This window comes from Ceratotherium simum, chromosome 31, assembly GCF_057802395.1.
Source record: "Ceratotherium simum simum isolate JZ-2026a chromosome 31, ASM5780239v1, whole genome shotgun sequence".
NCBI lineage: Eukaryota > Metazoa > Chordata > Mammalia > Perissodactyla > Rhinocerotidae > Ceratotherium > Ceratotherium simum.
The window spans coordinates 6,157,024-6,301,202 of record NC_141930.1 but is presented as its reverse complement, the minus strand read 5'-3'; the positions used below and the strand labels follow the sequence as shown (position 1 = coordinate 6,301,202).

The window sequence follows — 144,179 nt, the reverse complement described above, 5'->3', positions numbered from 1 at the left end:
CTTAAATATTTAAAAAATAATTATTAATGAGAAATTCTTAGTAGAGACAAATTTAGTTGTATATTGTGTGTCAAAAGAGAAATGTCTCATCAAGATGCTAAAAAAATTATCTTTCAGCAGGTATGTGTGAAGTTGGGATTTTTGGTGATCAAACAACCTATAGGTTAAAACTATATTGTTTATTAATAACCCACTATCCTCTCAAATAGGACGTATTGCAGAATATTTAGAAGCAATACTTATTATATGAATAACAGCTGATGTAGATTTCATGCTCCAAGTTGATAACAGCATCAGTTTTGCAAGCTACAAAATTTTAAGCCAGAGACATATGACAAGATGATTTTATGACGATTTCTTATATTGTTTAAATTTAATCCACTCACAACTGGACGAGACATATCCACAGTGTTAGGAAAATGCACTATTTATTAATATAAAATAAACCAGAAAAACTGTACAGGAATCAGAAGCTGTTGGAACAGCACATATAACTGAAAAATATAGTGGAGTTAATTAAAAATATCAGAAGCTACCAGTATCACTGTTGTTTGTCATATCAAGAGGCTAAATATGATATTTAGATAAGAGAGTTGGCATATTTAAGTAATATTTTTGGCATTCTTAGTAACCTAAATTTGAAACTAAATGATATATTTCAACAAATCAGATATATCTGAAATAACAAGAGAAATCATTGTTAGAGTAAGCGAGACTTGCACATAATTGCTAGAGCTACTTTGTTCTCAACATTGTTGTAACTTTTAATGACAATCTGAAAAAGTGAAATTAAAGAAATTATTGCATTTCATTTCTCTGTCTCAAACTTTTAGTTATTACTTCTAAAAGAGATATTTGAAAGATTAAGAGAAACATTTAGATAAATGATATACTTAATTTTCAAAGTCCTGAACAAATAATTGAGTTAAAATTGGTGCCTGAAAATATAAATGAAATATTACAGCATGGTTATCCATTTACACTGAAGAATGGTCACAAGACTGTAATTTCACCATAAATTTGGACTAACTCGAAAGAATTTTCTTGTTATATAGAATGTATCGCTATTAATACTATTCACAATGACCTGTTTGTGTAAACTAGGATTTTCAACCACACCTTCACTAAAAATAAAAGAAATAGGCTCAATAGTGAATCAGATCAGCATGTATCCCTGTCTATGTGTTTTCCATCTTGGATTGAATTACTAAATACGAAAGCACATCCATGATATTCAGTAAAATCACTCCAAATTTTTGTGTGTATTGGAAATTATTTCCTGTTTTATATTTAAATATTAAGACAACTATTTAGATGTTAATTTTGTTATATTCTTTATCGCACACAGTTGGATATGTATTATTATTATTTTTTTTTTGGTGAACTTGTGTGCGTGTGTCCATGTATGTATTTTTTAAAGTAAATTGTGTTTCTTTTACCAGAGGGCAACAAATAAATCAGGAAAAAGCAACATAACACTATTGTGAAAAAGAATGGGGGAGGAGAATAGAAGCATAAAAATACATGGTGAGTTTGGTGTGGCTCAGTTAAGATGTGTGCAAGGATAGATGCAGTCGTGGAGCAGGGAAGAAAGGGAAATGGCCATAACTGAGGTTGGAAGTTATATCAGGATAAGGTCCCACAACAAGTGTCTTCCAGGAAGACAATGCAGCTCGACTCCTTGCTGGAACATAGCCAGGTCTGCTGTGGAGATGGCCAAGGTCCCTCTGTTAAGCAGAATTGGCAGTGAGTCTATGGCTTTTACTGTGGACAGTGGGAGAGACATACCATTCTGCCTACTATATATATACAGTATATTATTATGTGTATATATACAAAATCTGGTGACATGGATGGAAAAGGAAGCACATATTATTACTTTCAGTGTGCTGTGTCCCATAGGGTGTGAGAAGGTCAAGAAGACCTAGAAAATCACTGTAACACATTTCTTTGCAGCAATGCTTGCTATTACACCAAGAGTTTAATAATGGGACGGGTATTGGCTGTGGAGTCAGGGTTAAGGATCAAGCCCTTGCTCCATCTCTAGCCGTGTGATCCCTAACTCATTCCGTAACGGATTCGTAAGGGCAAAAGCTAAGCTAATGTACAGAGAGAGAGATGGAGATAGGGATAGAGATGAGAGAGAGAGAGATCCACAGTACAGAGCTCAGATAACATAGGATAGGCATACATGTTTCTCTCATGTGACAGTCCAGACACATAAGTGCGGGGTCTGGGTAGGGAAGCAGCTCTGCTCCAGGAGATCCTCCAAGGCCGAGCTCCTTCTATCTCACTGCTCCATCATGCTCTAGGGTGCTGCCCTCCTGCAAGATTGAATCTGGCACCACAACATCTGTCTTAGAGCCTGCAGAAAGAGAGAGGCAGTAAGTGGAAGGAAATGGACTTTAATGATGTGACCCAGAAGTTGTACAGTTCAGTTCTGCTCACAACCTGGTGGCCAGAACTTACTCAAATGGAAACATAGTCTCTAGCCTGGGTGCTGTGTGCTGTGCTAAACCTTGAGAGGTTCTATCAAAGCTGAGGGGAACAAAGGAATGTTTGGGATTGCTCAGTCTCTGCCATTAGCAAGAAAATGAATTGTACATACCTGATCAGTATCAGTATCAGCATCAGTCTCTTTACCTATGAAGTGGGAATAAAACTCTATTTCAGAGTGTTAGTCTGAGACTTATGAGAACACATATATTAGAAAAGTGCTTTATAAACTGTAAAACACTATTATTATTTCTTCTAATTATTGATACTAGTATTCATAAGATACTTATTATGTACACAGAATAACATATGTGCTTGCTTGTTCTTTTATGTGGTAGTCCATCTTGCTACGTTTTTTTTTTTGCTGAGGAAGATTTGCCTTGAGCTAGTATCCACTGCCAATCTTCCTCTTTTTGTATGTGAGCTGCTGCCACAGCATGACCACTGGCAGATGTGTGGTGTAGGCCTGAGCCCAGGAACTGAACCCAGGCTGCCAAAGTGGAGTGAGCCGAACTTAACCATCAGGCCACCAGGGCTGGCCCCATCTTGCTTTTTAACTATAGATTTCTTGATAGGGGAGTCTCAACTTAAGCTGCCATGTATGAGACCTAACTCGTGTTGTAGATAAAATAAAACTTTATGGAGGGGCCAGCCTGATGGTGTAGTGGTTAAGTTCGTGCACTCCCCTTTGGCAGCCTGGGGTTCACAGGTTTGGATCCTGGGCACAGACTTATGCACCGCTTATCAAGCCATGCTGTGGTGGCGTCCCACATATAAAATAGAGGAAGATGGGCATGGATGTTAACTCAGGGCCAATTTTCCTCAGCAAAAAGAGGAGGATTGGCAATGGATGTTAGCTCAGGGCTAATCTTCCTGAACAAAAAAAAAAAAACAAAAAAAAACTTTACAGGTAAATATTATTTATTGAACTATTTCAAGTTTAAAGTTCTTTGAGTATTTAAGTTCCTATGTAATGTGAGAAATAAATGAGTAAATTAGCCTCTGCCTACATGTCGAAAATCAGCTATTAAATCTCCATTTCCTACCCATATTTGCCTTTGCCTGATAGATTAATTGAACATTTAGAAGTCTTCATAAAGTGTGTGAAGTAATCTCCTTTTTGTTTATATTTTGTTTAGTGAGGTAGGAAAATAAAATATTTGGCTATATACTTTCTAAATATTTTTGGGAGGCATACTTCATGATATTTATTTCTATAAGAATATGCATTGAATTCATCCTAATAAAGTCTTTTATTATTTTATTTTGTTTTTTTATTTATTTTTAATTTTTTGTTTATTGCACTAACATTGGTTTATAACATTGTATAAATTTCAGGTGTACATCATGAAACTTCTATTTCTGCATAGATTACATCATGTTCACCACCCAGATACTAATTACAACCCATCACCACACACATGTGCCAAATTATCCTTTTCACCCTCCTCTCTCCCCCCTTCCCCTCTGGTAACCACCAATCCAATCTCTGTCTCTATGTGTTTGTTTGTTATTATCTACTACTTAATGAGGGAAATCATACAGTATTTGACCTTCTCCTTCTGACTTATTTCATTTTGCATAATACCCTCAATGTCCATCCATGTTGTCATAACTGGCTGGATTTCATCATTTCTTATGGCTGAGTAGAATTCCATTGTGTATATATACCACATCTTCTTTATCCATTCGTCCCTTGATGGGCACTTAGGTTGCTTCCAAGTCTTGGCTATTGTGAATAACACTGCAATGCACACAGGGGTGCATGTATCTTTAGGCATTGGTGTTTTCAAGTTCTTTGGATAAATACCCAGCAGTGGAATAGCTGGATCATATGGTAGTTCTATCCTTGATTTTTTGAGGAAGCTCCATACTGTTTTCCGTAGTGGCTGCACCAGTTTGTACTCCCACCAGCAGTATATGAGAATTCCCTTCTCTCCACATCCTCTCCAACACATGTTGTTTCCTGTCTTGTTAATTATAGCCATTCTGACAGGCGTGAGGTGATATCTCATTGTAGTTTTGATTTGCATTTCCCTGATAGTGATTTTGAACATCTTTTCATGCGTCTGTTGGCCATCTGTTTATCTTCTTTGGAGAAATGTCTGTTCAGGTCTTTTGCCCATTTTTTAATTGGGTAGTTAGTTTTTTTGTTGTTGAGATGCATGAGTTCTTTATATATTTTAGAGATTAAGCCCTTATCAGATGAATGGTTTGCAAATATCTTCTTCCAATTGTTAGGTTGTCTTTTCGTTTTGTTGATGGTTTCCTTTGCTGTACAAAAGCTTTTTAGTTTGATGCAGTCCCATTTGTTTATTTTTTCTATTGTTTCTCTTGCCTGGTCAGACATGGTGCTTGAAAATATGTTGCTAAGAGTGATGTCGAAGAGCGTACTGCTTATGTTTTCTTCTAGAAGTTTCATAGTTTTAGGTCTTGCATACAAGTCTTTAATCCATTTTGAGTTAATTTTTGTGTATGATGTAAGGTAAGGGTCTACTTTCATTTTTTTTGCATATGGCTATCCAGTTTTCCCAACACCATTTGTTGAAGAGACTTTCTTTTCTCCACTGTATGTTCTTGGCTCCTTTGTCAAAGATTAGCTGTCCATAGATGTGTGGGTTTATTTCTGGGCTTTCAATAATATTCCATTGATCTGTGTGTCTGTTTTTGTGCCAGTACCATGCTGTTCTGGTTACTCTAGCTTTGTAGTATGTTTTGAAATCAGGGAGTGTGATACCTCCAGCTTTGTTATTTTTTCTCAGGATTCTTTTAGCTATTCGGGGTCTTTTGCTGTTCCATATAAATTTTAGGATTCTTTGTTCTATTTCTGTGAAAAACGTTGTTGGAACTTTGGTAGGGATTGCATTGACTCTACAGATTGCTTTAGGTAGTATGGACATCTTAATGTTAATTCTTCCAATCCAAGAGCACAGAATATCTTTCCATTTCTTTGTGTCTTTTTCAATTTCTTTCAGCAATGTTTTATAGTTTTCGGTGTACAGATCTTTCACCTCTTTGGTTAAGTTTTTTCCTAGGTATTTTATTCTTTTTGTTGCAATTGTAAATGGGATGGTATTCTTAATTTCTCTTTCTGCTACTTCATTGTTAGCGTACAGAAATGCAACTGATTTTTGTATGTTGATTTTGTATCCTGCAACTTTACCGTGTTCGTTTATTACTTCTAAAAGTTTTTTGGTGGATTCTTTACGGTTTTCTATATATAAAATCATGCCATCTGCAAATCATGAGAGTTTCACTTCTTCCTTTGCAATTTGGATCCCTTTTATTTCTTTTTCTTGCCTGATATCTCTGGCTAGGACTTCCAGTACTATGTTAAATAGGAGTGGTGCGAGTGGGCATCCTTGTCTGGTTCCTGTTCTTAGAGGGATAGCTTTCAGTCTTTCACCATTGAGGATGATATTCGCCGTGGGTTTGTCATATATGGTCTTTATTATGTTGAGGTACTTCCCTTCTATACCCATTGTGTTCAGATTTTTTATCATAAATGGATGCTGTATCTTGTCAAATGCTTTCTCTTTATCTATTGAGATGATCATGTGATTTTTATTCTTCATTTTATTAATGTGGTGTATTATGTTGATTGATTTACGAATGTTGAACCATCACTGCATACCTGGAATCAATCCCACTTGATCACGGTGTATAATCTTTTTAACGTATAGTATGCGATTTGCTAGTATTTTGTTGAGGATTTTTGCATCGATGTTCATCAGCGATATTGGCCTGTAATTTTCTTTTTTTGTGTTGTCCTTGTCTGGTTTTGGTATCAGGGTAATGTCGGCTTTGTAGAATGAGTTAGGGAGCTTCCCCCCCTCCTCCATTTTTTGGAAGAGTTTGAGAAGGATAGGTATTAAGTCTTCTTTGAATGTTTGGTAGAATTCACCAGGGAAGCTGTCTGATCCTGGACTTTTACTTTTGGGGAGGTTTTTGATTATTGTTTCGATCTCCTTACTGGTGATTGGTCTGTTCAAATTCTCTACTTCTTCTTGATCCAGTTTTGGAAGGTTGTATGATTCTAAGAATTTATCCATTTCTTCCAGATTGTCGAAATGGTTGGCATATATCTTTTCATAGCATTCTCTTATAATCTTTTGTATTTCTGAGGTGTCTGTTGTAATTTCTCCTCTTTCATTTCTGATTTTACTTATTTGTGCCTTCTCTCTTTTTTTCTTGGTGAGTCTAGCTGAAGGTTTGTCAATTTTGTTTATCTTTTCAAAGAACCAGCTCTTGGTTTTATTAATTTTTTTCTATTTTTTTTAGTCTCTATTTCATTTATTTCTGCTCTGATTTTTATTATTTCCCTTCTTCTACTGATTTTGGGCTTTGTTTGTTCTTCTTTTTCCAGTTCCTTTAGGTGCATTGTTATATTGTTTATTTGAGATTTTTCTTGTTTGTTGAGATTAGCCTGTTTTGCTGTAAACTTCCCTCTTAGAACCAGTTTTGCTGTATCCCATAAATTCTGGCATGTCGTATTTTCATTTTCATTTGTCTCCAGGTATTTTTTGATTTCTCCTTTGATTTCTTTGTTGATCCAGTCGTTGTTCAGTAGCATTTTGTTTAAAATCTTTTTTTTAATTGGCCATTGGGTATACTATTATTTTGGAAGTGCCTAGTAGGATCTTTTGCCTTTTTCCTCTCATTATTTTGGCCTTTTTATTGTTTGAAAGAGTTATTTGTATATTCTTTTCCCCCTAAGCTTATTGAGATATAATTGATAAATAAAAATTGTATATATTCAAGGTTCCAACGTGATCTTTTAATATGTGTATACATTGTGAAATGATTACCACAATTAAGGTAATTAATATAGCCATTGCCTCACATAGTTACCATTTTTTTTGTGTGTGGTGAGAACACTTAAGATCAGCTCTTTTAGCAAATTTCAAGTATACAATACAATATTATTAATTATAGTCACCATGCTGCACATTAGATTTCCAGAATTTATTCATCCTGTAGAACTGAAACTTTGTATTCTTTGACCAACGTTTTCCCATTTCCCCCAGCATCTAGTCCCTGCTAACCACTATTCTGCTCTTTGTTTTTATGAGTTTGACATTTTTAGATTCCATATATAAGTGAGATCATGCTGTATTTGTCTTTCTGTGTCTGGTTTATTTAACTTAGCATAATGTGCTCCAGGTTCATCCATGTTAATGCACATGACAGGATTTCCTTCTTTTTTAAAGCTGAATAATATTTCATTATAAATATTACATTTTTTGAGTTTTATAGTTGAGTTTATTCTTCATTTAACTTTCAAAACACTACTATAGTTGAATATTACAACAAAAACAATAGCAAGCAGTGAGCATATTGTGATTATAGTCTTTCACTCATTCACTACTGCATATAAAATGCCAGAGGTGAGTGTTATTCACTGGTACCATTAAAAGGTCTGACACTGAACGCCACCCCTAGGATGATGTTCATCATCCTCATATGGTTCTCCATTATAACGGTTCCATCTTTCCTGATTTGGAGCAAAGTTTTACCTGGTACATTTCAGCAGTCTCTTCTACTTCCTTCCTCAAGAGGATATAACAATTGACTTCTTTTTTATTATATAATGACCTTTGTCTCTTGTCAAAGTTTTTGACTGAAAGTCTATTTTATCTGATATAAACATAGACACCTCTGCTCTCTTTTTGTTATTTGCATGGAATATCTTTTTCCATACCTTCATTTTCATCCTATATGTGTGCTTAAAGCTAATGAGTCTTCTATAGGGAGCATATTTTTGGATTTTTTTAAATATATTCAGTCCCTCTATGTGTTTTGATTAGAAAATTTAATCCACTTACGTTAGAAGTAAGGATTGGTAGGTAAGGACTTACTATTGCTGTTTTATTGTTTTCTGACTATTTTGTAGTTCCTTTATTCCTTTCTTCTTCTCTTGCTGTCTTCCTTTGTGATTTGATGATTTTTTGTAGTGGTATGGTTTGACTCCTTTCTCTTTCTCTTTTGTATACCTACTAGAAGTTTTTGCTTTGTGAATATCGTGAGGCTTATATAAAACGTTATAGCTATAACAATCTAGTTTAAGCTGACAACAACTTAACTTCAACCTTATACAAAGACTTTATACTTTTATTTCTCCCCTCCCACATTTTATGTTATTGATGTCACAATTTTTTTTTAACTGAATTTCTTTTTTTTTTTTAAGATTTTATTTATTTATTTTTTCCCCCCCAAAGCCCCAGTAGATAGTTGTATGTCATAGTTGCACATCCTTCTAGTTGCTGTATGTGGGATGCGGCCTCAGCACGGCCAGAGAAGCGGTGCGTTGGTGCGCGCCCGTTATCCGAACCCGGGCCGCCAGCAGCGGAGCGCGCACTCTCAACCACTAAGCCACGGGGCCGGCCCTGATGTCACAATTTACATCTTTTTATATTGTGTATTTATTAATAAATTACTGTAGTTATAGTTATTTTTAATACTTTTATCTTTTGAGTTTTATGCTAGAGTTAAGTGATTTACACACTAACATTATAGTATTAGAATATTCTGAATTTGACTATATACTTACCATCTTTCCCAGGGAGTTTTCAACGTTTTCATGTTACTAAATAACATTCTTTTGTTTCAACTTGAATAACTCCCTTTAGCATTTCTTGTAAAGCCAGTTTATGGTAAATAACTCTCTTAGATTTTGTTTGTCTGGGAAAGTTTTTATCTTTCTTTCATTTCTGAAAGACAGCTTTGCTGGGTACAGTATTCTTGGTTAGCAGTTTTTTTCTCGCGGCACTTCGAATATATTATCCCATTTCCCCCCGTCCTGTAAGATTTTTCTGAGAAATCGCTGATAGCCTAATGGGGATACTCTGGTATGTGATGAGTTACTTTTCTCTTGCTGCTTTAAAGAAACAAAACAAAACAAGTGAACAAACAAAGCAAAACAAAAACAAACTCATGAAAGCAGACAACAGATTGGTAGTTACTAGAGGGGAGGGGGATGGGAGAAGGGCAAAATGAGCAAAGAAGTCGATTATATGGTGATGGATGGAAACTAGATTTTTGGTGATAAGCATGCTGTAGTATATGCAGATGTTGAATATAATGTACACCCGAAACCTATATAACATTATAAACCAATGTTACCTCAATTTAAAAGAAAGACTGTAAAAAATAAAATAAAATCTTTGTCAGATAATTTTAAATAACATAAAATTCTGTCTTTGGGCCGGCCCCGTGGCTTAGCGGTTAAGTGCACGCACTCCGCTGCCGGTGGCCCGGGTTCGGATCCCGGACGCGCACTGACGCACCACTCCTCCAGCCATGCTGAGGCCGCGTCCCACATACAGCAACTAGAAGGATGTGCAGCTATGACAGACAACTATGTACTGGGGCTTTGGGGGAAAAATAAATAAATAAAATCTTTAAAATTCTGTCTTTATCCTTGACTTCTGATACATTGATTATTTGTCCCAATGTTATCTTTTTTTGGGACCATGGAGGTTCATGAACCTGGATATCCACTTCTTTCCCAAGATTTGGGAAGTTTTTAGCCATTATTTCTTTAAATAAACTTTCTGCCCTTTTCTCTCTCTTCTCCTTCTGGTACTTCAATGATGGATATATTGGTTTGCTTGATGGTGTCCCTTTAATCCTTTAGGCTTTTTTCACTCTTTTCCATTCTTGCTGCTTGTTTCTCCCCTGACTGGATAATTTCAAATTATCTATTATAGAGTTCACAGATTCTTTCTTCTGCTTGATGGAATCTGATGTTCAAACTCTCTGTTACATTTTTCATTGCATTCAATGTATTCTTCAGCTCTGGAATTTCTGTTTGGTTCTTTTTTATGATTTTTATCTCTTTGTATGACTTCTTAAAAATGTATTGTTTTCTGATTTCACTGAGTTTCTATCTGTATTCTCTTGTAGCTTGCAGAGCTTACTTAAAACAACTATTCTGAATTCTTTGTCAGGCAATTGTTAGATCTCCATTTTTTTGGGATTTGTTACTGGAAAATCATTGTGTTTTTTTGGTAGTGTCTTATTTCCTTGATTTTTTGTGTTCCTTGAAGTCATATGCTGCTGTGTTTGCATTTGAAGAAGGAGTCACCTTTTCCAGTCTTTACTGACTGGCTTCAGGAGAGAAAGACCTACTCCAGTCAGTCCAGCTGTGGATTCTGGGGGTCTTTCAGACCCTTTCTATGGATCCACCTGCTCCATTCCTCTTGTTCCCTCTTAGGGGAAGTCTTAGGATTGTATACCTTTTCTAGATCCTGCAGAGCTAGACTGAGTGCTGAGAGCCTCCCGTTTATTTACCTTAGAACAGTGCCCTGAAGTATTCAAGGTTATGTGCCTTCTCCCAATCCAGCAGACTTGAGCTGGCAATCTGTGTGTGCTCATGCACGATATACAGAGGCTTGTGTGCATCATCTGTGGATGCACCTATTGGGTGCCAGTTATTGGTGGAGGGGAATGCAGAGTACTGGGGGCATGCATGGGCTAACAATTGACACATCTACAAGGTTTCTGGGCAGGCCTCTTGGTGGACTACACAAGGTGGTTAGTAGAAACTGCAGCCCTTTGTTGAATTCTGCATCCTGGTTGCTGTGAGCCCCCATCCATTTTTCCTGCTCTAGCTGCCCCCTGTCTAATGAGCCATGCCAATTCTTAGTGTTCTGGTTGGGGCATGAAAGAAGTGGACCTCTTGGGCAGTGTCGCTTACAGCTGGGGAAGCTGAGCACTTACTATACTCTCACTTTCCCCGCGGGAGAAATTGCAGGCTGAGGGGTCTCTCTCGGCACTGAGCTGTGCCACCTTTGGGGAGGGGTGATATGGATAAAGTGAAACTGTTCTTCTTATCCTCTTCAATGCATCTATTCTCAGATTTTTTGCTCCAATGGGATGCTAGGACCTCTCCAGTGGACTCCTGAGCTCCCACAAAGGTCCTCTCATCCTTGGGTAGTTGTCAAAATCATTTTTTCTCTTGAGGGGAAGATGAGGGCTGAGAAATCCTGTTCCATTATCTTGTTGATTTCACCCCTATTTCCCTAAGAAAATCTTATGGCCACTTACTAACTGAAATTGAAGATCAGGTTTGTGGTGATGGGAAAAATTTTCATTGTAATAGTTAATACCCATTGAAGACTTCCTATATGCCAGACACTGTGCTAAGCATGATTTGTGCATTATCTCATTACATCATCACAATAATCCTTTGAGATAGGGGGTATTGTTATCCTCGTTTAACCAATGGGAAAACTTAAGACTAGAGAGGAAAAGTAAATGAGGCTTAGAGGCTTTAGGCATTTCTTTGCCAGTAAGCTCAGTATTTGAACCCATATTCCGAAGAACAGAGATATATAATGATAAATAAGGTGTGCAGAAATGATTTTTCCCCTAACTAGGTCATTGAATCCCATTCAGGATCAACAGCCAAATAATAGCTCATTTCTTGCTCAAGGTGGACCTGCTGGGATAAATCCACATTGTAACAAGCACCGTGAAAGATGAAATAGAACTGTTCAGTTGCATTCACGAGATTATTGGATATTTTTTCTGGAAGTTTTGAATAAGCTTAACTCCTGAGTTTCAGGTGAAAATAGAACAATGGAATGATTTTCTGGGTCTTTTCTGTGCTTCAAAGAGGAGACGAGAGACAAGAAGCAAGTTTATGCCCTCTTATGGCACGTAAATTATGGCGTAGATTTCATATAAATTAGGTGTAATAAAATTTCTGTTAAGAGAAACTTTCTGCTAAATAGCTTTAATAATTGCTTTTTCAACATATTAAATAATTTTAAGCTTTTTAGTTTATTGTAAAGAGTGATCATCTTTTAATGGCTGATTGTGGTTTTCAAACTTGAAAAACATTAGTGTAATCAATGGGCAACGTTATGATATATACACAAGTGAAAAGCTTTTGTCTTATTTGCAATTTGCAGCAGAAATTGATGGAGAAAATGTTGCTGCTCTTTTATGAAATGGACATAAATAGTGTTATAAATGATGTATATAAAAGGCTGAATCATTGCAGTAATGAGGCTCTGACTCTAGAAATCTGTTATTCTAAGTACACATTTTGACTTCAGGAAAAAAATTAGTGAGTGGTTATAAATCAGGTTTTCCAACGTTAGGTTGGTTATTGGACTAGATTAGGCATGGGAAGGGAAGTCTGATATGGTTTTTTTCACTGACATCGTTGCCCCATTCAGGAGCGTGGTAGATTTACTGATGGTGTTAGGGGCAAGGATGCTCTTGTAGCACCAGTAACCATAATCTCTGCTTATCATGGTGATAAACCATGGGGAACTGTGCTTTCTGTTGCAACCAATACCTCTACTCTCAGGAATCAGAGATGCCATAGTATATGAGAGCGCATAAGATTGCCAAGATACCTAGTAGAGAAATGAACACAACAAAAATAAATAGTAGTTAGAATAAGGTAGGTACTGTGAAATCTTAATGTTTAAATTTTTGCTTTCTCTTCCTTTTCCTGGCTGTTTTTTTTTTTTTTTTGCTTTTACTTTATTTAGTGTGCGTATGCTCTTGACACTTTCAAAAAAGGATGACAGCATCAAGAAGGGATGGTAGGTGGTGAAGTCTCATCTTCAAATAACATAGATGTGTGTGTATTTTTTAATGAGATACTAGAGTAAGAGTTGGAAGTGGCAAAGGGAATTAAGGAGGATACCGAACCTGCTTCTAGCTCCTGAGGCATGTGGAATTATGAGAGAACAAACTTGCTTTATTTTCGAGATTTAAAAAGAAACAGTGTCCTTAGGGTATAGTCAAGTTTCCCTTAGGCCAAAAGGTAAAAAAAATACTGAGAAAAAGGTTGAAGATATAGGATATACATGTTGAAAATTCATATTGTCAGATATCCTTTGATAAAAATTATACTAATTTATTTGCTCATTAGAACCATGGAGAGTCTGATTCCCCACACTCTTACTCACCATGGGTATTCTTATCTTTTTAATCTCTTCTAATTTGATAGATGAAACATACGGCCTTGTTCTTTTAAATTTCATTAATTTTATTAGCGAAATTAAATCCTCTTTTAAATGGCTATGGACATATTACATTTTTAATATGTGAGTTAAATAATTATTTTTTAATATTAAACAAAGTAAAAATTATTGAATTTACTCACCATTCTTCCCCATTGTGATTTTAAAGTTAAGGTGTCTATTGCGTTATTTTCATACTTTTATTAAATTATAAGTTCTTTAAACAGATTATGTCTTATTAAGTTGTATGAATTACTTTATTGAAGTCTGTAATAGTGTGTTATTCAGCCCAAATGCCCAACATTTATGTTAAATGAAAAACTAAGTGAAGATCTGAGATTACACCCGGACAAAAGTCGTTGGAGATAAACAGATACTTAGTAACATGTGCTGGGTACTTTGCTCCATTAAACTGGATTTCTTTTGAAGTTTTATCACATTAATCTCTGCTTTACTATTTCCAGAAATATATCTCATGGAAACACTAAAGACACCCTGATTATGTCATTACAGTTACTATACAAAATGCTTATTTGATTTTATAACCTTTTCACTGAGATGAAATCAATTTTTTGTTTACTGAGGGTACGTTTATTTTTTAGGGCAATAATATTCATTTTTGACAAAGCACTTTATTTAAACTTGAAACTTGGTACAATAAAGAACCTAGATCCACCTCCCCCCTTGCCATATCCGCCCACTGTATTTCTCAGGTTGGTGGTTTGTGAATAGGCTCAGAGAGTGAATCAAAGTTTTCATCAGGTTAGAATTCATGAGGCAGATTGAGAAAAATAAAGATCAGAGACTGCTGTACTTGGCAGCCAGTGGGAAGGTTCATAATTCCCATCAGTGGTCTTCACTCTGAAATGGTTTATGTAGCTAATGAAATGGAACCTTGTTTTCTACCTGTTCTAATTACCTCTTACCTAAAGTTTCATTGCAACATCCTAGACTTCTCTTGTTAGTTTTTCTTTTATTTTTTTCTTTAGAAGTCTCTTTTATGGTGTCATCTCTTGGTTCTGCCTTGGTGTAACATTTAAGTCTCACTTAATATGTATTCTTGAGGCTAAGTAAAATAAGGAAATATAGTATGAGAAAGAAAAAAATACACATATTCCAAAGACCGTAGCAAATTCTTTATTGATGCTTCAACTAGATGCTATAGCATCACTTAGATGGCCTGTGGTCTCAGAAACATGTCTATACTTCTTGACATGGCATTGCCCTTTCCTCTGGTACTCCTCAGGAAATGTTTTCAAGTAGTAAAAGGATTTAAAAGTCATTTAATTTCTCCAAAATAATTTCTCTTCACACCATATATTAGGAATAAAAATTGTGTGTGTTTACAAATAAAATATATCTTTGTCATCAACTTTGTCATTAATACAGTCATTTAACAAACAATGACTGACATACACTATGTGTCAAATAACGTGGGGATGCAATTATGGAAATATTGACCTGCACAGAGAGTGTAGTGTCTGGAATCTAGTTGGGAAGGAGACAGGGCAAAATAGTACTATAAGTGTTGTGAAGGAGGTGAGCTTGGAATGCTATGGAACACTTGGGAAAATCATCCGGTGTCTATAGGGTGAGCGGCTCAGGAAGGGCATCTTGGAAGACAGCATGTGATTTGAGTCTTGAGTTACTAGGAGGAGTTAATCAGGTGAATGGGATGGAGCTGGGATGGTGGATGTTGGAAGGGAAAGAAAGGACTAGAGTAAAGAATAAGATGTGAGATGTGGGCGAGAAAGCAGGTTTCTTTTACGAAAGGAATTTGGCAAGGTTGGATCACAGGGCTGGTGGGTGAAAGTGGGGAAAGATGGTTTGTAAGTGATGAGTGAGAACTAAATCATGAGGTCTTGTTTTTTATGTTGAGGAGTGTGGCACTTGTGGTCGAAGAAATAGGGGACTGACATGGACAATTTACGTTTTATGAAGATGGCTTTATAATGGAAGAATTTATAAAGACTAAGATCAATGCATTCAGTCATTTGAACATAAAAAGACTGCAGGTGTGCAGGCTGGCCCAGTGGCACAGTGGTTAAGCTCACATGCTCTGCTGCTGCAGCTCGGGGTTCGCAGGTTCAGATCCTGGGCGTGGATCTATGCATCACTTACCAAGCCATGCTGTGGTGGCATCCCATATAAAGTAGAGGAAAATGGGCACAGATGGTAGCCCAGGGCCAATCTTCCTCAGCAAAAAGAGGAGGATTGGCATCAAATGTTAGCTCAGGGCTGATCTTCCTCACCTAAAAAGAAAAAAAAAAAAAGACTGCAGGTCCAAAATAAAAAAGACTAAAATTAAGAAGCAAGCTAAACTGGGACAACTATTTATAAGAAATGTGACAGAGGTTAATTGTTTTAGTATTTAAAGAGTTCATTCAAATTGAGAACAACAGCACTAAGAAGATCCACATAGATAACTGAGTATGACACTAATAGATAATTAAGAAATAAAATAGGCTAACAAACTTATCAGTATGCAAATTAAAATAACAGGGAGGTCTCATTTTTTGGTCATCAAATTAGGAAATTTTTTGAAAAAAGAATTACAGACTACCCAATGCTGACAACAGTACGGAGTAAAAGGAATTTTCATGCGTTGTTGGTGGGAGCATAAATTAATATAATCTTTTGTGGATACAATTGTATATTGAGTTTGCAAATTGACCACATTCAGTGACCCAGGAATCTCTCATCTTGGAATTTCAGCTAAGGAAATAATATGAAGTATAGAATGGGCTCTTTTGATGTGTAATGAGATAAATCATTTGAAGCACATAGTATATTTCCTGGCACATATAAGCACAAGATGCATGCTATTGTTATTACCGGCACAAATATGGGCCATAAAACATATTCAAAAGTCACTTCCAGTAGCCCTTAGAATAGTGTGGTACAGAGAATAACAGAGGTTTAATTTGATTCACTATATTATATTATCTTAAAACAGGCCTCAGGAAATAATTTGACAGTCTTGACAAAAATATACACATCTTGAGACGTTTTTGTATCTAAGGATCCTCTTACATGATCATAAGTAATGTTGCACTTGATCACTAATGAAGAGTGATACAAGTTTGAAGAGAAACTTGAAATAAAAAGAAATTCAGTCTAGCATTTTACAAGAGAAAGGAGAATGGTACAGGAGACTCTCGAACAAATGCGTGCTGTTATCCGAAATTATCTTAAAATGGAAGAATTAAGGTAAGACTTGAGGCAATTTTTCTTATGGTCAGGAGGTTGTAACCTAGCTGGAAGCAGGGATGTAGAAAGCAAAATTATAACTGAATGATGGAAAATGGCTTAAATTGTACTTTTGGAAACTGCGTGTAGTCCCAGATTTGGGACAATCTTTTTTTCTTTTTTTTTTTTCTATTTGAAATAAATTTCTCAGGCTTAGAATCGCATAATGAATCAGACTAACTCAAATCACCCAGCAAATAGTGATTGACGTTTGGTAAAATATGCACAGTTGCAAGTTTCAATGTTCAAGACTAATCTTTCTTTTCAAACGCTTTTGTCCTAAAAAACTGTGATGTGCACAGCGTGTTACATTCGATCAAGTGGAAGAGAGAAATTGAACTATTAGACTGGCTCCCACCTATGTACTTACAAGAAAAGCACACACCTGCCTCATTTGCCAGAACTTGATTGCTGCCACCATGGAGTTGTTTTGAACTCGAACTGCACCCAGGGTAGAGTGGGGGAACGGGGTGGGGGGTGGGTGGGAATTGCTTGTCTTCCAAGTCCTGTCTTTCTTTCTCTCCCTCCCTCCCTCCTTCCATCCTTCCCTCCTGCCTTCCTCTTTTCTTTCCTTCAACATTTCCATTTAGATTCCTGGTTTAGCAGACCTGACTCTGAGTTGGTCTTTGCTTAGGAAGAGTTTGAGAGCCTAGGACAGTTATGGGTACCCCTATGGATGTTTGAAAGATATCTAGATGCCAAGACATCATTATTCTTGTGAAGTGAGCATAAGCTTTAGAGTGAGATAATCCTGTTGCTTCTCAGTTGTACCAATTATTAGCTGTGTGATATTGTCCTAGTCACTGAATTTTACTGAGCCTCAATTTTCTTAATTACAAACAGGATTCTGTAAGACCCAGTTGGCAAGGCTGTGGTAAAGCGTTTGGCATGTAGTAAATGTTTAATTTTTGGTGCCAAATACTTTTACACTCCCCCCAAAAAACAAAAAAAGTCTTGGATTTTATGAGAGAAGATATGATGTATAGATTAATGAATGATTATCAACCTGAAATTCCTACCTCTTTCCCTTTCTTTTATCTCTCATTCAAGAAAGCATATCAAAATGCAAGAAAATTATAGTTGCAATGAAATAATTATGAATGTGATCTAGATCTAGAAATAATTTTGGATTATGGATGTGATTATGGATGTGATTCTATAATCTAGAAATAGTTTTGGATGTGATCTAATTTATTTTTGAAAGGGTAAGTAAATTTTTGTACATCGTTATTCAGATTATTTGAGACATACCACACAACTAACCATTGGTGCATCACTAATCTGTTCAGAGAAACATAATGGTCGAGAAGTGCTTGACTTGGGGATGTCTTCAGATCCCTGCTGGTAGCATTATTCCGTAAAAAATTACACTAAATGCCAGTGATTTAAGAGGATAACAGCAAAAGTTTTGAGATGTAGAATTTTTGAGGACTAACTGAAGACGGGGAAGGAGCTTTTATAGTTTAAAGAAGGCAAGTAGGAAGGTGATGGAATAGTAAAATTAGAGTAAAGTAGAATTTAGAGATTAGAGTAATCTAGAGTAAAGATTAGAGATTAAAGTAACCTGGAAGTTACTTTCAGATGCCAATTTCTTCAGCTCTGTATCCCCAGGTTATTTGCAAGAGCGGGAAAGGGATAGTGGAAAAGACAGAACAGAAAACTTACCTATACTAAGGACATTCACAATTTAAAAGTCTGCAAGAATAGAGATTCTGGGGGCTGACCCTGTGGCATAGTGGTTAACTTCGGTGCACTCCACTTCGGTGGCCTGGGTTTGTGGGTTTGGATCCTGGGCTTGGACCTACACCACTCATCAGCCATGCTGTGGTGGCGACCCACATATAAAGTGGAGGAAGATTGGCACAGATGTTAGCTCAGGGCTAATCTTCCTCAACAAAAGAAAGAATAGAGATTCTGAAAACTTCTCTATAATTTTATTCACCTTTGCCACCACATGTTTTTTTTAGTGTGAAAAGAACAAAGAACCAATGTTACTTTTGTTACAAGTTAGTCTCATCGTTATCCTTTACAGATAGATAACAGATAACAGTTGTTTATAGCCTACTTATTGCTGTCATAATGAATTAAAAGATGTGTCTAGGGCAAATTCCTATATCTCCTTTGTGTTATTAGCTCATCTGCTACTTGAAGGGATGAATCAGTTGATACAAGGTATCTTGCTGTAACATTCTATGTTTCTATAAATATAAATGCTCAGAAAGGCTAGTCCTGCAAGTGCACAGCCATCTAATTTACAAATAATAGTCCACAATTTCCTAGGGAGGCTGAAGGTCAATGTGTAGAGTGAAGGAGCAGTGGACTGGCTCCATCAGTAACTCAACTGGGGCAAGTCACTTAAGCTCTCAGTAATTAGACGTTCCTTGTCTAGTTCACAGGGTGTTCATGAGAGTTGAAAGAAATGAAGCATGTGAAAACACTTTTCAAATCGTAAACCTGTATAATTGTAATCCAATATCATTAGGTGAAAGAGAGCAATGCAAGAATTATGAATCCCAAGAATTAGTCAAATAAACAAGGATGGCAACAACAGTATTTTTAACTGTCGTCTAATTTTAACTTGAAATGAGCAATAGATGCTTCTTCATTACTAAGCAGCGTATCATTACTTTCCGGCTTATTGTTCCGTTATATAACTAGGACGTTGCTACAAGCATTTAATGTGGAAAGTAGAAAATAATTCTGCCAGTGAGAATTTTTCCAAATAGAATATTCAGTTACGATGCAAATAAAGTCTTCAAAGTTATTCATTTGTTAGTTACACGCGGGCATATTGCTGTTTCATACAAAACACATTACTGACTCATTATCTGCAAAGGTTGTGCTGAGACAGCCTTCCTTCCTTCCTCCCTCCTTCCCTCTCTCTTTCCTTCCCTCTTTCTATTCCTTTCCTTCTCATCCTTCCATTCTCCCTCTCTCTCTGTCTCCCTCCCCACCCCCTCCATTTCTTACACTTAGACATCACAGAAAGATAAACGCTGGAATCTTAGAATCATAGATCTCAGAATTAGAAACAGATGTTAAAGTTCGGTCAACTGGGTGCTCTTTAGTTTTCTCTAAATCCCAAGCCAAATCTATGCTTAAATAACTCTACAGTCTTTAAAAATAAACTAGCTATTTTAAAGCACTTTTTCTCTTCTCCTCCTCCTCCACTTCCTCCTCCACTTTCTTCATTTGAGCTGAAATCCTTCTCCCCCTTTTGTCTTAAGTCTGTCCCCTGCAGCCATACAGAAAGACTAATCCCTCTAGCACAAGGTCAGGATTTTGAGATTTGTAGGTAGCTATTCTGTGTCAAAGTATGAAAGCTCTCAGGGCTAGGGTTTAGAAGCTATCAGGAGCACTGTTATTTTATTTATTTACTTATTTATTTTGCTGAGGAAGATTAGCTCTGAGCTAACATCTGTGCCAGTCCTCCTCTCTTTTATATGTGGATCGCCAGCACAGCGTGGCTGATGAGTGGTATAGGTCCGCGCCCAGGGTCTTAACCCGTGAACTCAAGCTGATGAAGTGAAGTGTGCCAAACTTAACCACTGCCACAGGGCTGGCCTGGAGCACTGCTATTTTTAATCATGCTTGTTGCAAATTTCTGCAGAAAGAAGATAGCAAAATTTGACAGCCATCTCTGAATCGAAAGCTGTTCTGGCTTTTTAAATTCTTTTTTTTTTTTCCCCGAGAAAAAAAGGCAGAACTTAAAGGCCAGGAACTTCAAAAACACGCATTATGAGCCCATATATGTCTAAAGTAACTAAAAAGTATAATTTGAGAAATATCGTTTATCTCCCACACTAGTCATGCTTTATTATATTTCATAATTATGTTCCATAATTCTTAAAAAATAAAGATTTGATTTTAGATACCTATTAAAATACCTTAATCACAAGAGAGTCTTTATATCTTTACACTAAATGGTAACAAATACAGCATAAAAATTTGTCATTTAATACAGAGAACAAATCATATCCAAATTTAATTTCATTTTAGACTTTAGTGTAACCTGATTAGTTAGGAAATATGTCCTTCATATAGCTCCCTAGGTCATAAATATTCTGGATCTTATATTTCTTTTTCTGAGCAAAAGGGAAAAGACTTACAATACAGAAACTGAATAAACAAAAGAACTTTTACATCCAAGTGATTTGCTTTTTAGTTTCCCTCCAATCAAAGTTAACTGTGTTCTTAAGTGGAGAATTAAATTTCTGATTTTATATTTCTTTTTTTCTAGGTGGAACATTCTCCATTCCTTCAACCGTTATTCATGTTATAGTTTCAAGATCGTTTACTGCCCTGATTATTTTCCTGGGAGAAAGACTCATTTTGTTCATAATCCTTTTGGCAGTTGCTGCTGGTACCCCACCCCCCACTTTTCCCTCAGGCACCTGTAGTTCCCATTCATAACAAGTGTCCTGAGGGAGGCACTTGTGATACCCAGCTGAGGGCTTTCTCTGTCTGGTACTTCCTGAGTCTCTTCCAGTATCATTTACTTGCACTCAAATGTTAGTCTCATAGTTTGCTTGTAGGGAAACCTAACATAAATCACTCCTCTTAAAATCTCTTACTGTGTACTTTGCACTCAATCATAGAATTTTTCCTTTATTTGAATCTTAAGAGGCAGGCGATATTAAGATATTGAAGGGTTTTGTTAAGCTATATTAAGTTTTTTTTCAACTTGACTCTACAGACAAGGGGAAATAGTTGAAGGGGTTTCCGGAAATGCAATGGCAAGATCACATGTGCTTTGTGGAGGATGGACTTAAAAAAGGCAAGACTTGGGGTGGATATCCACTTAGGAGTGTGTTCCTGTGGTCCAGGCAAGAAATGGCGGCTGACTGTGATGATAGAAGCATGTAATAGCTACAAAGAAAAGAGTGTGGTTTGGGGAGATGTTTGTGGAGTAGAAATGACAGAACTTGGCTACTGGTATTAACTAGATGTGGAAGGTGAGGGAGTAACTGGGAAGATGTTGGTGCCACTTTTCTTCCTAAGGAAGGAGGAAGTTTGGGGAGAGTAGCTTTTTGTTTTTGAGATATTATGTTTGAGATATTTGTGTGAGCCTGAAGAGGCATATGCGGTTTTAGAGAGAACGTAAATAAAACATGTTTATGAGGCTGATATATAACTTTCATTTTATTTATTCAAAAGCGTCTTCCACTTTCTCTCTGTAACATCTGTCATCTGTATCATTTTTACATTAGCTGTGTTTGACATTTTCCTGTTACTAAAAATTATATCATGATGTAAACATTTGGACTAATTTCCATTTGCCTATCAGTTTATGCCTCTGAGGTCGTAGGAGACTCAGTAGAGCATCAACAATTGTGAAGCTTGTATCTGCAAGACATTTGAAATGGATAAAGTAATTACAGTGTGTGTGGGTGCAAAAGGATGGCGTGTATACAGAATGCTTTAAAAAATAGCTCTAGAATTGAAGAAGAAAACTGGCTTCGTAAGATTTAAAAACTCTGTTCCTCTGCAAAGCTTGAATGTGGCAAGTACTATTTGATATAAATAAACATTAACTACTTCATGAAATAATTGTGTTTTTCCTCCTTTTCGTATGTGTTCATTTATATGCCTAGCACTTTTTAATGAGCAAAACAGAAAGCTCCCTGCCCTCATGGAACTTACATTCTAATGGGTGGGGGGAGATAGACAAAAGACAATAAAACTATAACTGGATAAATTATTTACTATGATAGGTACTGATAATTGTTTGAAAAAAAGGAAGGAATAGATCAGAGTCAGGGGAATGGGGAGGTGGGGGTAAAGATGGGGGAGGAGAGCAGTTAGTAGTGTTAAGATGGGTCTGCTGAGAAAATGAGATCTGAGCAAATGTTTGCAGGGAGGGAGGGAGTTAGCTGAGAGTGTATTTAGAGGAAAAGCGTTGCAGGCAGAGGGATCAGCCAGAGCAAAGGCCCTAAATGGGACCAGACCTGGGACAGTCAAGAAATAGCAAGGTGATCAGAGTGAGCCGAAGGGGGACCGGGGTGTCAGGTGATGTAGGGTCTTATAGATATTGTATTCTAAGAACTGTAGCCTTTACCATGAGTGAGATGGGAAGCGGTACAAGGCTAACAACAGAGCAAAGGCATTTTCTGATTTATATTTTTAGAGGATCACTCGGGCTTCTCTACTGAGAATCAATGATAGATGGTCACATGAGGAAGCAGAGACCTCTTAGGAGGATTTTACAGCTGTCCAGGTGAGAGGCGATGGGCCAGCATAGCAGCGATGGAAGAGAGGAGAAGTGGCTGGACTCGCAATATGTTTTGAATGTTAAGCCAAAAGGATCTGCTGATGGTTTGCCTGTGAAATGTGAGAAACAGAAGAGTCAAAGGGGACTTTCAAGTTCCTGGCCTGAGCAAGTAGTAGGATGGAGTTGCTTTTTGCCAAACAGGGAATATTGTAGAATAGCAGGTTTTGGGGGTGGGCTGAAGAATCAAATTCAAATTTTGGTGTGCTAAGTTTGAGCTACTTATTGGATAACCAAATGGTTAAAAAAATAAAATAATGCTGAGTCTCTGAATATGGATAACTTATTCTGACTCAAGTTTTTCCTCATCATTTATTCATTTTGTTTTGCACCAAAAAAAGGAAAGTATATTTATAGCAGGGAGCTCAAGGCAATGTCATTAAACACTTGAATTTGTGTGGGTAAGTCTTATAGATCAGTGAGACTAGGTGTGCTGAAACAATTTACAAACGAGGGACTGGAGGACCTCATGGAAAATAATTCATTTTAAGAGAAGAAGCAAAGACAACAAGCTTGACCCAATAGCAAAGCCTCAGTTGTCAAATCCGAGGGCAATTCTGGCCTCAGAGTAATGTCAATCTCTGATTTGTCCCAAGTCCAGCTTCTGCCCTCCCTAATTCCTTCCATGAGAGACTCACTTTTGGATACTGTGAGAGAGATGGCTGTGAATAAAAAGTGGAAGAATGACTTTCACTAAAATCTCCGTAAGATATTAAGACAGAAGAGATTATTGCATTGGTTCCTCACAGATTGTTATGGATGAAAGAAGGGATCCCTCTCCCCACATTAGTATAGCACACTGAATAGCCTTGATACCTTGGTATTTACTGTATCAGCAGCAGCAGCAAAGGCCATGATGTAGGAAGTGCCAGTAGAGTCAAGTGTGGGGAACCTGAGAATTGTGGTATGGTACCCACTAGAAGTGGTAGCAGGGCCTAAAAAAGATGGTGGTACTTAGTCACAAGGTAGATGTTTGTGTCTTCCCCAAATTCATGTTGCAATCTTAATCCCCTCAATGTGAAGGTATTATGAGGTAGGGCCTTTGGGCAGTAATTAGGTAACGACGGTGGAGCCCTTCTGAATATGATTAATGCCCTTATAAGAAGAGACATAAGACAGATGATCTCTCTCTCTCTCTCTCTCTCTGCCATCAGAGGATACGTCGAGAAGACAGCCATCTGTAAACCTGGAGGAGGGCTTTCACCAGGAACCCAAGCAGGCTGGCACCCTGATCTCAGACTTCCAGCTTCTAGAACTGCGAGACATGTGTTGTTTAAGCCACCCGTTTTATGGTATTCTGTTACAGCAGCCCAAATAGACTAAAAGACAATAGATCCCCAGACATGAATGAGAGTCCCACTGGGAATTCACAGCAGTATTTAGGGTGTGTGTGTGTGTGTGTGTGGACTATGCAGATTATTGGGCCAAAAAAATCAGATGGATTTGAGAATCAGAGAAATATAAATTTTTACTGTCAAAGTGATTCAATTTTGGCTTCAATCTGGAGTTGACTAAAAGAGTGGGTTTAAATGCATCATTTTTTTGCAAAAAAAAATACTATATTTTTGGTCACCTTGGTTATTTAGCATAGGATGCTACTGAAACAATAGTAGCAACTGAATGTGCCTTTGGGAAAGAGTGATTAAGAAACAAATATTTATTGGATCTCCTCTGTGTGAGACACCATTGTAGATGCTTTACACAAGCTATTTCAGATACATGCTCCCATTGACTCAATGAGGCCTGGATACAGAAGGAAGGACTTGGTTATAGAGATGGTGATGATGATGATGATGACAGCAGCTATTTCCAGCATAACTTGTATCTTAGGCATATGCAGTTTGTTTTACGTACATTGCACTATTTAATCTTCATTAATGCTATTAGATTGGCGTCATTTCACTCATTTTACAAATGAGGAAACAGAATCAGGTCAGTTAAGAAGTTTGCCCAAGGTTACACAGCTGAGCTGCAGAGTGGCTGTTCTAATCTAGACCTCTCTGACTTTGAAATCCACATTCTAAACACTTGTTGAGACAACCATTGCTTCAACGATGCTACATAACAAACCGTTCCAGAATTCAAAGGTTTTCAATTACAAATATTTATTTTCTCATTCCTGTATCTGCGGGTCTGCTGGGGTAGCTCTGCTGTAGATCTGCAGGGGTTGACTCCAACTTTGAGTTGGGTTCGGGTCTGCTCACATATCTCATTTTGGGTGTACTTTTATCACGGCCATCAGAGGTGCCCAGGCAGACCACATACACTTTTTTTTATGCCTCAGCTCGTGTTATATCCATAAACATTTCAAAGCAAATCATGTGGCCAAGACTTGTGTCAGTGGAGGTGAAGAAGCATCCCCACAGCGGGAAGAACTGTGAAATTACATGGCTAAGGGAATAGATTCATAATTTTATAATACGAAGAAGTGAAGGATTGAGAACAATAATCCAATTTACCACAATACTGCATCCCACAACTTTCCTGTTGAAAGGAAATTTATCACTGCTTTCAAAGAGTCATTCTAACTATATTATCCATTGATGATGGTTTGGAAGTGCTGTCTTTTTAAATGAAGAGCTGCATCACACAAAATATTAGATCTTAATACATGCTCAAAAAGGCTACTAATGACACAGAGTTTTCTACTTAACTGGGAGGTGCAAAGGCACATTTTCTACCTCTATTACTCATATGCATTTCTCTTTAAATAAGATAGAATTAAATTTAAACATTATCATCTGTATCCAAGTTGGATTTCTTTATAGTTCCTAGACTTATTCCTCACCCACTCCCCAAAATTGCAAATTTCTTGTACATATGTATATTTCTATAATACTGAACTTGGCCTTTTAAGCTTTTTCTCTATGATAAGGAAGCGATTGATTCATTAAAATCAGAAAAACAAATGGATGTAACAAATTAGTTTGCCTCGTACGTACCAAACAATACTTCTATTGATTAAATTTTTTTTTTCATTACAGATGGTTATAATGGCTTCATGCAGAAAATGCTTTAGTTTATGGAGAGTCTACACATTGGCTACTGCTTGCACATTATTTAACTTCTAAATTCTATGATTTTGAAATCTTCTAGGAAGTAAATGCTAATAAGTCTGATTTATTGTTTATTTGGACACTGCCAGGTGGCAATGCATTCATCAAGAACCTGGAATCTGAGGTGCCCTTCCTGAATAATCTCCAGCTGAGTCCCTAAACATTTGTAGAACCTTCAAAATTAATCTAAAAGCATTTTAAAGAAGAGCTGCAACATAGATTTTTTCTTTATTTGTATCTTTGGCTTCGTAAGGGGTCCTTTTCAAGAGGGCTCCACGGGTGGAGCTAGAAGTAGTTACAATAGGAGATGGCTTCTAGATATTTCACTTCCTTAGCATTTCTTTCCAACCTTCCGTCAAAAGCATCCATTGGGGGGCTGTTAAAGCACATGGGACTATGCTGTGAAAAACTGTTCACCGTTGATAGCCAACAGCCAAAGTCAAAGGTGACCTTTTTTCCTATTATGTAGCTCAGCTGAGGAGCTTGCTTTTTGAACTTTAACAACTTAGCTTCAGCCCCGGAGTCCTCTCAATAGCCAGTGTATGTCAGCCCAGCATGTGAATTAATTATTTCTCTTGTAAAAACCCACAAAGTTCACTTTGCAAAACGCTCCACGGTTAGTGGTGTGGAACCCGCCTCCAGAAATTAGAAAGCAGGTCTAGGGACCAGGAATCCGCCCTTCTGTTCATTCTCGTTGAACCTGCCGACAGCCTGTTTTAACTGTTCTCTTGCTGAGTGCCGGCCTCTGAGCTGAGGGCTCTACGTAACAGCCTTACGAAACAAGTAGCATTCTTAGATCCACTTTATGGGCAAGGAATCTGAGGCTTAGAGAAATTACAATTTGCTCGAGGTCACACAGAGATTAAACGAAGGAATCAAGCCTTTGGCTCTAAAATATGTTTGTAACCACCACAGCTATCCAGCCCCTCTCATCGCGTCTTCACATTGGGAATGCATCATAAGTGGACAAAGGTCCACCACAAGTGATTAGAAGTCTTAATTTTAAAACCTTTTATATATAATTGTGTGAAAGTGTGTTTGGGTGTATGTTTCTGTACCAGAATTAATTTGAGGGAAAATATGAGGCTCTTCTAATTCCCTGAAATGTCTCAAGGACAAAGATCTGGAAAAAGAGGAGTTATAGGGTAGAAAGAAATGGCTTATAGACGCAAAGCACTTGAATTCATATCCTGATTCCACCATCCTAGGTGTGTGAGCTTTGGCAAATTACCTTATGCATCTGAGACTCCCTTTCCCCATCTGTAAAATGGAGATACTTTTATGAAGAGTCAATGAGATAATGCATACTATAATATATGCCTAATAATAGTAGGATTCCACCACTGTTAGATGACTTCCATTTTCCGTGATAAAATGTGTGTCTTTGAGTTTGCGTATGCATGTATGTGTATGTGTGTATGTAGGGGAAATGGGGACTATTTATCACATTATTTTGACCCGTACATCAATCTGACTTTTATAAGTATTTTATAACAAGTGATCTTGGTGAAGTTGACCAGTCACCCATATTAAGAGTGGGTTAACAGAGGAGAAAAATATTTACACCAGTGTTTGATAGAATGTTTCTTTGACCGTAATTATATCAGATATACATTGATGCTTATGAGATTGTTCTTATAGTAGACCTCTTATTTGCCAAATTTAACTTAATTGAGTTTTTTTTTAAAGGTATCATTGTTATAAATTGTTTATTTTTTCCCCTAGGTAAAAGAACAACTCTTTTATATAAAATTTTATATTTAGAAAGAACAATAATGATACTAAAAATAACTTACATAGCCTTTTTTTATGTATTTGACACTATTAAACAGCATGGCTTTTTTGATATTTCCAAAAGAAAGAAATAATCAACTCTAACTTAAATTAGAAAACTACATATTAGCCAAATGCATATAGTTATCTAGAGCTAGCCTAAAATTCTGAAAACTACATGATAGTATTGTTGATTTGTTTGGGCACACATTATATGAAAGAATACTCCCTTTCTTATTCAAAATCAATAACTATGTGAGTGCAAGACTCAAATCCTTTCTTTCTAGAGTATTGCTCATTTGACTCTTAGAAAGTAGAGTAACGTGTTGGGCCATAGAAAATAGTATAGATGGTTTAGGACTGCGATACATTTAGCATTTAGCACTTTTGACATTCAGATTATTCACTAAGCAGTTATGAACAACTGAAAGAATTGAGAGAGAGACTCTAAGGTGTCTGCTATTCTAGGCGCTGGGAATTGAGCAGGAATGAAACACGGTCCCTCTTTTATGGAGCTTATAGTATAGAAAAACTTTCATAGTTTTTCTCCTACGTTTAATTATGGAATTGGCATTATGTCTTCTCCCAGAAGCACAGCAGACTGTGAGGCAAGTTATCTATATTATATTTTGACTTCACCTTGATAATACTGAGGTCTGACCTCATGCTAAAATAATAGGATTTAGCATCTAGGCATGATTTGGGTTAATCTGAAAAGATTCTTCATATGCCAAAAAAAACCTCTTTTCTTAAAATGCCCAAGGCTGATTCATGTGCTGGACAGGTCATTTAATTTGGCATATTTCACTGGCCTTGACAAAATAGACCTTCAAATACCACTAAAAATCTTTAGCACTGGGCAGCTCTTCAGTAATTCAGGATTTAGCTACTTATTCGATTTTTGGCAAGAGTTTCTAATATGTCAGCTGCACAGATTTTCCATTCTGTGTATTTGATCTCATAAAATCAGATCTCCCATACCTGTGATTTTGATCCCGGATTTTTTTCTTTCACATTTATAGCTGTTCCCCGGCCAGATTTGGGTATCTGTCTACTGCAGCTGATTCATGAGCACTCCGGCTGGCCTCAGAAAAGACAGAGTGAAATTTCATAGAGCACTTTGGCATGTCTCTCTCCACTATTTCGCATAGACTCTGGGCATAAATAATTTGTTAGGTACAGAATGTGCAGAAATATAAAGAGGAGTGGCCGATGAGATAGCAAGTCAGGAGACATTATTAGGTGTGAGCATCTGATGGAAGATTCAGGATGTCGAGGAGTTTGGAGTTGATCCGATAGCAAAGAGGAAATCCATTACAGGAATAGTGTAATGAAAACTATGTTTTATAAGAAGACCTTGATATAGTATCTTGGATAAGCTAACGTGGGAAAAAATAGGAATCAATAGCAAGTCATAGTAATATGAACAGGTGATAATGAAGTTTTAATGATTATTTTAAGATTTCTCTGCTTAATTAGAATATGACTGAAGGTAAAAATAATATTTTTTCTCAATTTTTGAATAATTGGAAAACATACAGATTTAGACAGTCTTGAGAAAATTTAAGTAATGAGTTTAAGGTTCTACTCATTTTCATGTTCCTTTGTCCATTCTAGACTTCTTTATGCCATGTCTCTGTTGGTCTCGATTATGCAGTCCCTACCCTTAAATGAATGATTTAGAAGTAATTTTAGATTTCTATAATTAAATATTTTTACTTGAAAGAGGAGTTTTAGATAACTCATAGTGTTATGTATGTATGTATGTATGTGTGTACCGACCTATCATCTTTCTATAGCTATAAAATTGTTCAATATAACACATAATTAATCTTTACCAATAAAAATACAAATTATAAAATTATAAAACATGAATTTTGTCCAATTGTACATTTTTCATCATCTTCCTTTTGCTCGTTCCTTCAGCAAAAATGTGCCTTCTTAGCAACTTATAATTAATATTTATAAAGCATTTCAGGATGACTTTGAAAGGCAGATCAGTGTGAGTTTTTTTGACCTTGTGTTTCTGAGTTCCCCTTGGAGTCCACTGCTTCAAAACTCGCACTGCTAATCTCAGATGAAACAGTTGCAGCCATAGACACCACCTAGGTTATACCTAGGAATTGAAATAGGTTAAAAATTGACTCAGAAAAATAAGTTACGTTTATTATCTCAAGTACTGGGATATTTCCATATTTTTTTGTTAGACTCAGACATATGTTCATTAAAGAGGAGCAGTAAAACCCAGTCTACTATTATTATTTCATATCAACTCTCTAGATCTGAGCTAGTATACCAGCCACTAACCAAATGCAGTTGGTCTGAATTGAGATGTACTGTATGGATAAGATACACACCGGATTTTGAAGATTAGTACAAAAGGAAAGAATGTAAACTACTTCATGAATAATTTTTTAATGATTACATCTTGAAATAATGTTTTTGAAATATAGAGTTAAATATATTATTAAAATTATTTCATTTGTTTATTTTTTATGTAGGTACTAGAAAATCTAAAATTAAACATGTAGCTCACATATTTTTACATGACAGCACTAGTCTAAACATTCTTGCAAATACTTGCGTGAATGAGTAAGCTTATGAAAATTCTATTTGCCAGATTTCCTTTGACTTTGTCAACAGGAAAATGCCACATTTGTTAGGGGTCCATATCTGCCCTCCCACAATCCTACCCCAGCGACCCCCCATATTATTTAGTAAGAGAGCAGAAGCATCTGCTTGAAGTAAGTACAAATGTGTACTTCTATGAACACTAAAGAAAAAACATAGGAAAGAGAGGCAGTTGTTCCCACTTTTTAAAAAGACTCACTGAATCATCTCTAATTGGCTTATGCTTGCTCTGTCTTGCCAGATCTGTCTCAGTTCAATGCATTTGGGGTCTGTGGCTATCCTTGAGGACGATCCAGTCTGCCAAGAGCCATTACCTTTCACTAAATTCAGTGAATCTTGGGCAAAGTACCTTGATCTACATAATCTTGGTAATAAAAAATCTGAGGCCATAGGGAGGAGAATTTTCCTCTTCCGTTCTTTTTTGGGGGGGGGCGGGTGTGGGACTCAAAATTTATTTCCATTGCCTTCACCTGATGAGACACATGCTGGGACAGTCAGTGCTTTCCCAGAGGAGACCAGTTTTTGATTCAGCCTCCACCTCCGCCCCTGACTATGGCCCCACAGACTGGTGTTGGAGGAAGGTTGGGCTGACCTCAATGACCTCAGCTTTGGGAAGGGAAGAATGGACAACTTTTACTGAACACCTACTGTGTGCCAGACACTGAGGGCTGTTTACACACATTCTCTCAATTAATCCTTGTTCCAAGTTCATGAGAATGTTTTTTAATATTCCGATTTTACAGCAAAAAACCCTGAATATCAGAGAGATCCCCTAACTAGCCGTGATGGAGCCTAGATTTGAAATCAGCCATTTTTAAGTCCACTCATGGTTTTTCATGTTACCATTTTACTAGGAATGCATCTCCTGTTTCGTTAGTTGTTTATCGTCAATAAATTTATTAATAGACCCTTTTTTTGGGTTTATTTATTATTTGCATTTTTCTCCAACTCTAGTTAGGATTAAAAAAATCAGATTTTCTTACCTTATACTGTCTCACAATTACTTTTTAAATAACATTACTTATAATTTACCCACATTTCGTTAAATAAACTCCAGGATTGACTTTTAATTATCTGGAACAACTTCTGGTCATTTGTAAGCTGTTACTTCTTTAAAAATAGTGGCTAATAGGTATATATGGTTTTAACTCCATGCCGGGAACAGTTTTGTACACTTTGTCTATATCCTCTTGTTTAATTATCTGCCAAACCCTATGATGTAGGGACTGTTTTGTTAGTGCCATCGTGTCAATTCCAACTCCTAGTGACCCTGTGTACAGCAGAGTGGAACTCTGCCCCATCTTTATGCATCATCCTCTCACCTTCCAGCGCTGTATCAGACAATGCTCTGCTGCTCTTCACAGGGTTTTCATGGCCAATTTTTTCAGAAGTGGGTGGCCAGGTCCTTCTTCCTAGTCTGTTTTAATCTGGAAGCTCCACTGAAACCTGTCCACCATGGGTGACTCTGCTGGTATCTGAAATATTGGTATAGCTTTCAGCATCTCAGCAGCTGCCACGGTATAACAACCAACAGACGGGTGGTGTGGTTCCCTGACGGGGAAACGCACCCGGGAGGTGAGATCGCTGAATATTAACCACTAGAACACCAGGGCTGGCTAAAAGAGATACTGTTATTATCCCCATTTTACAAATAAGGAAACGGAGGCGATGCAGATTAGTGACTACGAAGTAGAAGAGCCAGAATCAAGCCCAGGAAACCTACTTCCAGAGTCTACATGCTAAACTTCTGTGCCATTCTGCTTCTTCCTAATTAACAGGTTACCTACTCTTGTTAGTTCTCTCTTCAGAAATATATCAATTTATTGCCAGTTTCCATTTCTCAGGAAGAATAATAGGACCAATGAAAGAAACAGTGTGGAAGATGAACTGAATTTAAGGAGTTAAGTTTTGAAGCGGAAACAAATACTTAAATTATCTTTAGTGTTTTGCTTCTTGTGCATCTATATTTTAGGAGTTATGTGTATCCTTTATTATAGGTATTCAATATGAATTCAAATTCAATTCAAATTTACCTAGTCTTGACTTAAACTAATGGTAAAACTATTGAGGTCTTCTTGGGCATTGACAGTGGTTGGTATTTGCATTTTCTCTAGGTCTCTGATCTTTCAGATCAAAAAGCAGAACAGAATGTTCTACCTCTGCCAAGCCTGAACACACCAGTGACAGTGTGACAAGAGTCCCATCTAAACCTCTGAGATGTATGGGTCTTAAAGTTGAAAAGACCAAAAGGGAAGGAAAATGGCAGGATACTCTGAGTGTAAACAGGGTATGGAGGCTTCTCAAAAAGAATCAAATAAGTTGAATTTTCAGCTTTTTAGAAAGACGTCCTCTGTACCATATTTGCAGAGATATCTCACACAATGTTCATTCAGTTGACCAGTTTTGCTTACTTTGAGCCAGTGCTTCTATCTACTCTAATTCCCTTGACATAGTCACCATTCAAAATGCGCATCGGGTCAGCTATATCTCTTGGTAGAGATTTGCCTTTACTTTCATAAATGTAGCTCAACATTTATTAGAGGCTTTCAGTGGCTTTGAGAACTTTGTCTTCAAAATGTACAGTAAATTGCACAGAAAATGGTCTTTAATTTTTCTGATTTAATCCTGCAAGTAATTTTCTATGTATTTTCCCCCATTGTTCTGAGAATATGTGGAAAATGGTGCAGAATTTAACAGATGAAAGGATTTAATGTATAGTCTATTTCCTTAATGTTTTTGTGCTTTACAGTTATTTCTGATTTTGAAGTGTGAGGTATAAAATTTTAATTCAAATGTAACAGTCCTCACATTTGACTTTCTTTCTATTGTGAGTGTGTGTTTGAAGAGTGTAAAGGCAAGACAGCTTAAAGTATATATTGATCTGAAATTTGGTTGTTATATTGTTAATGAAAATCAGCCTATGGGCTTCTGTATTTGACAGAGAATGGAAGGTCTAATTACCAAGTTAATTTCCCTGATGATTCTAATTATCCTTTAAGTTTTATAACATTTATACTGATTTTTTCCTTGTTCTTGAGGTTCAGATTCTTTTTTCAGGTTCTCTCTTCTACTAAGTTTGCGTCTCCACTAAACACATTTGGGAGCGTAGGTATTTCCAGGCTGCCTTAATCTCCCCACCTTTACGCACCTTCAAAACAAGATCATTGAACGAGTTTCATTAACTGAAAACAGTAAGAAAGCATTACATCCATAGAATGGGTGTGCTGTACCTTCATCCACTAAATTCCAAAACTACAAAATGTTTGCACAAACAAGCAAACATATAAACAAAACATAGTAGTGAAATTACTGCATTCTTTCTTTTTTCTTTCCATCCTAAAGACTTCCATTGTCACTTTTTGGTTTAAATTCTTCCAATATCTGCCCATCACACCTTGAAATAATCTCATCCTTTACAGTGACCTGCAAGGCACTGTAGGCTCTGGTCCCCGCTTCTCTCTTAGAACTTGTCTCTGTGATTCCCCCATTGTCACTCTGCTCAACACACTGCCCCCTATTCTATTCCTTCAACATGCTGAGCTCTTTCCTGACTGGGGGTCTTGGACCTGGTTATTCCTTTTCAAAATGTTTTCCCTTGGATGTTTTCATGCCTGAGTTCTTCTTACCATTCAGATTTCAGCTCAAATATACTTTCTCAGAGAAGTTTTATCTCTCTACTCCCTTTAAAGTAACTGCCATCTCTGCCTGAGGTCACTTTACTCACTTAAGATTATCTTGTTTATTTATTCCCATCCCCTCATTCTTCTCTCCCCACTATATTAAGTTCCATGAAATCAAGAATCTTATAATTTATGTTAATCCTGTTATTTCCAGCTTCTAGAGTACTTCCTGGCATGTAGTAAATACTCAATAAACACTTGAGTGGATGAATGGATGGAATAGTCATAATACAACTTAGACTTTACAGAGTGGCTACTTGGATCAGCTTTGTTTTGGGGCAGGATTTGTGCAAAGGTTATGAAATGGCTTTCATCAAGAGAGACAACAGAAGAAAAATGGCTTTCGAAAGGACTGCATTCACATGTGAATGAGAAGCTGACGAGAGCCCTCTTGAAGAAATAAAAATTCACAAAACAGTTCAAAGAGAAAAAGGAAACTTAACATTAGTTATATGGTAGCACCTCTGAAAATTAAAGATGAAATGAAATTAGACTAATTGCATGAAGACGTTTCTTTGTTTGACTGTAATCATTATTTGGAATCACCTATGCCCCGAATCTATCTTACTGAGTTTCAGGAAGAGAACGACAATTACTTGGGCACAAATGCATTTTCTTCCTTTCTTACTGCGGAGCTTCAGGGTTTTGGTTTGATAAATTGCCTAAACTACCCGGCTGGCTTGAGGGAATGTTATGTTTTTACATTTATATTAAACAAAAAACTTGTGCTTGAAAAATAAATCATCACATCTGATAGTATTGCCTCTCTTTCATTTGTTTGCTATCAATTGTGAGTTAAAGGTTATGTGCAGAACAATCCCAGGGGTGCAATTTACACTTCCAGGTAGCAGTCAAGCCCTGTAACCAATAACCACCACAAACAGAGGCCCTGTCAGAGACCAAATGCATTGCTCCCATTCCTGGTGTCCTTTTGTTTTTAGAAGACACTGAAATATGTTCTCTTTTCTTAGCTCACGAGAATTTCAAAGATGTCCTTTGACCTGTCTTTTGGCACCATATGACAAATATAGAAAAAACCTCAATACCTCCTTAAGATCACATTCTGGAGGAAAGGGAGAGGGCACACAGAAATTATACTGAATGACAATACCTGTATTGTCTTAGAACTTTTAAAATTCAGTGCAGAGCATGGAATAAGGTCATGGAAGACTCAGCATAATTTTTGGTGGACAATGTTTTCTCATTACAAGCCTTCCCTGGGAAAATAATATAAACCGTGATATGTACGTGTTAGGTTTGCCATTGGCCTGCCTAACTCGCCCTGCCACTCCTGGCTTGGTGCTGGTGTCTCCCAGGGCCTGTTATTACCATGTACATTCAAGTTCATGATGAACTTTTCCCAGCGTTTTCTTCAAAGTTTTACCTTTTCTAGTCTTTCCAAGTGACTACCATAATAAGTATTCAAGCTTCTAGCTGTGCAACTTTTAAAATCCCTTTAATTTTTCTAAACCTAAATATTCTCATTTGTAGAACATTGCCATTGAAGGCACTATCCAAGATCTTTCCCAGCTCTAAAATATAAAGAAAATGTAATCAATGTACTTCTCCACATGAGGCAGCTCTTTCTGACAAGATATTATTTGTAATGTATATTTGTCATTTTTCATTCAGAAAGAAGTAGATTAACTGTTTTTTCATAACTTTGATGAATAGTCTTCACTAAACTAAAGAAAGCATTTAAGATAAGAGAATTATAAATAGCAAGGATTCTATCTTGAAGACAAGGGGACATTTCCTTATAGCAAAAAGCAGTGGGGGGTGGGGGCGGGGGGAGGCCAATGTGGGAGACAACAGATTATATTAATTGAGGAGGTGAGGTGATCCCTTAGAAAGATCTGGCCCTGAAGAAATGCATCAGGATAATAAATTTTCCCAGGAACAAAACTTTTGGCATCAGAGGAGAGAGCTTGTTCTGAAGACAATTTGCAAATTTCCGTTTGAACCCATTCCTGATCCATGGACAGATGTCTTTGTGTTAAGAATAAAAAGTACTGTCATGAAATATGGACTTGATTCACTAAGGGCTTACACCTCCAACTTGTCCTCACCAACAAAGTATAACAAAGAGGGTGGCATTACCCTTTCTTCTCTATTACCACAGCAATAGACTTTGAGGGCTTCATATATCGATGGTGTTCTCTAGCAAAAGATGGCAGAGCAGGGTTAACACCAAGTGGGAATGAATTTCCTCATGAGAATACGGGAAATATCTCCTGGGAGTTCCTCAAATACTTGAGGGTGTCTGAGGGAAAGTTTTCAAGGGGTTGAAGTCCAGCCTTGGCAAGTTGTCTCAGAGCCAGTGAAATTTCAGTTATTACAGTTAATCAGACTTCATTAGAACGTTGTAGAAGCTCAGGCTACTAATCTATACATGCAGCTCACTTTCCGAGAACCTGGAGCTATGAATTTAATGCAATCAGGCATGTTTGGTCAAAGCTTAGCGATAGATATTCAGATGTTTGAAGAAAATTTTTAGATTTACATCTTGTAACTATTAAGTTTTCAGCCAACAGAAATGATGCTCAGTCCTTTTAGCAATAATTGCATAGACGATTGCCCAGAGTAGTGTGGCACCTGAAATATATGAAGATCACTTATGAAATATACATTAGAGCAGATGGCCATGAGGAGAGCCAATTGGACAGAATAATAAACAATACAAATTAAGAAATTCATAGTCAAAGAAGATTAAGGGTACTTAAAAAAAGGGGACATAAAGACCTAGGGACCTTCTCAAACAAAGGATTAGTATGTTGGTGCTATGCCGTGCTCTCCTCTCTAATACTTTGCTAATGAAGGGACAGTGATGTGTAGGACAGATGAAAAGCCTTCATTAGAAGCTGATCTTCAATAACCCAAATCCCTTGATTCAACATATGGGGACAGAGTGTCTTAAATTCTTGTGCAATTTAGTCTGAGTATTCCTCTCTTTTATTCTGCTCTATGCATTTGGATCTCATTAACTTTTAAAAGGACTTTCATGCACAGACGATAATAGGCCCATTTAGTGGGCACAGTGACTTCGTGTACTTTCTAGTCTTCGCCTCTGGGAAGCACTTCCCTGCAGAATGCTAATTCTCAGGGGCTTTGTCCTCAGCAGGTACTCTTCAACCAAAATTTGTAGAATGAGTGAATGAGGTTGTTCAGGGAGAAAAAGAAACTGTTTCCCCTTAGATTTAAAGTACTTTACACTTATATTTCAAGTGTCATTTGCTAAATCCTATTAATTTTTTCAAGATTCACCTCAAATTAACATTTATATTCATCATCAATTCATTCACTCATTTATTTATTCATTCAACTAGTCAACATTTATTGAATACCTATAAGGTGTAAGCTGTTTTGTTTGAGACTGATTAGTAAAACATGGTGTTTATCCTTGATGGATTCACTGTGTAGAGAGGCAACCGAACATGTAAATAATTTACATAGTACAATGAGAGAATTCCTGTAATAAAAATATGTACAAATTCTAGGTGAGCATAAAAGAAGAAATTCTCTCTCTGCTTGATTGAGGTGAAAGGGCAGAAAGTTTCATGAAAAGAGTCAGAGAAACTAACTTCTGAGCTGAATCTAAAATAGAGCTCTGCAAACCATGGCCTGCAGACCAAGTCTGGCCTGTGTCTGTTTCTGTTTAACACAATGTCTGTGCTGACTTTCATGCTACAAAACAGCAGAATTGAGTGGCTGTGACAGTGACAGTACGGTAGCAAGGCTAAAAATACTTGCTCTCTGGTCCTTTATAGAAAGTTTGCTGACATCTGGTCTAAAATATGGTGGTTTTCCAGGGGCCAGGGTTAGAGTAAGTGCATGTCCAGAGGCTTGGAAACATGATGAGAGAACTTGGTAATTAGAATAAAGATTAAATATCCAGGAGAAAGCACGTAGGTCACTTTGGTTAGAGTGAAGGCTTCACAAAAGAAGAAGAGGGCTAAAGATAGAAATGTAATTTGAATCAAAATTGTAGAAGATTTTAAATGTTGGTGACACGCTTTAAACTCTCTAGAGGGAACACAGTACTGACTTCCGGGGAGCGTTTATAGTTCTCTCACTCAGCTTTTAGGGAGGAGATGCCCTATGTGACTGTAATTTCAAAACAGAGCTTTCTGCTCAGGAAAAGAGAGCACGAGTCATATTCTTTTATCTTTGGCTCATCTTTGGGATTATGCATTTTTGGAATGCCATGCAACAGGTATGGAAAGATAGGCCTGGGGTTGCCTGCTAATATGGGAGGGGTTTCTGGCCAAGGGAAATCCATGTCAGAACCAAAGTCTAGCCCAGGTTAAGGAGGCATCATCTCGGCCACTTAAATTGGTCTACTCTGGGCAAAGTCATCCTTGTGAATTAAAAGTGAGCCAGCTCAGTTCATCATTAAGGGTTTGGGGCCAGAGCTTTGACTAAAAATAAATTTGAGGATATAGGATTTGGGGTCCTAGATCTTGCCTATCTGTCACCACTTTTCACCTCAGAGATATAACCATAACAGTGACAGGTGGCTTAGAGATGTGCGCTTCTAACCCTCTCAAACAAATGGTGCCTGAACCTAGACGAGGGGATCCAAAACCAATTGGTACACCAGAATCAACTGGAAGGCTTTGGAAAAGTATATAATCTTGGGTTCTACCCCAGACTTGATTCACAATTTTGGGGCCTGGATCCCTGAAATATTTAAGTCTTTAAAAAGCCCCCTAGATTATTCTTATTCTTTAACCATTTTGATACATTTGGGAACCACTGTTCCCCAAAACAGTGTCTGTACAGGATCACACAGTCAACCCTTATGTCTTTCTCACACAACACTAGAATTTTGCTATGTGTATCCTCAGTGACATGACTAATGGATAATCTAAAGAAATAGGAGTTTATTTGATAACCAATATAAAAGCCACTGGAAGTTTTAAATAGCAAGTGATATAAACTAGGGAGTCATATGTTTTAAGATTATTAACAATATGGCAGAGTTGTATAGGTGGGTTAGTGAGAAAAAATGACTATGCGTAATTCAGGTCATTGAGTTGGAATTAACTTGGACCTCACTCTAATTTAAGCTTTTATTGATACTAGAGTTCTCCCTCAAATTTCCTAACTGATGACTATTATGGAAGAATCTGAATTCTTTTAGGAAATCTCATTGCTACTTGTGAAAGACTGACACTCTTAGATACAGTGATAAAAATATCTTTCTTATACCCTGCCAAAATGTGCTCCTTATTTTCTACCCGGTGGTTGTAATTTATACATCCTTAAAACAATATTGAAAGAAACCAACACCTATTTTAATTGACTTATTATGCTTCTCCTTAGTCATTTCTTTTCCAATTTAAAATGCCTACTTTTTCTAAAAAAACCTCAAAGAACATGGTCTTCAAATTCTTATCACTTGGTACAAGACCTTTTGAACATACTTTAGATCAGTATCTCCCAAAGCATGTCTTTTGTGATACGAGTTCCACGGTCAAATTCATCTGTGAAAGGCTGAAAACTATACCTTCTTAGAGCTTCACAATGCACACCCACCTAGGCGTTTTCCAAGGGAAAGTAGGTTCAAGAAAACTGTCTTTAAAATGGCATATGTTTAATCTGGCATTTTTCAAACTTATTTGATCACAGTAGCCTTGTTTTCTATAACATATTAATATTCCATTGAACACATTTTGGGAAGTACTTTTGTATGTTGCCAACATCCCTCTTTAAATGTCAGTAACTAGGGAGAAAATGCAACATTCCAAATGTCACCTTATCTGCACTGGGTTCAGACTTTCTTTCTCTTTCAAAGATGAGAACACTGTGTTCTTCTTTTCTTTTGAAATGATCTTCTTAATATAGCCCATGACCACATCAGCATTTTTGGTAATTGCATCATCCTACTGACTCATTGAAATTTTGGTCAACCAACATCATTAATGCTTTTCACATTAAATACTATCAAATTAGGTAATTCTTAGCCTCCTCTCTGCTTGATTAAAAAAAATAAATGAGAAACTATACACATTCTTATTAAAATTTGATTGATTTTACCCTAGAATGTCATTTTTGGGAAATAATTTTAAATCTTGATTTGGTGAGTTTCTCCTTTCAGGTATATTTCATCTGGAAGATTGATAAATAGGTCTTTTATGCTTTAATCTCAGTCTAAGTCTAAGTTTTAAGTCATGTGGTTTATAGTTGGACATTTGTTTCTCTTAGACATGGATTTGTTTTTTAACGTTCTTTGGATATAACTACTCAATTAGCTGCAGGTCCATTTGACTACAAACGCTTTGTTCCCATTTTTCTACTGTATTCAGAATATAGTGTGGAAGATTTCCTTAACGTCTGGCTGAAGTTGATGTACCACTTCCATACCATTCTTAATTCTAGCCTCTGAAAAGAGTTGCCTTTTCTATATTATATTCCATGTAACCCCAGCCCTCTGGCCCTCATCCCTTTTTGGTATTCCTGACAGAGATTCTAGGGGTTCTGTCTGGGCTAGTAGAAGGAATTAACATTTTGGCTTGCTTTATCACTGCTTTATGTTTAGAGTCTTTGATGATGTAAGGTGATGATGTGGAGAGAAGTTTTCATTTATACTTTTTACCTTCAAGTAATGATGAATGTTGATTTTAAAAAAAGACAACAGGCACAGTGATTGTTGAAAATCTAAGTGTGGGTGTCTGCTAGTGAGTGTTTTGAATCTATCTTGTGTGAGATATGTGTGTTAAACTACTTTGCAAATGAAAGTCACTATATAATTTTAGACATTATTATGTCTAATTCAAAATAATTATAGAATTGACAATCCAAATTTCTCCCTCTCTCATCAATAGAGCTAGGAATAGGAAGGGTGGCGGCCAAAGTTCACTTCTGATGAAACCTTTCTCTCTGAAAACATGGTACAAAACAAGAATCATCATTGGAATTCTTTCTGACCCCAAGTTTCACATGTGACTCAGGAGGGATAATGAATGGGTGTTCATTCTCTTTGCACTTACCGGAATCCCTTGATCTCTGGGCCTTAAAGTCACACTTAGTTCTAGGTGAATATGACCTCAAACTATTTTACTTAGGGCAAAATTGATGTTTAAGGTCACTGCTGACCATTCAATACACTTTGGAAAGATACCAATCGCCTACTCTTAATTGTCAAATGCAGAAGTTATCTTTCTGCTCTCCTCAGTCATCTTACATTATTGATCAGTGAATATGATGAGAAGAAAATGGTGATGTAAAATGCTGTTAAGTTAAAGAGAAATCCATTTAAACTTCTCTACACAGGAGTAAATTATAGGCTGTAAATTATAGGCTGAGACAGAACCTGTCTATTTATCAACTTAAACTGCAATCCATATGGAAGTTAGAAAGGCCATTGAGGACTTGTAGTAAAAGTCGTCTTCTCATAAGGTGATTTCTTATAATCTTTTCATTAATTCTATTCCCTAACATTACTAAGGATTTTTGTTTTAGAAGGAGAGAATTAAAAAAAATTGAATATTACTCTGAGAATCCATATGTATCAGCTACTTTTAAATATTCTTCCTTGAATACAGGATATAAATCTCTATTATTGGAATAAATGAATGTCATGCTATTACATATGGCAGATTTTTAGAGATGGAATTCTGGTAACGTTTTCAGCAATGTTTTGTGAGATGATTCACTAACATAGGTAATTCGGAGCTAGAAGGAGAAGGAAGAGGTGAGTTGAAAGCTTGGGGGTAATGTATGTATTTAACTCTCTAGCCTATCCAGGCAAACAGTGACTCAACTTTAAGTGGTATTAGATCCAGTGTTTTCTTCCTAGTAGTCCTGACATAGTTCATGCTGAAGAATACACACATGTGTCTTTGCCTTCAAGCAACTGGAATCTAGCCAGGCATAGCAAAATGTAAAGGTAAAGAATAATTTATTAGAATATGATTCAGCATTACTGCAACTATAAAGTGGAAGGTCAAATTCATTAATTTTGATAAAAACAGATATAGTAATTATAATTATTCCAAGGGATTTTTGTCTCAGAGGAGCGTGTTTATGCTAGATTAGATGTTGCAGTAAGCAGAGGTATTGGCTTGATCTTGAAGATTGCATAAATGATTAACCTGATACCAATTCATAGGGTGCAATATCATTTTGTGAGGATGATTATTCCTTAAGTTGAAATGTAAAATAGATCGAGATAAAATACAACCTTGGAAACTATCTTCCTACTTATCAGCAAGGAGGATCAGAAAACAATATCTAGGACACATCTCAAATTGAATGACTTTTTCTTTTTTTTTTTTTTTTGGTGAGGGAGATTGGCCATGAGCTAACGTCCGTTGCCAATCCTCCTCCTTTTGCTGAGAGAGACTGGCCATGAGCTAACATCTGTGCCCGTCTTCATCTCTTTTGTACATGGGATGTGGCCACAGCATGGCTTGAGGGGTGGTGCGTAGGTCCACTCCCAGGATCTGAACCTGTGAACCCCAGGCTGCTGAAGCAGGGTGTGTGAACTTAACCAGTATGCCACCAGGCTGGCCCCACAAACTGAATGACTTTTAAAGACTGAAAACAGATTGCATTATTGGTTATCCATACATAAAATAATATGGAGAGCAAAATAAAAATAGTTTGTGGGAAAAGCAGGTGTGAGAGTGTTATAAAAAGGAGCAGTTGGAATCTGTTCTATAACCATCATACTAGGACCTTCTGCAAAGTGGAGGTAGTTCTCTTCTTTTATTACTATTGAATAAATTTGACATGTAAAATTGTGTAAGTTTAAGGTATACAGCGTGTTACTTTGATACATTATGTATTGTAATATGATTGCTGATATAGTGATATTTATCATATTACACAATTATAGTACAATATTATTGTCTATATTCATTATTCTGTGCATTAGATCTCTATGGCTTATTTACTACTCATTACAAGTTTGTAACCTGAAACACCATCCCTCTTATCCCCTCCCTCCCCTATCCCCTGGTAACCACCATTTCACTCTTTGTTTTTTACAGGTTTAACTTTTTTAGATTATGCATATGTGATATCACACAGTACTTGTCTTTCTCTGTCTGACTTATCTCACTTAACATATTGTGCTCAAGTTCCATCCATGTTGTCACAAATGGGATGATATCCTCCTTTCTCAGGGCTGAATAATATTCCTTTGTGTATGTGTAGCACATCCTTTTTATTCATTCATCTGTTGATGGGCATTTGAGTTGTTTCCATATCTTGGCTGTTCTGAATAACACTGCAATAAACATGGGAGGATGTGGTGAAAAGAGAACCCTGTTGTTGGTGGGAATGCAAATTGGTCCATCCACTATGGAAAATAACATGGTGCTTCCTCAAAAAATTAAAAATAGGTCTACCATATGATCCAGCAGTTCCACTTCTGGGTATATACCCAAAGCAAATGAAAATAGGATTTCAATGAGATATCTGCACTCCCATGTTTGTTGCAGCATTATTCACAATAGCCAAGATATAGAAACAACCCAAATGCTCATCAGTGGAGATAGTTCTTGAATCAGAGGTGGATGGACCGTTAAGGTAGTTGTTCTACAAATGCTTACTGTTCGATGAAAAAAGAGAATATGAAAGGTCATACAAACTAGTTTGTGAAGAACAGAAACTTTAAAGCACTTTTGGGAGAAAGAGCCTATCTTCTTTGTTTATTTGTTTCCTGGACTTTTCTGTTCTTCACATATGTATGTCAAAATTTAAGTCAATTTTATTTATCAGTACCTTTCACAAAAGGGAAATTTATTATATAAAATGGTAATACAGAGGAAGATTTAGGAAATAACTGTATGAATTTCAGAGAATAAGTTTATTTCAATTAATTTTGCTGTATGTGTTTGAATAAGATAAATGAGTACGTTAATGCAAATATGTTGACTTTCATCAATATACAATGTTTTGAGTTAGTGGTAATCTCCAGTAACTTCTAGTCTACCCATCTAAGCATGTTGAGGATGGTGATTTTTTTAAAGATTTTATATTTTTCAAGATTTGTAGCACAGACTCTAAAGACTATTTACTATACCTCTAAGATTGGCATACAAAATGGTATCCAATATATGCTTGTTGGGAGACTGAGTCATTAAAAAGCAGCTATTAGAATGCCTCCATAGCATTTCCGTTAGTCCATTAATTTGTGTTATTGTATTGGGCAGTAATAAAACGGCATTTCTTTTGCTCTTTAAAAATTGATTTTTTTTTCAGTAATTTATGTTGGCTTTCTCTGCGGTTGATTAGAATCAATTTGATATTCCTCTGTCCTCGGGAGAGAAGCAATATGAACACAATTTAGAAAACCATAATATTTAGAATAGCTCTAACATGATTTTTGGTTTTCATTTTTGCTTGAGAATGTGCTACACAGATGTTGTGGATAGGCAAACTATTTCTTTCAATTATTCCTTCATTCTTTATTCATTCAGTCAGTTGTCAGCAATTTACTAGGCACTTCTATGTGCCAGGCATGCAATAAATATGAGGTTCTTCAAGTAATGGGTGAATCCAGATCTACTACGGAAGGACCTGTGCTCTCCAGCACACTGATGAAGTGTCTTGAGAACTAAAACTGTAGAGAGAAGTCTAACACTGTGACCGAAGAGGAAGAGGTAAAATAATTGTGTCCAGATAGATGTCTCATGGGCACGGAGCTCACCAAGCTCACGAAGGGAAGCTTGGTCACTTTCCACATTTTAGTCACCACATTTCCCAGCATCCAGGCAATCATTCCCAGTTTCTTTTGCCTGAAGTGCTCGTTTTCCCTCTTCTCTCAAATAACTCCACATCCTGCTTAAGGTCTCAACTTAAGTTTCACATCTTCAAAGAGACCTTCCTTGACCCCCTAGCCTAGCCTAGACTAAATTCAATCCTCCTGATCTATGGGAATGTCACCCTTTATTTCCTTTTTCTTTTCAATTTTACTATAATTATCCCATTTCTAAATATTTGTCTGATGTCTATTTTTTCTTGCTTCATTCTCCTTTTTAAAAGGACTGCATTAACCAGGATAGGCTAAGTTATGTTACAGGAACAGTTAATTCTGAAATCTCAGGTACTTAATATGATAAAGGTTTATTTCTCTCTCATGCTTTGTTTTTGGTGCAGGTCTGTCTGTACTGAGCTCAGCTCAACCCAGTCATTCAGAGACTCCAGACAACTGAGGCAGCCTTCACCTTATAGCGCAGATGTAACTCCTAAAACAAGTGTGTGTGCGTTTGTTTCTGTTTTAGTTTATTTGTTTGTTTTTTTGTTTGTTTGTTTTCTTTTGCTTGGTCTGGGGAAGAGAACCGGGAGAACCGCTCCAGGGCTTCTCACTCTCCATTGGACAGCTCTACTGGCATAGTCCTGCCAACAGGAATGGGATTGAGAAATGCAGCTTTCCTTGGGCGCTTAAGGGAGAAGGACCTGATGTTCGTGAATGGAGGTCATCATCTTTGAATTGAAAACCTGGAGAGAAACAATGGGAAGAAGGAAATGAAGTCCTAAACTAGGGCCAAGATTGTGAAAGTGCTTTTAGCAATTCTAATTAGCTTAGATCTGATTATCACACACACTACTGAAAGGATTTGCCTCCGGATTGCTAAATCATTTGCAGTAGTTATTGAGTAATTGTGGGGAGTAGAAGGAGGTTCAAAGAAAGTGAGAGGGGAAGCATAATCCCTTTTCTAAAAATTTATAAGAAATGGAGCCTGTAAACTATAAACTGGCAGAGGATTGCAGGGATTGTTTATGGAAAGTTATGAGAAGTCTTGTCCACAACAGGTGCTTATCTGCAGACCGTTACTGCTCCATGTGAGAAGATAAGTATAGAAACAGAGAGTAAGCATTTAGAAACTTTTGTAGACACTTGTCAGAGAATTTTACATCTATTGACTCTAATAATCTTTTAAAAATATATTTTAAAAGTTAAAATTATTGAAATGTACTTGTGTTGGGGCCCAGGTCATGCCACCCCAAAATATCCCACAATAGCATATTGATTATTTTAAATTAAAGTAATTTGAGGAGAGAAGGGCATTCTGACCCTCCTGTCTCTGTTCCCCATGAAATCAGGAAATAAATCTCCCACGTGAAAGGTCGTCTCCCTGCATCCTTATCAACAGAGCTGGGAATTCAGTGCCAAGAAGTCTGCATAAACAAACCTTGCTCATTTACTACCTCAAGCATGAACTCACTATTTATGTACCCCAAACCTAAGTTTCTTTATCCTGTCACAAATTTATTGTTTCTTTGTGTAAAAGATATATATACTGCCTACTTTGTTCACTCTCTGAGCATCATTTCTTTTTGATCTCCAATAGGTATGTATCAAATTGGGTTTTTCTCTTGTTAATCTGGTCTTTTGTCCATTTTATTATTAGTCCAGCCATGAGAACACAAGAAGGGAAGAAAGGGATTTTTCACCCACCCTGACACTTGCATTTTGTGTCTTTGATTTTTATGTTATTTCATGTTTCTAGCAAGTCATTTTTACTGTATTTTACAAAAGTTTCAGTCCATGATAAATTGAAAATTTGAAAAATCCAGACTGATTCATTGCCACAGATTGTTTGTGACGTATTGGTTTGAGCATCTTCTGAAGGAAATGAAGGAAAGTGATGACTGGGAATGAGAATGTGCTGATACATTAAGACAGCAACTAGCATCAGACCACGTATATTTTTCTTTTTAATGACCAACTAATCTAGTAATATCAGAGAAACACAGTATATTTAATGTATATGGATTGTGGCATATGACAAGTTTTATCACCATTTTGGAAAAGGTGTTGAAATATGGGTCGGGTACTGGCTTTATTAAGTAGATTGTCATTTAAACAATGACACACAAAGAGCTCTGGTTTATGAGTCGGTGTCTACCTCTCCAGTTGTGCCCCCCCGACACTGTACCTGGACACTTTCCTTCACCTTTGGGAGCTACATCCTAGCTCCTCCCTACATTTGTAATCCCTGATATTTCAATGATATTTTTGCACCATTTGTGAGATGTGGAGAGTGGGAAAAATCAAATCAAATAATTTGTAACAATTTAAAGGAAAAGATTGGGGAGAATTATGTGAAGCATATGTAATAAAGCATATGTATTTCAATTGACAGAGTTAATAATTTTTAAATTATTTATTGGTTACCAAAATAATGAAAGTAATCTTAGATTACATTATTAGGAGATTTATTGACTCATCTCTGAATTTGTGTTCAACTTTTCTACCAAACTGGATTTGAGTCAGTTTATGATCTATATATCTTTAAAAATAACAATAAACTGTTGAGGTAGGTTCAATGCATTTTATTATATACTGTAGTATTATAAGAGAAAGGTCTAAAATTTGTTTCTGAGTTATCTAGTGACCAGAACAAAGAGAGAAGTAAGAGTCACAGATAAGATAAAAGTAAAGCGTTTTCCAGGAAAAACCAAACTTTTTCCCCAAAGCCATACTTTTTGTGTTCTCATAGAAAGGGAATTGTGTGATGTAGTGGGCACTGTCCACGAACAAATACGTAAAATAAATACAATATTGAGTTTGTATGTTTTCTTCTTGCTGTGGCTCTTTGGTAGTCTGGTTTGATAGAAATATAATAAAGCACATCTGACATAGGTTCTAAATTTTCAGGTTGCATAAGGATTATCTGGGGAGATTCTGACTCAGCAGACCAAGGGAGGGGTTCAGGATCCTGTGTTATTAAAACGCTCCTCTGTTGATTCTGCTGCCCATGGTCCAGAGATCACAATTTGAGAAACACTGATCTAGAGGGGTAGTTGGCAGTTTTCCACGTAGGTGGTTTATCACAGTTGAGCCTAACGTAAGAACGGGTGGTATTGTGATTCTGCTATTTGGCAAGAATCTCGATTGCAGATATGAAATCTTACTAATTCAGGAAGCAGCCATGTAAAATTTGACCCTAAATGCTCCCCATTAAATGGACTTTAAAAAAATTAGTTCTGCTGTCCAATGTGTTTCTCCTGGCTCTCCGCAATCAATAAATACTCCAAATGTAGGATTTTTATCAAAGAGAGAGCCTACACCGAAAAATTCCCATGGAAAACACTGACATGAAGGAATGCCTGAGGAGTTTCACAGATAATGAAGAATCATTTAAAATATCATCTTAAAGGTCAAATTGACAAGTACCTACTACTCAACCATTAAAAAATTAATACACTAATTAGTTTTAAGTTTTATTTTGGGTGATTTAGAATATTTAGTTATCTTTCATTTATTCTGTAACATGATTATATTGTGCAAGAAGTAAATGGCCTAGTGTCTTTTTTAACTGTAGTTCAAAGTAATGTGTTTGATAATAGAAAAATATGTCATGTGTTTTGAAGATTTTAGGTCCTTTAGCTAACCTAGCACTACATGGCAGGCGGTGGGTACTAAATTTCTTAGAATTTGTGTTATTGATCCCCTGAGAGGATGTTTGAACTAATCTCAAAAGAAAATATCAGTCACCTTCTTACAACTCAGGCAGTATTAAGAATCATAGAATAAGATGAAAAGAGTATGCTTTGTGCAAAAGAAAATCTTTTGAAAGAAATTCTGAAGTTATATAAAAGAGAATAGATTTCTGAGATAGCATAATTTCTTTCAATTTTATATATAAATATAAAATCAAATTATCCTAAATCCAAGTTAAGTTTTTAAGTCTCCTACATGTGGATTTATTAACTATACTTTTTCTAAAAGTTGCTCTTTTTTTGTGAAACACATTAGGCATAGCACACTAGAATCAATCTCTTAAACCTGGGACATTTTTTCCTCAGATGTGCTGCCTAAATTGTGGTGATTCTTGAAGCATTACACATTTTTGACATGGAATCCAAAATGAAAATTTTGTTTCATGAAGGTAGAGATTGATTGTTTTTATACATGAAATCAAAGAATCTTAGAGACAGAGCAGATCTTTTCACCCCACTGCTCTGTTGCGTGTTTAACACATTTAAATACATTACCACCACCACCACCACCACCACCACCATCACTGATACCGGCTCAAGATAAGGTTGACATAAGGGAAGCCATATTGTAGAAAAGAAAAACTCTGTTGTAACTTTGAATGACCTCTGACTAACTAACACAGCTGGATCTGCACCCTCCAGGAGATCCAACTGCTCTGGAGATTTTACGACCCCTGCTTGTGCACGTACCTCCCAGCTGCGATAAGATGATAACTGCTTTTTTGAGTTCTTTAGGAATGTGATGACCCCTGAACAGAGAACCTGTGCTGATAGCCACCATCAGTGAAGACTGAAAGATCTGGTGTGGCGACTCCCAGTCTGTAACAGCAGAAGGTCAACATTCCTAACCCCCTCCCCAATAACCCAATGGCCTATATAACTGCTGTAAGATTTCATGCCCCCTTAAGATGATTCTTTTGGACATGAGTCGGCCATCTTCCCTCTCACTAGCAAGCTGTAATAAAAAAGTCCTTTTTCCCCTACCACCTTGCCTCTTGACTATCGGCATGTCTTGCAGTGAACAGAAGACCCCATGTTGGGCGGTAACATTGCCACCACCAGCCATGCCTCAAGGCAGAAATCCTTCCTACACTAATTTTCCAAGTTTCTCTACCCTTTGATCAGAAGTTTTCCAAGATAAATTCTCACCACTTTATGATTAAGTCCACTCTCTTGCTACGCATTTTTAATTGTTGAAAAGTTTTTAGGCCAAATTTGTTTTCCTGTAATTTTCATCTTTACCCTTTGGTATGACACACTAAGTCTAGATATGCACCTGAAACCATCTGTTCAGGTGTTTGAAGACGTCTCTCAATTTCCCTTAAGTCTCTCCTCCAGGTGGAACATTCCAATTATCTCAAGTATTTCTTCCATCACCCAATTTGCAGTGGCACACTGTCTTGTGTATTTGCTTTTTCCCTTATTGGGTCATCTACTCATTGTTGACAGGGACAAGGTCATTTTTATCTTTCGGTTTCCAGTTTGAGCATAATGCCTGGAACAGATTAGACAAGTAAAAACTTATGTCCAAATACTATAACGTTTGTCTGTTGTTAGAAGAGTAAGTGATCAGTCATCACCAAACTTTCTATAGTTTTTCAATAGTCCCTTTAAAAGTAGCGCCAAAAACTAAATATGATACTCCTAAAATTATCTGGTGATTTCAGATGCAGAGTGATTATTACATTTTAGGACTTGGACAATCCATATTTTACACAATATTGGATATAAGTTTCTTTTCAGTATATCACTCTGGCTAACATTGAGATTGTATTCAGTTAAATACATAGGATTATTTTTCAATTGGCTGTTTAATTAACCATTGTTTCCCAATCTGTATGTATGCAACTGATTTAATCTACATCTAGGAACTTAAATGTCTCTTAAATTTACTTTTTTATAAAAATTTTAGTTCTGCAGGTCAAATTTATTTTTCCTGACTCTGTATTAATGAATAAATATGGTAGCCTTGCCTTTAATGCATCCTCCCCAATTAAACAACAATAGATCACTAGAACCTTATTGCAAATTTTCATCAATCTATCAATTAACATATTTTAGTTATAATGATCATTCCACCTAACTATGCTGTTAACCAGGTAGTTCTATTGTTTCCCCACAGGTATTCAGGGAAGGCTTTGTTGAAAGATATGTTAAATCAGGATATACTCTTTTAGAAAGTGATATTCCAAATTATTTGTCTTAAAATTCGATCCAAAAAAGGAGATCAGTTTATTATAACAGGACCTTTTCTTGGTGACTCCAGCTGGTTTCTGGAGATAACGTCTTTCAAGTAGGCATACATTATTCTACAATTCTTCTAGGGATCCATGCCATTAGTATATTCATCAGATAATTTCCCTCTTCTTTTTGAAAAATCACTGACAAGATCTTTCCTTCATTTTTGGAATCTCTTACATATGCGAAGATTCCTTCCTCCTTACCTGCCCCCACCAAGATTCCAAGATTGTCAGTGTCCTGGGTATTGTGTAACATGAAACATGAATTGTCAACAGGGAAAGTCTAGAATTTACCAGGTATAATGCATTTAGAAAAAAATGACTTTACTAGATACCATTATACTTGAAGTTCTTTACACCTTCCCTGTTTTTTCACCTGTGCATTTTGAAATCCATAACTTTGATCTGGCTAGGTACTCTGTAGGTCACATCTCTAACAATGTTGTTTCTTTTAGTCTTTCTCCCTAATCTTACGTGTTGGTTCCCAATCGTGCTTCTGCTCTTAGGTCTGAGAATTTCTCTATTGATATTTTTCCTTTGCATTTGATCTTATTTTGTCTTTCCTTCTCAGTGGTATCTTTGTTAGAGATCTATTGATTTTTTTCAGGCACATGTTCAGTCTCTCATGGGTTTTCACCGATACCCATGAGATCCACCTATTTCTTTAGGTTACATTTTAAATTTTAATTTGAAAAACACCGATATTCCTGACTGTTCTAGATAGAGACCATAACCAAACCCATAGGGTCTTGGTTTTATTGCTGAATTCTTTCCCTGTGAATTGTTTAATATCACTTCCATCGTTATTCTGTTTATGTCAAATTTATTTTTTCCTACTGTTAGCTTGATCTTTTAATCTGGGCATTTTCTCCCTTCCCTCTTAAAAGACTTCATCATAGCAAAATGTATTCTGCACAGGCTTTTTTAGATTTCCAGCCTTTCCAAATAGTCCATGATTTAGGAGTCGTAAACCTTAGTCTAGACAACCAAATCCTGATCATCATCTTTTATGTGGTTAGATGTTCTCTTTCTGTGTATTTTTTTTTTAATTTTACTTCTATAGTCATACATTTCAACTGGCAGAAAATATAAAATCTCTAGCTATACCTCCACATCTGTATTAGTTATCTATTTCTGCATAACAAATTATCCTAAAACATAGCAGCTTAAAACAGGCATTCATAACCTCCAAGTTTCTGAGGGCCAGGAATCTAGGAACAGCTTACCTGGGAAGTTCTGCATCAGGAGCTCTCAAGAGGTTGTGGACAAGTTATACGCTGGGCTGCAGGGATCTCAAGACTTTAGTAGGGTTGCAAAGTCACTTCAAAACTCATTCATGTGATTGTTGGGAAGCCTTGGTTCCCTGCTGGCTTTCAGTTGGAGACTTAAGAAGAGAGAGAGAGAGAAAAAGAGAGCACAAGTGAGAGAGCGCCCAAGATGGAAGCAGCAGTCATCTATAACCTAATCTCAGAAATGACATACCATTATTTCTCCCATATGCCATTGGTCACACAGACTATCCCTGGTACAATGTGGGAGGGGACTACACAGGTTGTAAGAAGCAGGACGTGCAAATCATTGGGGCTATCTTGAAGATGGCTAATACAATGTCTTTCAGTTTCCCATCCAAGCCTTCAAACGGAAGCTTTCTAGGCTGCTTCTGAAGAAATTAGTAATTCCTATGGAAATTAATTAAGTAGTGGTAGTGGACTGAGAATATGAGCCTTCGTAGGTCCTCTGGTTAACTTTAGATAAATTATCATTAAATTATCATGCTCTGATTAGCTTTATTGTATGTTTTAGATGATGTTCTAAACTTCTTCACCACAATTTCCACATTATTTCATTTTATAGTTTTCAAAGACTAAGGAGAATGATTGGGCTTGTTAAATACAGAGAACAGTCACCTGGAAGATGAACTCGGACATATATGGTCTTCACCACATGTAATTCTGTTTCAGAAATTTAGCTCTATGCAAATATGTAATAATGTTTTATGTTATAGTGGAATTAGGTAGTACGTGTGAAGATAAAGGGTATGTGGAGACATAAAAGCCATGAATTCATTTTAACTTTTTAAAATGTGCAAAGCAATGTCCTCAGCAGAGGGGATGAGATGATAAAATATCATGCTTACCCTCAAGGAGCTTAGAGTAATTATTAGTTGTAGAACAGACTTGAACTTTAGCCATCGTTCCATTTTCCCATACCTACTAGCTTTGGGGTGGGTATCCGGTCTGTCGGTTAGGGATGCTGTGAAAACTATTGAGATGATTCTTGCAGTGTTGTGATGTATTTAAAAACTGTGTGTTATATAAATGCCTTATTAAAATATAAAGAGCCTATCATAGGCACAATAATGATCAGATATCATTACACAAAATGTGTATTTTTGCCTCCTATAACATAAGTATAATGGTTTCTAATGCATCACAACTCTTATGAGGCTTCTTTTACCAACATGAACCTAAGTGGCAAAATGGAAGTAATTTGCTAATTAATGCAAAATAGAACCAAACCCTTTCCCCCCATTATTTGACAAATGGAATCGTTCTAGGTTTCTTCTGGGGAAATTAGTATTTCAGACAAAAGTGATTTTTGACTTGTAGAGCCTTGCATACAACATTTTCAAATGTTTAAAATAATTTGGAGTAAGATGCCATTACCCTTTTGAGAAATAGAACAGAGAGATTAAAAGCCTTTCTTCAAGAGTGGCACGATATATTTAAAGTGCTAAAAGGAAAAAACTTATAGCCAAGAATTCTCTACCCAGCAAGGTTATCATTCAAAATGGAAGGAGAGATAAAAAATTTCCCAGACAAGCAAAAATTAAAGGAGTTTGTCACCAAGAAACCAGTGCTACAAGAAATGTTAAAGGGACTGATTTAAGGGGAAAAGAGAAGACCACAAATAGGAAAAATTATCTATTTCCATGATAAGAGGGTAATGGATACAAATGCACAAAAAAGAGGTTGGATATGATATCAAAAACATAAAAGGAGGGAGGAGGGGAGTTAACGAGTACAGCTTTCAGACAGAGGTCAAACTAAAGAGACCATGAATTCTGTATAGAAGGAGAAAGGAACAGAGAAGGACTACTAAAACACTGAGAAAAAAAAAAAGTTAAAAAATGGCAGTAAGTACATACTTATCAGTAGCTACTTTAAATGTCAATGGACTAAATGGTCCAATTAAAAGGCATAGGGTGGCTGATTGGATAAAACAACAAGACCCATATATATGCTACATACAAGAGACACACTTCAGACCTAAAGACACTCACAAACTGAAAGTGAAGGGATGGTAAAAGATACTCCATGCAAATGGCAACGAAAAGAAAGCTGGGGTAGCAGTACTTATATCAGACAAAATAGACTTTAAAACAAAAACTGTAAAAAGAGACAAAGAAGGGCGTTACATAATGATCAAGGGAGCAATCCAGCAAGAGGCTATAACACTTGTAAATATCTACGCACCCACCTAAATATATAAAGCAATTATTAACAGACATAAAAAGAGAAATAGACAGTAACACAATAATAGTAGGAGACTTTAACACTCCACTTACACCAACGGATAGATCATCCAAACAGAAGATCAATAAGGAAACATTGGCCTTAAATGACACACTAGAACAGATGGACCTAGTAGATATATAAAGGGCATTCCATCCAAAAACCGAAGAATACACGTTCTTTTCAAATGCACATGGAACATTCTCCAGGATTGATCACATATTAGGCCACGAAACAAGTCTCCATAAATTTAAGAAGATTGAAATAATGCCAAGCATCTTTTCTGACCACAACGGTATGAAACTAGAAATCAACTATAGGAAGAAAATTAGAAAAGCCACAAATATTTGGAGATTAAACAAAACGCTACTGAACAACGACTGGGTCAATGAAGAAATCAAAGAAGAAATAAAAAAATACCTGGAGAGAAATGAAAATGAAAATACAACATGCCAGAATTTATGGGATACAGCAAAAGCGGTTCTAAGAGGGAAGTTTATAGCAATACAGGCTTATCTCAACAAACAAGAAAAATCTCAGATAAACAATCTAACAGTGCACCTAAAGGAACTGGAAAAAGAAGAACAATCAAAGCCCAAAACCTGAAACTATGAAACATCTAGAAGAAAACAGGCAGTACGCTCTTCGACATCGGTCTTAGCAACATATTTTCAAGCACCATGTCTGACCAGGCAAGAGAAACAATAGAAAAAATAAACAAATGGGACTACATCAAACTAAAAAGCTTCTGCACAGCAAGGGAAACCATCAACAAAGCGAAAAGACAACCTAACAACTGGGAGAAGATATTTGCAAACCAGACATCTGATAAGGGCTTAATCTCCAAAATATACAAAGAACTCATGCATTTCAACAACAACAAAACTAACAACCCAATTAAAAAATGGGCAAAAGACCTAACAGACATTTCTCCAAAGAAGATATACAGATGGCCAACAGACACATGAAAAGATGTTCAAAATCATTAACTATCAGGGAAATGTAAATCAAAACTACAATGAGATATCACCTCACACCTGTCAGAATGGCTATAATTAACAAGACAGGAAACAACATGTGTTGGAGAGGATGTGGAGAGAAGGGAACTCTCATACACTGCTGGTGGGAGTGCAAACTGGTGCAGCCACTATGGAAAACAGTATGGAGATTCCCCAAAAAATCAAGGATAGAACTACCATATGATCCAGCTATTCCACTGCTGGGTATTTATCCAAAGAACTTGAAAACACCAATGCGTAAAAATACATGCACCCCTGTGTTCATCGCAGCGTTATTCACAATAGCCAAGACTTGGAAGCAACCTAGGTGCCCATCAAGGGACAAATGGATAAAGAAGATGTGGTATATATACACAATGGAATACTACTCAGCCATAAGAAACGATGAAATCCAGCCATTTGTGACAACATGGATGGACATTGAGGGTATTATGCAAAGTGAAATAAGCCAGAGGGAGGTCAAATACCGTATGATTTCCCTCATTAAGTAGTAGATAATAACAACAAGAAACAAACACATAGAGACAGAGATTGGATTGGTGGTTACCAGGGGGGAAGGGGGGAGGGAGGAGGGCAAAAGGGATAATTCGGCACATGTGTGTGGTGATGGATTGTAATTAGTATTTGGGTGGTGAACATGATGTAATCTATGCAGAAATAGAAGTATAATGATGTACACCTGAAATTTATACAATGTTATAAACCAATGTTACTGCAATAAACAAAAAAATTTAACAAAAAAAAAAAGCCTTTCTCCAGTTCACACAGTAATCCTGAAAGAATAAAGAATTTAAGTTAGCATGTTTGTGCTACATTGTATCCCTACCAAAATGTCAACTTTGAGACAAATCTGGAAATTATATGGAGGAAAATCCTCATCCCCGAACGTCCTCTCATCTGTAGTTTTTAAATGAGATCCTTTTTCCTTTTGGAGGTCTTTTTCATGGTCTATGGTTAGATGTAAAAGGCAAGTCCCACTAAAATATACACACAATCCAAAATGGTGCAACATATTGCAGGTTTGAATTAGCGTTAAAGGGAAGAGTTAAATTAAATCTAGCTACAGTAAAGCTTATTAACTAAGGAAAAATTGATATAGTATTTCTCCCCCTGTGGGGTGCCAAGTTGGAGTACATAGGACAGCAGGCCATTGCATTTCTGTTGAGCTAAACTCAACCTGGGAACCAGACTTGCAGGATCCTTATTGTCTGGTGGTAGACCTGATGAATTCACAAATGCTTATTATTTATAATACAGGAAAATCAGAGGTAATCAGCTTGTAAAAATTCCTTCTTAGAGTGCTATATCTTTGAATTCTGAACTCTCAAGGAGTAATTTCTGAAAATGTCTCCTGGCATTTTGTTCTTTGCAAGTTATGGCTGTATTCTTTTAAGAAAATTCAATATCTGAAGATCATTATTTACCAAACACACGGAGGAGAGAAAAGTGTTACTATTTATTCTATACAATGATGCTGTTCTACAAAATGATGTATCACACGATTCCTATAAATGGGGAGCTCCTCGCTCCTCCAGTGCATTTAAGAATGTGAATTGAATAACAGAAATGTGACGTACACAAAACTTTCCACTCACACATTTACTGTGGAACAAAAAGAAAGAGATTTTTTTTTAATGTAAGACTTTCTGATTAATTTGTGTTCAGGATGAGCTTAAACCATTTAACAAAAATCTCAGTCCATTTGGGAATCTGTTGATTTTTTCACCAGGAATCTTATTGTAGCTTTCACCAATCAGTATAATCAAATTGAGCTTGCAGTTCATCCAGGGCTTACTGGATTTCTCTGAATTATATCCGTCAAGATACTAAATGAGGATATGGATCATCTGTGATCTTCTAATGCGTCGGTTGCCATAGAAGCTGCTCTTCTGGCCTGATTTGATCAATTTGTTTCAAGCAAGTAATTTGATGATTCTTTCCAAAAGGAAAACGTCATAATGTTCTTGTTACCAAATTGTTTCTCTTCATTCATGACAGTCTCCTCCTAATAACTGTGATATTTTGGTCATTTTATATACATTCAGCAGATACTAAGCCTTGAGTTTACATATTTTTTAAAATGTGACACAAAGTCTTTTTACGTTTAATTCCCCTTTTATATGCTAATCAAAAAGATTATCTAGAAAATCCAAATCTTTGTGATATAAACATGGGTGATGTTTTCCTTGAGAAACAGGCTAATTGCATCATAGTCAATGAAACATTTAGGTTCAAGTGCTTTTACTGCGGACCACCACTATCCTCAAAAGCATTCATGAAATGCTGCATTTGAATGCTGCTGGTTTATCACAATTAGCAGAACTGGGGTCCTTACTCACGATGTGTTGACCACCTAGTCCTGGTAATCTGCTTGAAATGAAATGGAACAGCAGTGAAAATGTGCCTTGTTATGAAATGTTACATGCAGAGAGGAACTTTTTCACTTTCCCTAAACCAATCTCAAACTCGAGGCAGAACTTTTAGTTTATGATCACAGGCGTAAGATCCAGTGTGCATTTGCATACTTAACTTGAATGCTGCATGAAAAATAGGGGCATCGTGAAATTAATTAGGACATTTACTTTCAGCTGTGAGAAAGAAAACAAGCTATTATCTAGCAACTGCCAGCTTCCTTTAGGTGGCAGTGTATAGCAAGGAGAGGCTGGTTGTGATACTGCCTAGGATCTCTAACAAAAAGTAAAAAGAAAAAAAAAATCGGTTTCTCGTCGGAAATGTTTTCTTGCATCTTCTGCGTTTGGTTTCTTTCTCTAATGCCAGTTTCTGGTTTGAATCTCTGAACATACATGCCCTGTATCATTGAAATCATTACTGTGCATTTTCTTTGCTTCAAAAACAATACCTGTTCTTTAATATGCACCTCCAAGTACCCATTGTAGTGTTATGAGCCCTGTGGGTGTTAAGAATATTTTTTGACCGACTGACTGTCAATACTGAGCTGGAAGTAAACATCTCGACTGCTCTGTCATTTTATGTTTTTCAAAATTGAAGCACAGAATTTATCCGGAGAGTGTCGGCCAAGATACGAAAAACAAATATATAGACATACTGTTTAAAACATGTTCAGAAACACGTACTTGTTTTCGAATTCTAGAGAAAAATTCCCGTGAGTTTCTCCCTGTGGTATGCTGTTCCACTTGGTTTTGTTGGGAATTATGCTTTGCCGGATATGGCCAAATGCTTTGTCATAAATTTGCATATGAAGCTACATTTATCTGTTTTCATTATAACCACGTACCCATGCTGTACCTACTTTCTTCTTATGTGAATATAATTTTTATAGCAAAAACAGAAATATGAAAAAAGTCCCTAAGAATTTTTCTGTTCTTCTTTTCTCTTATTCTAAACAGGAATTATTGTTTATTATTATTGTTATTATTATTATTATTACCAATGTCGTTTGTAAAAGAGACAGGAAAGGAATTAGAACAGTGCAAACATTGCAGCTCCAAACCTTGATCAGACACTTTACTACTTTTTATATAATTATATTCTGTCCACATCTGATTCAATTAGAAGTCTTTCCAACAAGGCAGGTTACAGCGGCTGGAGTTTTGGATCTCCTTTAAGCCTCTGATGTAATCAGGCAAAACGATCGCTTCAAAAAGAGAACACAAACCTCACAACCTATCTCCCCAATTTCAAATGACACTTTTAACCCTCCGTGTTTCCTGCAGCCGTCACCCTAAGTCAACAGCTGGGCTTAGCTGCAGGCCGCAAGCTTAACTCTTGCAGAACATTTTAGCAATCTTCTAATGCTACGTTTGTCAACAATGGCTTATTTCCTTTGTCTACTTACTAAAAGATCACTGAAATCTAGCTCACTAATTCAGTTTATTAAAATAAAGAGGAAAAAAACAATAAAGCAAAAGTCTTGCAAAGGAACTATTTAAGATAACCTTTCCCAGTTATGTGGCATCTATGGCCCCGCTAAATGGCAACGTTTTTTCTCTGTCTCTCTCGTCTTTTCAATGTTTTCAGATTTATAAAAATAGGCTTTTCACTTGACCCTCATTTGCTGCTTTCTCTCTTCAAGCTGTTATGCCCTTCTCCTGAGTCTCTCGTGTTTTATCAGATGTCGCTTGTTTTTATGCTCTGTATGCTTTATGTACTTTGTGCTTTTCTCCTTTTCAAACTACTGTGGATAATTGTGGGTTTGGGTTCCCTGACAACCTGTCCTGCTCCTTTGTAAACTTCCTCTGGTGGGTAGAACACAGACCAGCTGCTGTTTAATAAAGCAGCATCTCATTTCACTCCTTCCACATCCATCAAAATGTCTTTTCCTAGATCTGGCATTCTTCCACTATTATTTGGTTAACTTGCCACCTACAAGTGATTTTTCATTTCTTGATTGGGAAAGAATCTCTCAAGGGTGATGTTTTTCTTGTCGACTTGGAGACTACCAGCTTTCCTCCTAGAGACAAAGAGCTTGTGCCTTTGCCATTTTGATACCTATCCTGGCTCCAGCACCATGAAGCTACTGGCTTTGGTGAAAATTAGTGGTATTTGGAGAAAAATATCACAAATTTAAGCTCATCTTGAGTTAAAAAAACAAAAGAAAAATTACATAGCCTAAATTGTTGGACTGCTAAAATTAGTTACAGTAATAGCAATTCTGAATGTTTGTGTGTATATATTTTTCTTTACTTGTAAAAATCTCAAGTTATAGCATTCATGTATACACTCTCATTTATTTTTTCCTATCACTTTTAAGACACAAGCAAGAATTATTTTTCTCATTTTGTGGATGGGCAAAATGAAGCGAAGCTAAGTGAGCAGAAATATAGTGACACAGGAGGGAATAAATGTCTTCCGATTCGCAGCCTGCTGCGTCCAGCACTTTGAATCTGCTGGCTTCTGTGAAACTTGGCGGTATTTGGAGGAAAATGTCACCATTAAAGCATACTATAGCTTCCACTGGACCAAAGGGAGTCTGTGTCTACCTTCGGGATGGAATGCAGTGATCTGTTTTTGAAAAGTCACATGAATCTGTAACTGTCAAAGAGGGCAATTTCTTTGATCACTCCAAGAGTCTGTTAACTGATTAGAAAGGGTTCTTAATAATACAGCAGGTGTGAGACGGCAGGCGATCTATTCCTAACTGTGCAATCCATTTGAGGGCTCGTTATTAAAACACTGTTAAATGCCTAAAATAAGAATATTGGGCGTTTTCAGACAACATCTATTGTAAGGCCTATGGATAACCAATTTTTTTTTGAGGAGGTCAGCATTATATTAAAAAACATATATATTTAATCTTTTTTCCTACTTACAATACGTGTTCATAAAGTAAAAGTTTAGAATATGCAAAGATGCAAAACCAAATTGACTGTGGTTCTATCACTTTGGTTTAATTATTTTTCAGATTTATAAGTACGCATACACACAGAATTTTACAAAAATGGGTTTGTGGGTCTCTCAAGGGAACTTCAATAAATAGCATCCTTTTTCCACATCTGAAAAGTTAGAGAAAAGAGCCCCAAAGGAATATAGAGACCAAAATAATGTTTATTACTAAGAGAGGTTAGGCAGAGTAAGTGGCTTTATATCTGTTAGCCAAGTAGGCTTGCTAATAGGAAATTCCAGGATTACGCAGATTTCTCCATCTAGTCCCAGGTTGTTCCAAACAAAGACCTAAATGTAAAATGCAAAACTATAAACTCCTAGAAGATAACATAGGAGAACATCTAGATGACCTTGGATTTGGCAATGACTTTTCAGATACAACACCACGGGCATGATCCATGAAAGAAAGAATTGATAAGTTGGACTTCATTAAAATTAAAAACTTCTTTGTGAAAGACAGTGTCAAGAGAATGAAAAAGTCATAGACTGGGAGAAAAATTTGCAAAAGGCATAGCTGATAAAGAACTGTCATCCAAATATACAAAGAACTCTTAAAACTCAATAATAAGAAAACAAACATCTAAATTAAAAAATGGGCCAAAGACCTGAATAGACTCCTCACCAAAGAAGACATACAGATGGCAAATAGGCATATGAACAGATAGTCCACCATACTCCATCATATGTCATCAGGGAAATGTAAATTAAAACAACAATGGGATACCACTGACTTCACACCTATTAGAATAGCCAAAATCCACAACACTGACAACACCAAATACTGGCAAGGATGTGGAATGATAGAAATTCTCGTTCATTGCTAGTAGGAATGCAAAATGGCACAGCTACTTTGGAAGACAGTTTGGTGGTTTCTTATAAAACTAAGCATACTCTTACCATATGGTCCAGCAATCACATTCCTTGCTATTTACCCAAAGGAGTTGAAAGCTTATGTCCACACAAAAACCTGCATGCATATATTTATAGCAGCTTTATTCACAGTTGTCAAAACTTGGAAGCAACCAAGATGTCCTTCAGTAGGTGAACGGATAAAGTGTGGTACATCTAGACAATGGCATGTTATTCAGTGCTAAAAAGAAGCGAGCTATTAAGCCATGAAAAGATACAGAGGAATCTTAAATGCATGTTGCTAAGTAAGAGAAGCTAATCTGAAAAGGCTATATGTTGTGTGATTCCAAGAATATGACATTCTGGAGAAGGCAAAACTATGAAGACAGTAAAAAAATATCAGTGGTTGCTGCGGGTTAGGGAGGAGAGAGGGATAAATAGGCAGAATACGAAGATTTTTTAGGGCAATGAAATTACTATGGTACTATAATGGTGGATACACAACATTATAAATTTGCCTAAACCCATAGAACGTACAACACCAAGAACAAACCCTAATGTCGGTTATGGACTCTGGCTGATGATGTGCCAATTTAGGTTCATCAGTTGTAACAAACGTACAACTCTGGTGGGCGATGTTGATAATGGGAGAGGCTATGCCTGTGCAGAGGTGGGCGTATAGTAGGGGAAATCTCTGTAACTTCTGCTCAGTTTTGCTGTAAACCTAAATCTGCTCTGAAAAATAAAGTCTATTAAAAAAATGCAAGAAAACATAATCCTGTGCTAAATTGGGTCATCCAAACTGTAAATATTCAAAGTAGAAATACATCAATGTTGGCTTACATAATCAAAAAGGACTTGATGGAGGAAAGCTGGACGTTATTTGACCCATGAAAGATGGATACACTTTGGCTGTGGGTCAAAAGAGGAATGGGATTAACAAAGGTGTAGCAGTATCTAAGACTCAGAGAACTTCATTATGTTTGTTCTCAGAGATAGTGGCACATCTCAGATTAGAACACTAGTCTAGTCCTCGTCTTTCTTCTTAAAGTGCCTTTGAAAAGTACATGTTGAACCTTCAGAACGGTACTGAGAGAATCCAGTTCAGTACCTTCGTCATTATAATAATTCTGCTTTTCTCCGTCTGTTCTTTGGACTATCTATGTTTTCCTGATCTTTGTGACAAAATACTGAAAACGGTAAGAATTGGAAAATTAAATCTAGATAGTACTAGCAATTAGAAGAGTTACCTCTGCGGGAACTTAGCTTCAAATCCCACGAAGCAATTATGAAGAACCCTTAATTAACAGTCATTTGAGCATATTTGTGGTAACCACTATGTGATAACTCTGGCCTAATCTTTAGGGTTACACTACACAGTAAATAGTAGCTACAGTTACCAAGTATTTTGTGCAAGCTGATATATAAAGGGTACAGCAAAAATTACTGAAACCAAGAATATTAGCATCTAAAAAATGTTTATCAGGGGCTAGTATAAATTCTATGATAAAAAGAGGACCCATTGCACTTTCACATTTATAATAATTGTTCTGATAAAATGTTGAATCAGCCATAATCATTTATATTCTTGGTACTTGAATATATTCTTGGTACTTGATTTCTCGGTACTTTTGATAATAACATATGCAACTGTGGAATTCTTTACCATTTACTACCTGTTTGTGCTATGCATAATGAAAAACCATTATATTAAATTGCCTCTGCAGCAGGGAAGTATTTTCTACTGGAATAAATTCTTTGAGTAGATTTCTGATTCATAAATAGATAGGGAGGTGAAAAGATTCCGTTAGGATTAGGATTTTGAATTATGTTAGCCATTATTTTTTCTCCCTATGGGGAAAATCTAAAACCTAAGACAAAGCTAGAATTTAGCAACTTGTATCACATAATCAGGACATTCTTCTTTGCATAGTAGCTAATCCCAAACCATCAGGGTGTGGACTATGCTTTTCTTTTTTAATGGGTTTTCATTTTTAAAGTCACTATTATTTAACTTCAAAAAAATCAATTATTATTATCCTATCTTCTGCCTACATGGACGACAATTTATAAAATCTTTAAAACTCTGTCTTCATTTCTATGTGGTTTACCATCAAATGGTATATGTAACATATTATATTTAATATGTATATCAAAAGTGTTTCCTTTTGCCTTGTATTTTGGACCTAATTGTGATTTTATTAAACACATGTTTCACCTTAGTCTTTTCCACCCCACATGTCTTGCTTATTGTTTGTTTGCTAATGTGACTTTCCCTCTCTGTATCAAACCCACTTAATGGGCGCTTATGAAATATTTACCTCAAGCTCATTGGAATTTTTTTTTTATCTTGCACTGTTTGATCATTCTATTGACCAATTTTCTTTAGATAATAAACATATCTATTTAAAGTTTTATGTTATGATAGTATGATATAACACATCTTGTTAATTTTCTAACAATCACTATAGTATTGAATAGCCTACCCTTTAGGACGTATTTATTTATGATATCATTATGGGTATCATAATAGTGCATGATTTTATAAACATGTATGAAGGTTTGCACTTTTCCAAAAAGCCTCACTATAAATTCTTTTTTTTTTTTGATTTTTTTGTTTATTGCAGTAACATTGGTTTATAACATTGTATAAATTTCAGGTGTACATCATTATACTTCTATTTCTGCATAGATTACATCATGTTCACCACCCAAATACTAAATACAACCCATCACCACACACTTGTGCCGAATTATCCCTTTCGCCCTCCTCCCTCCCCCCTTCCCCCCTGGTAACTACCAATCCAATCTCTGCCTCTATGTGTTTGTTTGTTGTTGTTATTATCTACTACTTAATGAGGGAAATCATACGGTATTTGACCTTCTCCCTCTGGCTTATTTCACTTTGCATAATACCCTCAGTGTCCATCCATGTTGTCACAAATGGCTGGATTTCATCGTTTCTTATGGCTGAGTAGTATTTCATCGTGTATATATACCACATCTTCTTTATCCATTTGTCCCTTGATGGGCACTTAGGTTGCTTCCAAGCCTTGGCTATTGTGAATAATGCTGCGATGAACACAGGGGTGCATGTATTTTTACGCATTGGTGTTTTCAAGTTCTTTGGATAAATACCCAGCAGTGGAATAGCTGGATCATATGGTAGTTCTATCCTTGATTTTTTGAGAAATCTCCATACTGTTTTCCATAGTGGCTGCACCAGTTTGCACTCCCACCAGCAGTGTATGAGAGTTCCCTTCTCTCCACATACTCTCCAACACATGTTGTTTCCTGTCTTGTTAATTATAACCATTCTGACGGGCGTGAGGTGATATCTCATTGTAGTTTTGATTTGCATTTCCCTGATAGTTAATGATTTTGAACATCTTTTCATGTGTCTGTTGGCCATCTGTATATCTTCTTTGGAGAAATGTCTGTTCAGGTCTTTTGCCCATTTTTTAATTGGGTTGTTAGTTTTTTTGTTGTTGAGATGCATGGGTTCTTTGTATATTTTGGAGATTAAGCCCTTATCCAATGTATGGTTTGCAAATATCTTCTCCCAATTGTTAGGCTGCCTTTTTGTTTTGTTGCTGGCTTCCCTTGCTGTGCAGAAGCTTTTTAGTTTGATGTAGTCCTATTTGTTTATTTTTTCTATTGTTTCTCTTGCCTGGTCAGACATGGTGCTAGAAAATATGTTGCTAAGACTGATGTCAAAGAGCGTACTGCCTATGTTTTCTTCTAGAAGTTTCATAGTTTCAGGTCTTACATTCAAGTCTTTAATCCATTTGAAGTTAATTTTTGTGTATGGTGTAAGGTAAGGGTCTACTTTCATTTTTTTTCATGTGGCTATCCAGTTTTCCCAACACAATTTGTTGAAGAGACTTTCCTTTCTCCATTGTATGTTCTTGGCTCCTTTGTCGAAGATTAGCTGTCCATAGATGTGTGGGTTTATTTCTGGGCTTTCGATTCTATCCCATTGATCTGTGTGTCTGTTTTTGTGCCAGTACCGTGCTGTTTTGGTTATTATAGCTTTGTAGTATATTTTGAAATCAGGGAGTGTGATACCTCCAGCTTTGTTCTTTTTTCTTGGGATTCCTTTAGCTATTTGGGGTCTTTTGTTGTTCCATATAAATTTTAGGATTCTTTGTTCTATTTCTGTGAAAAATGTTGTTGGAACTTTGATAGGGATTGCATTGAATCTATAGATGGCTTTAGGAAGTATGGACATCTTAACTATGTTAATTCTTCCAATCCAAGAGCACGGAATATCTTTCCATTTCTTTGTGTCTTCTTCAATTTCTTTCAGCAATGTTTTATAGTTTTTGGTGTACATATCTTTCACCTCTTTGATTAAGTTTATTCCTAGGTATTTTATTCTTTTTGTTGCAATTGTAAATGGGATTGTATTCTTAATTTCTCTTTCTGCTACTTCGTTGTTAGCGTACAGAAATGCAACTGATTTTTGTATGTTGATTTTGTATCCTGCAACTTTACCGTATTCGTTTATTACTTCTAAAAGTTTTTTGGTGGTTTCTTTAGGGTTTTCTATATATAAAATCATGCCATCTGCAAATCATGAGAGTTTCACTTCTTCCTTTCCAATTTGGATGCCTTTTATTTCTTTTTCTTCCCTGATTGCTCTGGCTAAGACTTCCAGTACTATGTTAAATAGGAGTGGTGAGAATGGGCATCCTTGTCTGGTTCCTGTTCTTAGAGGGATAGCTTTCAGTCTGTCACCATTGAGGATGATATTTGCCATGGGTTTGTCATATATGGCCTTTATTATGTTGAGGTACTTTCCATCTATACCCATTTTATTCAGAGTTTTTATCATAAATGGATGCTGTATCTTGTTAAATGCTTTCTCTGCATCTATTGAGATGATCATGTGATTTTTATTCTTCATTTTATAAATGTGGTGTATTATGTTGATTGATTTGCGAATGTTGAACCATCCCTGCATACCTGGAATCAATCCCACTTGATTACGGTGTATAATCTTTTTAACGTATTGTATGCGATTTACTAGTATTTTGTTGAGGATTTTTGCATCGATGTTCATCAGTGATATTGGCCTGTAATTTTCTTTTTTTGTGTTGTCCTTGTCTGGTTTTGGTATTAGGGTAATGTCGGCTTTGTAGAATGAGTTAGGGAGCCCCCCCCTCCATTTTTTGGAAGAGTTTGAGAAGGATAGGTATTAAGCCTTTTTTGAATGTTTGGTAGAATTCACCAGGGAAGCCGTCTGGTCCTGGACTTTTATTTTTCGGGAGGTTTTTGATTACTGTTTCGATCTCCTTACTGGTGATTGGTCTGTTCAAATTCTCTATTTCTTCTTGATCCAGTTTTGGAAGGTTGTATGATTCTAAGAATTTATCCATTTCTTCCAGATTGTTGAATTGGTTGGCATATATCTTTTCATAGTATTCTCTTATAATCTTTTGTATTTCTGAGGTGTCTGTTGTAATTTCTCCTCTTTCATTTCTGATTTTACTGATTTGTGCCTTCTCTCTTTTTTTCTTGGTGAGTCTAGCTAAAGGTTTGTCGATTTTGTTTATCTTTTCAAAGAACGAGCTCTTGGTTTTATTAATTTTTTATATTGTTTTTTAAGTCTCTATTTCATTTATTTCTGCTCTGATTTTTATTATTTCCCTTCTTCCACTGATTTTGGACTTTGTTTGTTCTTCTTTTTCCAGTTTCTTTAGGTGCATTGTTAGATTGTTTATTTGAGATTTTTCTTGTTTGCTGAGATTAGCCTGTTTTGCTATAAACTTCTCTCTTAGAACCGCTTTTGCTGTATCCCATAAATTCTGGCATGTCGTATTTTCATTTTCATTTCTCTCCAGGTATTTTTTGATTTCTTCTTTGATTTCGTCGTTGACTCAATTGTTGTTCAGTAGCATTTTGTTTAATCTCCACGTATTTGTGGCTTTTCTGATTTTCTTCCTATAGTTGATTTCTAGTTTCATACCGTTGTGGTCAGAAAAGATACTTGGTATTATTTCAATCTTCATAAATTTATGGAGACTTGTTTTGTGACCTAATATGTGATCAATCCTGGAGCATGTTCCATGTGCCTTTGAAAAGAACGTGTATTCTTCAGTTTTTGGATGGAATGCTCTGTATATATCTACTAGGTCCCTCTGTTCTAGTGTGTCACTTAAGGCCAATGTTTCCCTATTGATCTTCTGTTTGGATGATCTATCCATAGGTATAAGTGGAGTGTTAAAGTCCCCTACTATTATTGTGTTACTGTCTATTTCTCTTTTTATGTCTGTTAATAATTGCTTTATATATTTAGGTGGGTGCATAGATATTTAGAAGTGTTACATCCTCTTGTTGGATTGCTCCCTTGATCATTATGTAATGCCCTTCTTTGTCTCTTTTACAGTTTTTGTTTTAAAGTCTATTTTATCTGATATGAGTATTGCTACCCCAGCTTTCTTTTCATTGCCATTTGCATGGAGTATCTTTTACCATCCCTTCACTTTCAGTTTGTGAGTGTCTTTAGGTCTGAAGTGTGTCTCTTGTATGCAGCATGTATATGGGTCTTGTTGTTTTATCCAATCAGCCACCCTATGCCTTTTAATTGGAGCATTTAGTCCATTGATGTTTAAAGCCTTACTATAAATTCTTTAAGGACATTGTATGATTAGTTAATCCTGTATATTTTCTATAAGACACTAACTTCATACTGGGAAAATTAAGGAATCAATTTCAGGAAAATCGAATGTTGGTCTACATACATTAGCTTTCATGACAATGCTGAAAGTGATTTCTCTGTGTAGTGCAAGTGTGATTGAAAAAATGACAATTGCATCCTAGCTGTATACGACATAGAATTCTTGTAAAGTTGTTCTTTGGTTTGTAATTGTAGTGTTGTTTCTCTGTCTTTTTGATTCACTGTCAACATCATTACTCAAAATAACAGCAATGAAACCAACCACATTCCCATTGGGCATAATTAAGTCTGCCATTGTAGTTTATGAACATGTTACAACAATGCTGTATCTTTTACTGTTGTGATTCTTCAAGTACCTGTTTATAGCTCTGTCATTTCTTTCATTATATGTTAGCTTTTGAGTAAATTTCTGTCATTTATTCTACAGCCAAGACTAACCCAGTGAGGTAGTTTGGAAGCAAACATTCTTTCAGAACTGATAGCTTGGCTTTGTTCTAGGACATTAGTTGGTGACATTTTTTGCAATAAATGTTTTATTACTCTTGAGTGATGTTGTTGAAGTTTGATTAAAAGTCAAGGACCCTGTCAAATAAAGAAGGCTTTCTATGGGGCTGAAAATAGAGTGTGTTACCCAGGAAGCTTAAGATAAAGCATAAACTCTTTGGGAACAGATTAGAATCATGTTGTGTGAGTTAAAATCATGTGTTATATGAAAGTTACAAGAAGATAAGTGTGTCTGTTTGAATGAAATGTTTGAGGATAATCAGTCTAGTGTGTGTATATTCCACAAACTCATGTTTGTGTGAAATATAAGGTTTTAGAAACTTTGTAACAATTCTCCACAGTATACATGTCAGCAACACTACGGCCTATGGATAGAAGAGAGAATGAATTCAATAGCTTTGCCTCAGGTCGGCCACCTAATACAGAAGTTGGTGATTAAGAAAACATTTTTAACATCTTACCTTTAGGAAGGATCTGTGCTAATTTCCTCATTTTTCATATCATCTTTAGATGCTGCCCAAGATGATTAATTCAGGGCTGGAAATTTAACTATGTAATTTAAAGCCATAGAGGCAACCACTGGGCTAACTCAAATAAGTAATATAAGGTGAAGGGGAGACAGAAAGAGGAAGTAAGGTAGGTGCCCAAACTCCTCATCTCTCATGGTGAGGAAACAAGGGGAACTTTCAGGCCTTTATAAGTAAAGAGAGACAAATAAACATATTATGAAGAAGGTAACCAGTAAAATAACTGAAAATAAAAACTGTTGAAATACCTGTTTTTAGGAGTATGGGGCTAGAAGGTCAGATTTGAGAAAAAAGACCTTACCTTTTCACTCTTAACTTTCATATTGTTTAAATTTATTTTTTCATGTGTATCTTGTATCTTTAGAAAACAAACTCTCCTTTGTGTTTCCATTCCTCATTCTCATGGTCTATACGTTTTATATTCACATGAAGCTTTACCCAAATCTCAAATCCCTTAAATCCTTCCATCTTTCTATAAGAATGAGCCATCTTGTATGACCTCCAGAGCATTTTCACTGGGTTTTGTGCCCATGCCAGTCATCTGGGTGGGACCGTCTACACTGTGCCTACACTGGCAGTTTGAGGGCTTATTGGAATAAAATAGCTGTTATAGAATGTGGTTCCAAAGGTTAGAACAAAGACCTTCATGCAAATGTAAGAAGAAGAGAACAATCAGAGTTGTTCAAAGATGGGATAAATTACTTCGAGAGGGGCTGAAGACCTGTCACTGGAAGGTTCGGCTTAGGGTCAGTGGCATTACCATCGTTCATACAGTGGAAAGTGAGATAAAATTGTGGCTGAATTTCTGCCTTATCCAGGTACAAGGCACATGCAGGGAATCTTCTCTTTTTTTCTTTCAATATGTAGAAGAGGATGTAGTGCGCAGCCTCTAGGATAGTGTTTCTCCATGTATCATCCATAGACCCCCTAAATGAGAATCAATGTGGAATGTTTGGAAGTTTCTGGGCCCCCAAATGTACATGTACATTCCTCAGAACCTTTTGAGTCCTGGGAATCTTAACTTTTAATAAGCTCCCCCAGGTGGTTCTGGTGCCCGCTAAGGTGTGAGAGTCTCGCGTGAAAAGCAGAAACACATACAAAATTTGTGCCAGATAAATATACTTCAAGAATGTGGCTCTTACGTGACCATCACAATGTGTGCAATGAAATAGCGTCTGGAGAGGAGAAGGTCAATGCCAAGATTTAAAAAAAATTTGTGTCCATTGTGTTTTTATAGTTTTATCTCCTCTCTTCATTCGACATTATTTTCCTTTCACTTCATGCTATAGCGGTAGTGATGAATGCTAATGAGGCAATAGTTAATCTAACCCCAGGCATTCATTTTCAGGTAATTGTTTGAAACCAGAACAGCACTTAACAGCACTGACTTACCTGTTTGGGAGATTAACTAATTAAAAGCTCAAGCAAGACAGGTTTTTTTTTCCCTAAACTGGTTAAGAGGAAGGAAATTAAAAAAAAGAATATTTACCTTCTGGTACTTTTCTGCCATGATTTTATAGTCTTAAAATACGGAGGGTGTTTTTGATTTCTCTGTTTTGAAAAATAGGATGGCAGATTCGTATGAAATGGTGGGGGAGGCACAATTGCAAAATGAGTCATATGTATTTAGCCATATTTATTTAGAAAGATGCGGTAGATGGGGGCAATGTTTTAGACAAATTATCCAGATGATTAAGGGAAAACAAAGAAAAATTGTAAGTTTCATTAGCTACGTATATTTTTTATACTGTCTCAAACCAATATACTTTGTGGACTGTAAATTTTAGTCCAAATTATCATTGGTCTAATAAGAGAGATTAATGAGCTATATGCTATAGGACGAGTAATCACTCTATTGATGATTCAAAAAGAAATGCCACCATCTTGTTGTTGATACAGTGAGAGAAGATTTATTTTATTTCTTTTTTCTTTTTCTTTTAGCTTGAGACAACCAGCAAATCAAACCTCAGTATATTTTCCACAGTCTCACCCTTGGCCAGGTCAGTATTGAAAATGTGTCTTCCTGAGAGCCCTTGTTGCACTTGGGTGCCCGTTTACTTTTGACACTGTGTAGCGATACATCAAAACCATCTTTTTTAAAGCAAAATCCGTTTCAAACGAGTCTCCTATCTTTAAAAGTTTCCAGCCATCTTAACTGTCTAAGAAAAACTGAAATACCTGCTATGGACGGCAAGATTTTGGCTAAATTTCACAGATTATTAATCTTATGATGTTCACTCATATACTCCAGGTAGCTTGGTTGCACTTTCCCTTTTCAAATGCGCTTTTAAACTGTGTAATGTCGCTCCGCTGTCTCCGCAGAGCTGGCTGTGATATCGTTGTGTGTGAAATGATCCTGTTTATAGTTGGATGTCATCTTGTTAAATCTGGGACGTGATTAGGGGTTTTTCTGGTTTGAGAAACACGTTACGATATTGTGACTATTGCCATTCATTATGTAGATTATATCCCTTTTTTATTTTCCTTTGAAATGAAAAGATGAGGGCTTTTAAAGTTATTCTTTAAGATGGTATGTGCTCTTTAGTAGAATCTGAAATGTAACTGTAATAAATATTCATCTAATCTACAGGACTTGCACACGGAGTTTATCACCATTTCAATTTCAAGCTTTCATTATATGCCGTTAGCGCTGTCACATTGGACTGGCTCATTTTTCGCCCTTTGATAGTGACGACAAAAGATCTAGACCCTTTTTATATTTTGTAGTTATGTTCAGGCTTAGTAAAAAATCTTATAATATTCACTAATTCACGCATGCTTGTCTCATGGGGTAAGGTAACCGTATCATTTGCTTCAGTTCTCTTCCTTTTCTTGTTTAAATTCTGAAGCTCTTCTATTTCTAAATTCATTTTCTTTGGTACATCCAATTCTCTCCAGTACTCCCAGGAACAGCTGTGGGTGGTGATGGGCGATGTGTGGAGATAGTGATTCCACACTCTGCACATCCCCCCGAACAGCTTTATAAAACACGGGAAAGTACAGGAGAGCTCTGTGGCAGATGGACTTTCAAATAGTATTCACCAAAATCTTTCCCTCTCATATCAAGAAACTTGAGCTATATACCCTACTTAGTATGCTGACATTTCATGGTTGACATCCTCATATATTTTCCCTTTCACTTGATGGGCAGGGATGAGAATAGGGGTGCCCTTTTCAAACAAAACAAGCTTTCATTTTTAGCATCTGTGAGTGTTGACTACAACAAATCTATTTGGCTGAATTCTACTTGTTTTCTAAATTCCTATGCTGTACACCTAATGAAGTGACTGCCAAGTGTTGGAAAAAATGCTAGATAGTTCTCTAAGTGTTCCTTACCAGCTTGGCTCAACGATTGCAATATTCGAATATATATTTAGTTTAGAAATTGTTAAGAAAGGAATTTTATGCCATCTTTCCTTTCTTTTTCTCTCCAATAGTTGAGTATTTGTTTTATTGATTTAAAAACGTCACAGAAATTGGTGCTAAAAGAACTGTTGAACAGTCTGATGATATCAGATACCGTGTTTAAAAAATCTTGACCTTGGAAAGCATTATCTAGTTTAATTTAGGTCCTGTGCTTTGAACTTATTTTTACTTTGTACTCAGGAATAATTAGATGACCAAGCAGTTTTCCCAAATGGAAAAAATGTTTTGCCAAAGAGATAGGGAATTGCACCTACATTTTCATCTTCTTTACACAAGGCAGTTTCAAATATCAAAAACTTTCAGCAGAAATATCACATCCTTGTTCTCAGTCCTGCAGTAAATTTGGTTACGGAAAATTTAATACAGTCTGTGTGGAGAGTCTGGAGATAAGTAAGTGTGTTGTTTCCTCTTGGGTAACTCTAAATTGTTTTCTTTAAACTTGTGATTTAGCAGGTAATCCTCTAGGTGAACCTTGGCAATCTGGTTACACTGTGACGCCAGGCCCTCTGAAAACAGCAGGTGATTGGCTAGCTGCCTCACCATGTCCAGCTCTGGGCCTGGGGGAAAGAGACATGTGAACGTTTATGATGAATTTTAGTGTGAGGTTTATTTAGATCGGAAAGTAACCATGAATGGTCATAAGAGAAGTTTGGGGTTTAGGACCCATTAGTGAGTGGCAGTGTCGAAAATTTCACTTGTACAGGTAACCCCTGGTACCACCTCTCCTGCTTATTTGAAGGGGAGACAAATGCTTATGAAAGATTTAAGATTAACCTGTAGAAACAGAAAAATCTGTCCTCTGAGAAATAGAAAAGAATCTGTGATAGGGAAGGGTTCAAAACCAATGACCCTAACCATTTTGTGGCAGTAGAAAGTGGGCTTTGTTATAAGTGATTGGGCACAGCAGGGGCAGGTTGTTATTTATAAGAGTAGCTAACAGTTTTAGGTTCACAATTATATGCCAGACGCTGGCTCAGATGCTTCGTGTGTATAATCACATTTTATCCTTTTAACTATGTAAGGTAGAAACTATTATTTCTTTTGTTACACTAGTGAGAGAATTGAGACTCAGAAAGATAATTGTAGAAGACAGAGTGATGGTTCCCCCAAATATGTGGCTTCCCCACATCCTAATCCCTGAAACTCATGAATATGTTGTTTTCCCAGGAAAATGAGGCTTTTCAAATGTGATTAAGGTTGAGGGCCTTGGGATCATCCTGGCTTATCTGGATGGGTCCATCCTCATCACATGAATCCTTAAAAGGGGGAGCACTTTTCCTGGCTGTAGTCAAAGATGCAGATGTGATGATAGAAGAGGGGTCAGAGAGATGAGAAATTATGGCTTTGAAGATGGAAGAAGGAGGCCATAAGCCAAGGAATTCCGGCACCCTATAGAAATTGGAAAATGCAAGGAAACACATTCTCCCCTAGAAACTTCAGACAGTGTCTTAGTTCATTTAGGCTGCTATAACAAAATACCACAGGCTGGGTGGCTTATAAATGACAGAAATGTATTTCTTATTCTTCTGAAGGCTGGAAGTCCAAGATCAGGGTGCCAGCATGGTCAAGTGAGGGGCCTGTTCCAGGTTCCAGACTTCTTGTTGTATCCTCATATGGCAGAAGAGTCTAGAGAGCTCTGTGGTGTTTCTTTTATAACAGCACTAGTCCTATTTATAAGGGCTTCACTCACATGATCTAAGCACCTCCCAAAAGCTCTGCCTCATTGATTGCATCACATTGGGCATTAGAATTTCCATATATGAATTTTGGGAGGACACAAACGTTCAGACCTTAGCAGAAAGGATCAGAGCATTGCAAATATTTTGATTTTAGTACAATGAGACCCATGTCAGACTTATAACCCCAAGAACTGTAAGATAATAAATTAGTGTTGTTTTAAGCCACTATATTTATAGTAATTTGTTACAACAACAGTAGAAAATTAAGACAGTAAGGTTATTTGTATTTATAGAAGGCCTGAGAAAGCCTCAGAATCCTTAGCAGGGCTGACAGAATGCATTTCTCTTCCGAAGCCAGTCAGTGAAGACTAGAGGAGGTGACTGCTACTGCAAATGTGAGGAGAGCAACTCAATACTTGAAGAAACAATGAAAAATCAAGCAAACATGACACCACAAAAGGATCACAATAATTTTCCAGTAACTAATCCCAAAGACATGAGTATCTGCAACTTATCTGACAAAAAAATAAAAATAGCTGGGTTAAGAAAGCTCTGTGAACCCCAAAAAAACCCAGAAACACAAAACACAGAAAGACAGTTCGACAAAATTAGGAAAACAATACAGGAACAAAAATGAGAAGTTTAACAAAGATAAAAAGAATAAAAAAGAACCAAACAGAAATTCTGGAGCTGAAGAATATAATGAATGAAATGAAAAATACATTACAAAACATTAATAACAGAATGGATCAAGCATAAGAAAGAGTCTGCAAAATAAAAGACAGAAGCTTTGAAATTATCCAGTCACAGGAGAACAAAGAAAAAAGAATGAAAAAAAGTGAAGAAGGCCTATGGAAACATTGGATACCATCAAGACAAGCAATCTGCAAATTATTGGAATCTTAGAAGGAGAAGAGAGGGAGCAGGGGATGGAAAGCTTATTTAAAGAAATAATGGCTGAGAACATCCTAAATTTGGGGATAGATTTGGATATCCAAGTTCATGAAGCTTACTGGTCCTCAAAAAAACTAAACGTTAAGAGATCTTCTCCAAGATACGTTATAATAAAACTGTCAAAAATAAAAGACAGAGAAAATCTTAGAGGCAACAGGAGAAAAGAAGCTTGTCACTTACATGAGAATCCCCATAAGACTATCAGTCGATTTCTAAGCAGAAACCTTATAGGCCAGGAGAGAGTAGGATGATATATTGAAAGTACTGAAAGAAAAAAACTGCCAACAAAGAATACTTTATCTCACAAAGTGGTCCTATGAACCTAATGAATACTTAATATAAGAGGAAAATTGTGACTTCAAAAACATAAAAAGAAGGAAGAGTAACAGAGTAGAGTTTTTGTATGTGATCAAAGTTAAATTGTTATCAGCATAAAATAGACTTTTAGGTCTATAAGGTATTTTATGTAAGCCTCATGGTAACCACAAAGCAAAACCTACAATGGATTCACAAAAGGTGAAGAGAATCAATGTACACCACTATGGAAAATCATCAATTCACAAAGGAATACAGCAAGAGAGAAAGAAAGGAACAAGGGAAATACAAAACAGCCAAAAAACAATTAATAAGATGACATTACTATGTCCTTATCTATCAGTAATTATTCTAAATGTAAGGGATTAAATTATCCAATCAAAAGGCATAGAGTTGGGGCCGGTTCCGTGGCTTAGCAGTTAAGTGCACGCACTCTGCTAGTGGCGGCCCAGGTTCGGATCCCGGGCGGGCACCCACGCACCGCTTCTCTGGCCATGCTGAGGCAGCGGCGTCCCACATACAGCAACTAGAAGGATGTGCAACTATGACATACAACTATCTACTGGGGCTTTGGGGAAAAAAAGGAGGAGGACTGGCAATAGATGTTAGCTCAGAGCCAGTCTTCCTTGGCAAAAAAGAGGAGGATTGGCATGAATGTTGGCTCAGGGCTGATCTTCCTTGGAAAAAAAAAAAATGGCATAGAATTGCTGAATGGGTAAAAAAACAAGATCCTACTATATGCTGCCTACAAGAGACTAACTTCAGAATTAAGGACACACATAGGCTCAAAGTGAAGAGATGGAAAGATATTCCATGCAAGTGGAAACCAAAAGAGAGCAGAGGTAACTATATTTATATCCAACAAAATAGACTTTAAGACAAAGATTGTAATAAGAGACAAAGAAGGTCATTATATAATGACAAATGGGTCAAATTATCAACAGGATATAACAATTATGAATATATATATATACATCCACCATTGGAGCACCTAAACATATTAAGCAAATACTAAGAGATCTGAAGGGAGAAATGGACAACAAGACGGTAATACTAAGGGATTTCAATACCCTGCTTTCAACAATGGGTAGATTATCCAGAGAGAAAATTGACGAGGAAATGTTGGACTTGAACTGTCCTTTAGATCAAATGGACTTAACAGACATATACAGGACATTCCTTCCCACAGCAGCAGAATACACATTCTTCTAAAGCACACATGGAACATCTCCAGGGTAGGTCACATGTTAGATCACAAAACAAGTCTTATCATTTAAAAAGATCAAAATCATACCAAGTATTTTTCCTGACCACAAAGGTTTGAAACTAGAAATCAATACCAGTAGGAAAACTGTAAAATTCACAAATATGTGGAGGTTAAACAATACACTCCTGAACGACCAATGGGTCAAAGATGAAATAAAAAAAATATATTGAAACAAACAAAAATGGAATAACAATATATCAAAATTTATGGGATGCAGCAAAAGCAATTCTAAGATGGAAATTCATAGTGATGAATGACTATGTTAAGAAAAAATAAATATCTCAAATAAACAACCTAACATCACACCTCAAGGAACTAGAAAAACAACAACAAACTAAGCCAACAGTTAGCAGAAGGAAGGAAATAACAAAGATTAGGGCAGTAATAAATGAAATAGAGAGCAGAAAAACAATAGAAAAGATCAACAAAACTAAGAACTAGTTTTTTAGAAAGATGAACAAAATTGATAAACCTGTAGCTAGACTCATTAAAGAAAGAGAAGACTCACTAAATAAAACTAGAAACAAACAAGGAGATATAAAATATGATACCACAGAAATACAAAGGATCATAAGAGACTACTTTGAACAATTATATGCTAAGAAATTGGATAATCTAGGAGAAATGGACAAATTCCCCAAACATGCAACCTACCTGGACTGAATCATAAAGAACTAGAAAATCTCAACAGACCAGTAATGAGTAAAGAGATTGAATCAGTAACCAAAAATCCTCCCAACAAAGAAAATTCTTGAGCCAGATGGTTTCACTGGTAAATTCTACTAAACATTTACAGAAGAATTAATGCAATCCTTCTCAAACTCTTCCCAAAAATCGAAGGGGAGGGAACCCTCTCAAACTCATTTTACGAGGCTACCATTACCCTGATACCAAAGCCAGATGAGGACACTTCAAAAAAAGAAAACTATATTCCTGATGAATATGAATGCAAAATTTTTTATCAAAATACTAGCAAACTGAATTCAACAGCATATTAAAAGGATCATACACAATGATCAAGTAGGCTTTATCCCTAAGATACAAGGATGGTTCGACATATGCAAATTAATAAATTTGATACACCACATTAATAGAATGAAAGCCAAAAATCATATGATCATCTCAATAGATGCAGAAAAAGCATTTGAAAGAATTCAACATCTTTCATGATAAAAACTGTCAACAAATTGGGAATAGAAGGAACATACCTCAACATAATAAAGGCCATATATGACAAACCCATAACTAACATCATACTCGACAGTGAAAGGCCAAAAGCCTTTCCTCTAAGATCAGCCCACTCTCACCACTGCTATTCAACTAGTACTGGAAGTCCTAGCCAGAGCAATCAGCAGATAAAGAAATAAAAGGCATCCAAGTCAGAAAAGAAGAAGTAAAATTGTTTCTGCTGGCAGATGACATGATCTGATGTATAGAAAACTCTAAAGACTCCACCAAATAGCTGTTAGAACTAATAAATAAATTCAGTAAGGTTGCAGGATAGAAAATCAACACACAAAAAATGCATTTCTATACACTAACAATGAACTATCTGAAAAATAAATTTAAAAAAATCCGATTTACAGTTGCATCATAAACAATAAAATACTTAGCAATAAATTTAACCAAGGAAGTGAAAGATCTGTCCACTGAAAACTGTAAGACTTTGATGAAAGAAATTTCAAAAGACACAAATAAATGTGAATTTACCCCATGTTCATGGATCGGTAGAATTAATATGTTAAAATGTCCATACTACTCAAAGCAATATACAGATTCAATGCAATCCCTATTAAAATTCTAATAGCAGTTTTCACAGAAATAGAACAAACAATTCTAAAATTCATATGGAATCACAAAAGACCCTGAATAGCCAAAGCAATCTCTAAGAAGAACAAAGCTGGAGGCATCCCATTTCCTAATTTCAAACTGTATTCCAAAACTATGGTAATCAAAACAGTATGAAACAGGGGCTGGCCCCATGGCTAGTGGTTAAGTTCAGCGTGCTCTGCTTTGGTGGCCTGGATTCGGTTCCCAGGTGCAGACCTGCACAGCTCATTGGTGGCCATGACGTGGAGGCATCCCCCATGCAAAATAGAGAAAGATTGGTACAGATATTAGCTCAGGGTGAATCTTTCTCAAGCAAAAAGGGGAAGATTGGCAACAGATGTTAGCTCAGGGCGAGTCTTCCTCTGCAAAACAAAAACAAAACAGTATGAAACTGGTATAAAAATAGACACATAGACCAACGGAACAGAACAGAGAGCCCAGAAACAAACTATCTCATATGTGATCAACCATATTTGACAAGGGAGCCAAGAATACTCGATAGGGAAAGAATAGTCTCTTCATTAATCAGTGTTGTGAAAACTGGATAATCACATGCAGAAGACTGATACTGGACCCCTATCTTACATCACTCAAAAAAACTTAACTCAAAAGAAAGACTTAAACATGAGACCTGAAACCTAAATCTCCTAGAATAAAACAGGGAAAAAGCTCCTTTATGTTGGTCTTGGCAAAAATTTTTGGTTATGACAACAAAAGCACAAACAACAAAAGCAGAAATTAGTAAGTGGGACTACCTTAAACTAAAAAGCTTCTGCACAGCAAATGAAATAATTAACAAAATGAAAATACAACCTATTGATTGGGAGAAAATATTTACAAACCATCTATGTAATATGGGGTTAATATCCAAAATATGTAAGAAACTCCTACACTCAATAGCAAAAAAACAACAATCTGATTAAAAAGTAAGCAGGGGACTTGAATAGACATTTTTCCAAAGAAGACATACAAATGACTAACAGGGACACAAAAAGATGCTCAACATCACTAATCATCAGAGAAATGCATGTCAAACCACAGTGAGATATCACCTCACATCTGTTAGAATGACTATAATGAAAAAGATAAGAGATAAGTGTTAGTGAGGATGTGGAGAAAAGGGAACCCTCTGGCACTCTTGGTGGGGATGTCAGCTGGCACAGCCACTGTGGAAAGCAGTATGTAGGTTCCTCAAAAAATCCTAAATAGAAGTACTATATGTTCCAACAATCCTGCTTCTCTTGATTCATGGCCAAAGCTAATGAAATCAGGATCTTGAAGAGATATCTGTATTCTTATGTTCTTTGCAGTATTATTCCCAATAGCCAAGACATGATACCAACCTAAGTGTCCATCTACCAGTGAATGGGTAAAGAAGATGTGGCATATATATATATATGTAATGAGATATTTTTATATATAATATATAAATAATATATAATATATATAAATATAGATATATTTATATGTAATGGGATATTATTCAGCCATGAGAAAGATTTCTGCCATTTGTGAAAACATGGATGGAACTTGAGGGCTTTATGGTAAGTGAAATAGACGAAGGAAGACAAATTCTGCATGATCTCACCTGTATGTGAAATATAAAAAAAACAAACTCAGAGCAGAGAGTAGAATGGTGGCTGCCAGGGGCTGGGGGATGGGGAAAATGGGGAGATGTTGGTCCAAGTGTACAAACTTCCAGTTATAAGATGAATGGTTCTGGGGATATGATGTACAGCATAGTGACTATAATTAACAATTTTATATTATATACTTGAAAGTTTCTATGAGAGTAGATCTTAAATGTTCTTACCTCTAAAATAAAAGGATAATTACGTGAGGTCATAGAGACGTTAACTAACCCTATTGTGGTAATCATTTTGCAAATTATACGTGTATCAAATCATCACATGGAACACCTGAAATGAATACAATGTTATATGTCAATTATATTTCAATAAAGCTGGAAAAAAGATTTGTTGAATAAACAATCAAATAAATAAATAAATAAAAGACATTGTTACAAGGGGGATAAAAACATTTAATGAGTGCCTGCTATATGCCAGGCATGGGGCTTGGTGCTGGGTAGGTGGTATGATACATTGACATATAAAACAGTCATGGTTCTTGCCTTTTTGAAATATTCTTTTGTTGAAGACATTAAAAAAATATGAAAACAAGGAAATGGACCACTAAATATCATCATTACAATTGTGATAAGTTATGGGGCATATAAATGTATGAATTATGAAAGAATAAGATAGTAACTGTGATGAACATCCTTTAAATGGTTAGGGAAGTCTTCTCTGAAGACGTAATGTTTATATGGAGACTATGTTTAAATTGAGAAGCACAGAAAAAGCTAGCACTTAGGAAACTGGAAAGAGTGTTAGGCATAGAATAGGGCATGTGCTAATATCCCAAGGAAGGAGACAGCTGGTTAGTGTGTTCATAGAACTGGAAAAAGGCCCTAGTAACTGGAAGAGAGTGAGCTAGAAAGAAGACTCAAGATGAGGTTGAAATCATGAGCCAGACCAGGCGGAGCTTTTACAGGCCGTGCATAGGAGTTTGGATTTTATTGTAGCCACTATAAGAAGCCATAAAAGAGTTTGTAAAGCAAGGAATGATTTGAATTGACTTATGCCTTACGAAAATTTGATGTGCAGAGAATGGATTGTAGAGGACATGAGTTGAAGCCGGGAGATGAAGACGACTGTAATCCATGACACAATAGATACCCACTCCTCCTTCCTGGTCTGCTCAAGTTTAGTGAATGTCTCCTCCTGAAAGAGATTATGCACGATCATTTTCTCTAGAAAAATGCAGAGGGGCTGCATTACACCTGCATTATCTTTTTTTTTTTTTTTTGGGGGGGGGGAGATCAGCCCTGAGCTAACATCCATGCCAATCCTCCTCTATTTGCCGAGGAAGACCGGCCCTGAGCTAACATGTATTGCCGATCCTCCTCCTTTTTTTTTTTCTTTCCCTTTTTCTCCCCAAAGCCCCAGTAGATAGTTGTATGTTATAGTTGCACATCCTGCTAGTTGCCGTATGTGGGATGCCGCCTCAGCATGGCTGGACAAGCGGTGGGTCGGTGCGCGCCCGGGATCCGAACCCGGGCCATCAGTAGCAGAGCATGGGACTTAACCGCTAAGCCACGGGGTGGCCCCCACCTGCATTATCTTTTAGTCAAGATTTCAACTGCCAAAATATGAACTCCTTAAATGACTGGACATAAACAACAAAGATTTCTGTCAGCCTTGATATCATACTAAAATTTACCTTCTCTGCATAGACATTTGCATATTTTTTCCCAAAATTTGGTTGTGTGATTTGGGGGCAAGTATTAATCTAATCTGTGAGTTGGAAAGCTACCATATGGAGAAATAACGTCTTCAGTATCACAGCTTATATGAGAGCTGTTTTAAATATCTTCTTCTGACTCTTATTATAAAATTCGGGATAAATAGCCAAGTTTATTAGGTATGAAATTGTGTCTGCTACAGATCTAATGTTTCTACATATTCCTATTATTTCAGATGATGAACTCAACTTTATATAAGAAGCTCTATTTTGCTCTGAAGATATTACATGAAATTCAAAAGATGCCAAAAATATAAGCGAATGCAAGTTCTAATTTTGTTTTTGAGTTAAAAAACCATCACTAGTGCCAAACTCGACAATAATGACAAGCTAAGTCTTTATACAGAAGAAAAAAAATTCTTTAGGAAATTAAAAAGCTAATCGTCTTACAACAATAAACACCCACATTGTTTATACATAGTATTCTGCTTGTTAAAGAGATTTTAAGAGTCTACATTAGTGTGTAGAGTTAGTGCAGTGTTGGTGAATTAGAGTTGCTAACTACTTGAATTGCCAACTGTGCATTTTGGTAGATTTTTGCCTTGAATGCTAATGTGGTCTTTTAAGTATCATTTTGATGAATTTTATTGTTACATTAGACACAGTCTGGTTTTTCCAATCAGTCACGTCCGCTTCATCACTGTCAACGTGCTTCATCACACGTCAACATTAAATATGACCAGAGGTAAACATTATTGAAAACTGTGCCTTTAACTGCTGTTTTACCACGGCGTAATTTTGTTTTTATTTCCTTTGATTTTATGCTGATATGGGTTTCAGCAGTATTTGCCTGCAGCCTCTTTCAACTTTTCTTTTTAATTAAAAAGCCTAATTGGGAGTAATAAAAACTTCCAGTTAAGCCTTTTAAATAAAAATTGAAAGCTGAAAGTGGCTGTGGCTGCAGATAGAGGCCTGTGCTGACATTTTCATTACTGCAATACAATTTGTGTTTCCAGGTGCAACTTGAGACCTGTTGAGTTAGGAGATGTGGACTTTGAGAGAGATACTCAAACAGATCATTATTTGGTTAAACATCCATGTTTTTTTGAGGGGTGTTGTTTTCTGAGGCAGGAAGGATACTGAAAGGGAGCTGAAATCAATCATCATCCTGGAGGGTTCATTTGATAAGAATTTCAGTAATATTGCACTTTTAACAAAAAAAAGTAAGAGATTCTAGTATTCGAATAAAAAGGTAAAATATTTTAGCTTATTTGTTATTTTCATTTAGGTATAAAATAATCTAAAAGATTTTGGCTTGCTTTATTTTCTTTCATGTCTTGCATTAGAGAAATGTACTAGAAAAAGCCTGCAGTGGAGTCTAGGATTGCACAGTGTCTAATCGGACAGATTGGAGCATAATTTGCTGATCCTTATATACTAATTGAATAATAAAAGACTCAGACTTTTTATACTATTTGAAATGTGTGACTTTCTGCAGTTTTCTTGTTTATATATCAAACTTTAATTCCTGTTAGCCTGTAGTATCATATATGCTTGGGGGCAGGAGGGAGGGGTATGGTTGGGAGTTGGATCAGGCAGGAGGGGTATTTTAGCTTTGCTTCATCATTGGCTCTTAGTTGATTTCATATAATTTGGAAAGGTTAAAGGAGGGAAACTTTCTATGTCTGAATGTCTCAGTTAAGTAAAATATTATTTTAATTCAAATTTTTATCTTTTTAAATCTATGGTCACTATTTATGCCTATTTTTAAAATTCAGTTTTGTTGTTTATTTTCTTATACAGGTAGCACTTGCTGCTTACAGAAAAATCAGAATGTATTAAAAATAAAAATAATACATAATTTTACCTCAAATCACAGTTAACATATTTGGTATATTTTTGTCCAGTTTTTTTCGTTTAATGCATTCTTTCTACATACAGGCCTACACACACAGGCAAAAATAATATAACTGGGATTATATTATTATAATGTTCTATTTATTCCTTTTTTTCACTTAACATTGTATCTAAGCATTTCCCATTTTTAAAAGACATATATGTCTATCCTAATTTATTTGACCAGTTTCCAATTTTTGGACATTTGGGATTGAAAGGCTGAATACCATAGCAGGTTAGAGCTTGAATTTTGGAGTCATGCTGTCTGGATTCAATTCTTGGTTCCAAAATCTACGAGCTATGTGATCTCAGGCAATTTCCTTTTCTGAGCTCTTTTTTCCCTCCTGCATAAAGTGCAGAAAAGCATATTATGCATCTCAGGGATAGATATGAAGATTATATGGATTATCTATGTAAAAGTGCTGTGGCGCATAGTAAACACTACGTAACTATTAACCGTTATTATTTCTAATTATTTTCCATTTTCAATAATCTATGCATTTCAAATAATCTAATAATATTTTTACTTGGTTAGATTTGGCAAAATTAACTCATTCTTTGTTATCTTTAGTCGTACTAGATCAGATGCTTCTAGAAAGATTTATTTAGGTCTTTGATTATTCTCAGGAAAGTTTGGGAGCTTCCTTCCTATGGGACCACATATTTATTGTTAGGATTATTCTCAGATATTTTATATTGTTTTTGATAGCTATTATAAGTGAAATCTTTCTTCTCCATTGCGCTTTTCAATATGCTTGTTATTTGTTTGCCAGTTGTTGATCTTTAGATATCTATCCACTGAAAATTTGCTATACTTTTAGTAATAATTGAAACTACATATTACTTTAATACATAAGGGGTATCTCAGTAAAATTGTTTCCAAGCTTTTTCAAAAATTTATATTTTGATAGATTTTTTCTTTTCTTACCTGAATATTATTCTATTTAGGTTGCTGTTTTTCTTTGAGTAAATTTTGTAATTTAATATTTTTTTTTGCAGAAAATTATCTATTTCACAAATTTCTTTTCAAATATCTTAACATATAACTTTGCATTTGATTCACTGGTAATTTAAAATAACAGCCCTTTTATTTATTAGCAGATCCCTTTTTCCATGTTTAATTTATTTACTTCAATCTTTTATTCTTGAGCAGATTTTCTAGAGATTTATTAACAATATTTTTTTACAGAAAATATAAGCCCTTTGATTCATTTATTGTTTTCCTTTTGTTTCAAATTTACTTTTACTCTTATTTTTAAAAACTTAATTATTTTTGTAATTTCTCCAGGTCAATGATTAGCTTATTTTTAAAAAGTTAGACAATATACTTATTATAAATTTGTCTCTGAATATAGCTTTGCTTGCATTTAGTGCATTTTTTCATACATTTTTCTTTTTTTCCTCATGTTTTGTATGTTCCTAAATTTTAGAAAACTGTCTTTTTGACTCCATATTATGTAAATTGTGCTGTTATAATTTTCTCATCGTTTCTTCTCTTGGCTATTGAACTACTGTGGCAGTTTCCTTCATCTGTGTCTTCTTGTCACACCATGCTCCAGACTGCTGCTAGGAGTATCTTTCTAAAAGCAATATATTCTTCCCAATAAATGTTGTTTAAGGGTACAAACTTCCAAGTAGTAGATAAATAAATCCTGGAAATAGGATGCACAGCATAGTCATTATATTCAACAATCTGCATTATAAAATTCAAAGTTGGTAAGAGACTAGATCATAATTGTTCTCACTACAAAAAAGAAATGATAATTATGTGACAGGATTAGGTGTTAGGTGTCAGACATTAGCTAACAGGATGGTGGTAATTATGTTGTGATACATAAATATATCAAATTAACACATTGTACACCTTAAATTGACACAATGTTATATGTCAATTATATATCACTAAAAAAAACAAAAGCAATACACTCTTTTCTCCGCTCTCTACTTTATATGCTGTAAAGTCAACATCCTTATTAGGACCTCTTTAATTTAGCCCCAACCTTCACCTGTAATTCTCATCTGCCATTTTGTCCCCAACACCTCCTGAAAATCCTCTCACCATTTATATTGTGTGACTCCCTTTATTTGGTTACTTATGCTTTTACTCAACTTCTCTGGTCATATCCTTTGTTGTGTGTAGCATCTTCTATGTAACTTCTCCTTTATCCTCGGTCAAATTCAGCCGTTTCTCCTGGGTGCTCTCAGAGAGTTTAGAAGCCATTCTGATGTAGCACTCACTGTATTCTGCAGGCATGATTTCCCTCCATGCTTGTCTCCCACAGTTGAATGTTGATAAACACACAGAACAAGTCATCTTGATTTTTATATTACTGTCACATTTAGTTGTTAAAGTACTTCTATGAATTAAATGTTATTATCTATTTTTGAAGATGAATAAATTGAGAATCTGAGAAGTTAAATCATATTTCCAAAGTCACAGAACTAGTCAATAATGTAGGATATTAATTAATCCAAATTTGTATCTACTGCACTAATGTTTCACAAGCTTTGACAAAAACATCTCCTCACGGTCAAAGAAATATAAGGGTGGAAGGCAGCATCTGAGGGCATAGCCTGAAATAGCTCAACACAAGGACATACTTATTTGAAGTGCTTTCTTTCATATTAAGCATCATTAGTTTAGTTCTACTCTAAAATATATTCATATATGTTTCAATATAAAGCAATATTTGATTATTCTCCATTAGGATAAATAATCGTCCTTTACCTAGTTTTGATACTTCATTGTAGATCCAATTCTATGCTGATCTATCACATTATGATTGTTAGGCTGAATTATAAAGAGACGAAGCCACATTTTAAATTCACCATTGATGCAATTTTTTTTACATTAATCTAGACTTCCATAAAAGTACAGATACAAATAACAACTGGTTCACCCTTAGATCACTGAAGAGGACACACCCAGAATGCTCCTAAAAAGGTGGTGTGGTGCAAAGTTTTAAAACTATTCTTAGTGGAAATTTCTATATACTTATCATCTGATTGAGACATCAGACCAACTTTTTATATGGTGAACTGAAAAATTATTTGAGCTCTAGCTTTTTTTTTGTTCTAGGAAAAATAATGTCAAAGGGATTTTTTAATGAAAATAAGATTCTTAATTTTATCATTAATACTGGCTCAAGCAACTTATAGTGCCTGCAATCAACTCTCTTTGTCAAATTCTTCAACTTCATTTTTGCTCTAGTAATCATGTGTTTTGCAGTAAAAATATTCATAGTTTTGCATGGCAGTGTTTAAGCATTCAGTCTTGGGAGAATATTTGATTGCTACACTGGCTTTAAGAATTACTCTATTATTAAGGATATAAATGAGTTAATAACTTTGTCATTACATTTTTTGTTTCCTCCAACAGAAAAAATAGTACACTTTAGCAATAAATTAGAAGCCTCTGAACACTGCCTTTGTGAATCCTAGGAAAAATCTGTGTAGTAGAACAATCCTTAGTATTCACCTCTTATGTTTTGTATATAGATGAACATACATAGAGTATTTAAATCAGTTCTTTGCTCTCATATTTACCATCTCTACCATGTTATTGAGTTCAACGTTATTGAACACACTGAGATGATCTAGAAGCAAATTATTTGAGTTAAATTGTTCATAGTTCTCAGTATATGACATTGTAGCTGCTGGGTGTCTCATGAATTTGATCCAAGCTAACTTTCCTGTGGTTGTGACTGTCATAAATTTGACTCCATTCAAATTCGCCTGTTATTTTTTCCCAGTCAATAGTGTTCCTTCTTGTAAAAACCATCAGATGGATTGTTGAAAAGTTGTTTAACACTTATTTTACTGTTGATTACCTTAAAATTCTACGTTTTTATAGACATCATCACTAGAAATAGTGTACCATGATCTACATAATTGTTTCATCATTCTGTATTCTTGCCTAACAAATTGTTTTAATATATATAGTAAGAATATTAACATGCCTGGGACATCTGATAAGTCATCAGATTGGCTATTCCTCATCTGAGATCTTTAACCATTTCCTCCTACTACGTGAATTCTACTTTCCAAGATAATTTTGAAGTTGACTTGGAAGGAAACTTTAAGCAATTTTACTTTATTTACTTGATTGTAATTTTCATTGTATTACTCCAAACTCCTCTGTAATTGAACTCAGTGGGTTTGTCTGTTGGTGAGCATGGAGCCGAAAATCTCAGCCAAAGCAGAGGTAGGTGAAGAAAAGGTTTATTGCTTGCACAAGCAAGGAGAACACCTGTGATAGCTCCCAATGCAGTGTCTCTCTGAGCTCAGGGCTGATGGAGACTTTATACACAACAGAGCAGAAGATACAAGGTTTATTTGTAACAACTGTATTCATTTAGGGCACAGGTGTAGCAGGTAAACATGCTATTACATACATTGCATGATCTATAAATGGCTGTTTGGACCCTCCCAGAGGAGGCGAATTTAAGATGCTAATGAATTTAAGGTAACTTTAGGACACTTGGGCCTGGAACGTTTTGCAAGGGTCTTGGTGCAAACATGTAAGTTTCTCTGCAAGATAGCAACATCTGCAAAATGGAGGCAGCAACCTCTGCAAAAGAGAACACATAGTTTCTTCTTGTCTGAAAAACATTTGACAGACCATGTTAGTTGTTGACCAGACCCTCAGTGACCCTTTCTTTGCCTGGTTCCCTGGTCGCACCTCCTCCCCTTAGCTGTTGACAAAAGCACTCTGGTGATTTGATTTTAAAATTTCCTTCTTTGGGAGTGTAAATATTGTTGTAAGTTGGCCCTCTGTAGTTATGGTGCAGGGCTTTCACGTAAAAGACACAAGATTTAGGCTCATTTGACTTCCCCTGAAGTCAATAAAATCAATGCTATAAATAAGCTTGTAAAGAAATCTTGCTGGGTTTAAATTTACTTACTATCAACTTACAAATTGTGGTTGGGTTAGGACTATCATTTCTTTTGCTGTTAAATTCATTGATAGAGCTGTAGGGTTAAAACTAGAGAATGATTAGATCTTTCTTATTATCATGAATATCTCCAAGTGCCAAGCCTGCTCTCTAATGTTACTATTTCTAGTGTTGCATCTTTCTATTTGAAAATAATTAACAAAGTTATTAACCTTTGAAAAGTAAGTGGAAAATGATGCAGAAATAACCAAAATCAGAGTTTTTAGCACTTAAATATTGACGGGGGAGTAAAAGCAATAAAAAATAAAATTATATCTTGTATTTTGTAAACCAAATTTTGACCTAGGTAAATTTCATCAGAAAGTTGAACTGACTTATAGAATAATTGTGTATGTCTGTATATGTGTGTTTGTGAATTCAAACCTTTAAAAACTCTGTAACTTATAAAGTGACAAACAAACAAACAAAAAGAACATAGATCTCTACGTGTGTCCACAGACTTGCTGAGTCATCATTCAGTAAGCGCATCTTTCTCTGGTGAACCAACGGAATTAGAATAAATTATTCTCCAAGCCATAGCTCTTTCACTTTTGAATGCACCTCAAATACTGATGCTGTAGGGGTTCAGAACAAGTAACCCCAAGCTGTGCCACTCTGGCATGCAGGAGTGGAGGGTTTCTGGAAGCTTATTATAATGAGAAGGCAAATATTTTCAGCTGTAGCTTCCTATGACTGCCTCCTTGGTGCGAAGGAAAACACTTTTCTAATGGGGTTCCCTGAATCTGATCTTTAGGTCCTATCTTTGCTCTCCAGATTTCATGGCACCCCAAATATTCTAAAGCACCTCCTCCTTTAAACTTCCGTGGTGTAAATCTCCATTATTTTAAAGGAAACCCCATAAAGCAAATGCTCCAAAGTAGAACAAAATCCAAATACTCAACTATTTAGTCTATATTAACTTGAGTAATATTTTCAGCAGGACGGTCTCCATTGTAGACTTCAGCACTCTGAGCTGAAGGAAACTGGGCCCTAATAAATTGAAATATAGTGAAATTTCATATGTTGATTTTTTTTTCTCATGGTAAGAAATGTTTGCTAGCATAATATAAGTTTTGGTAATCAAATCACATTTTAAATACGCTAGAGATGTTTGATACTTGAAGGAGTAACATGATGAATCATTTTGTAAGACAAATAATCAATGCGTAATCAATCTTACTGTATAGTCTTAGTTTACATATATCATCTTAAAGTTGGCATATGTATACGGTTTTCTGGCTTGTAGTTTGTCAAACACCAGGTTTATGGTGCTAGTTTCAAATAAAATAAGATATGAATGCAAAGTCAGAGTTTTTTCCAACTTTGTGAAATAGTGATTATTCTAAATGGATATGGGAATGTGTGTGTGTGTGTCGAGGGGAGCATTGGAGACACTAGTAGACTAAATATTAACTTTCATCGATTATTCTGATTACATCGAGCTCTTCTTGGGCTGTAGTCATGTATAAAGTAGCCCATAAAAGAAATAGAGGAGCACCATGCTGCTCAAATCAAGTATCCATCTTCCTTCTTTCTCCACAAACCTCCTCTTATGTGAGTTCTTGGCTTTGGGGACTGATGGGCTAGGAAAGAGTATGAAAGAATGAGAGGACATCAGTGGCTAAGAAAGAAGTATCTTTTAAAGGGACAAGACTTTAGCTCTGCAACTGAGATGCATGAGGGTCCAGTCAAGAAGCAGCAAACTCTCTAGGCATTTCAGAGAGTTTGATACAAGAACATAGTCACACAGACGATGATGATCTGAGAAGCCAAACAAGAGATGGCAAGTCAGTTAATATTAGCAACAGGAAGAAATCATTACCAACGATGCCTAGGGGACAGCAGGAGGAGATGTTGTTACAAGAGCTCCCAAACCTGGGGATCTAGGTGAAAGCCAGAGCTGTGGTGAGGGCTGTCCCGTGGGAGCTGGGTCTGTGAAGGAATGAGCTGTTCTGAGTGGGCTGGAGCCATAGGGAGATGTAGTTATAGATGCCACTCTAGGCTGTGGGAAGGAGGGCACCAGTGGAAACAAGGTTGTTTCTCCCTTCCTCTCACTCTCCATTCTCCTGCATTTGCCTTCCGTTAGTCAACTTTAGGTGGAAATCAGTTGGGAAGGGTGTCTGTGTTGTTTATGGGGTTAATTCCCCCAATACGCAGAACAGAGAAACAGAAGGGCAGAAAATGGATCTGAGAGTAAGCAAAAGAATGACCAGATCATGTAGTATTGAATGTTTAATTTCTACTTGGAAATCAAACATCACAGAGATGCAGATGCCTTATTTGGTTACGAAAAAAAAAAAGGTAGTAAGAGAACATATGGGGACATGGTGCCTACTAAACTTCTCCAGAGAATGCATCTAGAAATGAGTGGGTTTAAATCCAAGTCACTGAAACAGAGTGAATCCTAGTGGAGCTGTGGAAAAAAATTTCTGAACTGGGAATGAAATGGAGATTCTAGAATTGACTCAGCAACTCTCTAGCTCTTTGTTCTTGAACAAATCTTTAGCATTTTCAGCTTTAGTTAGTTTACTCTTTTTTTTCTTTTTCGTTCTTTCCTTTCTTTCTTTCTTCCTTTCTTTCTCTCTTTCTCTCTCTCTGTCCCCCTCCCTCCCTCCCTCCCTCCCTCCCTTCCTCCCTCCCTCCCTTCCTCCCTCTCTCTCCTCCTCCTCTCTCTCTCCCTCCCTCCCTCCCTTCCTCTCCTCTCTCTCTCTCCCTCCCTCCCTCCCTTCCTCCTCTCTCTCTCTCCCTCCTCTCTCCCTTCCTTCCTTCCTTCCTTCTTTTCTTTCTTTCTTTTTTCTTTTCTTCCCTCCCTCCTTCCCTTTCTTTCTTTCTCTTTCTTTCTTTCTGCCTTCCTGCCTTTGACTTCTTTCTTTCTCTTTCTGTCTTTCTTTCTTGTCTTTCTTTCTGTCTTTCCCTCCCTCCCTCCCTCCCTTCCTTCCTTCCTTCCTTCCTCCCTTTCTTTCTACTCCCTCCTCTCTCTCACCTTCCATTCCTTCCTTTCTTCCTCCTTTCAATGGTAATTTTGAGGATGGGATAAGAATACTGTAGGAGAGCAGAATTTGCTACCCCAAAATGTGTCTCTTTGGCTTATTTTTAAGAACAAAAGACTCAGGAAGAAACTTTGGCCTTCCCCTTAACTACTTAAAAGAATTTAAGATAGAAGGCCTGTTCCACGTAGGAGCTATCACCATAGATATCTATAATACAATATGAACTAGGTATAGTCAACAGGGAGGAACCTAGCAAGGCCCATTTGATCAAAGTCCTCTCCATGTCCCATTGTCTTTACAAGGCAGGGCAACCATCTGTTTACCAATCATTTGCTTTTCTATCTCCATGTGAATTGCCTTACTCCCTTTTGAAGTCCCAAATCACTACCCCCAGCATCCTCTTTTGTCTTTAACTAAAGAGGGTATTTAAGGTGGTGGCTTTGGCCATTTTGGTGAGCTACTCAGTTTTCCTGAGTTTCTCCCAAGTATACATGTTACTAAACTTGTTTTATTTTCTCCTGTTATTCTGTCTCATGTCAATTTAATTCTTAGACTAGCCAGAAGAACCTAGAAGTGTAGAGGAAAATTTCTTCCTCTCCTACAGTTGCGATGAGGATGGGAGACAACTTAACTGGCTGGACACAGCTTGCTCTGGAACTGCTGCAGCTGAGAGATGCTGGACCTCTGACAAGAACCGGTAAGAGGTAAAAGTTCTTACCATGTCAGTCTCCCAGATCTCTGCCTGCAGGGTCCAATGGAAGTGAGAGTGGTGGGTTTTTTCCTTTTCTAAATTTGGATTAGCAGGAGAAAATATTTGTGAAGACAATTTTTTGGACTTAGTGACTGGGAAATTTGGTAGAGTACTTTTTGGTTTTTATTGATCCTTCTCCTCCCAGAGATGGTCACCGTTTTTCCTTGTCTCTGTCTTTTGTGTCATTTGTCATAGAAAGGAAAAACCATAGGGCAGGACACAGGCATAGGCCCTATAAACCTGTGGTTTGGGCCAGCCCTGCAGTCTGGTCAGAAACTTTGTTGTGGGTTAATATGCACACGAGGTAAAAGATATTGCTGAGGGACATCTTGAAAGCCAAGGCTGCAAAGTTGGTGGGCATGGGTGGAGCATTTAAGAGCCATTAGGGTGCTCACCACCTTGAGAAGACTCCCATGATAGGATAAGTTGGTCATGGAACAGGTTAGATGGACACTAGGTCACCCACTAACCTCAAGGAAACATCTGTGGAATGAGGTACACTGTAAAACCCATACACAATCTCCCACTCCACAGCACATCCCTCTTTGGTATTAATTTGGCACCAAGAGACCCAAAGCTTAGCTAAAGCTGTTATGTGCAAATAAGAAAAAAAAAAAAAAAAAAAAAGGATGAGGTTTTCTTTTGTCTTATTATAGGTCTTGAGAGCTTGGCTTTGTGAGAATATCCTTTCTGATCTCCGCCATCCAGAGGATGCACACACCGGCATGCATCTTGGTGACCAGTTGAATTGACTGGGGTTCCGAGATGCACTGTCTTTGTCCGGCTGTGTCAGCTCTCAGTGAAGTTTGTCATAAAGGGTCCCATTCCATAAGGGATCTTTGCTGTCTCAACCCTTGTTGCTTGTTAGTGCTGGAAAAATCCCTGTGGGAGCCTGGAGCACAAAACCATCCTTACCGCCTATGCAATGAAGGTCTTTGCTTCCTTAGACTATTTTTGTGAGTGAATTTTCTGGATCTTGTGTCTTTTGGTTTCAGTTGCTATTAGGATAAACTTTGTTTGATTTTTCTCCTGTTATTCGGTCTCATGTCAATTTAATTCTTAGACCAGCCAGAAAAATCTAAAAGGGTAGAGGAAAATTTCTTCCTCCCTTATAATACTCTCTGAGATTCCTTTTACGTGTAACATTTCATGCATGTTGGTTGCCAGAGTCCTGTCAGTATAATATGCCTTTTCCATAATTTTATACGTGTGCTCTTGCATTATGGTCTGACATCCAGAATATTATTCTAGCCAATAGGAGCTCTGCCTATTGGGTTTTTACCCTTGTTTTTCTTTTAGGACATGGGGACCCATGGAGGAAGAGTGGTAGCCTTCGATGTTCTAATAGTGAAGTCCCTTGAAAGCATCATTTCTTTATAAAAACTCAGTTTTTCTCTCTTCCTTCCCTTGGACGACTCCTGTTCCTTCCGTTTTCTTTCCCTTTTTCCTATATGTATAAGCTATAAAAAATTTAAACAAAATGTCCTTTAAAACGTTTCATGGAAGACATATAATTATCAGAAAGTGAATATGCAGAAAATAACATCAGGATTTATAAACACTTTGCTACTGAAAATTTGGTTTAAAAATGTAATGATTAGGTTTAAAAGGTAGCAATATGGCTGGACTTGCTTTTCAAAAATGCAGCTGCTAATCAATAATCACGTTTCCTGAAATTTCATCCTAAGGCTTTATTCTTCTAACTTATGGATTTTTATCATCAATGAAATATAAATGGTATCAGACACTGGTACCATATTCCACCAAAGCTGATCAAGTACATTTTTTAGTTCATTTGGGCACCAGATACCCAAGGGAGAATGGGGTGGGGCGCCCCACTGGAAAGGTAAGAGGGATAAAGCACAAAACAGGAGTCCCTGGAGTTGAAGGAAATTTTTGTCTATTTCAAAATTTACTTTAAGGCTAGACTGTGTGGTCAGGGAAGGGAAGGTTTTAGTCTGGGAGAGGAAGGTTGAAGGCAGATGTATATGCTTTCTCCTGTCTCTTTCAATGGACTCTCTGCATGTATTGCCTCTAGATCCAGCAGATTCAAATGCTTGGATGAGCTACTAAGTAGAAATAAAAATGATAATTCTCTTTTATTTCCTCTTTTTCTATGCAGTCATAATAGGTGGATTTTCATTAAACATGGGAAGATAAAAAATGGGAAATGCACTTTCCCTGAACTCTCTCAATGTTCTATAAAATGTTCAATTAACTGTATTTGCCAGTGTCCATATTTCTTTCCATACTCTCTACATTGCACAAGCTCTCTCTAGTGTCTAAGTTAACATTAAAAAAAGGGAGTCAGTTTATTATTTTTTACTGAACTCAGAATAGCTGGGTGAATAAGTACTGCTATGAATCATTTCGTTTGCTTCATGACCTGTTGTTTAAACCTTTGAGGAACCATAACACAGTAGGAACTAAAACTATCTGAAAAGTCAGCAAGTAGATAATAGGAATAAAACTTGGTTTTCCCCATGCCTTTGTGCACCATATCACCATATCCAGCCACTACCTTTACTCTGGGCTATCAAACCATGTGACAGCCAAGCAAGTAATCCCTTTTCACACATCACATAGAGAATTAATAATAAAGATTACAAAGGAGAGTAAAGAGCTGGTTAAGAATCTGAGGCATTACACATAGAGAAATTTCGGTATGAATCCCATATCTGTAATGTAATAGCTGTGTGACCTGGACAAGTTATTTACTCTTTCTGAGCATTAGTCTCCTCATTTGTAAAACGGAGATAGTAATACTTAGCTCACAGGTTATTGCAAGGATTGAGATACTGAATGGAAAACATCAAGAATAGTAAGTGATGCAGGGGAGAGCTTAATAGCTCAATAATGCTATTATCAATGGAAATGAAGCAAGAGCCTTTTCTGTCATTGTTATAATCAAGGGACTATTTTGCCACAGGAGAACAAAAGTTGAACAGTGATTTCTCTTTTTATCTCAGAAAATGTGAATCTAACTCTGTCAGTTCCTATTAAGGAAGGGTGTGTGTGTGTTTGTGTGTGAGTGTTGTTTGTGTGTTTGTGTGTGAGAGAGACAGAGAGAGAGAGAGAGCATACTGGCACAGTGGGTGGTGATGTTCCTTCTTGGGTGTGTTTATATCGATTGCTTTAAAACATTATTTAGTGGCAACCTAGGGGAAAGAGCAATTGACCTGGAATAAGAAAACTTAGGTTGATGTCTCAGCACTGCCAAATATTGATTGTGTTAAATACTTGATTCATGTAGGTGCCCAAAAAATGTTTATTAGGTTTAAAGACAAATGAGTTGTTAGTCCCTGTATATTGGAGGTGGATATAATTTTAAAAAGCAAACTTGGGTCGAGTAGCTTTCCACGTCTGTGGAACAGATCGAACCTGCTAGAAATGTCACATCCTCCAAAATGTTTTCTTGGCTAACCTGGAGCCACTAACAGGGATTTCATTATTACTGAGTAATTTATGTCAATGATTTTCAAACTTTTTGGTCTCAGGACACTTTCACACTTTTAAAAATGACTGGGGACCCCAGAGAGCTCTGGTTTATGTGAGTTATATCTATTGATATTGCTGTACTAAAATTTAAAAGAAAAAAATTTTAAATATTATAATAAGACCATTACATGTTAACATAATGCTATCATGAAAAGAACTACATTTTCCAAGACTAAAAAAATAATAATAATAATAATGAGAACAGTGGCATCCCCACCCCCCCCATTTTTGTAAATCTGATTAATGTCTGGCTTCATAGAAGACAGCTAGATTCTCTTATCTGTTTCTGCATTCAGTCTGTTGAGATAACACCTATCAGGTAGCTTCTGGAAAACTCTATTATACAATTGTAAAATAATGAGAGTGAAACAAGCAATGAATATCTTGGATTTGTTATGAAATAAGTTTTGACCTCATAGGTCTCCTGAAAAGATCTCAGGGACTCTCATGGGTTCCTAGCTGACACTTTGAGAGCCACTGATATTGGTTAATCGTTGTTTCCTTCAGCTGTCTTCTTTTAAATTTAAAGACTCTTGGAAAGGATGCTACACTTACTTAAATTCTTAAGTTCTGAGTGAGAGAGAGGGAAAGAATGAGAATAATGTAGACTTGAAGGGAATACAGACTTGAAAAATATCAGAAATGGGGGCAATGAATCCTAATATCAATTACATTTTGCAGTTTGTACATTGGCTCCATCACTGAATAGTGGCTTAAATTTGGACAAGCTACTTAATCTTAAGTCTCAGTTTCTCCATCTATAAAAATAGGAATAATAATATTTAATTTATGGTGTTGTTGTGGTGATTAAATTGGGTAATATTTGTAAAACACTCAGCTTAATGTGTGACACATAGTAAGTGGCCCATTATTAAGCCATTATTTTTATTGTTATTTTATTCAAGATTTGACCCGCTTATAAACACATGTAAATGATCTTCTCAGGGTTACACTTTTATGCAGAAAGAAATATCTTCCTGCAGAAGATTTCCATATTTAGAATAATGTCCTTAAGTTAGAATCTTATTGGAATTACTGGCTCAATAAATATTTTTAAAGCTTTGAATTTATGTGAAGAAATTACTTTCCAAAGTGCTATATCATTATCACTCCTATCTGAAATGTAGTGTTTGATAATTTTATGTAGATTCTGGGCCCTGGGATATAGCAGTAAGCAAAATAGAAGAGCTCATCCTTATCTGTAGCGGCTAATATAATTTGTTTAAATTTTTACAAATTTCATAGGTAAGAAATGAAATGTCTACTGAGTACAAAGCATCAACATAAGCATAGGTGTGGTGTTTGGTATACATGAAATTTTTCTAATGTCTCAACTAGCATTTAATAAAAGTACATTTATTATATTTTCCTGCACTAACCCCTAGGACTAATGATTTTGTTTTGTTTTGGCTTGCAGACTTTTAAAAGCTTTTAGAGCATACTTTATCAACATATTTGTTTTCCAGACAAGAGCTGACCCTTGGGCAACATATTCGAAGGGGTCTAATTTTATCGTATTTTAAAATCTTGGTAGAGCTCAAGCAAGAATGAGGGCAGTGTAGGAGATAGAGCGCAGGCAGCCTGGGGTTGAGATTCCAGGATAGACCTCAGGAGACAGGTCTCAACTAGGACCGTGGGAGTAGGAGCATGGAAGAGAGCTTCAGATGGTGTTATGGCCTGAAATGCGTCCCTTCTCAAATTCACATGTTGAAGTCCTAAACCCTAGTGTCTCAGAATGTGACTGTATTTGGAGATAGGGTGTTTAAAGAGGTAACTAAAATTAAATGAGGTTGGTAGGATGGGCCCTAATCCATTATGACCATGACCCATGTCTTTATAAGAAGAGATTAGGACACAGACAGACACAGAGGGAAGACTGTGAAGACACCGGAAGAAGACGGCCGTCTACAGGAATGTAGTTAAGTCCCTTACAGGGGGGAAAGTCAGAGAAGAGTTTTTGCCTGCTCCCTCTGTGCTGAGCCCTGGAGCCACTGCGGCCAAGAGCTTGCTTGCTTGCTCATTAGCAAGTATTTCTTCATTTGCTATTGTCTCGTGAGACTCCTGAATGCTGAGCCCTCTTGGCTATTAGAGCTAAGTGATCTGGGGGCTTGTTCCTCAGGCAGCAGCTTTAATAGTTAGGGCCCTAGATGTTTGAACAAGCTACTTCCAGGGGGATGCTGGTGACTTGGTTTTATTGTTGGCATCAGCTGAAGGAAGAAGGCAGGGGAGGTCCCCACTGGCTCCTCCAGGCTCAGGGGAGATTGTAGTCAGCCCTGATGCATGCTAATTAGAAGTCAGACCTTCAGGCAGCAGCTTGTAAAGTATGCAGTCAAACCTCTTCCAGGGAGAAACTGGAAGATGTGGACTTTTGCCTGCTCCCTCTGCGCTGAGCCCTGCAGGGATAGCTGCAGCCCTGCTTGCAGGCCCAGTAAGGACTGCATCTTTGTTTGCTGTAGTCCTGTGGGACTTGTGAGCACAAGCCTCACTGGCTTTCCGAGCTAGGTGCTTAGGGTCCATCCCTCAGGTGGGGCAGTTGACACCGAGGCACTAGATGTGTGGTCCAAACTCTCTCCTCTGGGAGAAGCTGGGAGTTGAGGGTTCCATCCAGATTGGCTGTCCCCAGGGGTGGGGTGATGGCTAGAGATGATCTCAGCCTTTCCTAACCATTTTGATATACATATTTTCTTTTTTGCCCCGTGAGTAGGAGTCCCTCAGCTAATTTCTGGTTTCTCTCAGAGGGAATTGTACATTTCCTGCGTGCATGGGAAGAGGGACATTCAGGATGTTCTTATGTCGCAATCTTGGTCCAGAGTCCAGTCAGTGTTCTTTTGAGTGAACTCTGACCTGGGTTTGTGGTTGGCCGACTGGGTGGATAATAATACTGTCAAATGTATAACTAGTACGGCCCCTCTTTGAACCTGTAGTTGTTAGCATAAAGTGTGAACTTAATCCATTCTTTCCATAAGAATGTTTCATTAACTAGTTGTTTATAACACTTGCTCATTCTCACAAGCATCAGAAATTTTACTTGGTCCTTTATTTTACAAATGACCTTTAATTTGCCTATTAAAAAGTTTAAATTAACAACCAAAAGGTCTTCTTACAAGGTAACTTTTGCCCTTGTTAGCTTTTTTCTGCTAAAGTTTTTTTTTGCAAGTGTTGCAAGCTGATTTGGAATAAATTTAAACTTCCTTAATTGAGTTAGGTTTTATTAAAGTTATAGAACTATGGAAAATTAAGTCATGAACAATAAACTACATGAGATTTTAGTGGAAAAAAAATCAATGCATGCAAACTTGATTGTTGTTTTTCCTAGAGATACTAAATTAGACACTGCAAATGCTGCATTATGTATACTAAATTTGGAGCTTCTCTTTTAGCTAGTCTAATTAGCAGAGAGACCATAAACAAAATTAACTTAGGTGTTGGTTTCAATGTAACAACTTTTTTTCTTGCTTTTCTGACTTTCTGAACACTGATACCAGATTCTTAAGTTTTTCTTTTTTTTAAGGAGACTGTTCTTCATATTATTAGTTTCTTTTCTTTGTCAAATCAAGTTAAGTAGAAAAAAAAACACTTAATGGTGATTTGGAATTAAGCAAAGAGATAAATGGCAAATAGTACTTTTCTGATAAAAAAGTCTTTAAGAAAGATATTTTTCTGAAATATTTGATCATTTTATACTGTTTACTCATCAGTTTATTTGTTCATGACTAAGAACTTTCTTTTTGAGCTATTTTAGAAATTAAGATGGTAGAGTATCTTTATTTTTATAGGAATCACTGGAAAATGTGTAGGACATTTATTCAAAAAGGAGCATAAATCCTTTTAATAAGTAGACGTTCTCTTCTTTCTTTATTTCATGGTCTACAAATCAAGTATGCAAGATATGATGTGTGTAAAGGATAACAAAGAAATTTAGAGAATATAATCCTAAGAATATGTAATATTAGAAATGTCAACTATGTAACTAAAAATTCACATAAACTCATGATTTACTTATATTTCTGTTAGATGCATTTTATGTCTAAATATATCTTAATTTCAACTCTTTACCTCTTTCTCTTTCTCCCTTCCTCCCTCCATCACCTTAGCCCACAGGTTTGTTTCACCTTACCATTTCAGGTGCACCATTCATGCTGCAGTCTGTGTGACTGGATCCCACTGGAGTTATGCTGGACTCACCTCTGTGACCTCATACAGTGCTCCCATGAATCCAAGATACGGCCACTTCTTTCTTAATTTCTACAATAGCTCTATAACTAGCCTCTATGATTTCTCTCTACTTGATTTTCTACTTTGAGCCCAAGTAATCAAAACGAAAATTTAAGTTATAGAATGGCACTTGCTTCATGTGAGGTGCTTTTAAACAGTGAAGCACTCCTTGGGGAGTATGTCCATAGGATACATTCAGGTGTGCTTATTAATCACACCACCGGCCCAGTTCCTTCATCTATTTTTCTGGAGTATTTAAAACTCTTATAGAGTGATCTTTTAGTATCCAAAAAAATGTATGGGAACTTAATCTTCGCTGGTTAGTGGGATAGGTATCAAGAATTTTTGTGGATCTTTGCTTCTTCATCTGCAAAATGCAGGTTGTAGGACTAAATCAGTGGTTTTCAAACTCAGAATAGCATGGGATAGTTGTTAAAAATATAGATTCTAGGTCTCCACTCCAAGCCTTTGAAATATGAATATCGGTGACTCGGACTTGAGACTGTATTTCTAAAATGCTTCCCTGGTGTTTCTGATTTGGAAACCATTGGAACAGGGATTATGATACTTGGACACATTCCAACTGCCCATGACGATTTTTTCTTTCTCATTTATAGTTGAATTTTTTTTGTAATATCTTTCCCCTTCTTCCTCTCTTCCTTTTCCTCTCCCCTCCTCCTCATTATTTTGCATTTGGCTTGCTAGTCATTCTGTTTGCTAATTTATTTTGAGCCATGAATGCAATGTTATTGTGCTGATGGCGTGTGTTGTGTCTAAAGCTGTTTTACCATATTTCAGCTTCCCACATTCAAAATGCCATTGCTATATTGAGTTACTATCTATTAATTTATGAGCTTAAGTTATTGAATATATCTACTTTGATCTCAGTTATTATTCATTGACTATGGATGACTTTTCCTTAATGAGGATTAAATGGATTTCCTGAACAGACATAGAAAAGAAAATACTAAAATGATAACAAGAATAAAACTATTGTAGTTTGGCTAACTCTGATGATAGGAAGTATTGTGATAGATAAAACATTAGATATCAGAACTACCTCTGAGTTTTACATGTTTTAAGGGGACTATAGGATGAAAAGAAAAGAAGGCTCTGTTGCTGAAAGGTAATTGAGGTCATTGATTCAGTAAACAATTATTTATGGGGCACTCATTCTACATCAGGCTGTTCTGATGACACAGGGGTGAACAAAAGAGGCCAGGTCCTTGCTCATCTGGATTAGACTCATGCTGATGGGGAAACAGAGAGACAATCAAGACTCAGTCAGTAATAAGTACATACTAATATTAAAATGGTGGTAAGTGTTACAGAGAAAAATTTAATGGGATGATGTGATAGAAAGTGTTTGTGTGGTCACTTTGAATTGGGAGGCTAGGAAAGGCCTCTTTGAAAAAGTAACATTGAAGCATGGAATTGATTGATCAGAAGGCAACTATACAAAGATCAGGTAGAAGAACATGCTGAGAGGAGGGGGCAGTTTATTGCAAACACCCTAAATCTACAGATGAGCTTGTTGCATGTGAGGAGCCAAAAAAAGGTCAGCGTGTCAGGAGAGAAGTAGATAATAGGTGAGAAAATTGAGAAGTGACACAAGTGGGGATAAATCTTGTAGTTATAAGAATTACGTATGAGCCAAAATAAGAAGTTGTAAGTAGGAAGTGGCAATATTTTATTTAATTTATATTTTTTGACTGTCATGTGAAGAATGTACTAGAAGGGGCCATAAGTAAACTTAGGAAGCCCAGTCACAGGTCTCTTGCATTGGCCAAGCAAGGTATGGTTATGCCTTGGACTAGAGTGATGGTAGTAAGGACAGAGCAAAGTGCAAGGATTTGAAATATGATTTCAAGGTAGAGTAGACAAGACTTGCTCATAGATTGATAAAGGTATTGAGGGAAAGAGAAGCATAAAAAACTTATGTCTTGAGCAACTGTGGGAATGGTGGTGCTATTTACTCATCTAATACGTAGATGACTGGAGTAGCCTATCACCTACCCATTCTTCCTTTATAACTCTCTCAGGCATTTTGATATGGGATCCCACAATATGTCTCATGTAGTAAAAAGAATTGATATTGAGACATCTAAGCTCTGCCTTTTGCCAGCTTTGGGCAGTGAGAAATTTACATAGATTTTGTGAACACAAATTTCTCATTTGTGATCAAAACTTTAGATGAGATTTATACTGAACCTCTTAAGCTCAGATCAATGTGCACAGTAAGCCAGTCACTGAGACACTTGGTGCTTGGAGGTAGAGAAAGGTTTATTTGAATTGGCCAAAATGAGAAGGCAGGAGAATAGGTTTTCTCAGAGCTGCCTTAACAAAGGAAGAAAGCAGGGGGTCTTCATAGGGCTAAGGGGTTTGGGAGGTGGAGTTTTGGGGAAACAAAGGGGAAATCTGTGTTTCTTTCACTTTAGATAAGACCTTGGGCAACCAGACTTCTTGGCGTCAGTGGCAGCACAGGGGGCTAGTTATCTGGTAGTTGTAACTTCCTTAAAGGCATTCTTTTTCTCCTGCAAAACAGGCTTATAAATCCTTGTGAACCTTGAGTGACCCCTTTGGTTAGACAAGTAAACAACAAGTTAATAAGCTATAATTATGCATGTTCTGTGAAACAAGCATTTGGACATAACATATACATCTAATGGGAACTAAGTTTATTTATTCTTTTCATCTGTGTCTGTGTTGGGAGCAAAGTTGGAGGGTAACCATGCTCGTATGGAATATTTACAGTAACACTCAGGTACCCAGCTTCAAGATCATGAATGTGCGTAACAGAGGACCTGTACATAAAAAGGGCACCATTCTTTACATAAATTCAAACTTTCCCCAGCTGTATTCTATTCTCTTACTACAGAACATGATTCTTATGATTTAGATGCCACTAGTCAAGGTTGTCACTCATGCTCATTTTAGTAGTTTTTATCTGAAATGGTGGAGGATTCTGAAGATTTTTGTTACATCTGTTTGAAGATAAGCATATCTGAAACTGTAGCTACCATTTGAATTTACTTCTTAAGAACAAGTGTTTCTATATTTATCGACTCACAACATGACCATATTGGAAAACTATTTGTTCTTCTGACCTTGCAAAGTTGTATGTCTTCTTTTTTTTTTTTCCAGCTTTATTGAGACGTAGTTGACATGTAACATTGTGTAAGTTTAAGGTGTATAATGCAATGATTAGATACATGTATGTATTGTGAAATATTTACCACAATAAGGTTAGTTAATACATCCTTCCCATCACATAATTACCATAATTGTTGTCATTATGGTGAGAACATTAAAGCTCTACTCTCAAAGCAATTTCAAGTATACAATACGGGTACTGTTAATTATAGTCATCATGCTGTACATTAGATCCCTGGAACTTATTCATCTTATAACTGAAAGTTTGTATCCTTTCACCAACTTCTCTCCATTTCCCGCACTCCTCAGCCCCTCACAACCACTATTCTACTGTTTCTATGAGTTCGATGTTTTTAGATTCCACATACAAGTGAGATCGTACAGTATTTCTCTTTCTCTGTCTGATTTATTTCATTTAGCATAATTCCCTCGAAGTCCATTTATGTTGTCTCAAATGGCAGGATTTCCTTTTTTATGGCTGAACAATATTCCATTGTGTTTATATATATACATATATCACATTTTGAAATCCATTCATCCATTCAAAGACACTTAGGTTGTTTCCATGTCTTGGCTATTGTGAATAATGCTGCGATGAATGTGGGAGTCCAGATATCTCTTTGAGATAGTGATTTCATCATCTTTGGATATATGCCTAGAAGTAGGATTGCTGGATCAGAGGTAGTTCTATTTTGAATTTTTTAAGGAACTTCCATGCTGTTTTCCATAGTGGCTGTACAAATTTACATTCCCACCACCCAGCCAGTGCCCCTGGCTGTCGGTGTGCACAGCCCTGGCTGCTGGTTCCTTGCAGGCTCTTGGCAGAGGAGGCCGGTGAGGACAGCTGTGCTGGGTCTGTTTTCTCCCGTGGCAGAAGCAGCTGGGTTTGTGTGCAGAGCAGGTTACCAGGAACCCCGATTGCTCCGCTGCGTGGCTGCTGCTGGTAGCCCCTGCTTGTCTTCCTTGCTCTCAGCCATCTCTGTATGTCTCAGCTGTGCAGGTCTCCGGGTGGGGTGGAAACAAGGCGGGACCTTCATGCATTGCCCTGAAAGGCTGAGGAAGCTGGTCGCTCACCCTGCTCTTCCTTCCCCTGCAAAGGGAACTCTTTCTAGCTGGGAAGTTCCCTCTTGCTGCTGAGCCATGCAGCTTGGGAGATGGGATGATATAGGCAAAACGAAGCTGTCTTCCTTCCCTTTTTGGGCAGTTATTCTCAAGCCCTTTGTTCCACTGTGCTGCTGAAATTTCTTAAGTGGACCCCAGAGCTCTCCCAAAGCTCTTTTTGTTCGTGGATAGCTGTCTAATTGCTGCTGTTTGTGGGATCTCCTACTTGTCCATCTTGGTGACATCACGAATAAACTCTGTGTGTCTTCTTAATTGACTAAAAGCAAATCATCGCTCCTAGAGGCAAGAGTAGTGTCAGATAGACTCAATGAAAATAAAGCAGCTGGTGAGTTGGGTAAACTGATACAAACTCAGCTGTGACTTACTGTCAGGGTTTACATGCATATATTTGAAATTTATGTGACTACAAAACAATAAACAAGAGTAAGAAATATATAAAAAATCTGGATGCTCCAGAAATACAATTCATATTCTGTTTTTCCTTAACAATAAAGAGTAAGCATTTTCCCACTTTTGTGTATACTGTGAGGACCTGATTTTTTAATATATGCATGGTATTGCATCATATAGATGAGTTACGTATTATTTAATAAGTTCTCTAATCACCCGTAGAACTCTGATTTCACTACCAGTATCATAATTTATGCTATTTAACAAAGGAAGATTGAGAATTTCAGAAACTTATGGACTCTGTTTGTGGATTTACATTGCTTTTGGCTGCTAATGTAGAGTTACACTCAGCTATATCCCAGCGGATATACTTTTTTTCGTGGATGGTGAACAAATTGAATTATTTTTAAAAAGACAGACAGTAAATGGTATATTTTAAGAAGTCTGTATAACTTACCTTTAGCTCCTCTTGTATATTCAAATATGTTTTAAAGGAAAAAAAAATCGCAGTACCTAATACTTCTAAAGCTAGAATTAAAGTGCATTAAGACTTTCTTGAATCTTGTTATCGGTCATTCTAAATCCTCTTGAAGTTAGGTATAAAGAATAATAGATATATATTCAGTCAAGATACTGAAGATTTTTACAGGCTTTTGGATGAGAAGATTTTCAGCTATCAGTGTTTAAGCTTCAACTTGCTGTCTGTTAGTCTTGACAAGGGCAAAATAAGATTCTAATAGTTGTGATTGTGGAGAGAGTGCTTTTTCATTAGGTGAGGCAAAGTGTCAATTAAAAGGGTATTGAGATAAAGAAATTGAAACTAGATTAAGTTTATACTTTTTCATGGATGATAAGAAAATCCATTTTCAAGTTACATTTCATTGAGGATATATACTATCAGAGGCAAAGCTGAAATACCTTACATACTTAACAGACAGCCTTTAGTCTTCAAAAGACTTATTAACTGTCTAGGGCCGGCCCCGTGGCTTGGTGGTTAAGTGTGCGCACTCCGATGCTGGTGGCCCAGGGTTCGGATCCCGGGCGTGCACCGAGGCACCACTTCTCTGTCCATCCTGAGGCCGAGTTCCACATACAGCAACTAGAAGGATGTGCAGCTATGACATACAACTATCTACTGGGGCTTTGGGGGGAAAAATAAATAAATAAATAAAATCTTTAACTGTCTAATAATCATTTCAAAAGAAGTTTTGTATATATAAAACAAGCATATTTTAAATAAAATGGTATGCTAAGGTCAAACAATGGCAGTAACTTTTAAAGAAGCTATAATCAGCAATCTTATTTTCCCCTCTATCTTTCCTAGTAGTTCCCTACCATTTAAATACTGAGCGTTTGCAATCTTTCAATGGGGTTTCTAATCTTATAAGGAAATTTGAAAACTGTATTTGATATATATCAACAAAATAAATACCGTGTCCATTTCCAGAGTGCCTGTCTATTTTTAGAGGCAAGGCATGGTCAGACTAAACTTAAGCTTTTAGTACAATGTTGAAAATTGAGTGTGCATCTATAAAATGCATGAAGTACCAAGCTAGAGTTTGCTCTCCTGGCTAATCTATGTAAATAAAATTAAGTTTCTCTCCGATGGTTACTGCATATAGCAAAAGTGGTTGGATAGATTTTCTCAAATTTAGAAATCCTGCTAAGGACATAATTCATGTAGAGAAGACCCAGGAGACTCTCAAAGAGATGCCTCCAGTGGAACTCCAGGCATTGATTTGCACAGAGCTGCTTCTCACACTGCAACTTGATCTAGTTTGCTTCCAGGTAAGTAGCACTAGAGATTTATCTACATGTTTGTGATAGTTAATGATTCTTCCTATTTGTTTAGGAAAAAAACATAATATTGAAATTTAGCTACTTCCTTCTGGCCTCTATGGTTTCATAGGAGGAATCTGCTGTCATTAGAATGAGCGTTCTCCTATAAGTAACTCATCATTTCTCTCTGAGTGCTTTCAAAATTTTCTTTTTGTCTTAGATTTCAGAAGTTTAATTATGATGGATTTTGCCAAGAATGCCTTTGGGTTTATCCTGTTTAAGGTTTATGTAGCTTCTTGAATCTGTAGGTTTGTGTCTTTTGCCAAATTTGGGAAGCTTTCAGCTACTATTTATTTGAATACCCTTTCAGCCCTACTGTCTTTCTCCTTGATTTCCGAGGCTCCAATGATATGAATGTTGAAACTTTTTGTTATATTCCCACAAGTCTTCTACTCTCTGTTCATTTTTTTTCCTGTTTTTTTCTCTCTTTTTCATACTGACTAAATTCTATTGATCTTTCCTCAAGTTCACTGATTTAACCCTCTGTCGTCTCCACTATTACTGAGACCATCCAGCAAGTTTATTATTCCTATTATCGTATTTTTAGTTCTGTGATTTTCATTTAGTTAATATTTATTATTTACATTTCTTTGCTGGGATTTTCTATTTTTTCCATCTGTTTTTTAAGAGAATTTGTAATTGATCGTTAAAGCATTTTTATGATGGCTGCTTTCAAATCCTTGTCAGATAATTCCAATATCTGCTTCATCTTGCTGTTAGCATCACTTGATTGTCTTTCCTCTTTCAAGTTGTGATTTCTAGATTCTTGACATGATGAGTGATGTTTGATTGTATCCTGAACATCTCATCTATTTTGATAGGACACTCTGGATCCTATTTAAATCTCATATTTATCAGGCAGTTACCCTGTTGATTAGTACACAGGCCTTAGCTACAGTTTTGGTCTGTGGTTCAGTTTAACTTTCAGAGCATTTGCAATGTTATTCTAGTCTACTTGGTTAATCGGTTACTGATATGGTTGCTATTGGGCCCTGCTGGTGCTGCCCAAGAGGACTCAAGGGGTTTTCTGGGGCTGGGGAGCTGGTGTCTCTGGGTGGAGGGGAGGAGCCTCAGCCCACAGGGACTATGAGTCTTCCAGGTCCAAGTGGGCTTGTGGCGGGATCCCTCTTTGCAGCTACCCATATCTCTTGGTGAAGGAGGGGCATGTCAGGCCCTGTGCAGAGGAGAGCACTTCCTCTGGCAGCTTATTGTTAGTGTGGTTCCCTATCTGTCCCCTTATGGGTGTTGCTGAGCTCACCTGGTGTTGTCGGAGAGACTTCCAATCCACCGAGGGAAAGAATGAGCCTGTCTGCTGTTGCTAGGTTGAGAAGAGTGTGCATGTAAATTGCCCTTGTATTATTTTTTCTAGTCCTGGGATCCGAAACCAGTTCTTCTTCCTTTTATCACCTTTCAGAGTTTTCTTTTGATTGCCTCTTGTGTTATTTCTGGAATGTATAGTTATAGTTAGTAGTAGAAACAGGGACAAATGAGTCTACACATCTTGTCCAGATCTCAAGTTCCACCTACCATGGCATATTGGAAATGGAAAGGAATTTGAGGTCCAACAGTTTCAGCGTGGAATCCTTGTTTAGCCACAAATCTATATGACCTATATGATCTTAGGAAATTTATTTAACCTCTCTGAGTCACATTTTCTTCACCTGCAAAATGGGTTCATTTATTTATTCACTCGTTATTCATTCAACAAAGTGGCTATCATTGTGATATTCCTTTAACTGGGCACTGTTCCAGGCACTGGAGATGCAGTCGAGCATAAGGACAGGGAAGATCCCTGCACTCATGACATTTCATTTTTGTGGCATATGCAGCTAATCAACAGGTAATCTGAAAATAAATAATTCCAGAGAGTGATAAGTTCTGTGAGAAAAATAAAACATAGTAATGTTAAAGAATGACTGAGACAGATACCTAGATGGGTGTACTTCAGATACTCAGGCAGAGTCTCTCTGAGGGGATGCCACTTCATTCATTCATGCCACTGATTCAGCCCACATTGATTGAGCTCTTACTAGGTCCTGGGTATATATTTGAACAAAGACCTGAATGATGAGAGGCCCCCAACCATTTGAAAATATAGGGGGAAAGCATTTCAGGCAGAGGAATTTTTGTAAAAAAGCCCTGAGGTGGGAAGAATTTTGACAAGATCAAGGAACGGAGAAAGGTGTCTCGTATGGTTGGAATGTGATAAATGAGGAGTATTGTACCAGAAGTGATCAGAAAGGTAGGCAAGGAACTGATTATGTAGGAGCTTTGGAGCCACGATAATGAGCTCAGCTTTATTCTGCCAATAATGGGAAGTCTTTAGAGGGTTTAAACAGATAAGTGATACAATCTATGTATGTTTTATAAAGATTACTGTAGCTCTTTCATAGGGAATGGAATGTAGGAGAGCAAAAATAAAAGCTGAGACCTTAGTGAAAAGGTATTTCAGTAGTCCAAGTAAGAAATAATTAAACTTGAACCTGAGAGATAGCTGTGGAAAGAAGTTGTAGATTGGGGATATACTGTGCAGTTGGAGCAGGCAAGATTTTCTGAAGGATTGGCTCTGTGAAGTTGGGAAAAATGAGGACTCTGTTTCTGACTTTGGGTGGATGATAGGAATCATTTTAGACATGAGAAGATTGGGAGAGGAGATGGTATTAGAGTTGGGGTCAGAAACAAATATAGTTGTTTTGGATAAGTTAGGTTTTGAGGTGTCTGTAAGACCTCCATGGAGATGTACTGTAAGTTAGTAAATATTCAGGCCTGCAGTTCATGGGCTTCGGGTCTGGGGCTGCAGCATGAGTCTGGGTGTCACCAACGTTTAGATGATATTTAAGGCCGTAGGACTGCAGGAGGTCATCTAAATGGAAATTATAGAAAAAGAAGAGAAAAATCGGAGCTACTCCATAATTTAAAGTCAGGACTAAGGGATGCATCCAGCAAAAAGAGACCAAGAAGGAGCAAGAGAAAGTGGGAACAGAAATCAGGTAATTCAGTGTCGAATAAGCTAAGTGAGGAAAATATTTCAAGAAAAGAGACGGGGTCAACTTTGTCAAATGCTTTAATAAAATAAAGACGTAGAAGTAACCGATGGATTGGTTAATTTGGAGGTATTAAGTGGCCTTGACAAGAGCCATTTTAGTGGAGTAGTCACGGTTATTATGAAAATCATTTATATATGAAGTTAGACATTCTACTAATTTTAATTACTTTTCCCTCCTTCAGTTTCTTCATGTGTGAAATGGTGATAACGATGCTTTTATGCTCATGACACTCTTTTTATGCTCATATCACTAGATTTTTGTAAGGATCCAATGACAACGCATGAGAAAAGTCAACCTATGCAGAGTTACACAAATGTAAACTTAATCTTTATTTTTCTGTTGTATATTTGGAGGTAGACATGTTTTAAGCAAATGAACACTGAATGCATACATCCAACGAATTGATGCTCTTCCTTTAAAAAATAAGTTTGATCCAAAAAGAATTGCCTCCACACGATAGATGTTTAAATGGTTGGACTTGTTTTTAAATTTACGGAAGATGTGGTATATATACACAATGGAATACTACTCAGCCATGAGAAATGATGAAATCCAGGCATTTGTGACAACATGGATGGACATTGAGGGTATAATGCAAAGTGAAATAAGTCAGAGGGAGAAGGTCAAATACCATATGATTTCCTTCATTAAGTAGTAGATAATAACAACAATAAACAAACACATAGGGACAGAGATTGGATTGGTGGTTACCAGAGGGGAAGTGGGGAGGGAGGAGGGTGAAAGGGATAATTCGGTACATGTGTGTGGTGATGGGTTGTAATTAGTATTTTGGTGGTGAACATGATGTAATCTATGCAGAAATAGAAGTACAATGATGTACACCTGAAATTTTTACAATGTTATAAACCAATGTTACTGCAATAAACAAAAAATTAAAAAAAAATTTACATGGAGATATGTAAAAAAGCCCATTATTTTAAAACCAAATATTGAGCCATACTTTTCCAAGGTGACAGATATAAACATTTTAAAGGCGCTTACAAAGTCTATTTTCAGTGATGACCTTATTTTTGTAATAATCACTACTACTGACATTACCATCATACCAACCACAATTAAAATCCCAGCAATACGAGCTACCATTTTTAGAGCATATTGTATATCAGATACTTTACATACGTTAATCTCATTTAATGTTTATAAGCACTCTATGATATAGGTGGTATGATTGTCTGCACTTTACAAGTGAAAAATTGAGTCTCGGAGAGGCTAGGCAATTTGTCCAAGAACTGCAGACAGTGGATTCAGTTTTTAAAATCAAGTCTTTCTTAATCTATTGTTCTCACTCTTGACACAATCCTGCCTTTTCATTTTTGAATGTGTTGAGAGGTAAGATGAGGGTTCTGGAGTACCTACACAGACAAAGTTTCTAGACTTGAGACTAAAACCAAGTTTTGTTTATTCTAAGAAAAGAAAAACTACATAGGAAAAAATCTAGAAGGTAGGTTAGAACATCAGATCTAGGAGGAAAACGACCTGAGACATGGGAAAACCATTTGAAAAATGTAGAACTCTACCCACGACTGGATGTATCTATTGAAAGAGGGACAGGGGAGATAGCCAGGCCATAGGTAAATAGAACATAATATGTCTTGGTTATGAGTTTACTAGGCAGGAGAGAATTCTAGGAGTCACAGTTGGGGATGCTGAAGTTTAAGGATGGGATATCCATTATTTGGGGAGGGTCAGAAAGGGGAAAATTAATATGTATTTGTTTTATGGGAAGCTGAGACATGGGAGTGATTGTCATAAAGGAAGAAGTTTATTGTATTCACAGACCCCTAGAATCAGGAGGCATGGCACGCAACACAGGGCCTCACAGGGAAGCACCAGTGTCAGTCAGAAGGGTCAGTTGCTCATGCTGAGGGGAAAATATGGGCAAGATCCTTTGTTGTGGTTTCCATGAGAAGGAATAGGCAAGGCAGGGTAAGCAGACTAGCTTTGGCTAGTTTGAATGATTTCAGTGGGCTATGGGGTATAGGAGCTTCCCCAATAGTTTGGTACCTGGCCCTAGGGTGATTAGGGCAGATGGATAGTGGCCTGCAATGTGAGAGGCTGATGAAGAGAGGGTTGGGTGTGTGGGCTCTGCATTGACTGATTTGCATGTGAAAGTTGTGCTCATGGGCAAGTTGTTCGATATCACTAGGAATTAGCTAACCCTGAGAAGGGCAGTCCCTCCCAGGTCATTAGGGCCCCAGATGTCAAAGCATCAGCATATAGAGAATGAAAATTCATGGTTAATACAGCATGAAGCACTTACTGTATACTAGGCACAGACTGTCTCATTTATTTCTCATGGTAACTCTTAAGGTAGGAATTAGGTTTTGATTTTCATAAATGAGAAAATTTATGTTGGTTGATTGTGGGAAAAGTCCCAATTTGGGATGAAATCCTGACAGTGTCAGTGCACTAAGTAATCACTTAATAGCACTGGACGCTGCCATTCTGTAGTTGCTACAGGATGTGCCTGTGGGTGGTGGAGAGAAAGAGGACTAGATGATTTCTAAGGTTTCTCACTGCCTGAGTTGCCTGGTATAGTCTGATGGGATTTGCAGGAAAGGAGTGATTTGAGGATGCTTGCTGTGGCAGTGTGCAGGAGGCACTGTTAAGAGGGAGCTCGCCCAGGAGAGTGTGGTAATAGAGGCACTGGGCATAGGGGAGAATTAAATAGTAGAAAACCTGAATCCTAACTCTGTCTACACTACTTTGTTGCTGGGTAACACTGAGTGACTTCCTAGATTAAGGGAGAAAGGACTAAAAACAATTCCAAAGAGCTTTTGAGGATTCAAAGTTTAGTAGAAGAACTAACAGTGATGAAACAAAATAGGAAAGGAAAATTTTGTGTTGAAATAAGTTAACTAGTTATGTAGAAAGTATTCAATAAATACAAGTTGAATTGGATATAATTTCATCTGGTGTAGATTTTCTAAGAAAAGCGGGCTATAGTTCACCTGAAGAGAATCTGGCTGCTCTTATTAAACTTAAATGCAGAGATTTTCGTTACTTATCTCTCCCTTTTCTTAGTTTCTATAACACAGGTTAGCTACCACACAATCTCTAGTAAATACTCCGGTAATTGTTTATTAATTGTCTTTTATTGTGCTTTAATGTTTTCCCTATTTCTTACAAAAATAGACTATTAGCAGCTCAAGATAAGAGCTATGTCTGCATCTCTTATAGCACCTAGTAAGTTCTGGACATATAGATACCCAGTAACTATTAAGAGGTTATGAATTTGTTGCCTGAATGAATCTTAGAAAGCTTGTAATTTAGTTCTCTAGTCTTGCAAATGAAGAAACCATCTTGGAAAGGATGAGGTGCTCGTCTAAGGTCAAAGGTGAGGTAGTGATGCTGCCAGGATGCCGTCTGGCACCTGCTTCAAACCGTGCCTTTTGATTGATAGATTGAGTGTTCAGTGCTTGCTTTGGCTTTCTTATGAGCTTCATGGGCTTTAAAAGAAAAGCTAAATTCATTTAAATGTTTTATAAATTCTAATTGCCCATAATTATATAAAATGCCTTGGATGATATAATTTTTTAACGAGGCCTTTATTCTGTCATTTGTCATTGATAGAGATGACAGGAAGAGAATATGTGTTAAAAAGGTCAAGTGTACTAGGATGATGACATTTTATGAAAGTGCATAATTAAATTGTATTTTGGAAGAACGGATAATACATATTTCCAAAGGAAGTGAATTATATTTGAGAACGCTTTGAGGGGTCTCCAAATGGCATTCCATAACTCCACACCAGCTTTGTATATTATCTCAGAGCTGCCATAGAAGAAGACAAGATGATACTCTCTATGGCAACGTAGGAAAGACGACGTAAAGTGTACAGATGTCTAAATGCTTCCCAAAGGCACAGTGGAAGTTGCACATTTTATTTTTAACAGCATGTCCTGGGGCCAAAAACAAACTGCTCACCTTCATTACAAACATTGACAGAGGTACGATCTAATATGGGATTAAGTGAAGAAATGATTGCTTACTAGAAAATAATATTACTCATAGGGCTGCAAAAATGGTATTTTGCAGCACTGATGTTTGGCAATACCTGTGTTTCTACTCTAATTGGATATAAGTCTTAAATTGCCAAACTCTCTACTCAATCCCTTGTCAAAAGAGGAGAAGTGTGGTGATAATTTTTGAAAACTTGAATATATCATAATTCTACTTTATAGTTATCTGAGCCTAATCCTATGGGGCAGATAATGTTAATAATGAAAAGAAATGTGTTCTTTGTTGGTAACACATTTATATCAGTGCTAGCTCATATGCTGTAAACAAATGTGGACCAAGTAAGGAAGGAAAGTTAAGGGAAAGCAATAAAAAGTGTACAGGAGAGATGAGGTGAAGTGAATTTGGCTCTCTCAGTGGGCCAAAATTTTCATAGACCAACTTCAGTCAGGGGTTTTACAAATCCAATCTTTTTCTAGTGGATGTTGAGACTCAAGGGGAAAGCAGTAGGTGGGACAGGGGAATGGTACGGCTTTGTGAGATGAAGGAGCTTTAAATTTAGGAAAATTCACCTAAGATGATGTGGCGGGGGATGGAATGTGCTAGTAAATTGGCTTCAGAAGCTGCACAGGGCCATTGGACTATTAGAACTTCAGGACTCTGAGGGTCAAAGAAAATAGAGAAGGCTTGGGTGTCTAAGAAGCACAGAAAGTAGGGATCAAGTAAGTGACCTGTCTTCCCCATGGGAGACATACAAATGGTTTTAGAAATTTAGAGAAACAGTACCAAGGAGGTACAAAAATTTTTTAAAATTTGCCGTTTGATGGGGCAAGGGCTTTGATAAGTTGTCTTATTTGGTTTGGGCTGAGATGCAAATGCACTGAATTAAAGCACAGGTTGGAAGGAGTCTAGCAGTCCATGCTTCAGGCTCTTGTGAATTTCACTCACCCTTTGGAGGTTTTAAAATCCTTAATTATCACTCACTGCTACTACCATTCTGTGTGGAGGACTCAAGAACACTTTTGGTTTGCATGATCACGCTGTAATGCGTTGTTCTAAGTGTGGTTCACTTTGGTACAGTGGATATCTGCAGGATAGAAAGGGAGATAAAAGCTATGAAAACATATAGAGAAACGTGTTTTTACTTATGAGCAATAGCAGTCTAAATTTAACATTGGTAACTTATTGCAAAGACCACAGCTCTGTTCTATCTACATGATAGAACATCATGTTTTGGTGCTCAAACAGAAATATTATCTATTGTTTTAATATTTATTGCATGCAGGCACCATGGAGCATTTAGTAAATATATGGCAGGATATAGATGTTCATTTTCCCCCCTTTTTTGGTTGCATTAGAAGTTGCATTTGGGTGCAACTATTTCTTCACCTCAGTACCTGGTTGTATTTGAAGATTAAGCCGAAAGGGAATTTATTTTCCTTCATTCAAACTGAATTTTAAGGGCCACTAAGTGCTATTGTTAAAGAATATAAGAAAAGAGAAAAGAGTTTACTCAGAAATTAGAAAGGAGACACGGGTTTGCAGAACAGACAAAAGACAGGACATTTCTTTGGCAAAAGAAAATATTTATACATCTATATTTATATATATATGGCTTGAAGACAAAAAATATATAAAGGAGAGGGTTTTCAGAAAAAGTATTCTCTGACGGCCAATCCCCAGAAAGTTTCCCAAAAAGGAAGCCTGATATTTGGGAAGAGCCAGGTGCAAGGAACTGCAGATGGTCAATGCAGAGTCGTTGCCGGGTTTCCTGGCTCCACGTAGGAACGGAGCCACAGCAAACTCTTTCACTTTCTCTTGAGCTGCACCTTCCGTGGGCTGCTCCCACTAGAATCTGTCCTAACAGTTTCTCTTTTCAGTGTCTTCTGAGGACCTCACCTCTTCATAATTCAGGGCCCCATGTTGTTTTTGCCCTACGACTTGCTTTATTCCTGTTTGATTATTTTACTGTTGCCCTCCCTCACCCCCTGCATTTGCCTACTACAAATCCCAGGACATTTGTAAGTAAAAAATTAGGGGGTCGAAAAGTGTGATCCCTAACCACATCCCTCTACTTGGGGGACCTGAACTAGATCACCTTGAGACTTTCTCAGGTGTGGTAAATACAGCCATGTTACACTTGTATCTCTTCGTTTAATACTAACATCCAGGGTAATTTCAGTTGTTTTTTTAGGCAAATTTTATAGGAAAATGAAGCTTTGAGAGGTTATACAGCTTGCAAGAAATACAGGCACATGAGGAATTCTGGTTGGTCAATTCTGAAGCCAAGTTCTTGATTTTTCTTTTCTTTATTTTTGCCACTCCCTTCCGGTCCCTCAAGGAAAGTATCAAGTTAGTATGCATCATTTTTACTTTTAAACAAAGGCCTCTCCATTGCATTCTGTCTTGCCTCGGTTGGCTAATAACAGGAGTGGCTCCCCTTTATCCAGTGACCCTGAATCTTGCATCTAAGAATCAGCCTTCTTGCCAGAACAGAATATAAATATCTTAAATATTTAACGAATATGCTTCCATACGAGGGTTGTGTAATGCATTGCTAGATGGATGGTTTATTCATGACCAGCCAGCCTATTTGAGGCTAGATGCCTTGCTATAAATGGCTGAAGCAGGAGATGGGAGAGGTAAGACAGAGAAAACACAAATTTAGAGATTCGAAAGTCTGAGAATGGTCTTAAATGGCCTATTACTTTCCACCCTCTTGAATTGACTATTTATAACTTGCCATCCTGTCAATTACAGACCTAATTTCACCTAAACAAATTTATATGTTCCCTATGAAAACTACTTCATGTCATTTATTTATAGTCTACTTCAGACCTTTTGAAGTCTGAGTTTCGATGTGTATTTCATAAAACTGATAGAATTCTTAATATATTTTGGTATTTTACTATTACAGTTATCTATGACCATCATAATGTGTAGCTAAGAATAACATCATCATTTTTTCAACTCCATGTCCTGTCTCTCTTTCAATTATATATGAGTTGGGCAGTATTGAAAACAAGAGAGCTGTGGTATCACCTATCACTGATACTGAAATACTCATTTAAAAAATACCTATCTTAGCTCAGGAGCAATACACCAGAAAGAGATAAGTTGAAAATGGTTGTTTCTTCAAAAGTTTGTTAGCATTGCACGTTAAGGATAGTACACTGGTTTTGTTTACTGTTGTCTGTATGGTTTGAATTCGAATGTTAAATGTGGGTATAAGACTAGATTGACATGGAGTTTGATGGAACAGCACATGTGTGAATTTGAGGGAACTTGCCTTACAAATGACACCTTCTTGGTAACCAGGTTATGTCTAAAGCAGTGAAGGGTATCTCTAGATCTTGGTTCACAGTTGAATTATTTATTTGTAAGTGACAGTACTTGTGGTCAAATGAACAGTCTCACAATTTGTCAATTAACAACTTAGTCTTGCTTTTAATATGTCATATACAATTCATATTATAGGATGCATCTAGGATAGTTACTGTTTTATTCAATATTTTCCTTTCAATTATTGTTAACTTCCTGTTGTCAGTAGAGAAGGAAAAAACATCTAATTTTTGGTTGCCAGTGAAAAATCTAGGGTTTTTATTCTCAATATATAACTGTCAACGTGTCTGAGGTAGGAGAGTTTTGCTGAAGAAATCATTCTTTAATCAAGAAGGTGCAAACTGGCCCCTCCTTGAGACAATAGAAAAGTAAAAGTAAAAAATGATTGAGTAGAATTGCATGAGCAACACAGTTACATAGGGTTTCATCTACAAGTCAGACTACATCATGATCAACCCTGCTATTTAAATGGGACAACAGTTTCTTGCAAACTGGGCAATTACTCAGGGCAAGAGAAACAGAATGGAAGTTCCACCATCTGACCTTCTGCCAGGTTTCATGTTTATTCTTTATACTTGCACAGTCTAACACATTTATTCTTCCCACAGGAGTTGCTCTGATATGCATTAGACATTAATATGCACATTTGAATGAGGAGTCAGGTTCCAAGTTACAATAAAAACCACCTGTAAAGAATTTCTTCCCTATTTCAAATATTTAAAACAGCCACAACAGATTAAATTATTTCTTTAAGGAAAGTAAGTTGTGCTTTATTCTTTTTAAATGTTCCAAATTTACTTTATTAGTTATTTTATGGTATGTCCTTGATGAATACATTCACATCAGACCGAGGGGAGTGAAGCCCGTTACTGAGAGGGCTCTCTAATGAGCCATACAGAACTGAAATAACTACATATGCATTCCGCAAATGGACCATTAATTGGAAGAAGAACCAAAGTGTGAAGATATAATCCTATAGGATGGAACTTAAAATGGTGATATATTTTAAGGCTTTAGAACTTTCGATTCACTTGTGTGGAGGAAAAGGTGAATGTGAAACCTATTTGTGTTTCCTTCTACCTAAGGTATAGCAATTCCATTAAGCCATTGTTGTAAACTTTGAGAAAAAAAAAATTTTGAGAATTTTGTTCACGAGAACTCTTATCTTTTTCTTTTTTGGTTATTTAAGTAGCGTGTCCCGTCTCACTGGTGTCTCTCCTCTTGGGTTGCTGGTGCTGCAGGGTTTGCTTAAGATGTAACATACTGCCCTGAGGAGGAGCAAGGACATCTCGATACCGCTGCGTCCACTAGAACAACCTGGTAAGAACCAGGGTCTTCTGTAGATGCCCGAGGGGCAGGGCAGGGCTGGGAGGGAGCATTAAATCAGGCCACACTGCCACTAGCCTCCACTGGCCCTGGAAAAAACAGCCTGGGTAGGGCCAACAGCCACCTCTTCCCAGCCAGCCAACCCTGTCACCTGCCCACACTGCCACCCGTGGGGGCTTTCATCCCCAGGGCCCCAGAGGGTCCGCTGGTTGCCTTACTCGGTGCAACTCCCGCCCTCTACACTGAGCTGGGGCCACCACCAGTCTCGCCTGTGATGCGTTTCGGGCAAACACAACCTCTCCCTGCTTTGCAAAAACAAAAACAAAACACTGGATGCATATGTGAGTGAAAAGGGGAGCTATTCATGTTCACAGTTGGACCACAGGCATAAACCTAGTCTGTCCTGGACACACTGGGACATGTGGTTGTATTAGTCAGGTTCTCCAGGGTTCTTTATATGTATTATATATATAAAGAGATTTATTATAAGGAATTGTCTCATGAGCTTATGAAAGCTGGAAAATCCAAAATCTGTAGAGCTCATATCCCAGTTCTAGTCTGAAGGCTGGAAGCTGCTGTAGAACCAAGAAGAGCTGATGTCGTGGTTTGAAGGTCATTCGGCAAGAGAATTCTCTTACTCCGGGTGGGCCAGCCTTTTGTTGTATTTAGAAATTCAACTGATTGGATGAGGCCCACTCACATTATGGAGGGCAATCTGCTTTACTTAGTCCACCAATTTAAATTTTTTTGTTTGTTTGTTTGTGAGGGAGATCAGCCCTGAGCTAACATCCATGCTAATCCTCCTCTCCTTGCTGAGGAAGACCGGTTCTGAGCTAACATCTATTGCCAATCCTCCTCATTTTTTTTTTCCCTTCCCCAAAGCCCCAGTAGACAGTTGTAAGTCATAGTTGCACATCCTTCCGGTTGCTGTATGTGGGACGCGGCCTCAGCATGGCTGGAGAAGCGGTGCGTCGGTGCGCACCCGGGATCCGAACCCGGGCCGCCAGCAGTGGATCGCGCGCACTTAACCGCTAAGCCACCGGGCCGGGCCCTAAATTTTAATCTCATTCAAAATCACCCTCATGGATACACCCAGAATAATGTATGACCAAATATGTGGGCACCCCATGGCCCAGTCAAGTTGACACATAAAATTTGTAAGTGCAATGGTCATCCAACTTATTTGAAAGCAGCAGATGATTTAATTCCATGTTGAACCTCTGTCCACAGTGATTCATACAGTATTTTCTTTTACGTTTACTTGAATGAATTCAATCTCTTCTTGTTCTATACTTGCCCTTAGCTTGGGTCAGAACTTCCCTGGCTCTTATCCCATCACGTCTTTACCTCTTTCTTGCATGTATTAAATTCTATCGTGTCATTTTAAAACAGTGGTCCCTCTGTGAGGGACGTGTGGTGGTGGTTAGTAGATGGAGGGATAGAGGCAACAGGAGGGTTGTCAGACACCACCTTGGTTTCAACTATGATAGCTCTGTTTTTTTCTGTTTTATTTGTTTTTCTTCCCAGTAAGCTTTTATGTGAGGGCAGATTAGTTGGCTAAAATATATTTGAAAATCACCGCATATTTTCCTTAATGAGGCCGTGATTTTGCATCAGGTGATCCATGAACCTGCTGAAACTGTTTGTAATAATTCCTTTCTTCATACAGACATATTTTTCTGAGGAGAGGGCGCACAAATTTCTCATTTATTTAAAGAGATCTATAACTCACAGCAAATCATCTTTGGTCAAATGTTATGCATGACATCTTACATTTTCAAAAGGAGATATGATTTAGAATTACATTCAAGGATTTTGAAAGTATCGATATTTAGGAAGTCATCCCCTGTGTTTCTGTTGGATCACTAACAAAATGATACAGAAATGATGCAAGGATTCATCAGCACCAGAAAACAGAAGAGAAAAAAATGGTTCTTCAATCCACATTTAGTTGTAGACATTCCTGCCTTCTTGGTGTGGTGGCGTACTTGATATATGGAGAATTAGATATCTTCCTGCTCAGCAGCTTTCTCTGAAGCTTGGCTAAATAGAAAAATCAGTGAGTCAGATCAAGTTTAAACAGAAAAACTGTCAGTTTTCTATTGTTGCATAGCAAACATTCTCAACACTTAGTGGCTTAAAATAACAGCATTTATTTTTTTCTCACGATCCTTTTGGTTGACCGGGTGGTTTATTACTCCACGTAGTGTCAGCTGCTTGAAGCTGGGAGCTTGGCCAGATCACCTCGGTTCTCCATGTGGTGTCTTATCCTCCATAAGATTTTCGTGTGTCTTCTCTCCTAGGAGAATAGCCTGGAATTCCTTATAGCATGGAGACTGGGTTCCAGGAGGACAATCCCAGTGTACAAATGCTTATCAACCCTCTGCTCGCATCGTGGCTGCTGACGCGGGGCCAAAGCCAGTCTCATGTCCGAGCTCAAAATTAATATGGGAGAGAACTCCACAGGCCCCAGTACCGGGAGTGGACTCCTTGTGAACCACCAGTGTAAAGTCTAACACAGAAAAGACTTGAGAAAGTTCTTTGCACCAAACAGGCTGGTAGCTCATGGTCAGAAACTAAATCTACTTTAAATTTAAAAAATTAATTTTTAATCAATTAAATGAAAAAATTAAATAATTAAAATTAAATTAAATTTTAATTAAAAATTTTTTGTCGTTTAGAAAATGCATCCATACATATGATAATAGAAAAACTTATACCTTGAAACCTTCCTTATTAAAGTAGGAAGAAAGAAAAGGAAATAATTGTGTTCTATTAAAAATATGTTTTTTAATCCTGAAAATAAAAATTAAGGAGAACATAGGCATGAATAATAGGGCAAAAGGGAGACTTTAATAATTTGAAAAATCTTCACATGTTATAGATTAATATCAAAAATTGCTTCCTTGAAAAGTCTAACAAAATCGACAAAGCTCTCATAATTAAAAATCAAGTAAAACAGAGAAAACATACACAAAATGAAGAATGAAAATTGATCATAGGGACAAAGATTATTATGATTAATTCTAGGCTTACTAATATGTCCTTCTTTATACTATTCTGGAATCCATTACAAAATACTATAAAGAAACACAAATTTGAAGTAAAAATATTCAAAAAGATGGTGCAAAATTATCATTATTTGTAGATAATGTGATTTGCTATCCAGATAACTCAAAATTATTGAGGTTAACAAGAAATTAGATATTTATAAAATACATGTAGAAAAATAAAGAGCTATATTATTTATCATCAATGATCACGAAACGTTGTGGAGAACAGTTTTCATTCACATTAGTAGCAGAATTTCAGGAATAAGTTAATACATTGCCTGGTTCATGAAAGGCTCCCGCCAAAATATTTTCTGGACGATCAAGGACTAATAAAATGAACAAGAAGAGTGTAGAACCTATATAAATAGAGCTAATAAACTTTACTTGAGACACAATAAAAGCCTTGGTTAGGTAAATGTATATCATGTTCCAGGATGGGAAGTATGAATATTGTAAAGATGTTAATTTTATCCTATTAATTTAAAGGCTTAATTCAATTCCATTATGTACTTCCAAAGAATTTTTTGGAACTTAAAGTCATACAAAAGTTTAATGGAAGAACAAAAAAGGGGAGAAGGGTATACATTTCTTTTTTTAAAATGAAGGGTAAGGTATGATAGCACTACCAAGTAGTTGATATCAAAACTGGGCCATGGTAATCAAAACAGCATGTGATTAGCACCAAATCCCAACAATCAGATTAATGGAACTGAATAAAAATGTCAGCCACAGGCTTTAATTGTAATCAGAATTTGATATATGGCAAAGTAAAATTTCAAATCAGTAGGAAAATAACAGTTTATTTAAATAGTGAAGCTGAAAGCATTATCAAATATAAGAAAATAAGATCTCTACCTCAAATCATGATCCGTTAAAAGTAAAAACAATGGTAATTGGTACATTTGTCTACAAAAAACTCAAAATTTTTGAATGTCAACGTATTATGAATAAAAATTTAAAAAAGTAAGTTTCAGTTATGCAAAATAAGTAAGTTCTAGAGACCTACTACACAACATTATGCCTATCGTTAACAATACTGTATTGTACACTTAAAATTTTGTTAAAAGGGTAGAGCTCATGTGAAATGTTCTTACCACAATAAAAAACAACTTGATAAAGTATTAAAAAAAAAACAAAAAGTGAATATTCTCATTAAATAAAGAGGCTTTACAAAAAATAATGAAAGAATGAGTAATGAAAACACAAATAACAAAAAAGTGATTAGGACATGAGCTAACAAAGCAATACAAAATGAAAAAAGAACAGGATTTGTTTAACCTCACAATTAATTAAAAGAAAATAAAAATCGATACCTTTTTCATTTTAAAATATGAAAAATTGAGGAAAAATGATAGCCAGTGTTGGCAATAGCTCAGGTAAATGTGACTTACATGTTATAGAAGGGAATAAGTGACACATTTGTGTGGAACAATTTGGTAATATGTATCAGAATATTTTAAGTGATAATATCTTTTGATCGAGTAATTTTTTCTCCTAAAATTTACCCTAAGGAGAAGTACAATGATGTACACCTGAAATTTTTGCAATGTTATAAACCAATGTTACTGCAATAAACAAATAAGCTAAAAAAAATATATAAAAATAAAATAAAATAAAATTTACCCTAAGGAAATAATCATGGATGTGAATTAGAGCACTAATATTTAACAGCAAACATAAAATAAAATTTAAACTACTCACATTTACAACCATAGAGTATTATTGAAGGACCTCGAATCTATATGATGGGAATACTTATAGGCATTAATAATGCATGGCAGAAGAATATATACTTCATGGCAGGCAATAATATTCAGGATGATTAATATTATGTGAATATTTTATAAAATGTTATGCATAGTATAATCCTAGTAGAAAATATCCTGGGAGATATATACCAAAATATTAATAGTGCTTATTTGAGACATTATAAATAATTTTTATTTCTTTTTTGGTGTGATTTTCCAAAATTTCTTAATCATTGTTTTAGTTTTGTAACCAGAAGAAAGCTATCCAAAGTTACTGAATATTATACACAAAAGGTAATGAAACAAGACTGATCCTTCTGCTTGCATACACTTATGTGAGCACATATTTACACACACACCCCTCCCAGAGTACAGATCTCTTGGTTTTACAGCATCAGCTCTGAGAGCAGCTGTGAATTAATAAAGCTTCCAGAGCTGTAGTGTCTGTGGCACAGGCGGACTATTTGGACATTCTCAGCGTGTGTTCCCCAGTTACACGAGGCGTTGAAGACCCCTGTGACTGCGTAGTATAGAGATTTGATCTGCCGTGGCCAAATCTGCTATCTGAGGACTTTTCCTCAGGCCCAGACCTGACTGTTCTCAAATATTCAGAATACTGCTGGCCTAAAAGATATTTATTTTTTTTCAGTTTTCCTTCAGTTACTCCCTGAGGTATTCTCTGTCAGCAACTGATACAAGATTTACTATTTTGTATAAGTCAGGAAACATTGCTATGTCTGTCTAATATTTACTTATTCGTCTTCCCTCTGTGTTCCTTTGTTCTTTATTTCCTTTCTCCTTGCTTCCTTCTCTCCATTCTTTTGTTCTTTCCTTTCTTTTTCTCTCTCTCCCTCTCCCTTCTTCTTCTCTCAAGTGCCTGCCATATGCCAGGTGTAACATAGTGTTGACCAGCGCTGATCAAACCTCTTGACTTGCCTTCACTGAGCTCAGTTACTTGGGGAGATATGTGGTAATTAAAGTAGAATTTTTCCTTTAAAAGTGTTTTGTGTTTTCAAAAATTTTATGAAATCAATACTTTGCAAGGGTTAAATTGAATAATTCTCACAAGGATTTAGTGAGAAAGATGGTGAGAAGCTTAAATGTTTTGACAGAATACTTCAACAGAAGCCGGGCAACTTGCCTCACAATGTGACAACCCTGTTAATACAGAGCAAAACCTCTTGGAATGATGATGAATTTGAAAACTCTAGCCTAACAAATTTGAATTCTCTTTTCCAATTTCCTGCTATGGACTGAATGTTTGTGTTTCCCCAAAATTCATATGTTGAAAACAAATCCCCAGTGTAATGGTATTGGGAGGTGGGGCCTTTGGGAGGGGATTAGGTCATGAGAGCAGAGACCTCGTGAATGGGATTAGTTCCTTTATAAAAGAGACCCCAGAGAGCTCCCTTGCTCCTTTCCCCATGTGAGGTTACAGCAAACAAGACAGCCCTCTGGGGGGAAGCAGATTCTCACCTGACACCAAATCTTCCAGTGGACTTGATCTTGGATTCCCAGTCTCCAGGGCTGTGAGAAATAACTTTGCATTGTTTATAGGCCACCCAGTCTATGGCATTTTGTTATAGCAGCTCAAATGGACTAAGGCATATCCCCTGGAAGTGTTTTCCAGCTTACCCTGACAAGGAACAAATTTTTCCTCTCCCCATTAACTATTAACTCTGTATGGGACCATCTCCCAGCCACAATCCCCAACATCTGCAAATTGTTATGTCCTTCTCACCATGTTCTCAAATGTGGTTTTTCAGAGAACATCTGGTTTTTCTAGGGTGGTTAGAAAAGTAGACTTGAACTTTGCCCTCTTTTCCTCTGCTTCTCACCATGAATCGCTTTTACCTTCTTTTATTTCTAAAGATTCTGGATGTGAATATATCAACTTGGAAGTAGGGATGAAAAATGTGAAATAAGATTTTAATTTGTACCTGGGAATTTTCCCCCAGAGATTAAAAATAAAGACTCAAGGCCATACTACTGCTCAAAGTTCGTGTAGTCTGTACACTCGTGAGTTAAAGATAACATGATACTGGCAGACAGGATTCAGCCATAAGCATGTTCTGATTTATTAAACTTGTCTTTTTAAGTAAGATAAAGTAGTTGAGCTAATAGACAATTCGAGTCTCTTCTTTCGGAGTCTCAGGAGGAAATAATTCTGCTATGAGAGCCTTGGGAGGGAGAGAACTATAAAACAGGTTCCACTCTGATGGACGGACATTGAGAAAGGAACTATATAGTTTTGTTCATTGGCGGAGGCTAATTCACGTAGTGTTAAGTGCTTCCCTGCTCTCAGTCAAGGTGATGCCCTGAGACTCAGTGCAATTCCACTGAATCTCCTCCCGGAACTGAGTGCTGGAAGCCGAACCATGGTTTAGGAGGAACAGTGATCTTTGCTTTAGCTGTGCACCACAGCCATCCCAGCATGCCTTGGGGCCAGAAGTGGGCAAGTAGAGGAGGGGGCAGGCGCTGGTATTTCTATCTATTACTTTTCTGTCAATGCTTCCTGTAAATTAACTTTTGCTGTTAAGGGATGCTTAATTTATCTGAGTGTGCACAGGGGCAACAGAGGGATGATGTGGGATATAGAGCAACGTTAATAGCTTAAATTTTTAATGTGATTCCCTTTTTGAAGACCTCCTGAGCCTTCCTTCACTCTTGTTCACTTGAGCATCCATGAATCCAGGAAGAGATCTTAGGTTCTGAAATTCAAAAGGAGAGTTTTCGCTTCTATCCTTTGCTTTGCAAACCAGGCTGGTGGTTGATGAACTGTTTAAAGTTTATTTCTCTTTAAACATGGGAGAAATCTTGTTCGGCAGGTTAGAACACTGGGTTTTAAATAGAAGAAATTTTGATAGGTAGAAGAGGAAGAGGAAAAGGGGAAAGTTCACTTTTCCAGTCTTGAGGGATTGTGGGAAGGAGAAAGATGAAAGAGACAAAGTATCGTGTGAAGTGGTCAAAAGCAGGGGTCTCTAGGGCCGGCCCGGTGGTGTAGTGGTTAAGTTCTCGTGCTCCACTTCCGTGGCCCAGGTTCTTGGGTTCGGATCCGAGGCACAGACTCACACTTGCTCATCAAGCCATGCTGTTGCAGGGTCCCACATGCAAAAAATAGAAGAAGATAGGCACAGATGTTAGTTCAGTGACCATCTTCCTCAAGCAAAAAGAGAAAGATTGGCAACAGATATTAGCTCAGGGCCAAGCTTCCTCACCAAAAGAAAAAAAAAAAAAACCCACAGGGGTCTCAATTTCTATTCTCCAGACTTCAATCTAGAGCAGGTAGTGTGTCAGATAGATAAAAATATCACAAAGTAGGGGCCAGCCCGTGGCCTAGTGGTTAAGTTCTCGTGCTCTGCTTCGGCAGCCCGGGTTCATGGGTTCAGATCCCAGGGGCGGACCTACACCTCTCATCAGCCATGCTGTGATGACAACCCACATACAAAATAGAGGAAGATTGGCACAGATGTTAGCTCAGGGTGAATCTTCCTCAGCAAAAAAAAAAATATATATATATATATATACACGTATATATACGTATATATACGTGTATATATATATATGTATATCACATAGTAAAGAGAGGTGGGACTTCTTCAAGCCCTTCTTTGCAACTCTGGGAGGAAGGTAGATGTGCGCTTTGCAGACTGACCCACACCACATGCTGGGAGAACTTGACAGAAAGCACTGGACTAGCAGCATGGCCCTTTAGCCATGGCCATAGGATGGATCATCTGTGCCAGGAAGTGGTAGGATCAAAGTCAGGCCTTAGAACTGTCTTTAGTGCCAGCAGGAGATACGACGAGACCTTCTGTCCCTGAACCCTGAGCAGAAACATGGGTCCAACCAAAGAAGAATGGACCAGAAGTTTACCAGGGCCAACTTCTGTGCTGGAGACTAGAGGAGCCTGACAACAGGTTGGGAAGCAACCTGTATTGAAGAATCGTTAAATTGCTCCCCTCTGCCTCTAGTCTAGAGCATGTGAGCAGTACAGCTGTCTCATCTTAGGGAGAGAAGCGGCTGGAGGGATGTCTGCAAGACTGAGCGTTTTTATCTGAGAGACTGAACTTGTCCTGAGGGGCTCTTTTTTGCTATCAGACTAAACTTTAGATTAGATTGGGTATTTACTTCACAAACAACGGGGGGCACAGTAGGAAGAATAGATTAGTTGTAGACAAAATAACAAACACTATCGTATATTAAAAAGTTTGTTATATAACAAACTTTTAGTTCCTTAGGTTACAGTACGAATAAAAATTGGCAACTGCTCCTCAGATGTAAATTATTGAAATTAGCCCACAGATATCATTCTGCAAAATTGTCTAATTTCCCATTCAACTGTTTTTTTAAATTAAATTCTGATTAAGCCTCCTTTGTTCTTCCATGTTTTCCCCACACTCAATCCCCAACCCCTACCTCATGCATCTTCTCCTTCCAAGGTTTCTAGATTTGGATTATGGGAAACCAGACTTTCAAGATCACAAAGCTTGGCTTGATGAAATTCCATTCAGAGTGTCACCTGTTATGAACCTACTATGCTCATATCTTTTCTAGTTGTTAAAGCATGGGTGCAGGTGTTCACTTCCGCATTTCTGCATCTAGAGCTGGAATCCACCCTTTTCAAAAGAAAATCTTCTTTTTAAGACAAGTGGTAAGAAATGTTACTGCCTACTCCTGTCTGAAGTGATAAAGACTCTCTGGTTTTAAAATGCGTTTGTAGCAACTATAACTAACGGAGATGAGAAAGGTTTGCCGTACAGATAATCTGCATCTAGACTTTGCTTCTCCAGTTTTTTGCGTCTAGCTCTGTGTGGTGTTCTGCTTTTTCTGTCTCTCTAGATCACGTCTTGTGTCCTGAGGTGTGCATCTGCTTCACAGAATCTATGAATCCACTCAAGTTATATGCAAAGTCTGTGTGAATAGACATTTTTTTCGGTGAAGATACACATTTTTCATGAGATTTTCAAAGAGGAATGGGACTGAATAAATTTGAGAATTCTTATTCTATCTTTATATGTCAGCCTTATTTTGTCTCATCAAGTCTTCATTTTCCCCTTTCCTGTCCCTCCCCTGTTTCTCCTTCCACAATATGGGTAGGAAATAGGAACATAGAAAAATTGTGCTTTCTAATTATAACATAAAGAGGAAAGAATGAGATGTTTTATATATTATCTTAAAAAATAAATTTGTTTTGTTGTGTGTTCCTTGGTTTATTATTTAACTATAGATCATTACCTGTTTCGAAGCAAACAAATAAAAAATCAAAATAAAAACAAAAACAGCAACAAAACACCCTCTGGATTCCTTTTGATTTTGAAAGAAATATAAAAAACAAATTACCTAATATTTTGAGGAAATTGTTTTTCAAATGAAAACAACATTTTTTCTGAATATTAATCAATTATTTTAGAAACATTTAAATCATACTTAAAGCAGAATATGTGTATATCCTAAAATCTTACCACCCAGAATTAACCACAATGAACCTTTTAGAAAAAGTTCTTTAAGGTACCTTTTGTATTAATACACAGTTTAAAATAAATAGGGTCATAATATAATTTGTGTTTTGCAATCTGCTTGTTTTTCCCACTGAATAATATACCATGGTCATTTTTCCATGAAAAGATGATCTAAGGTTTTCGATGCTTATGTAGACTTCAATTTATATCCGTATACTATAATTAATTTTACCAATATCCTATTGAAATATACTTTAGTTTTTCCGAGTTATTCACTATTATAAATAATATTTTCTTGTGTGGCTTTTAGATATATCTTTATATTTTTAAAGTTCATTAGGATATAGTTCAGACATAACAAAAATATATAAAGGAAAATAAAATGGACGTACATATACTCACCACTAAGCTCAAGACTTAAGACAATACCATAGAGTTGTGTCCCCTGTATGTGTTGACATCTTTACACAGTTGTCTAATAGACTACTTCAGATAAATTCCTAGAGACTGAATTTGTGGATCAAAAGCACAGTGAAATCATTGTTTTGAATACATTTTGTTTATTTGTATTTATTTATTCAATAAATATTCAGTACTTGTTGAGTGCTGGGGACTGTGCTTAGGCCGGGACTAGAGAGATAAAAGACACAGTTCCTATATTCAAGGAGAATATACTCTTGAGTCAAATAATATGACAAGTAAAACACAGCATGAAAAGTGATGAAATAGAAATAAAAATTGGATACAAATGGAGCATAGGGAAGTTGAACCTATTGGACTGTCATAACAGGTCTGGAAGAGGAAGTGATTAGAGTATGAATTTGTTAAGAAAGGAAGGTAAGCATGGAAAACTTTTGAAGTGGAGAGCAGCATTGGCAAAGGCCAGGAACGAAAGATCAGGTCCCATTGGGAAATTGTCCCTAGTCTGGTACGGCTGGAGCATGGAGTTCCAAGAGAGAACAGAGAGGGATGAAGGCATAAAACAAGGGGAATTTGAGTGTTAGAAACAGAAAGAACATTAGTTGGCACGATGGGTAGCATGAGTTAAAAATCGGTTTTTAATAAAGTAGTAATGAACATGTTTGAAGGCAGAAAAGGAGAAGTCATAGAGGGAGAGACTGAGAATACTGGAAAACCATTACATTATCTGATGAATTTTAGTATGTTTGGTGTTCTGTTTCTGTGTCATTATGTCTTCAATTTTAAATATTTCCTTTTGAAAGTCAGTGTAATAAATATTCATTCTTCTGGCTCATATTTAGGATGCAGCTTACAAAGAGAAGTCTGTGGTTCTTCCTTCCATATCCCATCCCTCCGGCTGTATGCATAAGGAGGCAATACCAGGTGCTGTGCTTCCTCCCGACTGAACATTCTCTGTGTTAATGCTGACTGGGCAGAGATCAGAGTGTGGTGATGAGAAGATTGGGACTAGTGAAATTATTAGGTTTCTTTTCACTAAAAATAGAGCATCAGTGGTCATCCCAAAGCAGTAAATTGGCATGCAGTAGCAAGTTATTCATGATGTAGGCAATTCACTTTCAAGTTTTATCTAAAGGAATGATGCTTCTTATGGCAAGTTCTGTATAAAATTTATGGCATTTCAGGTTAACGCTATTGACCACCAGGGAAGACAGTAAAAAATTGAGAGTGTATGCCAAATAATCTTCTGTAATAGTAGACTCATGCTTTCTTCATTTGACCTCTGATTGCCTAGATGATAAGGGCTGCACTATACTGGAACAGCGTGCAACACCCTGGACCTTTGAGTCTTGGCGTCTGCTTGAAGCTTAATGACTCACATCACTCTTGGCAACCGTGCTTCCGACTTACAGCAGTAATGCTGGTTCATGTGGATAATGGAAACAGTTTTCTGCCTCTGCTAGTAAATGGTCTTAAATGAACTTTGTTCAAAGAACTTTCCTTATAGACCCATTCACACTGTTTTTGACCTTGTACAGAACTCATTCTCCACTGTAAAAATAGTCGTCACTGGTTAGAGAGAGAAAATTACATAGCTATTGAATACGACTGGCATAACCTGAACCATGAAAATTGAAGAAAAGAGATTTTCTAGAAAAAATTACTTTCTATCCTTGCTGTATAGTGTTATTGTTTCCTCTATTTTTATGCTTGAGACTAGCTTTTTGGGGATTTATATTACCCAAGTAATTAGCTTTCTAATTTCCTTTGGGAATTATTAAACTGCCTAATAGACTAAATGGTTTAGTATAATTGATATATGTTTTGACTTTTAGGTATTTAGAATTCTAATGAGGGATTTCAGTTGTTCTATTTACACTGCAAACTACTCTAATTTTGAACTTTAAGGAATACTTAAGAAATGAAATATTGCAATTGGCATAAAGCTTTACTTTTATGTTTCAAAAATTAATTCATTTATTAAATGCATGTGTGTGTGCATAAGTGTGTGTGTTTGTATTTAACAAAGGCTATGATAGTGACATACCTGAAATATTACAGAAAAAAATCATAAGTTTGGGAGAAATATTTGAATCTATGGGAAATTTCACTTTGTGAAGACCCTTACGTGAAACTAAGCATACCACGAGCTCACTAAAATGATAAAGTTAGCACTAAAGTTGCTAAAAGGATCATTTTAAAGATCTAGGAGTGTTGCTGGAATATTGTTCAGATATATTTTAGGAGACGATTCTGATTATCTTCTTTATGAGGAAAATATTTAGATTTCTATGCATTCAGACTTTCTCTTTCAAGATCTATTAAAAATTAATATCAATTGGAAATTTATTCCAATTCTTGAGTGCCTCTCATATGCAAAGTTCCATGATAGACAATCTGAGTAATATTTATTCTTTCATTTCACAAATATATATTGAGTTTTTTATATTGTGAATCACTGGTAGCTTTCAATAAGCTAAAAACTAAATCTCTTCCATTTATTAGGAAGGTCAATCTGCCTGTGGTACCTGGGATGATTGATGGGTGAATGAAATAAAACTGAAGCCAGGGAGACTGATTTAGAGGTAATTCAATAGCCAAAGAATGGACTGCAGAGGAGCTAGACCAAGGCAGTGGCAATGGGAATAAAAATAAAGGAATGAATTGAGAAATATTTTAAAAAGTTGACTGAGTGTATATAGGTGGTATAGGTAAGAGAAAGAGATAAATGAAAGAAGATTTAAGAATTTTAGTTTGTGTCATTAAATGAAAAACAGTGAAACTGCTAGAAATAATAAATCCAAAGGGGCAGATGATAAGTAGAGAAAGACCAAGGCTTTGATTCTAAAAAATATGAAGGTTATGGTAGAGACTTGCAGTTGCAGGGGTTCATTGGCATTTGGGGCTATGCAGAGGAATGGGTAGATTAATGTAGTGGCCAGGGGATCATCTAGTTGGATGGAGAAAGATATAGGGCAGGAAAATTGAAGTTTCTCTCTCAAGTTCCTGTTGTTGAGATTGATATAAATAAGTGAATTTTGAGTTAAATATCCTATATTCAAGAACTACTTTGTCATAACTACTATTACATTGTGGTAAATGTCTGGGAATTTAGTGAGGTGATCAAGGTTTAGTAGTTCATACATACATAAATGTACATATACAAATAACCACATAGATTCAATGATGAACCTTTCGTCTTAGTTTTCTATGATTTATTTTGGTACCTACTTATATCCCTGGACAAGAGTGATATAATTGCAGGTATGAGGCGAAGGTTTATCTTACCTAGGAGGCAAAGTTTATGCCCATCCCAGAGTTTAGACTGAGCACTTCCCCTTTCTGAGCTCCTCAAGCTTGCCTAATAAAAATGGATCCACAACAGAAGAAAAAACGCAGCTCCATAATGCTTCTTTTACTTTTCTTGCGAGTGAAGCAAATGGAATTGTCTAGGTAGAGACTAAGTTCTTAGAGAGATTGGGAGGACGTGGAGGGGAAGAGATAGGGAAATGAGTATTTTTACATTAATTTCTCCATAGTGGGAGGGGAACATACCCAAGAATAGAGAGGTGAGACCTCAGCGCTCCGAGTAGTTTTCTACAGACCTGGGAGCTGCAGCTATGAAATACCTGGAGTCAGAAGGAGATCTGCATCATTCATATCTCTTCATTGAATTCTCAGCTCAGTGCCATCTCAACTCTGTTCGCGTTGGTCACCATCTCATCCAGACTCAGCATATAGAGCCCCATCCTCATTTTGGTAGTGATCATCCTGCATTCATCATATCCCATGGGTCTTTAGCCAATGCAAAGACTAAACTGCCCTAATCTCCCTAATCTTTAACCAGATGTAATGGTAATGATAAATTTCAGGTCAACAGCCAGGAAAGAAAATGGAAAAACGAGCAAGGAAATGGACTGCCACCGAGAACTTTCAGAAAGGAACTTAGCCTTATCAACACCTTGATTTCAGCCTTGTGAGATTCTAAGCTGAGTCGACTGGACTTCTGATCTATGGAAACTGTGAAATAAAAACTTGCGTTGTTGAAAGTGGCTACATTTGTGGTAATTTGTTATGACAGTAACAGAAAATTAATATAGATAGTTTCTAGTTTGGGACAATTATGAAAAAAACTGTTATAAAACTTAAATATAGATTTTTTTAAACACAAATTTTCATTTATTTTGGGTAAATATCTAGGGGTGTCACAATCAATTCTTGTTATTTGTGGTAGTTATGTTCTATAAAGTCACCTTGAACACTGAGTTAGCGAGTAATGAGACATTGTTCCTAGGAGAAATGCAGGGTTAAGTTTCTGTGAGCCTCTAGCCGCAATGTTTTTGTCAACTGATCAATACGTAACTTTGTTTTACGTGTGTTTTCTGTTTAATGACACCTTATTTAATACACATTGTTGCTTCATTAACACTGAACTCATGGCTAACAGCACTGTAACCTGTGGCTGAACAAAACTCATCTAACACATTTTTTTCCATAAGGCACTTTACAGCCTTCTTGAGTTTAAAAACACTAGACAGCACTTCAGCACTACACACCTGGGGGCCATTTTAAACAGCAAAGTCACCAACAAAAAGAACAAAAATGCAAAAAAAAAAAACATAGAAAACTAAATAAACTGAGAAAAGGACACATTTACAACATGAGAGTTAAAACAAGAAGCCAGAGCATTGCCTTGTTCAATCTCACCTGGGAATGTGCATGTTGAGTGACTCAAATTTTTTACTGCTCTGTACACGCCAAGGAATGACCACAAAAGCCTCATAAGTATCGATTTGGGAGTTACAAATGAATTTCAGCAAGTGGGCAAATTCACAAATGTGGAATCTGTGAATAAGGAGAATTGATTGTATTATTGTACCATACGGTGAGTGTATGTTTAACTTTATAAGAAAATGCCAAACTGTTTTCCAGAGTCACTGTACCATTTTGCATTCTCACCAGCAATGAGTGAGAGTTCCAGCTGCCCACTCCCTCACAGTAATTAGTATTGTCAGCTTTTCTGATTTTAGCTATTCTAATAGATATGTAGTGGAATCTCATTGTGGTTATAATTAACATTTCCTTAATGGCTAATTACACTGAACATCTTTTCGTCTACTTATATTTCATCCTTATATCTTCTTTGGTGAAGATATTTCTGTTCAAATATTTTGCTCATTTATTAAAAATTGTGTTGTTTGATTTCTTATGGCTGTGTTTCAAGAGTTCTTTCTATAGTATTCTGGATGTAAATCCTTTGTCAGATATGTGATTTGCAAATGTTTCCTCCTAGGGTATGGCTTGTCTCTTCATTCTCTTAAGAATATCTTTGGCATAGCAAATATTTTAAATTTTGACAAAGTCTAATTTATTAATTTTTTCTTTTATGAGTCATACTTTTAGTGTTTGATCTAAAATCTTTTTGTATAACATAAAGTAATACAGATTTTCTCTTACGTTTTTTTCTAGAAATTTTATAGTTTTATATTTTACATTTAGGTCCATGATGCATTTTGAATTAGTTTTTGTACAAGGTGTGAGATATAAATTGAAGTACAGATAAATAAATAAAATGTCCAATTGTTTCAGAATCATTTGTTGAAAGACTATCATTTCTTCATTGAATTGCTCTTGCATCTTTGTAAAATATAAATTAACCATATAGGTGTGGATCTACTTATGGACTTGATTCTGTTCCATTGATCTATGTGTCATTCTTTTCTCTAATACCACACTGATTAGTGTAGCTTTATATTAAGCCTTGAGATTAGGTATCGTGAGTCCTCCAACTTTGTTCTTTTTTTCAAAATTGTTTTGGAAATTCTAATTACTTTGTCTTTCCATATAAATTTTAGAGTTAGCTTGCTGACAAAAAAACAAAAAATCCTGCTGGGATTTTGACTGAGATTGTATTGAATCTGTCTATCTATTTGAGGTGAATTTTCATCTTTATTGTATAAAGTCTCTTAATCCATGAACACATTATTTCTCTTATTTAGGTTCCCTTTGATTTTTTTGATCAATATTTTGTGTTTTCAGCATACAAGTGCTGCACATATTTTGTTAAATTTATAACTATGTATTTCATTTAGTTGCTTTTTAAATTTCAATTTCCAATTGTTTATTGCTAGTGTATTAAAAAATTGAACTTTGTATATTGACTCTATAATTTTGACTTTGTAAACTCACTGACGGTTTCAAGAGTCCCCTCTCTCTTTTTTTTTTTTTTTTGTAGATTCTATAAGGATTTTCTAAGTAGATAATCAGGTAGTTTATGAATAGTGATAGTTTTATTTCTTCCCTTCTATTGTGTATGCCTATTTCTTTTCCTTGTCTTAGTGGTGTGATGTTGAATAGGAGTAGGTGAACATCTTTGCCTTCCCCAAGTTTGGGGGGAAACATTCAGTCTTTTACCATTATATATGATGTTTGCTGTAAATTTTTTTAAATGCTACTTAGGTTAATGGAAGTTCCTGTACATTTCTAGTTTGCTGAGAGGGTTTTGTTTGTTTGTTTTTACTATGAATGGATGTGGAATTTTATAAAATGCTTTTTCTGCATTATTTGAAAAGATTTTATGGTTTTTATTCTCTAGTGTGTTTATGTGATGAACTATATTGAGTGATTATATGTTGAATCAGCCTTGCATTTCCAAGATACACCCATACACCCACTCGATTATGACATATTATCCTTTTTATATACATTGCTGTATTTAATTTGTTATAGTTTGTTAATAATTTTTGTGTCTATGTTCAAGAGGGATAGTAGTCTGTAGTTTTCTTTTCTTGTGATATCTTTGTCTGCTTTTGGTATTGACGTTATGCTGGCCCCACAAAAGTATAAGAGGAAAGTGTTCTATCCTCTTATATTTTTGGAAAGATATTATGTGTAATTGATATTGTTTCTTCCTTAAATGTTTTGAAGAATTCACCATTGAAATAATCTGAGTCTGGATTTTCCCTTGTTAAAATGTCAGAATAATGTTTAAAACATGTAATTGAGCGCATATTATGTATCTGAAATATTGGTCACTTTCTCACGTATATTCTCAATTTCTATAATACATTTATTACCTCTACAGTGAGTTTTGGCTTAAGTTAGCACAAGGTATCGATGGAAAGAAAAATCAATAAGTAGGTTTGATGCAAAGTAGACACTACTTTGTTAGTATTCTTGATTTTTCACTGAAGATGCTGAAATCTTCCAGTCAAAGAGCTAGACCTAAAGATGAGGCAACTTGTAACCTTAGATTTAGTCATGAGACTCATTTGAGCCCAAGTTTTCTTACCTAAAAAATAGATATAATGCATCATAAAATGTGTTACATCAGATAAAGTATTCTGAATTTATGCCTAATTTATAAATGACCTAATTGGTTGGGTTTTAATGGAATATAAACATTCATTTTTCATCAAGTTAAAAAGTATCAAGGGTTTAAGTTATTTAACTGTGAAAGAAGAAACTAGTTAGTTGTTCATCAAAATATGCATTCCCTTTGCTCTCTGGGTACATAGGAAGGCTATTTCTCAGCCTCCCTTGGAGGTATTTGTGGCTATGTGACTGAATTCTAGCCAGTACAATGCGAGAGGAGAATTGCATGCCTCTTCTAGTCCTGGTTCCTAAAGGCCTCTTCCATGCAGTCCTCCTTGTTTTGTTCCTCTTCAGGCTGGCTGGGTTGGAGACAATCAATGGTGACCTTGAAGACTGCTGAGCTGCTGAGAACATGAGTCCCTGAATTATTGCGTGGATGAGAGTTTCCCCGCCAACACATTCCCCTGTCCGGTAATGTGGTGTGAAAAACACAATAATCTAATGCGTTTAGATCATTTGGGGATACACTTGTTAACAACAGCTAGTGTTACCCTGACTTGTACAATTAGAGAGGGTGAGGGTTCTCTCCTAATATTACTATAATTTTCTTTTTTTAAAATTATTTTATTGAGGTTACACTGGTTTATAACATTGTATAAATTTCAGATGTATGTTATTATATTTCAACTGCTGTATAGACTGCATTGTGTTCACCACCAAATGTCTAGTTTCCATCCATCACTATACATATGTGCCCCTTTACCCCTTTTGCCCTCCCCCCATCCACTTCCCCTCTGGTAACCACCCATCTACTCTCCTTATCTATGTGTGTGTGTGTTTGATCGTTTTTTATCTTCCACATATGAGTGAAATCATATGGTATTTGGCTTTCTCCATCTGAATTATTTTGCTTAGCAAAATACCCTCAAGGTCCATCCATGTTGTCACAAATGTCACAATTTCATCTTTTTTATGGCTGAGTAGTATTCCACTGCATATATATAAAACATCTTCTTTATCCATTCATCTGTTGATGAGCACTTGGGTTGCTTCCAAGTTTTGGCTATTTATAATTTTCTTACTAGGAAAAATAAATGTTCAAATTTGAGCAATCTCAAATGGAACAGAAGTATCCTATTTCAGAGAAGACACAATTTATCATCCCTCAAAACCTATAAATCAAAAATAAAAAAGAAAAATAATTTTTAAGAGTTTGTTAATCAGTGAACTATTTCAGGGGAGGATGTTTGTGATTGTGTTTGTTTGTTTAAGGATAGGCATAGTAATCCAAGTAATGCTGCAGAGGAGAGCATTCCACACAGCCATGATATTTAGTTTATGTAGCTAGAAACTTTACTCACACCTATAACTATGTGAGACAGTGGGTGAGCAATGTAGATTTTAGGAATTGCTAAATGACTCTGGAGAAGCTAAAGGATTTATATGTACTTGAGAGCAATATGAACTATCGGATATTTATATGGCTCACTAACAATTTCCATGTTTCTACTTTCACGCTGAGAAATATTTGCACACATTTAAACAGGATGCCACAGTACTTTAGGAATAACAAACCAACAATTAAAATGCAGAGAGACAATAGATGCATGCTCTTTCGGTATGATGGAAGATTGTTTAGATTTCAAGGTTTATTTTGCCCTGCCAACAGTGTTATTAATCATCCTTCCTCATTTCCTTTCACTGCTGGGGTTTGACAAGGATTTTCTTTCACCTTGAAAAACTGCACATGGTGGAGAGTTTCTTGGCCTTATTCCTGCAGTCTTAATACCTTATACCCTACTGAGGAAGGGTAAATTGCCTTTTATTCCATATTCCACTATATTTCTGAAAAATGGTTTTCAAATCACAGATTTGATTCCTCTCTTGGTATTGAAAGATCATAAACAAATATGTTTTTATGTTATTTTTCTTTAGTAAGCTTTATGATTTTATCCTCGGCAACTGGACTAATTCAGTAAGCAGCAGACCATAAGGCAGTGAGTGGATACACTATTAATTTTTATTGCTAAAGTTTCCTTTATGTACTATTTGATCTGAAGATGTTATTCACATTTTTATGGTGATACTGGCAGACTTGAGAAAATCTAGCTGTATAATTCTTATTCATAAAGCCTGGGTATTTTTAACTCAGCAGCCCAGGGAATGGCAACAATTCAAATCTCCTCAACCAGTTCATTAAGTGAAACGTCTTGTGTGGGAGAGGGAAAGTAAAGCGGGTGGGTAGTAGTTTTGTCGCTCATTCAGTAGAGCACAATTGGGGCGGGTTAGCTACAGTAGTAACATCAGTTCACTACAAGAGCTCGGTGGATGATTTATTCTTTCCTTTGTTCACCTTCAAAATGAGAAGTATAGGCCTGAATCACCTCAAGAATAGCTTCTTAACATTGCTTTGATTCTGTTGCTGCACAAAATTGGAGCTGAAGCTGTTGACCATTAAAACAGAATGGTCAAATTTAAAAAAGAACCACAAAAGGAAAACAAAGATGTGTCCCATTTCCAAATGGGCATTCTACAGGCCCTTGTCTCCAAGACTGTTTTGCTGCTGACTTTGAAGTTGTACGAATTGTTAAGTACAGCAGAATCTCCCTTCCCAGGCCCACACTGATTCATCCAATGCTTTCAATCCATATTCCCTCACCTTCGAAAATAATGTGTGTCCTGTAGAGACATGGAGGAAGTGCTGGATATGATAGAAAACACTGGGGTGGTAATGGTAATACCAGCCTTCAAAGGACTATATTACATCAACTTGACCAATATTTATTGAGGACTTATTGTAAAACTTCATGGAAATACAAACAAATATAGTCCATGCCCACTAGGAGCTTGATCAGAGAAATAAGATCCAGTCATAAAAGATACATAAAATATAATTGATAATCATGCAAAAGCTGTTTTAAATCTGTGCAGTGCTATATCCTAAGTGACTGGTGTGGGCATTTAAAGGGAAGTAGCTCATTCTATGCTGTTATGATCTGAGAAGTTTTACAAGCATTTGGTTTACTCTTCGAAGGTTGTTTCATGTTAAGCAATATTAGAACACAAAAGATTTTTATCTTTACATCCATGAGGCAGACAATAAATACCAAAGGCACGCAAAGAGGAAGACATGATTCAAGGCTGGAATGCGCTGAAAATTCTTTATGGAGGATGTAAGATATGAGTTGGGTATCTCCTAAAATCTACGGCAAACATAGTAGTTAACAGTGAAGGGTTAGAAATTTTCCTTTCAAATGAGGACTGAAGAAAGACCATTGATGATTGTTTCTATTTAACATTAGGTTAGTGATCCTAGTAAACATAGTAAGATAACAAAAAGCAATGAAAGAATGAGAATTTCAAAGCAGTATACAAAACAGCCAAGTTGCTGGGCACAAATCTATAGCAGATGCTTTCTGAAAAAGCTTTAATGAGATATAATTCACATACTATGTAATTCACCCTTTAAAGTGTACAATTGAATTTTTATATTAATTTTAGTATACTCACAGTTGTACAGCTATCATCATAATGTAATTTTAGAACATTTTCATCAATCAAAAAAGAAACCCTGTACTGTTAATAAAAAAGAAACCCCATACCCTCGTCCCACACAAAATTTGTCTATTCTGGACGTTTCATGTGAATGGAATCTTACAACATGTGGTCTATTGTGACTGACTTCTTTCATTAAGGATGATGTTTTGGAGCTTCATCCATGTTGTAGTATAGATCAACACTTAATTACGTTTTATTCTTTATTGCCAAATAATATTCCACTATATAGATAAGTCAAATATTATTATCTATTAATAAATAGATAAATCCATTCATCATTTAATAGACATTTGGGTTGTTTCCACATTGTGGCTATTATAAATTATGCTGCTGTAAACATTCACATACAAGTTTTTGTGTGGATGTATGTTCTATTTCTCTTGGCTAGGAGGAATTGCTGGGTCATATGACAACTCTATGTTTAACCATTGGAGGAACTGACAGACTGTTTTCTCTACCCACCGGCAGTATATGAGGTTTTCAATTTCTTTACATCCTCACCAAACACTTGTTTTTATCTGTCTTTTTGATTATTGCCAATCTACTAGGTATGAAGTGTGTCTCGTGGTTTTGATTTGTGTATCTCTGATGGCTAATGGTGATGGCACATATTTTCATGTGGTTGTTAGCTATTTGTATATTATTTATGAGAAATGTCTATTCAAATCCTTTGCCTATTTTTAATTGGGTTATTTATCTTTTTATTGTTGACTTGTGAGAGCTCTTTGTATGTTCTGAATGCAAGTCCCTTATCAGATATATGATTTGCAAATATTGTCTTATCCTGTGGGTTGTATTTTCACTTTCTTAATTGTGTTCCTTGAACAAAAGTTTTTAATTTTGGTAAAGTCCTATTTATCTACTTTTTCTTTCGTTGCTTGTGTTTTTGTGTCATATCTAAGAAGCCATTACCTAATCCAAAGTCATGAAGATTTATTCCTATATTTTCTTCTAAAAGTTTTAGCATTTTAGCTCTCACATTTAGCTCTCTGATCCATTTTGAGTTAACTTTTGTGTATGATGTGAGAAAGGTGTCCAAATTCATTTTTTTGTGTGTGGATATCTAGTTGTCTCAGCATCATTTGTTAAAAAGATGATTCTTTCCCCATTGATTTGTCTTGGTACTCGAAATCATCTGGCCATAAATGCGAGGGTTTATTTCTGGACCTAAAATCTTTTCCATTGAGCTATATGTCTACTTATGGCAATACCACAGTGTCTTAACAACTGTAGTTTTGTAGGAAATTGTGAAATCCTCTAGTGTGAGTCCTCTAACTCTGTTATTTTTTCTAAGTTTTTTGGCTACTCTGGGTCCCTTGTGTTTCCATATGAACTTTAAGATCAACTTGTCAATTTCTGCAAAAACCACTAGCTGGCATTTTGATGGTAATTGTGTTGAATCTGAAAATCAATTTAGGGAGCATTGCCATTCGACAATGTTAAGTCTTCTTATCCTTACACATGAATGTCTTTCCATTTGTTTAGATTGCATTTACTTTCTACAATGTTTCATAGTTTTTAGAGTATGTTTTGCATCTTTTCTTTTTTTTTTTTTTTTTAAAGATTTTATTTATTCATGTTTTTCCCCCCAAAGCCCCAGTAGATAGTTGTATGTCGTAGGTTCACATCCTTCTAGTTGCTGTACGTGGGACTCGGCCTCGCGTTGGACGGAGAAGTGGTGCCTTGGGGCGTGCCCGGGATCCGAACCCGGGCCGCCAGCATCAGAGCGCACGCACTTAACCGCTAAGCCACGGAGCCGGCCCTGCATCTTTTCTTAAATTTATCAATGTCATTTATTCTTTGGATGTTATTAATGAAAATGTTTTCGTAATTTTATTTTCTAATAGTACATTGCAACTGTATATAAATACAATTGTTTTTTTACTTTGATCTGTGTCCTGTAATCTTGATGAATCCATTTGTTAGTTCTAATAATTTTTTAGTGGATTCCTTAGGATTTTCTATACATAAGATTATGCCATCTGAGAATAGAGGTAGTTTTACCTCTTCCTTTCCAATCTGGATATTTTCAAATTTCTTTTTCTTCCCCAATTGCCTTGGTTAGAACCTCCAGTACAGTGTTAAACAGAAGTGGTGAAAGCAGATCTTTGTCTTGTCTCCAGTCATAGGAGGAAGGCATTCAGTCTTTGCCCATTAAATATAATGTTAACTGTAGGGATTTTTGTAGATATCCTTTATCAGGTTGCGGAGATTTCCTTCTCTTCTTAGTTTGTTGAATGTTTTTTATCATGAATGAGTGTTGGATTTTGTGAAATGCTTTTTTCTGTCTATTGAGATCGTGTGGTTTTGTCATGTTTTCTATTGATATGATGTGTGACACTAACTGATTTTCAGATGTTGAATAAATTTTGGAATTCTGGGAGAAATCTCACTTAGTAATGATGTATAATCTTTTTCATATACAGTTTTCATAAACTGGATTCAGTTTGCTAGTAACTTGGAGATGTTTGTGTGTGTATTCATGAGAAATATTGTTGTATAGTTTTCTTTTCTTGTAATATCTTTGTCTGTTTTTTGGTATCAGAATAATACTGGCTTCATACAGTGAATTGGGAACTGTTACCTCCTATTCTATTTTTTTTTTTTTTTTAGAAAAGTTTATGAAGAATTGCAGTTAATTCTTCTTTGAATATTTGGCAGAATTCACCAGTAAAGCCAGTGGAGCATGAGCTTTACTTTTTCAGATGTTTTTGATTATTTTATTTCTTTACTTGTTATAGTATATTCTGATTTTCTAGTTTTTCTTGAGTCAGGTTTGGTAGTATGTTTTTCTAGCAATTTTTCCTTTTCTTTATTTGTTTATTTTAATTTTTGTGAGGAAGATTGGTCCCTGAGTTAACATCTGTTGCCAGTCTTCCTCTTTTTGCTGATGAAGATTGGCTCTGAGCTAACCTCTGTGTCCATCTTCCTCTACCTTGTATGTGAGATGCCACCACAGCATGGCTTGTTGATCAGTGTGTTGGTCCGCTCCTGAGATTCAAACCCACAAACCCTGGCTGCCAAAGTGGAGCACACAAACCTAATCACTATGCCACTTGGCTGGCCCCACAATTTGTCCGTTTCGTGCAAGGCATCTAGTTTGTTGGCATACAGTTGTTAATAGTATTCATTTATACTCTTTTTTATTCATGTGAGGTCGTTACGGTCGCTCCCTGTTTCATTACTGATTTGTAATTTGAGCCTTCTATCTTTTTCTCTTGGTCAGTTTACCTAAAGTTTTGTCCCTTTTGTTAATCTTTTCAAAGAACAAACTTTTGGCTTCATTGACATCCTCTGTTTTTTCATTCTCTATTGTAGCAAATTGTTACCATATGCCATGCACCGTTTATATACTTTTTATATAAATAACACTCTCTTCAGCCCTTTGATATAAGTACTATAATAATCTACCTTTTACATAAGAGGAAATTGAAGAAGAGAGATGTTGAGTAATATGCCCAAGGACACACAGCCAGTACTTGACCAGACCAGGGTTTAAATCCAAGCAGTTTGACCTTAGAGTTCATGCTCTCAACCATTTACTATACTGTACAAAATGATTTGTAACAGCACTGTTTGTAATAGTGAATCATAGCTATTAAATTGAGTCTGATAACATTACGTATATAGACACGGAAATACATTACCTCTATGCATGCACAAATGCATAGGCACCTGCAAAAATGCGTGTTATATATGTTAATACAAGTGATGAGGGAAACAAAGCAACTTACTAGAGAATATGTTTTTTTTTAATTTATTTTTGTTTAAAAAAATTTTTTTGGCTTATTGTGGTAACATTGCTTTATAACTTTGTATAAATTTCAGGTGTACATCATTATACTTCTATTTCTGCATGTATTACATCATGTTCCCATGTTCACCACCCAAATACTAATTGCAATCCATCACCACACACATGTACCTAATCATCCCTTTCACCCTCCTCCCTCCCTCCTTCCCCTCTGGTAACCACCAATCCAAGCTCTGTCTCTATGTGTTTGTTTGTTGTTATTGTCTACTACTTATTGAGTGAGATCATACGGTATTTGACCTTCTCCCTCTGAC

General features: G+C 36.6%; 2 long non-coding RNA genes across 16 annotated transcripts; one reads left to right on the top strand and one right to left on the bottom strand.

The window, feature by feature from the left end:
• Positions 1 to 45,239: 45,239 nt before the first annotated feature.
• Positions 45,240 to 139,790, top strand: LOC147913009 (uncharacterized). 15 transcript variants are annotated; one of them, XR_015549216.1, is made up of 9 exons: positions 45,240 to 45,345; positions 71,240 to 71,298; positions 92,445 to 92,589; positions 118,472 to 118,550; positions 120,860 to 121,124; positions 127,915 to 128,011; positions 128,200 to 128,295; positions 130,082 to 130,163; positions 130,534 to 131,132. It is a non-coding gene; the product is annotated as an uncharacterized LOC147913009 (long non-coding RNA). The 15 variants fall into 15 exon arrangements; XR_015549217.1 differs by having other exon boundaries at positions 92,445 to 92,596; XR_015549223.1 differs by lacking the exon at positions 45,240 to 45,345 and adding an exon at positions 57,276 to 57,293.
• LOC147913010 (uncharacterized) lies at positions 45,438 to 82,296 on the bottom strand. Its single transcript, XR_015549229.1, has 4 exons — positions 81,419 to 82,296; positions 78,986 to 79,131; positions 52,065 to 52,222; positions 45,438 to 45,589 (listed from the first exon to the last, which is right to left on the bottom strand). It is a non-coding gene; the product is annotated as an uncharacterized LOC147913010 (long non-coding RNA).
• Positions 139,791 to 144,179: the final 4,389 nt, after the last annotated feature.